This window comes from Schistocerca americana, chromosome 10 (assembly GCF_021461395.2).
Source record: "Schistocerca americana isolate TAMUIC-IGC-003095 chromosome 10, iqSchAmer2.1, whole genome shotgun sequence".
Classification (NCBI taxonomy): Eukaryota; Metazoa; Arthropoda; class Insecta; order Orthoptera; family Acrididae; genus Schistocerca; species Schistocerca americana.
In genome coordinates, this window is record NC_060128.1 from 104,167,712 (window position 1) to 104,311,890 (window position 144,179).

The 144,179-nt window shown below is 41.2% G+C and overlaps 2 protein-coding genes and 1 non-coding gene across 3 annotated transcripts in view; all 3 read right to left on the reverse strand.

The window, feature by feature from the left end:
* Window positions 1-334: 334 nt before the first annotated feature.
* Window positions 335-72,067, reverse strand: LOC124552276 (RE1-silencing transcription factor-like). Its single transcript, XM_047126555.1, has 12 exons — window positions 71,908-72,067; window positions 63,153-63,236; window positions 57,148-57,318; window positions 51,971-52,138; window positions 44,737-44,928; window positions 42,461-42,628; window positions 26,825-27,064; window positions 20,804-21,171; window positions 18,126-18,334; window positions 10,014-10,445; window positions 4,163-4,283; window positions 335-781 (listed from the first exon to the last, which is right to left on the reverse strand). Exons 1-12 carry the CDS (start codon window positions 72,065-72,067, stop codon window positions 335-337), a joined length of 2,760 nt encoding a protein of 919 aa, XP_046982511.1.
* Window positions 65,305-65,379, reverse strand: Trnat-ugu. Its single transcript has one exon. It is a non-coding gene; the product is annotated as a tRNA-Thr (tRNA).
* Window positions 72,068-142,231: 70,164 nt separating the features above from the next.
* The window catches only part of LOC124552565 (39S ribosomal protein L32, mitochondrial), a 16,538-nt gene continuing 14,590 nt past the window's right edge, over window positions 142,232-144,179 (reverse strand). The window contains exon 4 of the mRNA XM_047126887.1: window positions 142,232-142,703. Coding sequence (XP_046982843.1) covers window positions 142,581-142,703 — 123 coding nt within the window. The 3' untranslated portion in view covers window positions 142,232-142,580. The remainder of the gene's footprint in view (window positions 142,704-144,179) is intronic.

Below are 144,179 nucleotides of genomic sequence, written 5' to 3' on the forward strand. Positions count from 1 at the left end.
ACTGTCATCCTCCCGAATGTGAATGAGTACCTACACCACCCTAATGGCAGGAAGTACTCGGATGTGCTAAGAGCCCAATCTGATGCTGCCTGGCCAGCACCTGTCGTGCTGTATACAAACATCAAAGTGGCAACACTTCTCGATGCAGCTCCAGCCCTGCACAGGGCCCTATTGTACACATACCACACGGCTGTTGAGCAAAGTAACAGGTATAACTCCTTCTGGTAGTCTCTTTTTTTTTAGAGTCCTGTTCCCAAATTTTTGCAGATATCAGATCTTGCTGCAAACACTGAACACAAATAGGTACAGTTTAATGGAGACAGCACAGAACATTCTAACTGTACGGTGCATCGGAAAGCTTTCCAGTGCCGACGATCACGTGCGGTTGGTGTGCGCCCGACGGTGTGGCAGCATCATGGTGCTGTGACAAATTGCGGACCCCACCGGTAACTTCCGTTCCCATGCTCCTATACGGAACGGCGACGTCCGCAGTGTAGTTCCTGAGTTCCGCGATGACGTCGAACATGTCCACAGTCTTGTCGCCGTGTGAACCATGGTGGGACGCGCGGTAGCTGTCGCGCGGGTACGAGCCGTCCGCGTCCGGAATCCTCTTGCCGCCAGAGCTGCAGCCGTACAGCGTGTAGTTAAGTGCTTCGTCATCGTCCTCTTCGTTATCGTCCGACAGCCTGTCGGAAATAGCACTCATCCGCTTCCCCGGCCGGCGCACCTCCGCATACACGGAGTGCCGCTGCTCCTCTTCGATAAATGTGCTCTTGCCAGACTGAAATTAATGTCGGGAAGAAAATGATGTACTACGTAACAGCACTTTAGCACTAAAAACTGTTACAATTGAGCAAATGGCGAAACACATTAAGAAAGAAAAGTGTGTAATTAATTATGATCTCTCGGGTTTTCTACGTGTGACTGATTAAAGGGGTGCTTCTGGGTACTCAGTTGAATTGCGGTTTCCATTTTACACACAGTGTTTTGACGAACAACTCGGTCATCTTCCTGAGGTGCTGTGAGTTTTGCTATTGTACGTGCTTGCTGGAGTCCAGCCATATGAAGAAGACAACTGGGTTGGTCATCAAATATTGTTCATAAAGTAGAAATAACTCAACTGACTATTCGAAAGCACACCTTTAGTTGGACAGTTAGTACCAGGTTTGAACATCAAAATTGTGACTCCTTGCTACAATGTAGAACAAGTCAGTTCTACACTAATAGTACACTTTATAAGTGAGAAATATGATAGCAGACCCATACTTGACAACTTGCATTTTTGTTGCTTTTTTGGGTTCTGTTACTTCAATCAGTAAAAACAGAACCCTTATAGGATCGCTTTGTTGTTCGTCCGTCATCTGTCTGTTTGTCTGACCATTAAAGAACCTGTTTTCTTGGGAACTTGAGGTCATATCAACTTAAATTTACATCACATACTAAGGTCCCTTGGAGGTGTAAAAAAATTTAAACTTCTAAGTCAGTGTAATCAAAAGATATGGCCATTTATGTCACACATTTTGATACTTGCAAATTCAACTCATAAATGTCTATAGTATACTTCCCATTGACCTGGAATCATGAAATTTGACAAAAAGCTATGTTTCACAGTACAAGTAAAGAGAAAAATCTTAAAACTGTAATTTTGTATTCATATCACACAAAAAATATTTTTTGTCAATTTTTTGTCTGTCCATCTGTCTGCTAAACGCCTTTTTCTCAGGAACGGGTAGGTGTATCAAGTTCAAATTAATGTCACGTACTACAGTCAACAGTTCCTTGGTGGTGTAAAAAGTTTAAATTTCCAAGTCAATGCAATCAAAAGGTAAGGTTGTTTATGTCATGTATTTTGATACTTACAAACTCACTTATGAAAAACTGTAGTGTGCTTTGGCAAGAAGCTAGGTTTCACGGTACAAATAAAGGAACAAAATTCCAAAAATGGTTCATTTGTAATTATATCACAGAAAATTCTTTTTTGTCTATTTGTCTGTCTATGTGTTGTTATCTATCTTTTCTCTAAGGGATGGGTTGACATATCGAGTTGAAATTTCTGACACATACTGTCGTATCGGCCGCCGCACAGCAGCCGTCAACTCAGCGCGGCGTGCTACAACATGCGCGGCACACAGCGAGTACCGCTGGCGCCGCACACGATGTCAACAACTGGCACAAAAGAAAGCGTCGTCGCGGAGTTAGCGGCAGCGTACACACCACTATCGATACGGATTACCCTGGCGGCACCGTCCTTGCCACCAGAGTGAGCAACCGTATAAGGGCGCCATCTACAGACACTCTGATTGGCCGGACCTGCGGATTTAAGTGAGCTCCCTGAGCTCATTTAACCAGTTCAATCTTCGCCGATGACTGTGTTACTACCCGGCTGCTGGATTCACGACGACCGAACCGTACTGTGGCCTCCCTGGCTGGAAACTTGCGAGGCGTCGGTATCGGCTGGTTGGGAGTGATTTGGACTTGTATTCTCTACTAGTGACTCTGATTTCTCCTTGGCGCTACAGCCAGCGAAGTGTTGTGTAGTCGAACATAAGTTTTGTTTTGAGTGACAGAAGGTCAAATAAATTTGGTTATCGTGGAATATTTGTTGTGTTATAGTGCGGACATAGTCCCATGGCGGTATAAAAAATTTAAGATTCTGTGTCAATGAAATTAATGGCAATTTATGTAACACATTTTGTACTGATATCGAAAACCGGCAAAAATTATTGAAATTTGGATGAGTTATTATCCCAGTTTTTTTCATACATGCAATGATTTATTTTATGTTTTATTCTTTCCCTAACCCCCCCCCCCCCCCCCCCGCCCTCCCACTCCCTCTCTCCCCCCAACCAATCATACACACACAAATACTACCGTGGATTCAGAAATTATTCTATGGAGTAATTTATCTGCAACACTATAAACTTTCTCGCAGAAGGTATCCAAAAGTCTTTGAAAAATTGTAATTAAAATTATTGTGTTTTACCTAGGTCTTACTTAGGACTATCATCTGCAATGTAGTCCCTTTGGGTGTGAAACTGTCAATCGCAACATTTCTGTCGCTTCTGAAATGCATCCTATAAGCCTTTTTTGTTAGATTATTTAGTACCCTGAGCGATTCTGCTGGCATCTCGACCACTGTACCAAACTTTTGCTCCTTTAATTTGATTTTCATCATGGGGGTAAGTCTGGTGAGGGTGGTCAGTAGCGAATAACTGTCATTTTGTTTTTAGTCAAAAATGTCTGAATAATGTAGGGTGCATGTGATGTCGATTGTCCTTCATATGCTACTTCTTATAGCTTTCTCTTGTCCTCCTTCAAAGTCTAAGAACATTGTGATAGGAGTCTGTATTGAGTATCTACCCCAGGCAGGCAGATTCTTTATGAACAAACCTGCCAATTAAAAAGATAAAAGAAATTGGCCAACATGAAGGACTGTGACAACTACTGTTTATGGCGGATTTAAACAGTGTGCTGGATCGAGACTTGAGAAAGGGACCTCTGCCTTTCACTGACAAGTGTTCTTCAACTGAGCTAACTGGGCATGACTCACGACCTGTCCTCACAGGTTTACTTCTACCAGGTATTAGATGAGGTACTGGTGGAAGCAAAGCTGTGAAGCCAAGTTGTGAGTTGTGCTCGAATAGCTCAGTTGACAGAACACTTGCCTTTGAAAGACAAAGGTCCCAAGTTCGAGTCTCGGTCCAGCACATGGTTTTAATCTGCTGGGAAGTTTCATATTGGTTCACACACTGCTACAGAGTGAAAATTTCACTCTGAAGTTGCTGTTTAGTTTCAAGGTAGAAGCCGTAAACCAAACTCTCATCACCAATGAATGCTTTTGAAAGAAAGTTTGGATTGTCTTGAAACAGTTGTTCAAGTTTACTACAGACTCCCACACTACGTTCCTTTTGATCATGCTGATACAGTCGTGTGTAAAACTTTGCCACAATCCTCCTCATGTTCAGTTCTTCTGACAGAATATTTTTACATTTACTGTAACTTATTCCAGGAACAGAATAATGGTGTTTTATTTTTTGAAATTACTCTTCTGTACAATTTATTCCTACCCAGTACCACCCCTTCTCCACAGTGATATTAATATATTATAGCAACATATCCACAATTAAGGAGCTACTGATGTAGGATGTAATTTGAACAATACCTTCTTTCCACAGAAGACTGTCTGTTTCTTTGCATGCATTTTTATGTATGAGCAGTAAGTGTCAAAGTAAGTGGTGTTTGGTTCTGGGGGCTGCTTGCCATCCAGTGTGCTCTTCTGCTTCCTGCAAACAAAAGAGAATTATCTGCATTGTAATAAAAAGTTGCCACTATTACAGCAGTTGCAATGGAAAATAAGAAAAGCAAGTTACAAGAATGGTGACAATGGGGTAGCAGGTACACATGTCATAGGCCAGTTGCAGCTCTGTGTCATCATGTGTACCAAAGTCATTATGTTCTTGAGAATCCAGTGATGTCTTTCGAGAAAGTAGACCCAGAAAAAGTTTTCTTAAATTCAAAATCTCCAGATGAAACTGAAATTCAGAAGTAATTAAGGAATTCAAAAATTACAAGGCTTCTGGAGAGGGAAACTTGGGGAAAAAAAATTCCTGAGAATTCCATGTGTGAGGAGGAAGATTGTGTCAAGAAGCTCCTGATAAATTAATTATGAGTGTGGGATAGTGTGGAGAGGGGTGATGGAGCATAATGACGTTTTTTGAGTGTTGGGAAGGTGTGGAGGGGGGTGCGGGAGGGGAGAAGGGAGAGCAAATGACCTTTTTTCCCTCTCAGCTCTTAACTAAATACCAGCCATGAATAGTAGTTTAACCACGCTTTTTAAATATTGATAATTTATTTGGAATAATATTCATATAATGAACACACTTTGAAATATGAAGTATTTTAAAACTTGTAATCTTTAAAACTCAATAAAATTCAGTTTCAATGCTAGGTTAAAAATGTGGAATTCTCTGAGATTTTATGATCCATGTTTGAAACTTCAGAAAGTTTTGGAAGAAATTTTGGAAACAAAGAAAATTCCAGAAGAGCTGAAATACTATCACATTCATTACACAACAGAGGAAATAAGACTGATGTTAACAACTATAGAGGAAGCTCTCTAGTGGCTGTTATGTATAAAATCTTATCCAGAGCCCTTTAAAATGGTTTGGAAGAGCAATTAGGCCCTATGCTTTATAAATACGGAGGGAAGTTTAGAAAGGTTCAGCCCTGTGAACAGCAGATTATGAATTTCAAATGCGTTGTAAGGAACTATTGTTTAAGAAGTAAAAATCTTGTCATAACCTTTGTAGAACCCAAAAAAGATGACGACTCTGTAGACAGATAATAGTTCCTCAATACATTAGAAGAATTCAGCTCAGATTAAAATAAAAAAATAAAAAATAAAAAAAAACAATTCTTTGGCAATAATTACAGAAACACTGATGGAAACAAAGTCCAGGAGAAATTCTGGAAGCTTTTGAAATCAAAACTGGTGTAAGGTAATGTGATAGCTTCTTCCCAATGCTCTTCAAATGCAATGTCTTGGGTGCATCATTTCAAGTGATAACAAGATAATAACCAAACTCAAAAATCAGCTCAGTTCTGCCATCAAGTTCGGAATCTGCACTGAAACAAATAAGTTCCCTCAAGATCAAAACAGACTCTCCTTCAGTGATATTTTATACTCTTAAAAGCATATGCCCAGAAACCTCCACAACAACCAAAGAGGCTGACAATAAACTGTAAGTTGCAGAAGTGAAGTTCTTACAAACTATTGTCCAGAAAACTAGCAAGTATAGTGTAAGAAATGAAAAAAATTAGAGAAAAGGTTGACAACAAACTGTCAGCTGAAGAAGTGAAGATCTTACAAGCCATTGTTTAGGAAATATAGGGTATGAGACGAAAAAAATAAGGAAAGAAGCTGGAGTGCACACATCCTTGGGGGATGGGGGTGGGGAGGACCACTATCCGATCCCGGTAGCGAAGTGGTCAGCGTGACAGAATGTCAATCCTAGGGGCCCGGGTTCGATTCCCGTCTGGGTCCGAGATTTTCTTCGCTCAAGGACTGGGTGTTGTGTTGTCCTACTCATCATCATTTCATCCCCACCGACGTGCAAGTTGCCGAAGTGGCGTCAAATTGAAAGACTTGCACCCGGTGAACAGTTTCCCTGACAGGAGGTCCTAGTCACATGACATTTATTTACCTTCTACACTTCCCTCCAATACTAAATCGATGATACCCTGGTGTCTCAGAATGAGTCCTATTAACTGATCCCTTCTTATTGTCAGGTCACGCCAGAATTTTTTTTTCCTCAATTCTATTCAGTACCTCTTCATTTGTTATTCAGTTTAACCATCCAATCTTCAGCATTCTTTTATAGCACCACATTTACAAAACTCGTATCTTCTGCTCGTCTGAAATGCCTGTCATCTATGTTTCACTTCTGTACATCTTACACTCCAGACAAATACATTTAGAAAAGACTTTATAACACTGTTGACCATCATCAGTTATTTTCAGAATGAGATTTTCACTCTGCAGCAGAGTGTGCGCTGATATGAAACTTCCTGGCAGATTAAAACTGTGTGCCCGACCGAGACTCGAACTTGGGACCTAAGCCTTTCGCGGGCAAGTGCTCTACCAACTGAGCTACCGAAGCACGAGTTCGAGTTCGAGTCTCGGTCGGGCACACAGTTTTAATCTGCCAGGAAGTTTCATATCACTTAGTTTGCTGCCCAAACAGCAAAAGTCTGCACTAGTTTTATTGCCTCATTTTGTAACCTAATTCCCTCGATATCACCCAATTTACTTTGACTAGAGTACGTTACCCTTGTTTTACTTTTGTGGATGTTCATTTTATAATCTCTTTTTGAGACATTATCTGCCCAGTTCAACTGCTCTTCTGAGTCTTTTGCCATCTCTGACAGAATTACAAAGTCACAGGCAAAGCACAAAGTTTTCATTTCTTCTCCCTGTACTTTTAATTCCCTTCTCCAAATTTCTCCTGAGTTTCCTTCGCAACCTGCTCAATGTACAGACTGAATAACATAATTGAGGGTATAGGCGACAACCCTTTTCAACCACTGCCCTTTAACGATACTCGATCGTTATAACTGCAGTCTGATTTTGTACAAGTTGTAAATACCCATTTGCTCACTTTATCCCTTGCTACCTTCCAAATTTCCAAAAGTGTAACACTATCAAAAGCTTTCTACAAATTCTATAAAAGTAGGCTCGCCTTTCCTCAACCCACCATCGGAGAGAAGCCATAGTCAGTAGCGCCTCATCTTTTCCCACATTTCTCCAGAACTTAGCTCATCTTCTCCAAGGTTGGCGAATGGCTTAAGTATCGATAAAGGAAAATTGCCTTTAGGAATTGTAAAATGACAACAATACAGAATGGCTGATGATGCAAACACTGCAAATGAAAACTGCAGGAGGCAAAATTCCAGATAGACACAAATAAAAGTAGAAAATTAGTTTTCAGATCTATTAGTTCTTTCCTCGGGGAAGAAAGGAGGAGATATTCGCCAAGGCCTGAAAGGAGGACAGGTTATTAAGAGTGTTTGTGTGTGTGAGGGTGTGCGCGCACATGCGAGTGTAGGCATGTGCGATTGTAAAATAGCTGCGGCCCCGGAACTGATCCATTTTTAAAATCCTTGTAATATGCTAGTTAACCATATCTTATCCTTTCTGGATGCCAAACATTGCGACTGCATTTAAAATTGTGGACGATTTGTATGGAAACCGACAAGATACTTTATAGGGCATTTAAAAAACAATAACTAGTTCCTCAGCCAGCTTCCAAACCGTTGTAGGTGCGCCATCAGATTGTAGCTACTTACAGGTATTGTATATTTTGTACTTACTGCATCTCAGGTCATGTCACATTCACAACTTCTGGGATTTCAAAGGCTTGCCACGATCCCAGTTGCACCTGGTACAAAGTATAAAGTGCCTATAAATAGCCAAACCAGGTGATGAAACTGCATTAGTGCAAAACCTAGCTAATAGAAGAATAAAAGCTTTAAAAAAGCATGCTCAAGCTACTGGTTGAAGCTTTCATGCAAACTGTCGACTGCTCAGTGTTGTCTACTGTAGGGCTTCTGGCTGTGGTGGACTTTGTGTGAGGCCACCCACGAAGTGCTAAGGTTTTAAAAGGTAGCCACAGACACTGTATACATTACTAGACAGCTGAGATACTCACCAGTTCCAGCTGTAGGCTGGCTATCTAATGGCCTGCAGGGGGAACAACAATTTTATTTTCAGTATTTCATATAATTAATTGTTGAATTGGGAAATTCAAAGTATTTACTCATTGAAAGGTACAATATTACATTAAAGGTTTAAAACAATCTGGAATATGCCTTTGATAAAGTTAACAGAGAAAAACTATGGAGCATAATGAAGTAAAGAAGGTACCCATTCCATTTAATAAACACTTTAAGAATTCCATATGAAACCACAATAATAACCTTAGATGCAAATGGAGTCCTGACAGCATGTTTCAGCATTAACAGGACAATCATACAGAAAAGGCTGTAGCATTACACCCACACTTGAAATACATATGTATAAAGAGAATTTACTATGTGAATCGAACACTGAGTTTCCTGCAGGTATTAGAACAGAGGGAGAGACTACTCAGAATTGTGTTTTATATAGGGTGTTCGGAAATTCCCATTAAAAATGTCTAGGACATGTAGATGGAATGAGTATGTAATGTTTTGAGTAGGAACCAAGTCCAGGAACGTAACTTTTCTGTTCTACGATGGTTTCAATTCACGTGTTTAACTTGTCCACATCTGCATGAGGAGCTGAATTAGGCATGACATAGTACAATTATTTGGTAATAGTTTGAAAGCAAACATAACAAAACATCAATTTATCACTTAAGTACATTTGATTGTATTAACACTTAAACATTACACATTTTCATTATTCAAAAACAGAAAAGAACCCAGCACACTGTATGTACAGAATAGTACTGGTGCACTATGACAGCAGCTCAATGCGGTAACTGTCGATGTTGTTACAGACGTTGTATCTGCGGATTGTGTTCTGGTACACATTCTCCATCCCACCTGGACTACCCTCTTGCATACCAGGACAAGCAATTCTGGGACTTTTCTCTTTCCCTCAGCTGATGTGGGTGCTTTACACATCCAAATTGAAACTGTCATTGAAAAGAAACAATATATTTCTGAACATGAGTTCCTATTCAAAATATTATGTACTCACTCCCATCCACAGGTCCTTGAATTTTGTAGGGGAATTTCCAAACATCCTGTACACAGACAACGTAACCATTTTAACAGTTAAAGGGAATGATACACGAAAAATAATTCATCTTTTGAATAGAATATGACTATATCCATAAAGAAAACTAAAACAATGGTTTTGTTAGGACAGAACCCTGCTACAAACAAAAAAAGTGTTGAACAATACAGCAGTAGAACAGGTCGGCCATTCTGTAGTGTGATATAACACAAGAGTATGATGAAAGTACAGCCAAGAGAGTAGTAAAATTTGGAAAATACATGGAACAATAAACAGGTACTTTACAAACATTATAAATAAATAACACGAGCACATTTTTATAAAAATAACAGCCATCTGCACACTACTCTACAGAATGAATTGTGCATCTTTTACAGTGCCAAGAAGTAAGATGTGGGCAGCAGAATTTCTTAGGGTCATGAAGGGTCATAACAGAGACAGATTTTAAAAAAGCAACATTAGGAAGGAACTAAAGACATTTAATGTAAGAAATAAAATTACCGACGACAGAAGAAAATGGAGTTAATATTCCAACAGAATAAACAGTGAGCACTACCTAACAAAATCAGAAATTATTATGCAGCAGGCTGAAGAAGTCTGGGATACCAGAGGGAACAAACAGACACCTTAACAGGCAGAGGCCTAATATTTGACAAGCAGAAAAAGTAATCTCAGACACTTCCATGCAGTTTTTACTTACACAGTTTTTACTTACATCATTTAGTTGACTTACCCTTTCCCTGTTGACACAGGTGTGACGGGAAACGGCTCTAGCGGGAGGGTTGCCACCTGCTCCCGTGCTAGAGATATCGACTCCCGCACGGAGGACAGCTGTCGCAGTTTCTCCACCGAGGCGGCTGCGCCCACAGTGGGGAGTGGCCGTTCCGGCACCCGCCGTCCGCTGGTCAGCTGGCCGAGGTTACCTTTGAGGATGCACTCGTAAACGTCACACAGTCCGAGAGCGTCTGTAGAATGGGGCGCCGCAGCCGGAGGTGCGGGCGGCGTCTCGGCCCGTACCGGCCCGGGAAGTGGCTCCGGCATGTCGGAGCACGGCGTGTCGTGCAGCAGCAGGCGAAGCATCGGCTGGTTCGGCCGCGGTGAGCAGGCGGGCAGTGGTGGCAGCGGGGGTGCCGTATGGACAGGTTTTGGTGTCGGCTCACGATTTCTGCAAAAGACAAATGGCCTCACCTGATGACTAAAATAATTGCTCTTTATGCGTCATACAGTGTTATTTGTGTCATGTTTCCTTCCGAAGTATAATACATTGGTGTACAGAATTAAAGCAACAAGTTTGCATAGTTGCCTTTATTTTTCCACAATACAGTGTAAGCAGGTGATAGTAAAGTAGAAACAATGTGAAGAATACAAAAAGTAAACAACTGCAACATGCATAATGGTAGACAAAAATGTTCTTCATTTTTTCCAATTTGACGGATCTGCACTCCGATAGCTGGTTAACGTGCTCAGAATGTGGTGTGACCAGCTCTTGCAGCAATACGGGCCTGACAACAATGAGGCTTGGTGTGAATGATGTCATAAATACCACGTTTAGGCAATAACGCCAATTCCTCCTGCAGAGTTGCTCGCAGTCTCGAAGAGGGTTCGTGGATGCTGACGTGATGCAACCCATCTCCCAAGAGCAGCCATGGGATTCAAATCGGGAGAGTGACTTCGCCATGCCATATATGCAGTATTTTCTGTTTCCAAGGAAACATCAACTACCCGTGCTCTACAAGTTCGAGCATTATCGTCCATCAATACGAGGTCTGTGCCCACAGCACCTTTCGACAACTGCACGTGAGGTCCCAAGATCTCCTCACGACACCTGACAGCAATTAAACCTTCCTGATTCACCCGTACAATTTCATGAAGAGGTGTTCGAGTGGCCTGCCCATGCCATTAGGGATCCTTCTCGGTAACAGGCTCTTTTGACAACATTTGGGTCCAAAAATCGTGTTCCACATTCCTTCCAGATACGAATTCATTGAGAATCACTCTCCAGACCAAATTGGGACTCATCTGTGAAAGGAGCATTGGCTCACTGTTCAACTGTCCAGGTGGCATGTTGGTCACTCCACTGCAGACGATCCCTTCTGTGAAGATGCATCAGAAGTACACATACAACATGTCTCTGACAATAAACGCTACTCTGTCAAAGGCTACTGTACATTGTTTGCTCGATACAGCACATCCAGTGGATGCTGCGAGGTCAGATGCCAGTTGCTGTGCAGCAGTAAAGCCATATCGTTATGCGCTTACAACCAAATAATGGTCCTCTCTTTCTGATGTTAGACGTGGTTGGCTGTGCCCTGATCTTTGGGATACAGTTTTGATCTCCATAAACTGTTGTCACCAACGAAAAACAACAGAATGATTCACACTAAACCATCAGCCCACATCAGTTTGCAATTGTCCTGCTTCTATTCTTCCTATAGTCCTCCACCATAGAGAGTCTGGCAGGTGTCTTTTCCTTGCCATATCACACCATCTCTGACTGTGTACATAGTGACCGGACTACCCGGCAAACACTATTCCGTTCGACAAGTGCCCTGACGTCGTCGTTGGTATGGTTGTCCACTGACCAGAATGCCATCTTCCATACAAAACACAATGGTAGGGACATCCGTTGACAGTTTGTATCATTGTATCCTCAATCAGGGAAATAATGGTTTGTTGCTAATTTCGGGCAGCGGTGTATTAGTGATGATAATAGTGTTAAAGTTCTGTCATCTTCCAGTAGCTCACACAAATTTCACCTGGAATTCTTCTCAATAACAGTCGTCTTATGACAATTTCTCAATGTTGTGGACTTGTGAATCAAATCTATTGGTTACTGCACACAGTTCTTCTCTGACGAAATCGGTGTGAAGAATGTGATTGAGTTCTAATATATTTGGCAGCTGCAAAATTATATCTCAACATTCCCTGATGACACTGTCATATTTTAAATTGTCTCAGATATTCTTACAATATACTGTAGCTCCTAATCATTACGTCGATACACATCTAAATATATCTGTCACATCTAGTGACCGAAATTCAACTTAGTAATGAAATGAAAGAATCATTTTTCAGTCCTGTTTTGTTTTTACAGTTGTTGACGGTTATTCTTCTTTGAGATGTCCAAAGCACTTCCAAGTAGTGACTGCACACCACAATTAAAACAACTGCACCACAGATAGGTCCGCTCGGTGCTGTCTTGCCTCACAGACATTCTGTATGCGCCCCGTTTCGTGGATTTTAATTACAAATTATAACAACCTCGAACAGTGGGATTGTCCCACCTATTACTACACTACTTACACTTTTTTCTAAAATCGAGGTACAGGTGGAACATATATATCTGGACGAGATACAGGTTACACCTCACATTCCGCTACCCCTCCAATTGGTTTGCAGATTTTTGTCATCGGCACAGATTTTTGTCATCTTCATCAGTCATGAATTTTGTGAAGGCTGATCAAATTGGTTGTTGTGCGATTCATGTGTTGTGGTCAATGAAGAATACTTTGAAGATGATCAAAATTTGGTGTAAAAATAAGAAATAAAGATGTTATGATGAATTTCCCATTTTTTTGGGGTCCTCCCTCACACACGGGCTACATACTGTGTATAATAAACAATATTTTGAAAAACTATTTGCAGTTTCTGTTCCATTCTCCAAGCATAGCAGCTGTCATGAAAATGGGTACCTCAAGGTTCTCCACCGCCCCTACAGCATTGCAAGTGAGTGATAATTTCAAATGATGTTTTTAGTGTACAATATGGTGGAGTGCTTTCGAAAGAAAATTCTTGCCAGCTAAAAACAATAACAACAACAACAACAACAACACACACACTAACATTACAAGAAAATTTGAAGATTTTTTTTTTTTAATTTCAACTTCTGGATTTAAGAGGACCAGTGACATGTTTGGACTGAAAATAATGTATGAACATTCTCAAAGTTTATAGCTAGCCATTCTCAATGCTAAAAATAGAAGAAGTACGTAGTCAGATGCATTAATAAAAAGTTACAACTAATGGCATAACTTATATGGTTTGTGTGTATTACATACTGCTATTTTTTATTCCCTATTGTTCGGGCGTCAGTCACAGTTCTTTGAGTACTACTATATACAGAGGGCAGGCTGTGTGGTGAACATATCACTTGGTTGTATGGCGCCCTCTGTATGAACTGCATATATAATATTTAAGGGACTCCAGAAACTATCCTTAGAAAGTACAATGTGACAATGGTACCAAAAATAACTTAGGATGTATTTTGCAACACTCTGTAGATGCAAAAAACATATTTCATGCTTCTGGAGTTTATAAAATTGATTGCCCAGACTGTAGGGCCTGTTATGTTGGCCAAACAGGAAGGAGGCTGGAAATTAGGTTTGGAGAACACATCGTGTTGGGAAGAAAAGATACCATGGAGAAATCGAGTATGGCTGCCCATTTACTTACAACGAAACATAAGATGCCGACTTTGACATCTAATGTGAGGTTAATGCATAAATGTGAGAAAGGCAGGTTCCTCGACCTCCTTGAAGAGCTGGAGATCTTCTGCCATTACAAGAATGCTGACAGCAACCTGATTGATGACCAGGTTGTTGTGAAAAATGGATGGTTCTGGGAATTATTTGAAAACTTGTTGCTAGGAAGCAATGTAAGGTTTGACCCAGGGGAACAAAATAGCTCCTGCCGTCTTGTCAATATGTCGCAGCCATTACCATAATATTGTATGAGTATGATAGTTATAATTTTGAACCTACAGTACTTTCTCCGTGGTATGTTAGCTGAGATGCATGTACATTGTTATTAACAGCAATTCAGTGTATTAGTTTTATTGTATTTATAAGAAAAATCAGTTTGAAGTGACAAAGAGGTTAGTACCCTCTACATCAGTAACGGAATAGCCCAGTTACACCAACCATCCATCTGGCTGACATTTGGCGCCATCTATGAACTATTTAATAAATATACCTGTTATGATATTTTAATAAAAACAGAAAAATAATACAAATATAGAAACATTTAAATCAGATCAAATCTAATAGTTGTACATAGCATGTGCCTCCTTGTGCCTTATAAATAATTTTTTTTAAAAAAGGTTTTACCCATCTGAAGTTACTTAGATGTTTAAAGAATAAAACAACTGACTCACAAGGAGTGAACCTGGAAATTTTCTTATATATATTTTCTATATTTACTGGCAAATATGAAATAAGTCGGACAGCAATGTAAAGAATTTTACTTATGTTTTATTTTATGAAATTCCCACGTAAATTTGAAGTGTTTTACTTTCCTTAAATATTGTATATGAAGTTCATATAGAGGGTGCCATACAACCAGCCGATATGTTCTCCACACAGCCTACCTTCTGTATACAGTAGTACTCAAAGAACTGTGACTGATGCCCAAAAACAGGGACTTACATTCATTGAGAATAAAAAACAGCGGTATGTAATATACAAAGCATATAAGTTATGCCATTAGTTGTAACTTTTTATTAGTGCATCTGACTATGACTATGTACTTCTATTTTTAGCATTGAGAATGGCTAGCTACTAGCCAAAATCTGGATTTGCACAATAAAATTTAAAAAGGACGACTGATTGCTGCACTCTATAATTTATAAAACTTCGTTTCTGCTGCCGCGATGTCTCTGCATCAAAAACCAGGTGAGCAGAGAAGACAAGAATGAAGGTCTCTCAGCCAGAGTAATTAATTTTTCCATGCAGATTTCCCTGTGTTTTTCTACCCACTGGATACTCTACTTTGTTGTCATTAGTTCTATGCTCTAGCTTTCTGTCAAATTCTATAATTTCTGTGTTCATTTATATTCCTTTCTTGGAGGATCAAAACATGAATTCTCATTTAGAAATTCTGCTGATATTACTGCACTTTTAATATGGAATACAATCGACTTGAAAATACTACAACATTTTGTCATCATTTTATGAACGGGCATAAAATTTATATTATTTTCGGGTTCTCCACTGCTGGCCAGACCAGTAAAAAATATTCAGAACGTTCAGTATAACAATTTTAAATTGTTTTCCAATGGTACTTCGACCTCTGGGCATACCAATCGGAGTAATAGTACACTTAGGCTCTAGTTTCTGCATTTTGCTCAATACAAACACACGTCGATGCACCATTCCAGAGAAGACAGACACATCACGCAGAAACACTGAGCTACTGCATTGTTAACAGTGTACAATCGGTAACAGAACTATGAGGTGGGTGAATTGCAGTGCTTAGTGGCAATGGTTTTCAGGAGGCAGGTGCAACGTTGAGGTGTCTAATGTCGTGTAGGATACTTCAGTATAGAGCACAAGTGGCTCATAATCAAAGGCTCTGAGGCGGAACCACCCCACACTATATATCAAAATAAATTTCTCAATAATGTATAGCAGAATTTAAATGATCAGAAGGCATTTCACACATTTCCCACACAGATTTAAATAATGCCGGTCAACGTTTTTGGAACTGTTGATATTTGATATCATGCAACGTTTTTCAAACAGGTAGCCTTATGTCTTAAGGCTGCACCTAGAAATGCAGCTTAGCTCTTTGTAGCAGAGATTTGCGGGTGTGGCTTCCTCAGACTACAGCTCTTATGGGCATCCCAAAGGCTCTGGCGTTTGAGCCAAACTGCACACAATTTTCACGTTCCACTGCTTACAGCAAAAGGGAATGAACAGCGCCGTTGAAGCTATGCTATCAAATTCCTGTCTCTGTTTATCTTTATTACACTATGATGTGTCATTAACTGACATTTAATATTATTGTTTGGTAGTGTTTTACACAGTTTTTTTTCTGCCACTAGCTATTCTATCCACTAGAATAAGTTGGCAAATGTCTCACCAGAATCCACTAGAGTGTACTGTAACATAAGTATTACCACCTAGTAATAGTTTTGCAAATGATTGGAGGAAAAAGTGCACAAGATATACCCCCGCATGCAATTAGGATGAAAGGGAAGGAACTTGGTGCACCCAGACCCGATATAAACATCAAGAACAAAAACAGTAAAAATCCAAGCAAGGGTGAACACACAATTTTACACTACAATGTACAATGTAGCCGGGTGGTTGGGACCACTTTATCACTTAGAATGCATATTTTTGTAATACACAAGTATAAATACTACAAATACAGTGTGTAAATTACCAGGGCAGTTGCCAGTGTGTAAATTACCAGAGTGGTTGCTTGGGTTAGTCATGTCAGCCCATCACAGCACAAAATCCATTACGTCATGAAAACGTCACTGATTCGTTACGCAAACTCATAAACACCATGGTCTGAGAGCACAAAACATTAAAGTCTGACATTTAGAAATGAAAAAACTAGAAACATGAAGCATGCAACATAGCTAACATACACCCCATAAACGATCTTTCCAAAATGTGTTTTTTAGTTTGATTTTTTATGGTAAACTGTAGCGAAACGCAACACTGAGGGATAAACAGGTTACCTATAAATGTTATCTTGAAGCTAGCTTTTGATGCTATTTAGTAGTTGATTGTGAAATGGAAAGAAGATACAGGATGTAAACATTTGGAGCTAAGAGAGTGATATTGCCCCCCCCCCCCCCCCCCCACTCTCACTCTCTCTCTCTCTCTCTCTCTCTCTCTCTCTCTCTCTCACACACACACACACACACACACACACACACACACACACTCCTGAAATCTTAGTTGTGGTGAGAAACTGATATGTTATTTATTTCAAGTTTCTGCTATCAGTCGCTTTTAATTTTATGCTTAATCTAACATAATGCAACGTGTTTCGAACATGTTTTGTTCATTTTCAAGCGTTTGTACATGCATACATACATACATTGAGAAATGTTACTTAAAAATAAACAGTTTTAAACTACAGATACAGACTCACTTGCTATAGTCCGCCATCTCGTGTTGTGTGTATAACATTGAAGCAATTTGTGCAGTGGCATTCAGTGACAAAATATAATGTGCAATAGTGTAATGTCAACCAACAGCTCCGCCATTACACCAGTGATACAAGTAAAGCAGCAAGAGGACGCAACTGTAAGTGATAAACTATGACATAAAAGCCTCTCACACTATTTTCGTAACACATAACTGATGCAAATCTATCTGCATCCGATACAGGCTGTGATATACATAGTCAACAACAAAGAAAAAATCCAGCAGAAGACATCACTGACTTCGATTTATAGATATACACTGCCCCCCTCCTTCACCCCCAAATGCCACACCAGCAGCTACAGTAAAAAACAAAGTGTTCTAGATTAATTTAGTTTAAAATTGTTTATTTTTAAGTAACATTTCTCAATGTATGTATGTATGTGCAAATGCTTGAAAATGAACAAAAAATGTTCGAAATGCGTTCCATTATGTTAGATTAAGCATAAAATAAAAAGTAACTGGTAGTAGAAACTTTAAATAAATAATTTTCCCACACAGTCACGGTTTACAAACATAGCCATCATGAAACTTCCTGGCAGATTAAAACTGTGTGCCCGACCGAGACTCGAGCTCGGGACCTTTGCCTTTCGCGGGCAAGTGCTCTACCAACTGAGCTACCGAAGCACGACTCACGCCCGGTACTCACAGCTTTACTTCTGCCAGTACCTCGTCTCCTACCTTCCAAACTTTACAGAAGCTCTCCTGGGAACCTTGCAGAACTAGCACTCCTGAAAGAAAGCCATCATGGCTGAAAATAATTAAAACTGATATGTACCATAGCCCAAGGTCTAGATTAGTTCCAGTCAATAAAGATCACTGCCTTCCCCAGTACGGAAACCACGAGCCTCGCCTGGTATAGATATAAACACTGCATACTTTTTTAAATGAATGGCTGCCCCCACCTGGGACTCACGATGGTGGACACTGCCCGCTGTGGCGTCTCGGTGATGGTGCGCACGCAGTTGCTGGGCTGTGATCTCTTGATGACTGGCACCGCTCCGCACGTCTCGGCTGCCTTCGGGCTGCCATTTGCGCCAGACAGGGTGGCCTCTCTGGCGTGGACTGGCACTGGCTGAGGAGCTGGCGGTGCTTTTGGGGGATACTGTGGAATCTGTAAAGAGAAAAAAATTAAGCTGCAATTCATTATTTAGACAATTTTCCAGTACTATCCAGTTCCTTTTAGTTATTCGATATAAGGCTGCCACATCCCAAGTACGGGTTTCACAAGAGATCGAATGACTGCAACTCATACTAAAGAGAGTTCAGCCAGTTGAGAAAAGGGAGAGAGAGAAAGACTTGCTTGTCTAGATTAAATTTCCTGAGGGGAATATAGGGGACCAGAAGATGACGATGATAATAATTAACTCAAAAGATACAATTAACTTCTGAGTTTTATTCAGATTATTAAGTACAGAAATGACTTCCTTAGCACAAGTGTTCCCATACTAATAGCTAAGTCCTGCCATAGAGACTTTGACTGTCGCTGTTCTGTCTGCTTACTGGAATCCTCGTACAACTAAAATCCTCGTACAAAATCTAACACCTTCAGAGTCCTGCAGCTAAGTAATCCACTGCCCCCCCCCCCCCCCCCCCCATTGACAGCACTTTCCCTGAGGACCACAGTTCGCAATTCTGGAGGCAAACTGAGGAGAGTTCCATTCTTCCAATGTTCTGGAGGGGTACAGTGATGTTACATCCGGTGTTGCAATGTGGGGAGGCATCAGATACGACTTTGGGTCACGGCCGGTAGTGACTGAAAGAACTCTGATAGCACAACGGTATGTCACGGACTTCCTGGATCCTCACGTGTTACCTCTCAGCGACAGTATCGTAGTGTCGTGTTTCATCTGTGTGAACTGTCTGTGTGATGGGATACTTCTCTGACCCACAAGTTCCCCCAGTCTGTCTGAGGCAGAACACACGTGGACCACTTTGGACGTGGACTTTGTCCAGTCTCCAGGATATCGAGGGCTAATAACAACTGTTGTGGGCCGGCTTGCCTCAGGAGCGGGTATAATGGCTTTATGACACCCTTCCTGACACATTCAAGTCAGAGGGGGTGGGGGTGGGGGGTGCAATGTCGTCCTCTGAAGAGTGGACTCGTACTGGAATTTCTTTGTAAATTTGATTCGATTTTCTAATCTCTGAAATTACACCACAACCCCTCTCGAGCTCCGTTTCGTCAGGCAGTGTCTGCAGGTGCCAGTGAAATGCAGTGTCGCATCCGGGAATTGTAGATTCAGAATAAAAGATGTGCAGAATTTATTTGAGTAAACCATCAATGATGTTACTGTGCAAGTCTGAAAATTTGCAAGAGAACTACTTCCTGAAGAAAAGTAACTGAGAAAATTTGGTTGAAAACACTGTCATTGCTTCAAAAGACTACCCAGACACTGTGTTTTCAGATACACACAGTACTTCAGAATATGACACCTAAACAACAATAAATTGTCATGTTTCTTGTTCCTTCCCTTTCCTGAAGTTGTAAACCCTGTTTTCTCTCTCTGCCCCCTTTCCAGCCATTTTTGCCTTCCCTCTCTCCACTCAAAAATTTATGAACACAAGGCAGAACAGCCACTGCTTGTACCATATTTATGCTTAAAGAAGGAGACCAGTTGTGGAGAGACATGCTGCAATGGAGATTCTCGATTCGGAACCTGACCTGGCAAGCTGGAAACTGGTAACCGAGCAGAAAAAGGAAGTTTATTCTGAGGAAAATAAATGTGAAAGCAAAGAAATTTAGGTGCAACATAATTTGCTAACTTCTTGCAAACATCTGTACTGGGGAGTACAGTGTCACTGCCAGTGAAAATTGAATGACAGCAGTGAAAATCTTCCTTATACTATTACAAAATTAGCTGCAAATAGTTTCTTTCTTCTTGTTTTTATGTAGGTATGCAAGAAGCTTGTTTTGGCATTTGTGCTACTTGCAAGTGTTCCTGTTGACATTACATTGTAAAGCATTTTATTTTACGTCTATGTAACAGTACTATGGCAAAGATGCTGAGTCGCAGATAGGTGCAACAAAAAGACTCGCACAATTAAAGCTTTCAGCCATAGGCCTTTGTCAAAACACACACACACACACACACACAAACGGAACTCAGACACATGACTGCAGTCTCAGGCAACTGCAACCACACTGCCATTCTTACATTTCATCCAGGATTTTCCATTGTTTGATTAACAGTACTATGGGATTAAAGAAATAAAAAAGTTATGTTCCAAGATGTTTTATGGAGGTCACTCCATTTAGATGCAAGTATAACATAAGATAAAAATTTGATAATACTGCTACATAGACATAAAACAACATTCTTTATAAATGCAATGTCAACAGGAACACTTGAAAATGGCACAAATGCCAAATAAAGCTTGTCGGGTACTTATGTAAAAATGAGACGAAATAAACTATTAGCAGCTAATTTCATAAAAGTATAAAGAAGATGTCACATCGTAATCTAATGGAAGCTGTGGGTCCACAGAATGAAAGCGCAGTTAAGTTCCAGAAAGATAGAATGTAATGTGTGCTCCGCGGAAATGAAAAATATGCCAGTGGAAATGAAAAGGATGCCAGTACCTGAATGAAACCGACTTTCTCAATGTCGGTGGTGTCAGCTTCCACCTCTCTCTTCGGCCGTTTGCGACCATTCCCTCTGGCGCGGAGCAGTTTCTTCTCTCCAGTCGTCTCGAGGAAGTCCACCGGCACAGGAGGCCGTAACACCACGTGCCGCTCGCGCGGAGCGGGAAGGCAGTGGCGGGGCACCCGCGGCGGGTCCGGCAGGGCTCCCGGCGGAGGTGTCACGTTACGGCGAAATACGGGTAACGAGGAGCACGCGGCCGGGTCTGGCGGGACGCGCACCCGCCTCTTGCGCAGAGGCCTACTGGAGTTGGCATCAGAGGAGCCGCCGCATGCAGTGGGCATGTCTGCTGGCTGTTTGGTTTCATCTGTGATAAGAAAAAAAACATATAATTGGACTTCTGCTAACAGAAGAGGAAAGTAATACACTGAGAAGACAAAATTGTGGGGTTGCAATATGCATATAGAAGGTCTACAACTTTGCTTCCGCCATTTTGCAATAGACGGCAGTAGCGGCAAGTGGGGTACGGGTGGTTGCTCGTATGTGTAATACAATAAGCTTAGGCATCTGTAAACATAATGCCATAAAAATATTAGTTGATTTGTGATTGCATCATAAGGTTATTCTCAATGAAGTACATCAACTTACGTACCCATTTCTCGCCATTTGTGGTAAGTTCTCATTTTCTGCTTTAACGTGAAGAAATCTGTGGCTGTGGTTCTTAAAATGTTGGGTAAGACCAATGGTGAGAGAACTATTAGTGGAAGAACGTGCAGAGAATGTTTTCAACACCTTAAGAATGGTGATTTTGATGGCAAAGACCGTAATGGCGGTGGAAGACAGAACGTTTTTGTAGCTACTGAAACAGATGAAGACAGTCACAGGACATCATTATCGAAAGCAATTGATGTGTTGAAGCCCAGCACTGTAACACAAACGGCCACAATACAGCAATAGACACGTAGAGGTAATTTTGCAGTAGGCCAGTGCTCGACCCATGTCGCAAAACCTGTCAAAATATACATGGAAACGCTGAAATGCGAAGTCCTATCCCTCCCGCCGTATTCTCCATACGTTGCTCTCTCTACCACCTTCTTCGATCAATGGCATACAGTCTGGCTGAGCAACACTTCCGATCATATGAACAAGTGCAAAATTGAATCGATTCATGGATCCCCACAACAGACGCCCAGTTCATCCACCACGGGATTTGTATGTTATCCGAAAGATGGGAGAATGTAGTGGCCAGCAATGGGCAATACTACAAATCATAATTTTTTTGTACGTTTTTCACAATAAAGCCCCGAACCTCAAGAAAAAACGGCGGAAGCAAAGTTGTAGACCTAGTATATATGCGGTGTGATTGGAAAGTTTTAAAAAATGGGCTTGTAATTGCACAATGGTGGTACTTACATGCTACTGTGATGCATCTCCTTCAAAATAGTCCGCTTCTGACTGAACACACCAACTCCACTATTGGAAGCATTCATGGAAATTTTTTTTCTGAAATGTATGAAGGACGCTCTCCATATTTGCATGGATGTCTTCAATTGAGTCAAATTGTTTCCCTTTCAGTGAAAATTTCAGTTTAGGAAACAGGAAGAAGACTGTCGGGGCCAAACCAGGGGAATATGGCGGTCGTGAAAGCACAAGAATTTTGAATTTGGTCAAAAATTCCACGATGGAGAAGCCACGATGAGCCGGAATATTGTCATGGTGTAGCACCCAACTCCTGCCTTTCCACAATGCAGGCCTTCTCTTCTGCACCTGTTAGCACAAACGCTCAAGGACGCATTTGTTGTATTCCTGGTTAATTGTCCGTCCTCCAGGGGTAAATTCATGACGCACAATACCAGTAGAATTGAAAAAAAATCACGAACATTGTCTTCACCTTTGACCAACTTTGCTGTGCTTTTTTCAGTCGTGGTGAACCTGGAGTCTTCCACTGTGAAGACTGCACTTTGGTTTAAGGATCATATCCATATACCCACGATTCGTCACCTGTAATTACCCTATTTAACAAATCTGGGTCACTTTTAGTCCGATTAATCAGTTCTTGGCACACTTCAAGTCGGTATTGTCTCTGGTCACTTGACAACATTTTTGGAATGAATTTTGCGGACACTCGACGTGTGTTCAGATCTTCAGTTAAATTGACTGAACAGCATAGAAACTTAAATTAAGTTCATCAGCAATCTCCCAAATTGTAAGTCTACAATCTGAGCTCACTAAGTCATGAACTTTCACAACATTTTCATTCGTTTTTGAGGTGGAAGGACAGCCAGACCTTGGTTCATCTTCAAATTATTCGCACCCAGACAAAAATATTTGACTGGCTCATACAATTATCTCCAAAAGCTGTTTTTAATAGTTTATAAGCTTCAGAAGCTGATTTCCCAGTTTTAAAAGAAAATTTCACACAAACTCATTCTTCCATTTTTATGTCCATTTTCACGCAGACAGAATCCAGCAACAAGCCCTAACAGACCTGCACTCAACCAACTGCCACAACAAACTGAATAAAGGCAACACAGTCTCCTATCAGAGGGCATTCAAGAACAAGGCAATGACTCACTCCCCACCGTCCGTGTACCTGCCCGCCAAACCAGTAAGCTGTAGCAGATCCATTCTTAAAACTTTCCAATAACACCTTGTAGATGGTAGTCATATCATGTACACAAAGTGTAAAAGGGCAGTGCATTGGGGGAGCTGTCACTTGTAATCAGGTGATTCACATGAAAACGTATCCGATACGGGTACAGCTGCACGGTCGGAATTAACAGACTTTGAACACGAACTTGTGGTTAGTGATAGATGCACGAGATATTCCATTTCAGAAAACATTAAGGAATTCAATATTATGAAATCAACAGTGTGAAGAGCGTGGTGCAAATACCGAATTTCAGGCATTACCTCTCAACATGGACAACACAGTAGTCAACGCCTTCACTTAGCGACCGAGAGGAGCAGCATTTGCATAGAGTTGTCAGTGCTAACAGACAAGCAACACTGCATGAAATAACTGCATAAATACATGAGGGATATATGACAAATCTAGAATGAAATTTTCACTCTACAGCGGAGTGCGCGCTGGCATGAAACTTCCTGGCAGATTAAAACTGTGTGCCGGACCGAGACTCGTACTCGGTACCTTTGCCTTTCGCGGGCAAGTGCTCTACCAACTGAGCTACCCAAGCACGACTCACGCCCCGTCCTCACAGCTTTACTTCTGCCAGTACCTCGTCTCCTACCTTCCAAACTTAACAGAAGCTCTCCTACGACCCTTGCAGAACTAGCACTCCTGAAAGAAAGGATATTGTGGAGACATGGCTTAGCCACAGCCTAGGGGATGTTTCTAGAATGAAATTTTCACTCTACAGCGGAGTGTGCTCTGACATGAAACTTCCTGGCAGATTAAAACTGTGTGCCGGACCGAGACTCAAACTTGGGACCTTTGCCTTTCGCGGGCAAGTGCTCTACCATCTGAGCTACCCGAGCACGACTCACACCCCGTCCTCACAGCTTTACTTCTGCCAGTACCTCGTCTCCTACCTTTCCAAACTTTACAGAAGCTCTCCTGCGAACCTTGCAGAACTAGCACTCCTGAAAGAAAGGATATTGCGGAGACATGGCTTAGCCACAGCCTGGGGGATGTTTCTAGAATGAAATTTTCACTCTACAGCGGAGTGTGCACTGACATGAAACTTCCTGGCAGATTAAAACTGTGTGCTGGACCGAGACTCGAACTCGGAGTGCAAGGTTCGCAGGAGAGCTTCTGTAAAGTTTGGAAAGGTAGGAGACGAGGTACTGGCAGAAGTAAAGCTGTGAGGACGGGGCGTGAGTCGTGCTTGGGTAGCTCAGTTGGTAGAGCACTTGCCCGCGAAAGGCAAAGGTCCTGAGTTCGAGTCTCGGTCCGGCACACAGTTTTAATCTGCCAGGAAGTTTCATATATGACAAATGTCCACAGCTCGTGATTTTACGGTAGCGTTGTCACTTCCTGCGCATGGGGTCCCAGGCTCGATTCCCGGCGGGGTCGGGGATCTTCCCTGCCTCGAGATGACTGAGTGTTGTTGTGTCGTCTTCATCATCCATCATTCATTCCCATTACGGTCGGAGGAAGGCAATGGAGAACCACCTCTGCTAGGACCTTGCCTAGTCGGCAATGCGGGTCTTCCGCATCATCCCCTACACTCCTCAGAGTACGGGACCTCATCATCATCATATGACAAAAGTATCCCTCAGGATAGTGCAGCAAAATTTGGCATTAATGGGCTACAGCAGCAGACAAGTAATGCGAGTGCCTTTACCAACAGCATGACATTGCCTGCAGTATCTCTCCTGGGTTTGTGACCATGTCAGTTGGACCCTAAAACAATTGGAAAACCATGGCATTGTCAGACAGGACCCAATTTCGGCTTGTAAGAGTTGATGGTAGGGCTCGAGTGTGGCACAGATCCCATGAAGCCGTGGACCCATTTTGTCAGAAAAGCACTGTGCAAGCTGGTGATGGCTCCATAACGGTGTGGGCTGTGTTTACGTGGAATGGAGTGGTTCCTCTGGCCCAACTGAACCAATTGCTGACTGGAAATGATTATTTTTGGCTGCTTGAAGGCCATTTGTAACCATTGTGGGCTTCATGTTCCCAAACGATGATGCATTTTTACGAATGACAATGCACCACGTCACCGAGCCACAATTGTGTGCGTTTGGTTTGAAGAACATTCTGGACAGTTCCAGTTAATGATTTGGCCACCCAAATCGCCCGACACGAATCCAATCGAACATTTATGGGACATAATTGAGAGGTCAGTTTGTGCACAAAATCTTTTACTGGCAACACCTTTGCAATCTGGACAGCTGTAGAGGCAGCATGGGTACACACTTCTGCAGTAGACTTCATATGACTTATTGAGCCCGTGCCATGTCAAGTTGCTACACTATGTCATGCAAAAGTAAGTCTGACATGATATTAGGAGGTATCCCATTAATTTTCTCACTTCAGTGTATACATTTCTTTCTTTAATATCTTCAAATGTTCTAAAATATTCTCAAATGTTCTGGGACACAGTTAGTAAATGGCACATACTCGTATCACACTGACCCGCATTCTGGCAAAATTGTCTTAAAAGAAGAATTGTGCAAAGTAGTAAAACAGAGGAAAAATTATGTTCTCTTGTAGAGAGAAATTATGTAAACAAAGGCAGCTTTTATGTAGTCTCGTTGTTTACTATGGTTCCTGTAAATGAAGCTATAGCATTCTTTATTCTTTGAGTTGTCAAGGTTGAACACCTGGTTGGTTAGGAAGGAATTGAAGTTTGTGGTATGTAACTCGTATGACCCAATCTCATTTTCTGTAATGTTGAGACATGTTGAATGCGCTGTTCTCTTACGTTTTGTACTTTTTTATAACAGAGGTATGAAGATGGGTGTAATCCCGAAACACGTAACATGTTCTAATAAAAGAGTCAATTGAACATCTCATGACTTTATTGCAATTGTACAGCATTCGTTGCCAATTATTAACATAAAATGATTGCAGGCCTCAGATGGGATTTTATGTCCTGTATATCACACAATTCCTTATTGGTGTAGGAATGTTTTTCCCATCAGTGTATTATCTCTGGCTGTAGACTCAACCCCAGTCTGCCATCAGCAATGGAGCATAAATCTCTGACAATGCCAGCCACTCGTGGTGTTGAAATGACAGAAAAAATCCCTAAACAAACATCAGCCAAAGAGCTTGAGATGAAAGGCAACGTGCAATATCTCAACAAATGGATGTGAAAGCCTCGACAGTTTTGCAGACTGTTATGAATTCTGCCAAGAAATGTGCAAATCTACAAAACATGTTTGATGGACAGCCATCTCATAAATGGAAGTGTATAGCAGCATGTGGCCTTGTTTATACATTCCTCTCCCCTCCCTCCCCCTCCCCCACCACCCTAAAGTACCTTTGATGTTATCTACCACTGTCAGATGACGAATATACCATACAGTCAACACTGTAGTAGACAAATTACCTGTACACATGGGTGTTGCCTGTGAATACTCAGTTCCTCCGTCATTTCCATGCGTTGCAGTGACAGTACTGATGCACATCGAGTTATTTGCCATTGCTGCTCTATTCACAGGACTGGGAACGATACTGGAATCTGTGAGGACAGTCTCAGCTGCAGTACTGCTTTCAGGTCCAGCACATTTGGTAGGTTCCTCTCTTGCTTTTTCTGCAGTTTTCTCCTCTCCTGGTTCCACTGTGCTTGCTGTGGAAGAGGGAAAAAGTAATTACAAATATGACCATTTCATTAATATCCACTTTGCATAAAGTTAGCTCCATATTTGCCATATGTGGCTAACAGTCTGCAAAGATCGAACAATGGAAAATACAGGATGGAATGTAACAATATTTGAAAACGAAAGCTGCTACTCACTATATAGTGGAGATGCTGAGTCACAGATAGGTACAATACAATAAAAAAAGACTGTCACAAATATAACTTTTGCGCAGTAAAGCCTTCATCAAAATTAGACGACAATCACACACATATGTACTCATGCAAACGCAACTCACACACACGACTGCAGTCTCAGCCCTGAGACTCAGCATCTCCGCTCTGTTGTGAGTAGCAACTATCCTTTTCACAATATCGTAACAGTCTGCAAAGGGTTTGTAGAGGAGAAAAATTTATGAAGAAAGCAACTTATTGGAAGCACTTACCAATAATGTATTGAATAGCATTGGGGAGAAGAGGAATTTGTGGCACAACTTGACAAAAAGAAGGGACCGGTTGGTAGGACATGTTTTGAGGCATCAAGAGATCACAAATTTAGCATTGGAGGGCAGCGTGGATGGTAAAAATCGTAGAGGGAGACCAAGAGATGAATACAATAACCAGATTCAGAAGGATGTAGGTTGCAGTAAGTACTGGGAGATGAAGAAGCTTGCACAGGATAGAGTAGCATGGAGAGCCGCATCAAACCAGTCTCAGGACTGAAGACAACAACAACAACAACAACAACAACAACAACAACAACCAATAATGTTCTAAAAATGTCAGTAAAATTTCTGAATTAGTTTCTACAAAAGATATACAGTGCTTTTTAGCTAAAGAATAATGTCACAGTATATAAATAAAGGAAAAGATTTTATGTACCTATATTGGACAGGAATCACTTGACACCAAGTTTGTGGAACCTCCTTTTAGCTAGTTAGAACAGGAAATAATACATTTATCAACTCTTTTCAGTATCCCCAATTGTATACTGAGGTGACAAAAGGCATGGGATAGCAACATGCACATATACAGATGGCGGTAGTATCACATGCACATGGGATAAAAGGGCAGTTCAGTGGTGGAGGTTTAATTTGTAGTCAAGTGATTCATGTGAAAAAGCTTCCAATGTGATTATGGCCGCTTGGTGGGGGTTAACATACTCTGAACACGCAATGGTAGCTTGAGCGAGATGCACGAGACATTCCGTTTTCGAAATTCATTACTTTGGGATTCACAGCACCCAGAATGTGCTGAGAATACCAAATTTCAGGTGTTACCCCTCACCACAGATTACACAGTGGCCGATGGCCTTCGCTTAATGACCAATGAGCGCAATGGCATTTGCATAGAGTTGTCGATGCTAAGAGATAAGTAACACTGCATGAAATAACAACATAACTCAATGTGGGACAAACAACAAATGTATCCATTAGGAAAGTGTGGTGAAATTTGGCATTAACGGGCTACTGCAGCAGACAACCGACATGAATACCTTTGCTAACAACACGACATTGCCTGCAGCACTTCTCTGGGCTCGTAACCAAATCGAATGGATCCTGGATGACTGGAAAACTGTGGTCTGGTCACACGAGCCCTGATTTCAGCTGATGGTAAGTTATGAGTACGATGCAGACCCCACAGAGCCATGGATGCAAGTTGTCAACAAGGCACGTGCAATCTGATGATGGTTCCATAATGGTGTGGGCTCTGTTTACATGGAATGTGTGGTGTCACCACCAGACACCACACTTGCTAGGTGGTAGCCTTTAAATCGGCCTCGGTCCGCTAGTATATGTCGGACCCGCGTGTTGCCACTATCAGTGATTGCAGACCGAGCGCCGCCACACGGCAGGTCTAGAGAGACTTCCTAGCACTCGGCCCAGTTGTACAGACGACTTTGCTAGCGATGTTTCACTGACAAATTACGCTCTCATTTGCCGAGACGATAGTTAGCATAGCCTTCAGCTACGTCATTTGTTACGACCTAGCAAGGCGCCATTATCATTTGCTACTTATCTTGTGATGCTTGTACCGTCAGACAGATGTTCACCAATTATGGATTAAAGTTAAGTATTCCAAAAGCTACGTACTATTTTTGCTACTATAAAGACCTTGTCATTTTCCAGACCTCACGCCAGCCTGCGTGAGCTTTAACACGTGACTTTCGGCTTCACCTCATAGTGGCTTGGCTGTCTTGCCAAGTCACAACAGAATGTACTGGGTCTTGGTTATGTTCCGCTGCTTGGTGACCATCTGGAGCCATTCGTGCACTTGTTCCCAAACAGCAATGGAATTTTTAGAAACGACAACGTGCTGTCTGTCACCTGACCACAATTGGTTTGAAGGACATTCTGGACAGTTTGAGGAAATGATTTGGCCACCAAGATCACCCATCATGAATTCCATCTAACATTTATGGAATATAATCGAGAGGTCAGTTCATGGACAAAATCCCGAACTGGCAATACCTTCGGAATTACGGAGAGCTATGGAGGCAGCATGGCTCGATATTTCTGCAGGGGCTTCCAAATACTTGTTGAGTGTATGACGTGTCAAGTTGCTGCACTATTTGAGGAAGGTGGTGGTCTGACACAGTATCCCATGATTTTTGTCACCTCACTGTGCTTGTCTGTTAGGCTTCACAGGAATAATCTTCAATCTGAAATCTAAAGATCTGAACTTTCCATATTTGTGCTCTCTCCCTTCTTGCAAAACACAATGCACTTCTTAAAGAATGTTTTCTCTTTCTCTTCAAACAATTATTTTCAGTATAAGTAGCTGGTAAGTGTGATAGCATTTCCGGGTGATGTTCGTCTTCTAATTTCATTTCCAGTTTCTAACCTGTGAGTGATTTCTTACATAAGCCCGTAAAGGTAATGCTTTTTCCCTAAGTATGCAATAATAATCGTGCAATAAGTACTCAATTGCTATCATGTGGATTAAAAATTTTTAGGTGGTGAAACTATTGAAAGTTGCATGTAAATTTGAGTAAGAACATCAGTGATTTCTGTTTTACGTTGAATATTGACGAGTTTTAAGTGAAGCTCCTGCAGGCGACATCTTTGTCTGTCAAGGAACTCAAAATTTATTATTGCTACACAGAACACACTTATGGGATTTGGGTTTAATAATTGTGATTCAGAATGAACTACAGTTTTAATTATACTGGAACATAATTTGCATTTGTACTGTCCAAAGTGGACAGCATTTGCCTAAACCAGCTTCGAAAACTGCCTAAAAACCGCACCTAGGATGGTCACTGTATATGCCCTTGGTCATTAATCCAGCACATAGGCCAGCCGACCTTCCTGTCTCGCAGACTAGTGTGCTGTGCATAAGCAAGTCTAATGCTGGGAAATCTCCTTTGTGCAGAGAAACTGCAACAGAAGGTAACTGATAGACTATAAACATTTTAGTAATGCCCGATATTATTGGGAATGGAGAACACAATCTCTACGTAATTTTTTTAAAATTTAAAAGATTGTTCTACAAAAATTTTTTAACGCCTAGATCATATTTATGTAAGACAATTAAAATACGATGACTAGCTGGTTTTGATTGTAAGTAACAACATATTCGGCACTGTAAACAAGCAAAACACAGAAATGACCTAAGCTCTTTACAACATAATATTTGAGATAAAATTGTTTGAAGAAAACACAAAATACGTAGGTGGAATCACTTGCTTTAGCATAAATTGGTTTTGCATTAATACATTACTGTATCCACCAAGTTTTGTGGCCATACAGTAATTACAGTTCACACTGGACATCCATGACTAGCTGGACTTTAATTATAGCCCTCCAATATGTTTTTATGACATTCAATTAACACTTGAGTCTTGTATGTTCAATTTCAAATTACAGTCATATATGAAATTTATACTGCATGTGTTTACATTTTTAGTAAGAATGATAGAGTTTTTATTCTTCTAATGAATCCTCCTTCAGTCACTAAAAAATTACTAAGATGCGCCTATTTGTGCGTTTATGCATATTCCTATATGTGTAGAATCCTGGCTCAGTTTTGTTGTAGCTGTTAGCACCAAATTTCTTAGTTGTATTGCTTTCTACGCAGATGCACGTAATTGCATGATGATTATTACTGTTACAGCCAGTTCATGTTTAACCTGCATTTAATACATGCACGGTAGTTTATACTAAAAGCATTAAAATTTTTTTTGTCAGTGTGACACTGTAAAGTCAACAGTGATGCATGTTCACTTTCTATGAGGGCTATACCAAAAGTAAGGTTCCCATATTTTTTACAAAAAGAAAACGTGGTTTAATGTCATTAATTTACACGTCGTTGAAAAGCTTACACTTTTTTCTATTTTTCAACAGCCTCCATTTTTTTCAACACGCTTTTGAAGGCAGTGCTCCAGTTTTTGTATTCCTAAGTCAAAGAAGTCTCTTGCCAACCCGTTGAGGAAGTGTGTGACTTCTGCTCGCGGACCCAGCAAACACATACCTTGCGATAGTCCAACTTTTCTGTTAAAGTTCTTCCAACTGTGCCATGGGAAGCTTCAGGAATGCGTTCAACAAGTTCACGGACAGTGATCGTCCTGTCTTTGAGCATCTCACTGTTGATCTAATGGACAGTCGCATCTGAAACCAGTGGTCTTCCACCCCATTCTTCATTGTCAACTTCTGTGCAACCCTCAGCAAAAGCCCTACACCACTTGCGCACGTGCTGAAAGCATATGCACTCTTCACCATAAACCTCAGTCAGTTGCCAATGAATCTCCACAGGCGGTAACTTCCTTGTGTGGAGAAACCAGAGTACTGCTCGAACCTCGTACTTGGTGGGAGCGGCGATCAACCCTTGCATCTCTGACGCCTGCCAAGCCACTGAGTGACGTAGCGAATCGTAGACGGGCGAGCTCGAGAGTGTATGAACCACTGCGCACAGAACTGTTGTCAGATTTAGCCTAGCACCTTCCCCCGAGGCTGTAGCTCATTGGGAACCTTACTTTTGGTACAACCCTCGTATATATGATGTTACAATATGATGTTATATACTGCCATTTTCTACCATAGTTGTTAGTTGCATCTGTACTTTGTGCTTTCTTCAAATGATTTTACCTTTCTTATTAGGTTGTAAAATGGTTTTTCTAAGGTAATTTTCTGTATATTGCTTGTTTACAGATCTGACAATAGTTATTACTTACAGCTGAAAATAGTTAGTCATCATATTTTAATTGTGTTATATAAATGCAATCTAGGCATTAAAAAATTATTTTTTTAAAAATAGAAAGAAAATTAAATTTTAACACACGACCTTTCTGGCTGTCATGTTCCACGTTCTACATCTACATCTACACTATACTCTGCAAGCCACTTAATGGTGTGTGGTGGAGGGTACTTTTGGTACCACTAACTATTCCATCCTTCCCTGTTCCACTCACAGATGGCATGGGAAGAACGATTGTTGGTAAGCATCTGTATTAGCTCTAATTTCTCAAATTTTCTTGTTACCATCATTACATAAGACATATGTGGGAGGAAGCAATATGTTGTTGGACTCTTCCCGGAGAGTGCTCTCTAGAAATTTCAATAGTAATCCATTCCTTGATGCTCAATGCCTTTCCTGTAAAGTCTGCCACTAGAATTTGTTGAGCATCTCTCTAAATGATCACGCAATGGAAAGTGCCGCTCTTCATTGAATCTTCTCTCTCTCTCTCTCTCTCTCTCTCTCTCTCTCTCTCCTATCAGGCCTACCAGGTAAGGGTCCTATGTTGACGAACAATGCTCAAGAACCAGTTGAACAAGTGCCTTATATGCCACTTCCTTAATGGATGAGTTACATTTCTTTATGATTGAGTCACATTTCCTTAAAATTCTTCCTACAAAGCTCAGTCTAGCATCTGCATTTCCTTCTACACTACTGGCCATTAAAATCACTACACCATGAAGAAATGCAGATGATAAATGGGTATTCATTGGACAAATATATTATATCAGAACTGACATGTGATTACATTTTCACGCAATTTGGGTGCATAGATCCTGGGAAATAAGTACCCAGAACAACCACCTCTGGCCGTAATAATGGCCTTGATACACCTGGGTATTGAGTCAAACAGGGCTTGGGTGGCGTGTACAGGTACAGCTGCCCATGCAGCTTCAACACGATACCACGGTTCATCAAGAGTAGTGACTGGCGTATTGTGACGAGCCAGTTGCTCGGCCACCATTGACCAGACGTTTTCAATTGGTGAGAGATCTGGAGAATGTGCTGGCCAGGACAGCAGTCGAACATTTTCTGTATCCAGAAAGGCCCGTACAGGACCTGCAACATGCGGTCGTGCAATATCCTGCTGAAATGTAGGGTTTCGCAGGGATCGAATGCAGGGTAGAGCCATGGGTCGTAACACATCTGAAATGTAACATCCACTGTTCAAAGTGCCATCAGTGCGAACAAGAGGTGACCGAGACGTGTAACCAATGGCACCCCATACCATCACGCCAGGTGATACGCCAGTATGGCGATGACGAATACATGCTCCCAATGTGTGTTTACCGCGATGTCGCCAAACACGGATGCGACCATCATGATGCTGTAAACAGAATCTGGATTCATCCGAAAAAATGACGTTTTGCCATTTGTGCACCCAGATTCGTCGTTGAGTACACCATCGCAGGCGCTCCTGTCTGTGATGCAGCGTCAAGGGTAACCATAGCCACGGTCTCCGAGCTGATAGTCCATGCTGCTGCAAATCTCGTCAAACTGTTTGTGCAGATGGTTGTTGTCTTGCAAACGTCCTCATCTGTTGACTCAGGGATCGAGACGTGGCTGCACGATCCATTACAGCCATGCGGATAAGATGCCTGTCATCTTGACTGCCAGTGATACAAGGCCGTTGGGATCCAGCACGGCGTTCCGTATTACCCTCCTGAACCCACCGATTCCATATTCTGCTAACAGTCATTGGATCTCGACCAACGCGAACAGCAGTGTTGCAATATGATAAACCGCAATCGCGATAGGCTACAATCCAACCTTTATCAAAGTCGGAAACGTGATGGTACACATTTCTCCTCCTTACATGAGGCATCACAACAACGTTTCACCAGTCAACATTGGTCAACTGCTGTTTGTGTATGACAAATCGGTTGGAAACTTTCCTCATGTCAGCATGTTGTAGGTGTCGCCACCGGCGCCAACCTTGTGTGAATGCTCTGAAAAGGTAATCATTTGCATATCACAGCATCTTCTTCCTGTTGGTTAAATTTTGCGTCTGTAGCATGTCATCTTCGTGGTGTAGCAATTTTAATGGCCAGTTGTGTATTTGTTTTAAGTGGTCATTTCACTTAAGTTACTATGGATAGGTATAGCTAGAAAATTTACAGTAGCTACTTCTGGCATATTGAAGTAGGAATAAAACTTAACGGAATGAAAATAGATATGTTGCGATATGCAGATGATATCGCCATAATTACAGAAAGGAAAGAAGATTTAGAAGCCGCACTCAATGAAATGGAAAACACCTTAAAAGAACAGTATGGAATGAAAATAAATAAGAAAAAGACTAAAGTGATGGTGAGTGGCGCCCTGAACTACAATGAACCCATACGAATAACAATAAAGGGAGAGAAACTAGGGCAGGTTACAGAATTTAACTACTTAGGTAGCAAAATAACAGCAGATGGAAGGAGCAAAAGTGACATTAAAAACAGAATACAACTTGCCAAAATAGCATTCAATGGAAAAAGAAACTTACTGACGAGTAGAAATGTTAGTTTAGACGTAAGAAAGAGAGTCATGAAAACCTATGTGTGGAGTACAGCCCTTTACGGATGTGAAACTTGGACTAGTGGAAAAGAAGAAAAGAGAAGATTAGAGGCATTCGAAATGTGGTGCTACCGGAGAATGGAAAAAATCAGCTGGCGAGACAAGGCTACAAACGAAGATGTCCTCAGAAGAGTGAAAGAAAACAGATCTCTTTGGCGAAATATACAGAAAAGAAGAATAACCTTCATAGGTCACATTTTACGGCATAACAATTTCATTAAGAGAATATTAGAAGGAATCATTGAAGGAAGAACTCGCCGAGGACGACCTAGATTAAGCTACATTCAACAAGTAATAAATGACATCGGGTGCCAGACCTATGCAGATATGAAGAAGAAAGTTGACAAAAGAACGGAATGGCGTGCTGCTGCCAACCAACCTGTGGGTTGATAACCGAAGAAGAAGACTTCTGGCAGTTTCTCATCAATACCATAGTTTTACTGTAGTGGCTTTCTTGTCATGTGCATGCACAACATGTTACATTTATTTACACTCAGATTCAACTGCCAGAGCCTGCACCATCAATCAATGCTCTACAGGTCATTCTGCAAATTGATATCTGTCTTCTGGCGTAGCTACTTTCGTACAGACAAACAAACCATTTGCAAACAGTCTAGAAAAGCATCCAACACTTTCTACTAAATCATTTACATACATTGTAAACAATAACAGTTCTATTGCACTTCCTTGGGTTACTGTGGAAATTACCTTTCCACCTGTCGACTTTTTCCATTAAGAGCGATTAAGATTGAGTTCTACCTGCAAGGGAGTCTTCAATCCAGTCATAAATCTGGTCCATTATTTGATAAGCTCATATTTTTTTCACTAAACAGCTGCCCAGGACAGTGTTAAAACCTTCCTGTAGTCAAGGGACACAGGTCAGCACTGTATTCCACAGTGTTTTGGATCTCATGGAGGAACACAGCAACCTGAGTTTCACAAGATTTCTCTTTGTGGAATCCATGTTAATCTTAATAAAGAAGATTTTTGTTCTTCAATAGACGATGTAATTCTTGAGCATAAAACATGTTCCATAATTCTAAAAACAGTGTGATATCAACAATATAGGTCTATAATTGTGCGCTTCTGTCCCACAGCCTTCCTTATATACAGGAATGACCTGCACCTTCTACCAGTCAGTAGGTACCCTTCATTGTTCCAGCAAACTAAGATAAACTGCTGTTACAAGGGAAGCAAGTTCTTTTGCATATTCTTTGTAGAATCTTGTAGTTATCTCATCTGGTCCTGATGCCTTTTGACTACTAAGCAACTGTAGTTGCTTTTCTCTTCTGCAATCAGTTATCTCAATGTCTGCCATTTTGACATTCGTATGATGATTGAAATGCTTACTGATTTTACAAAAGACAAAATGTCTTAAGGTTTTTACTCAGATTGGTTGAGAGAATTTTTACTTTCAAAGTCACTGAACGCATCTCTCTTTACTCTCCTTATGCTCATTTTTGCTTCATTCATCATACCTTTGTCAGTTAGGTTTTGATTTCTCTTGAATCTGATATGAAGTTCTCTTTGTTAACTGAACAGTTTTGTGACACAAGTATTAAAACATGATGGTTCTTTCCCATCCCTTCAGACCTTGCTCAGAACATACTACTCTAAGGCATATTCAATGATGGTTTTGATTTTTTTTCCATTTGTGCTCTACATCTTTGTCCTCGTCACTGAATATTTGACATTGAGCTTGCCTTCTATATAAATGCTTAAGGACTTGGAGCTCTCCTGTGTAGAACAGTTCCAATCCAAATTGCAAAAACCATTCACTCCAAGTATTTCAGAAATTCCTCAGCTCCAGCATCATCTCTGAATTCTATCTGAAAAATATCACTGAAACTTCAAACCTTACTCGAGTCGAGTCCTGAACTCTCCATGACCTGGAGGTAGACAACTATATTATCATCCTCAGTACTGGCAAAGGCTCCACTAATGTGGTATTTGATCTTAAGGAGAATGTGGCAAAGCAGCTCAACAGCTGTGTCCAACCTTGACATACAAAACTATTTCTTTTGACCCATTCCTTCCACCCACTGTGAGCCACAGAAAATCCTAATATTTCTGTGCTTCCCATATTGATTCACAGCACTTCCATAGAACTTCATACTACTCCTAACTGACACATCCCTGCTTTTTACCTTCTTCCTGAAATATACTAAAACAATCATCCCAACTGTCCCAGCACACCTCAAAGCCCTTACCAAACACACTGGTATACAAGCACCGCAATCCTATAGTGTAGAGCCTCCAGTTGTCCATAAGAGGCACCATCCACTATCAAGAACATCTTTAATCCATTCTGACTCTTTCCCATGTGGAACCTTCTTAGTCACTACCGACACAATCTCACTCTAAAAGGATATATCATGCACACATGATCTCTAAGCAATAGAATCCTTCCAATGCTGAATTGGTCTCCATAAAACCTCATTTATCCTCAACCTTGCCAACTTCATCCTCGCCCACAAAACTACTTTTATTTTGAGGGCAAAACCTGCAAACAAACTGGGGGCCTGTTATGGCAACCACGTGATTAGTGGTGCGAATTACAGTAAATATTTAGCATGTTGTCAGCAGAACATAGTCTATCATGTTCAGTTATGAATAGCATGCCTGACAGCACTGCAGTTTCGAGAGTGGGGTAGTCTCACACACTGAAATGTTATTCCTCAGTTATGTAGTGTGGAAAGTTGTGTGAAATTTCGTTCGGACTTCGGATTGCTTCTACTTGGGGATAGCAAGAATTGTAGAATGTCATGGTCTCAGCTCCATGAATCTTCACAAGAAAGATGCATGCGCTGATTTTCCTTTGCAATTGTACTGCACCCATTGTCACAGGAGATCATCTATCAGAAACAACACACGGTTTGACAGTTTCACGTTATCCATCGAGAAGAGCATCATTTTACTATCTTGTAGAATAAGAGACTATACGCTACAAGCAACAGCTTCTGAAAAAAAATTGTGTGCAACTACTGCAATTTCTGGCGAGAAGTTTGTTAAGTCACAATCATGAACGAGGTTGTCAAAATAGATGAACTGCATATACTTACTAGGAAATACCAGAGAGGACAACTATCGTAAAACATAGTTGAAAATATTTGTGCATTTGGCATCATTGAAAGAGAAACGGAAACTATATCTATCTGAAAAGGCTCTTTATATAGCCAGGCACAAAAGTGATAACAGACAGTTATAAATTGTACAACATCTTAAAGAAATAAGGATTTGTGAATCACTATGTTGAATTTGTATCATCGGACAATCCATCTGTCCACAAAGAACGTCAAACAGTTGTGGAAATCTGTGAAACCACTGATAAAAAGAGAGAGGTCTATAAGAATTAAAGATGAGCTCTACCGCTTTTAATACCTATAAGTCCACATCTTGAAGTTGCATCGAAAAATTGTCCCACCTGATGGTCTCCCGATATTTCTGACTGACGCAGCAAGAGTGTATCTGGGTTATGGGTAAAAAGAATTGCTATTGGCAGCTTATACAACACCAGGAATAGTGCATGACGAAGACACGGCTGATGAGTAAAGTAACTACTTTTATTTGCAATTAATTGTGACTTAATAAACTTCCCACCTTTTGCCATCGCTCTAATGAACGCTGTAAACAGTATCTGTATCTTGCGTCACCGGAGTCGTTCAGTCGACAAAGTCGCACATTCGATATCTATCATTACAGGACCACGTGTTTGACAGGCATTTCTCAACATCCAGAATCCAGGGCTCCCAGGCACAGTATAGATTTTTCCAGTGCTGTTTTTCTGGGGGAACGCTGGGGGATGAGTACCCCTAAACTTTTTCATCGACAAAGTAGTTCTTTTACGATGTTGAAAATTTGGAAGAGTGCCAATGATTTATTTCAGGAACGTAAATTTTTTACTTCATTTTTAGCGTTGGTAATTGCAATACGAATGATACCAGTGCAGTTTTTGGTGGGAAAAACGATGTCATTGACTGTTTCAAGCATTTCTAAGCCGCAGCAACCGTTCTTGACAACTGAATTGCTGGCAGCCAGTTTGGCAAGCACGTAGTGCCCTCGCCCGCTAGTAGTGGGCGATGGTAGTGCTGAACGGATATGCGTACGCTCAAACGCTGAGCTACCAATAGATGTCTCTATGGTCCCGCTACCATGATCCTTCACGATTCATTACCATCTTTGTTTTCTTGTTCTTTATTCGTTCGCGTTTGCTTTTCTGTTCTTGTTGGTTGTGCGAAGTTTTACAGTGTGTCCTGTCTTTCATTGCAACTTGTAAGTTAAGTTGGAGGTGAGAGATTGTTAGTTTTCTGCTAAACTATTTTACTTGTTCTCCTGCATCTAAAAAACCAAAAACTGTCAATAGTTCACGTGCGAGTGAAAAGCCAGGAAGTGCAACATCAGTGGATGACGAAAGTGGAACTGTAAACCTGAGCACTGAACTTACGTGTGAAAATGCAGTGAACGAACGTGTGCATGATCGAAAATTAAATGATCGTACAGAATGTTGGACTTTGGAACAAGAAATTGCATTTTGTGAGAAAAATGACTGGTTGATCATTTCAAATAAAAAACTTGGCTGCAGAATTTGCAAAGAAGTAGAACGTTTAGACATAGAAAGAAATAAACAAGGCGTGAACATCGCAGAGCCTTGGGCTAAAATATCTGTGTCATCTTCAGGTGGTTCCAGAAAAGAAGAACTGGTTTCTTTCTGTCAAGTCAACTGAAGAGTCCGATACCATTTTTTTTTGTAGTTCGATATGTTGATGACTTCATGGCTAAAAGCAGACAGGTGGTACCCCATGCTTCCTTTATAAGTAATTTTCGCTGCATTATATCCTATGTCGGAGTACCCTCAAACCTTTTTTTAGAAAAACAGCACTGGATTTATCAGTGACATCTTTAAGAGCTGGCATCAGCATCAGGAAGAACTGCTTCACATCGTGGCAACACCTTAACTTCTGTGAACTATGGTTTCCCCGGTTCTCTGCCAAAATCAAAGCTACTTTACTTGACGCTGATCTCCACGTCATTAAGGCTCACGAACTGAGATTTCGTATAAAAATTGACCAATAAGCAACAATAACTCTGCAGAGCTACATAACGTTTCCTGGCATATTAACTGATAATATCCTTGTCGGGTCTGCATCTGGATTGTACAGGTAGCTTAACAGGGTATGTCAATGGTCCATCTAGACCCCATCTTCGGATCCAAATGCCATTTGCTAAATCTCACCAGAACCGGTTCCTACCATGAACAGTGACCTCTTATACAAAATGGAGAGAAATAATCATTGCTCCTAATAACGTAAAGTGAAAGCTGCCAGAAACGGTGCATACGTGGCTGGGCTGGCCAAGTCAATGAACTTTCTTGTTTTTTTGTTTTTAATATCATATAAAAAAGGAGTCCACATTTTACTTGTCTCTAGTCCCTGGGTATGGATTTATTCCAATATTCTATTAGTTCATCTGCTCCTTTCCCCTATCTCTGCCCATCTCATCCTTTATCCTCTCTCTGTCCATCTCCTCCTCTATCCACTGTCTGTCCATTTCCCCTTTGCCTCTACTTGTCCACCTCTTCTTTCGCCTATCTGTGCCCCCTCCTCCTTATGCCTTGCCGTCTGTTTTCTTCCTCATCCTTCTCCTCCCCCCCCCCCCCCTCCCTTACCCCCTTCTCTCTCTCTCCACATATTTATGCTCATTCGATTACAATGCTGTTGGGTCTTACCCTCACAGGATTTCTTTCCAGATTGTAACTAATATGTGTACCAAATTTGCTTGAAATCAACGGAGGGGTTTAGAATGAGCTTTGTGCCCATTGCTTTGCCATGTGTGCACATGTTAAATATATTTGACACATATTTAGCATACACCGAGATGAATGAAGCCACAGGATACATTGTGTCTGACATTATTTTGCCACTATAATTATGAAAGTGTTGCCAGTAGAGGATTTTATGCATGAACTCACCACTCAACTATGTCCCATAAATTTTCTATGGGGTTCGTGTCAGGCAATCTGGATGGCCACATCATTCTTCAAATCAATTGTGAACAATTGTGATCCAGTGATGTGGTACACTGTCATCCACAAAAATTCCATTGTTGCTTGTGCACACGAACTGCATGAATGGCTGCAAATGGTCTTCAAGTAGCCAAACATAACCATTTCCAGTCATTATGGAGCCACCACCAGCTTGCACAACGCATTATTGACAATCTGCGTCCATGGCTTTGTGGCGTCTGCACCATACTCAAACCTTACCGTCAGTTCTCACCAACTGAAATTGAGACTCATGTGACCAGACCACAGTTTTCCAGCCGACTAGAGTCAGTCGATATGGTCACGAGCCCAGCAGAGGCACTCCAAGAGATGTCGTGCTGTTAGCAAACGCACTCGCGTCAGTTGTCTGTTGCCATAGCCCATTAACACCAGATTTTACTGCGCTGTCCTAATGCATACATTTGTCGTACTTCCCACGTTGATTCTGAGGTTATTTCACACAGTATTGATTGTCTGTTAGCACTGACAACTCTATGCAAATGCTGCTGCTCTTGTTCATTAACTGAAGGCTGTTGGGCACTGCCTTACCCATGTTAGAGGAATGCCTGAAATCTGGTATTCTCAGCACACCCTTGAAATTTGGAATTTTGAATTCCATAACGATTTTGGAAATGGGATGTCCCGTGTATCTAGCTCCAATTACCATCTCATGTTCAAAATACATTAATTCCCACTGTGTGGCCGTAATACACATCAGAAACCTTTTCACAAGAATCATGTGAGTACAAATGACAGTTCTGCCTATGCACTGCCCTTTCACACCTTGTGTACATGATACTACCAACATCTGTGTATATGCATATCACTATCCCATGAGTTTTGTAACCTCAGTGTATTTAACATGTATTTGTACACGATATGTAAGGAAGAAGAAAATATATAAAACCACTGACACAATGAAGAACGAAGATGAAAGTGTAAACTTTCCAACAAAGTTTTTAAACTTTTCAATGTCCCCAGTATGCCCTCAGAAAAAAGCTTATTAACATCATTAATTTAGAAATATTAAGCAGAAAAGGAAAAGCCGAGTCAGTATTCATTCCACGAATACCGCTCACTTCAGCTAACTTACCACTGAGCTTTAAAACGATGCAATTTCTGGTATGATTAGCATACTGTAAGAATACTAATAATATTGTGGAGTTAATCTAAAAGAACTGTTTCTCTCACACAGACAACCAACTATATGTAGCATGTTGGACAACTACTCTTTGTACCCAAATGCAAAATACTAAATACAGTTTGTAAGAGTATACTTTGAGTAAGTTAGATGCCACACAATTGAGATGTTTTATAACACATTTTCTTCATATTCAGAAGAAGGAAAAAATGAGAAAATAAATTGTGAAGTGGTTCTTTCTCATCTAGTTAATATGTACTCATAATGTTTCCTTATTTAAACTACTGGCAAGTAAAATATGGCAATTTCCCAGGAAGCAACTGAGGTAACATTACACTAGTGAACTTATAATGGAATAACAAGTTATGCTGCAAACCTCATAATTGGTTGTAAGGCTTTAAATACTCACAATCGTGTACTGGCATATGCTTCGTCATGTCCTCCTTGTACGAAAAAGTCAAACTGCAGACTGGGCATTCATAGGGGTGGCTTCCGTTGTGTAGCTGCAGGTGGACTTTCAGGTTTTCTGAGCTGTCGAAGCACTTGCCGCACATTTTGCATGCATATGGATGCTCATCTGTGTAAAAAGAGAATATACCAGGAGCATTTATACTAGTGATATTTTTCAAATTAGATTCTGTTAACAATCAGCACCAAATTCCAAACTGAATATCTGAAGTAAGAAAATAAGAGAAGAAATATAAGGACATGTCTTTAACAGCAAAGAAGGATTCAAAGTCTGAATGGGCCGTGAAAGTAAATAATAGATATTCAAGCAGAGTATAAAACTTTATATAATAGGTGAGAACTACCCCAATACATTAAAATTCGTGAAACACCCACAGGAATACATATAACATTCTCCTCAGATAGTGTCATGTTGTTGTTGTTGTTGTTGTGGTCTTCAGTCCTGAGACTGGTTTGATGCAGCTCTCCATGCTACTCTATCCTGTGCAAGCTTCTTTATCTCCCAGTACCTACTGCAACATACATCCTTCTGAAACTGCTTAGTGTATTCATCTCTTGGTCTCCTCCTACGATTTTTACCCTCCACGCTGCCCTCCAATACTAAATTGGTGATCCCTTGATGCCTCAGAACAGTCCTACCAACCGATCCCTTCTTCTAGTCAAGTTTTGCCACAAATTCTCTTCTCCCCAATCCTACTCAACACCTCCTCATTAGTTATGTGATCTACCCATCTAATCTTCAGCATCCTTCTGTAGCACCACATTTCGAAAGCTTCTATTCTCTTCTTGTCCAAACTATTTATCGCCCATGTTTCACTTCCATACATGGCTACACTCCATACGAATACTTTCAGAAACGACTTCCTGACACTTAAATCCATACTTGATGTTAACAAATTTCTCTTCTTCAGAAACGCTTTCCTTCCCATTGCCAGTCTAGATTTTATATCCTCTCTATTTCGACCATCATCAGTTATTTTGCTCCCCAAATAGCAAAACTCCTTTACTACTTTAAGTGTCTTATTTCCTAATCTAATTCCCTCAGCATCACCCGACTTAATTCGACTACATTCCATTATGATAATTTCAAAGGAAGCAACTACTGTGTCATATTAAACTAAATAAAGACACATCTTCTCAAAAGGCAGAAAGAAAAAAAAGAGAAAATATATATATATATTATAAAATAAAATAAAAGATATTTGTGGAAAATTAACGTTAAAGTTCAATTAGTGATAGTGAGGTGTAACATTATTGATCGAATGAGACGTTCTACCTCCTCGATATCTGTCAGCTGACAAAAGACATTCGTGGCTTAAGGTAGTTAGTACGTAGGAAGCACCCCACTTTCACGAGGTTTCTTGATAGTTTGAGCAGATCGGAATTGTAGCGATCCTGTGCTATTGGTGATGCGAGTGACGGACTGACGCTTCTATCTGCTGGGTGGAGTCATTTGGCCTGTGGAGCTGTGACAGAAGGAGTGCACGTGACCTCCTTCACGCCAAAGGAATCGGCACTGCATTGGTGTTATGTTTTTATCGTACTACTGTTCTGAGTCTCGTGTGAGATGGACGCATGGCAACATCTGGGTGGACTGTAATGCACGTGTAGTTGATTCATTAACAGCAGTCAGAGTTTACATTATAGGAAATACATTGACTTGAACTTCTCTGAGTGTGTCATACCACTGGAGCAAGAAAAGTCTCTTTCAGCATCTTCGACACAGCAGATCGAAGTCCACAGGGAAGGAGTTGTGTCACAGTTTGAGGGTGCTGAATAACAGGTTCCTCGCAGCATTGGTACTGTACAGTCACCACAAGAAAAAAGTAAGAGAAAGATGAAACCTAGATGTGGAAATTACAGATTGACTACTGGACTATTTCGATGGCCTGTTCCCCTCACCCCGAATAGGGAAATAAAGACTGAGGAAACATTCCAATAGAGTGCTGTAAATATTCTCAATCATTAACGAATTTAGTCAGTCTTTCCGAGATGTACAGAGAACGATTGTACTTCAATTAATTTCTGAACTTGTGACAGTGCACGTGCTCTGATTAAAATAACTTTGCAATTGAAGTTGCAAGTAAAGTGGAAGAAGCAGCCACCGCCAACTTGTAGGTACACATACAGCCTTGCCTAGTGTGGCTGCTCACAGCAGTTTGTCAGCTACAAAGTTTTTTTTATCCGAGCTATAACTGACATTATCCTCCAGATTACCTTCATTGTGTGCGGGAGCAGGGTTTTCTCGAGGCGGGACTTTCTCTGTCTCCACACTCCTCTCCCCTGCCACAGTCTGTGACTCCTCGTCCTTCTCGGTCTCGCTGTGGGACAACTTGATGTGCCGCAGCAAGTTGTCCTTCCGCTTGAACGTCTGGGAGCACTTGTCACACTCGAATGGACGCACTGAAGCTGCAAAGATTTTAATCACATTTCAACATTTTTGGCCACACCGACAATAAATTTATTCAGTTTGGATGTAGTTCTTAACTGTATTCACTGCGATATCTGTAACCCAGATTCACAAAGTAATAAACCCAAAAGATTATACCGAACTGACAGTAAAAACACCAACATGGGTATCCAGTAACAGTAGCCACTCGATTAATCTAAGGAGAAAGGAAAGAGTATTAGGGTTTAGTATCTCAACAAAGAGTGAGATTGTTAGAAGCTGAGAAATGGAAGTAAGTTTGGAGTTTAATGCCACATCAATATAAAGCCATCAATTGTGGAGCATGAGCTTATCCATGGAGCCTTTAAGAAAAGAAACAAGATGATAATTACAAAAAGAATGAAGCAGCCATGTGTGAAAAACAAAGGGCTTTGAGCATTTTATCTCAATCTTCAGAAATATTATTGAGAGTTATATGCAGACACCTTAAGAACTAAACAGAACCCAATTTAGCTGAATACCAAATTGGCTTCTGAGAAGGCAGACACACAAGAGAAGCTATTCTATACTTTTGCAATATAAATTCAGACACACTTAGGGTCAACAGAAAAATTTACATAGTTTTCATATGCATCAGAAAAGTATTTGACATTTCCAATTGTAACACACTTACAGATGCTCTAAAACTGGTGAAATCTGACTATAGAGAAAGGAGAGTAATTACAGAAATATACAAAGGACAAACACCACTAGTAAAGATAAGAAACATGTAAAAAGATGCTAGAAATCTTTTAGGCTGTTAGAGAAGGATGCAATCCATCTACATCCCTATTCAAAAACTACAGGAACATACAATAAATGAGTGCAAAGAGTATCATATAATTAACAGAATAAATGGAGAAAGAATGCAGATAATTAGGTTTGCAGATGACATAGCTGTGATAGCTCAGAAGAATCTGTTATGGGTATAGTACTACAGGATAGGACACAATGGAAGAAAAACAGTGAAAATATTTGTGTACTCCAAGAAGAAATAACATTAGAAGAAAGAAAATAAACTAGATGATGCAAACATTTAGGAAGTACGATTGCTAAAGACAAATAAGCATAGAAGAGATAAAACAAAGTGTAGAGAATCAAAAGCAACATAAATACTGAAGTGAGGAGAAAGATGGTTATGAGCTGCATTTGGAGCATAGCACTTTATGGTTGGGAAATGTGGATAATGAGCAAAAATGAAATGACATCTCCTGAAGGACTTGAGGTAAGATGCTGGAGACGCGTGCTGAAGTGGAGAGACAAAACAGCCGACAAGGAAGTCCTGCGAAGAATTGGCAAAGAAAAGTCATGTGAGGACAATAAAGGAGAGAAGAAGACAAGTGGATTAGGAAAATAATATGACACAACCAGTTCCTTGTAAATGTCCCAGAAGTAATGTCACAAGGGAAGAAAGTCCAAGAAAAACATGACAGTCATTTTTAAAAGAAACTATACACAGTTTTAATTATGCAGAAATGGAAAAGTTAGCTTGTTATACATTCAGACAGAAAACTGCAAACAAATGGAAAGATTGATGCTGGCAAAGTAGTTTGGATCAGACAAGTATAGGGAAGAGAAACCTTTTCAAAGTGACCGTCGAGACATTTGTATGAACCGATGGATGTCGGGAAAAGGAATCACACTCTTTCCTACTGAAAGCTACTCTAGTCCCACCTCACCCAAGAAAAGAAAAAATCTTAAGCTCCAATTGGATGAGGAGGAGGAAAGAAACTGGCTGTATCCTACTCAAACCATAATCTTGTATCAGTTTCAAGAGAAATTGGAGAATCTGAATAAGGTATGCTACACAGAGATTTGGCTGCTACTCTTCCTGAAAGCACGTCCAGTGTCTCAACCAATGTGTCAGCTCATTTTTATTCATTTAAATGAGTCAAACTGTGATGAGCTCATGTAATGTGTGTGAAATACAAAGGATTTTAAATGGCACCAAAAAATTTATTGTGGTAAAAGAAAGAAGATAAGAAAATTTCACATTTATTGTCTATTGTTTGAAGCAATCCATTCAAAGACAACATATTTAATATTAAAAATATCTGTTTTTCAAAATATAACTGGATAGATAAAATAAATCTATTCTTCAAGTAACAGAAGAAGAATCCACATATAAAAGTTAAGGAAATGTGGAAGACTTCGGAGCCAGTGGCTCCTTCTTGTGGCAAAAAGGTTGAAGGGGAAGAAAGAGGGATGAAGGAAAAGAACTAACAAGGTTTAGGAAATGGGGAGATGCGCCAAAAAGTCTCATTGAAGCCAGAGTCAGGGAAGACTTAACCATATGGGATGAGAAGGAAGGGCTGATTGTTGGAGACTGTGTTTTCTTCTCAACCCATTTGGTAAGACTCCCCTGACCCGGAGTTTTGCATGAATTTTCTGAACTCTTCCCATTTCCACCTAAACCTCGCCAGTCACTTTCCTTCGTCCCACTTCTTTCCCCTTCAACCCTTTTGCCACAAGAAGCGGCCACTGACTCAAAAAGCTTCCACATTTACTTAACTTTTGTATGTGCTTTATTCTGACACTACTCAATGAGTGTAGTTTTTTTATCTATCCAGTTATATATTTTATATTTTGGATCTTAGACAAGTCATTGGAAGATTGTGCATAAATTTGGATTTAAATGACAATAAGACAACTGCTTCATTCCATTAGCAAACCTGCATAAAGAATAAAGCATAGTCGATATTTTTGAGTGGTCAACAGGCATATAAACTAGCTTTTAGACTTTTAAAGTTGGAGTAAGATACTGATGAACGATGAGAGAAAAAAGAAAATGGATGTATAACATGATACAGCAACAAAGGATGGATGAGCTCATTCCAGTAGATGTCAAATATAAATTATTTTCGACAGCACCCAAAAATATATTATGGTAAAAAAAAATTACATAAGAAGATTTCAAACACATTCTTTACTGCCCGAAACAATCTGCAAAAAATAGTTCTTTTGTTTTTTATTCATATCAAACTAGTAGGAAGATTATGTATAAATTGAGTCTTAAAAGGACAATCAGCTGATTACTTCACTCCAATAGCACAGCCACAAAACAAAGTGAAATACTGAGAAGAAAAATTCCACACATAGATAGCACCGACAGAGGGATGGATTTCCTTATTGGTGAATTAATAACAATGATAATATTTTTTTAACACAGAATAACAAAAAGAATCCCTAGAATAATACACTTTCTGCACATTGTACAGATTGTTGTTCTGAATGTGCCGGGTAAGAACGTTGATGTTTACAACTTATAAACTAAAATGTTTAGTTTAATGACAAGTTTCACATATCAATACATTATATGTTTGTTAACATGTAAGAAACAGTATTATAATTTTTTGTTATCCTTATATTCCTTGTGAATCACCTAACACACTGTTTCACAACCTGTGGTTTCAAGGAGTTTGGCAAAATTCTTTTCCATAATGGCAGGTTCCGAGCTTGGGCTCATTACTGTTTTCTTAACTTCTGCAGCATTGTCATAATAATGACCACAATAAAACAATGGAAAATCCAGGATGGAATTTAATCATATGAAAAGGATAGTTGCTACTCACCATATAGCAGAGATGCTGAGACACAAATAGGCACAACAAAAAGGCTGTCAGAAAGTGAGGTTTCACCCAACTACGCCTTTGTCGGAAATAGATAAAACACACACACACACACACACACACACACACACACACACACACATTACCACAATCTCTGACTGCTATGGCCAGACTCACAATGTTAGGAATACATATAACTTCACTACAATGGAAATTCAGTCTGCCAACTTCTTTGTGTTCTAACAAGATTAACAGCAGTACCACAACCCGACTAAGGTATCGTTACATGGCTGTCGGGTGTTTGATTTTCAACAATAGCCTCAGCAGCCAGAGACTGTGGTCATAAGAGAGAGAGAGAGGGAGAGAGAGAGAGTGTGTGTGTGTGTGTGTGTGTGTGTGTGTGTGTGTGTGTGTGTGTGTGCGCGCTTCGAACTGAATTTTATGCACGTGTTCTGTACGTATATTTAAAAGTGGGTGGTTCACCCAACTGAGATCATTGTGGAAGGGGTCTGTGAATCGAAGAAGTTTGGGAACTGCTGACCTAACATTACGAACCAAAGGAAGATATTTCCTTCCATTTTTCATGAAGACATAACTCATCTAGAGAATAATATAGATTTTCTGCTAAAATTGTTTTATTTGGTCATTTAATTTGGTAGTAGGAAAAGCTATCAGATTTTAGGAAAGGCATTGGCTAGTTTCAGCCTCGCATGAAGTACATTTTTTTCATACAATGCTATTCTCTTGCTACTGACTTGGTATTCTGATTTTTGTCTAGTACTACACTAGTGCAGGTCACAGTTCAATTTTTTTCAATTTGTTTCAAGCAACCCAAATTGTTTTCTGCTGCTCACATAAAACAATATCAACTCAAAGCCAGTTCGTTTAGTACACAGTTTCCACAGCTTGTCAAGTAGCAATGTGATGCTTTTTCAAGATTGACAAACACTTCACTAACGTATTCCTTGTTCTCTATGGTAGTTATTATTTCACCTTTATCTGTGCCAGGGCTACTGAAGTTGACTTGTTTTCACAAAGCCCTTCTGAGTCTCACATGTTAGTTCAGGATTGCCACTAGTCTAGTTTAATAACTTTCTCAAGTACCTCAGAAAATGCATGTAGGATTGAGATGGATCAATAGCTTTCAGTTTTAAACTCATCATCTTTCTTGTAATTTATAGTTACTTGTGTTACTATTAGATTGTCTGGGAAACTACCTTCCAAACAGATCATTTATTACTGCAGGTGCAGCATCAGACATGTTTCTAAGCACTTTCTTTAGTGTATCTTTAGGCACAAACTCATAATAGTTGCCACCATTTAAAGCAAATTATTAAGTTCTATGTCTCTTTTGTCTGTTTACAGACAAATAAATGTATAATCCACTTCCACATGCAAGATAAGAGCATCATGCTAGTAATCAAACTAAGGCACAGACAAAGCCTCCAAAATGTACAAGTTCTTCCAGAGCACACTAGCTTTCACAACAAAGTGTAGAAGTTCATACATGACATCAAATAATCGCACCCCTTTGCACGTCTACATAAATATTGAGGACTGGTCCATAAAGAAAATACAGGGAAATGAAAAGAGGATTGTAGCATGCACTGGTTCTAAAAAACTACAGCTCTTTTTAGTTTGCGATTTGCAGCAGATGACAAATCTACTTCGGTTTAGTGTTTAACACATGTGATCTCTCTCCACATCTCCCTCCATGTGCACAGAGACGCTGTCATTTTAATACTGGTTTGCTGGCCAAGCTTTTTTAGATGCACTCGGTAACTGTGTTTCAGCAAAATCATTCCACAGCTAGAATATAACTAAAGCTGTCCTCAACCAAAAGATGAGTTTATAGCACCACTGTGCTCTGTTAGGCACCGTCCAGTTCCCACAGATACGGAAAACAACAGTTTTTTAGCTTCTGACATATAGTAGGTTGGCCTGCACAATAGGTGTGTTGTGTGAAGCAGTAGCGGCCTGCTTTATCGACCTGAATTGCACGTGCTGATGGGCACGGCTGTAGAAAGTTGAGATTGATGGGGAGAGAGAGAGAGGGGGGGGGGGGGGGCAGGATGGGATGGATAGAGAGGGGGGGGAGGGGGGAGAGAAAATGAACAAGAGAGAGGGAGAGAAGGAGATGAGAGACAGGGGGAGGAGGACATGGACAGAGAGAGGAGAAGGAGATGGACAGAGAGGGGGAGATCTGGTGAGGTGTGGGAAGGGCAAGAGACAGGGCGGAAGGAGGAGGAGGGGATGGACCAAGAGGGTGGAAAGGGGAAGGAGATGGAGGGACAGGGGGGAAGAGGAAATTGGACAGATGAGTGGGAGGAGCAGATGGAGAATGGGAGTGAGAGAGAGAGAGAGAGAGAGAGAGAGAGAGAGAGAGAGAGAGAGAGGGGGGGGGGGGAGGGAAGAGGAGAGAGAGGGGAAAGAGGAGAGAGAAGGGGTGGGGAGGGGGGAGAGGGGTGGGAGGAGGAGGAGGACGTAGAAAGCAGGACAAAATTGTCTTAACTGAAGAATTGTGCAATGTACTAAAGAGAGAGGAACAACTCATCAAAAAAGTGTATCCACTTATAGAGAAAAACTATGTAAACTAAGAATGGTTTTATAGCAATTTTAGCAACAAAAATGGTGTTTATCAATAAATAAATCAGCAAACATGTAATATGGAACTAAAGGAAGAAAAATATGTATAAAACAACTGACAAAATGAGGAACCACGAAGAATGTGTAAAATTCGCAACAGAATTCATCACTTCATTCAATGTTTTGTAAATTATAGAGTGCAGCAATCAGTCGTACTTTTTTTGTAGAACCTGTAGATTTATAAATCGCATAACAGTCGTTGAGTGCACCTACTTTCCTAATGGAACGTAACCTGTTATTCATTCAATGTTCCCAGTATGCCCTCAGGAAAAAAATTATTAACATCATTAAATTGACCATATTAATCACAAAAGGAAAATGAAAGTCAGTATTACCATTCATTTCAACTAACTTACCATTCGCCTTCAAAAGGCTCCAATTTCCAGTGATACTAGCATATTGTATGACCATCAATAATTCACAAGCATCCCAGTACTATGGAACAAATCCAAAAGAATTGTCTTTCTCACACAGATAACTAACTGTAATGTGCTGGACAGCCACCAAAGATTTCTCTTAGTAATCAAATGCTAAACACCTTGAATAAATTACATGTTGAACAACTGAGATGTATTGGAGCACTTTTTTTCCATACTAAGAAAATGAACGAAATAAAATAAACTGTGAAGGAGGATTTTCTTACATAGTCAGTACAAACTGTTAATGTTCCCTTATTTAAACTACTGGCAAGTAAAATGTGACAATTTCTCAGACATCAACTGAGATAGCATTAAATTAATGAATCTATAATGGAATAACAGGTTATGCTGCAAATCTTACGATGGGTTGTAAGGCTTTAAATACTCACGATCATGTATAGGCATATGCCTTGTCATGTCCTTCTTGTATGAAAACGTCAGACTGCAGACCGGGCATTCGTACGGGCGGATTCCCTTGTGTCGCCGCAGGTGGACTTTCAGGTTTTCTGACCGGGCAAAGCACTTGCCACACATTTCACATGCGTATGGACGCTCATCTGTGTAAAAGGAAAATATGACAGGAATGACCAGTGATATTTTTAAAATTAGCTTATGTTAACAATCAACAACAAATTCTAAACTACATATTTGAAGTATAAGAAGGAAATAAGAGAAGGCATTTAAGGACATGTCTGTAACCTCAATGAATGAGTTGAAGTTACGAATGGACTCTTACTGCAAATGGCAGGTAAGCAAGCTGGGTGCAAAAATTACATAGTTGCTGAGAGGTATCACTGATTCATGAAAACTGAGATACCCACATGAATACATGTAATGAACTCTATATCGCAAGTTGCAATGGTTATTGCTGAACTAAAGTCTACAATTTATTTTCACGGAAACTACAACAGATATGTGAAACACATTTTTTTAAATATATATAGTGTCTGTATATGTGCAGATGGATATGTGTGTGTGTGTGTGTGTGTGTGTGTGCGTGTGTGTGTGTGTGTGTGTGTGCACGCGCGCGAGTATATACCTGTCCTTTTTTCCCCCTAAAGTAAGTCTTTCCGCTCCCGGCATTGGAATGACTCCTTACCCTCTCCCTTAAAAGCCACATCCTTTCATCTTTCCCTCTCCTTCCCTCTTTCCTGATGAAGCAACTGTTGGTTGCGAAAGCTTGAATTTTGTGTGTGTATTTGTGTTTGTTTGTGTGTCTATCAAATGCCAACGCTTTCGATTGGTAAGTTACATCATCTTTGTTTTTAGATATATTTTTCCCACGTGGAATGTTTCCCTCTATTTTTTATATATACAGCTAAAAATAAAGATGATGTAACTTATCAAACGAAAGTGTTGGTATGTTGATAGAGACACTAACAAACACATATGTGTGCTTGTGTCTGTATATGTGCGGATGGATATGTGTATGTGTGTGTGTCTGTGTGTGTGTGTGTGTGTGTGTGTGTGTGTGTGGGCGCGTGCGCGAGTGTATACCTCTCCCTTTTTCCCCCTAAGGTAAGTCTTTCTGCTCCTGGGATTGGAATGACTCCTTATCCTCTCCTTTAAAAGCCACATCCTTTCGTCTTTCCCTCTCCTTCCCTCTTTGCTGATGAAGCAAACGTGGGTTGCGAAAGTTTGAATTTTGTGTGTGTGTTTGTGTTTGTTAGTGTCTCTATCAACATACCAATGCTTTAATTTGGTAAGTTACATCATCTTTGTTTTTAGCTATATTTTTCCCACCTGGAATGTTTCCCTCTATTTTTTTCTTTATATCACCGTCAGAGCCCACCATGGGCTCCAGTCTATTTTAAGGCTAAACAAGCTATGCCTGGCCTGTTCTTTATGTGTATTGCTACAACTCTTCTGAATGTTACTTACATATGTGTTCAAATTGTTAATGTTTCAGTGGAATAAAGTTGTGTTCAGTCTACTGGTCATGTTGTACTTATACCTAATTACAACACATTAACACAGTTAAATGCAATAAAATTTCAACTACATGCCACCATTTTTCCACATATTCACACCCTTTAACTATGCATTTTCTGCAATGACAAACCGGAGCCTGTGCTCTGCATTAAAAAACACTGACTCACCTGAGACTAACAAGTTATACAGATTTGAAAGTGGCTTCAAACGATTGTGGAAAATTGCTCAAGGAGCTGGAAATCTGAAGGTGCTAAAGTGGATGTCATACGTGATGTCAGACAAATTTGGCAACAAGTTCACCAGTTACAAAACTGTTGTGGGGCCTGCTGGAAGTACAAGTTTTTCTTCTACTCACACCAGGCTCCGGAAATATAGGCTTTAAGCCTTGTCAGTGTCATCTCACAGCATTCCGAATTAGCAATTTCTCGAGTCTCCGTGAGATACTATGAAGTGCACCCCAGCTGTCTCACAAGACTGTAGTCGTCAGTTTGCTCTCTTACGAACTGCCGCTCTGTGCACTGTCAATCAGATTCTGCCTCGTCATGGTAACACCAAATCACATTCACAGTGATAATGATGTTAGTAAAATTGTCACCTTCATCCTCGTATCAGTCCAGCATGTACCAACAATTTTGCACTACGGCAGGATTTTTGCGTCCTGTAAAAATCTGCAGGACCCATCACACACGACCTTTGTGGTAATGATGTAGTGCAATGCTACAATGCCGCAGTCAGGAACGCAATCCTTCCTCAGTCGTAACCTGCCAGTTGTAACTGAAGAGTCGATCAGAACACTGTCCGTTACGAGAGATTCCAGTGTTGAGCAGGGTATTGCCTTCTGTGCACTCTCTTTCCAGCCCTGCTGAAACGCAACTGCTCACAGCCTAACATTACTCACAACTACTGTACCGTCTCTGTACACTTTAGTAAGTGTAACAGGTTTCAATTAGCACAATTTGTTCAGCAGTTAGGATTTCAATTACACATCTCCGTTTTACTGGCATGTAGGTGTTGGGCGCTACCGTGGAACGCTCCCCTGCTGCCGCTAAGTGCTGCGGGCTACAAAACCGCCAAAACATTAGTTGGAAGATTCAAAATCAACACTAAACCCACATAATTGTGTTTTAATACTCAAAGTCAACATAAGAAACAGGTGGCACTGGTTTTGGAATGACCCTCACAGCCCATAGGCGATTAGGATCATGTCATTCTAATCAACTTAGACTTTAGTAGTTCAGAATGGTGTGAAGCTCTACAATTGGCAAATGATACGTCTACATCTATACTCTGCAAGCTGCCTTACAGTGTGTGGCTGAGGGTACTTGTGTACCAGTGTCACATTTCCTGTTCCAGTCACGAATTGTCTACAGGAAAAATGATCATTTGTACGACTCGGTGTAAATTCAAATCTTTCCAATTTTATCTCTGCAGTCTTTTTGTGAGGTCTACATAGCAGGAATTAATATATTGGTTGACTGTTCTATGAACGTATGAACTTTAAAAGCAAACCACATAGTGATGCACAAAGCCTCTCTCATACTGTCTGCCAATGGAGACAGCCGAGTACCACCATGAAGCATTCACATTTAGTGAAAGAGCCTGTGACGAAACACTGCTCTTCTCTGGATCTTCTCTGACTCAAATCACTCATTCCTACCTGATGCATATCCCAGACTGAAAACCAATGTTTAAATATTGGTCAAAAGGAAGCTTCTCAGTCCACCTCATTTGTCAGTATACTGCACTTCCTAAGAATTCCTGTAATGGATGAAGTCCAACACCTACCTTATCCCCAATTACTTTCACGTGACCGTTCCATATGCATACGCCCAGATTTTTGATGGATGTCGCTCCTTCCAGTGATTGTTCCGCATTCCTGTAATTGCATAGTAATTGAGCTTTTTGATAATTTATGTGAACCTGATCCCTCAAACCTCTCTAGTTTCCAAATCTGTCCCAGCACTTCCCAACTCACACCTGTAATACAGAGTCTTAAATTTCCTTTCCAAACCCACTGGCAGTTTAGTTTTGAAAACCCCATTTAATTCACTGAAAACCTTCCAAGTCATTTTGACTCATATGTCTATATGTTTCCAATCATTGTCTTTTCAGTACAGCGGTTATACACTATTTTCCTTTATTATAATTTATTTTCAGGTCTATTTTCAAACTTGCTCTTTTAAGTTCTTCCATCTGTCACTATCAGCACTAGAGGCAGACAGTACAATGGCACACATGGTGTCAGCTTTCAGTGTGATAATGTTCTTTACGTTTGTGAGAGCATTGTTGTCTCAAACTTCTTCTCCAAATTTGTCGTAATTCCCTTAAAATCCAAAGCTGCTATAGCAAATTTCAACAAATAACTCACTATTCTACCTTCAACTTAACAAATGGTATATTATTTGCATTGTCACACATGTGTTTTGTGTTCGTGACAACTTTAGGTGTTCCCTATACTGAATAATAGTAAATTTTCAAAGTTCATCTTCTGTCTCAGACAACACAGGTTCACTGTTAATATAACAGCTGTCATGCAATATCAAGATTTCTGGGGCAATCTGGTGTGACGGTAGCCCAATACCGGCCTGCCCGTAATGTGGCAGTAGGCATACTCATCGTCAAGGTTCCGGTGAGCCACACGCGACCGGCACAAGGAAGGATCACCGTGCCGTGCACCAGACATATCGTAATCGCTTCACTAGAACAGTAATCTTGCTATTTATGTTAAATCAAAAACATTGAGCAATGGAATGAAGTAAACTTAACCGATCTTTGCAATATAATACATTAGGGTACTATATGTTAATATATGTTAACAATGTTAACTGATATTTTCCAACATCTGTAACACACTGCGTACCATCAGATCAGATGGAATAAATAAATAAATAAATAAATGCATATCCTCCAACATTCTGGGCCATCCTGCCTAAGCGATCAGAAACTAGAACCAGTCAGTCATTGGACTGCAATGGCGTTCCACACATAGCTAAACCATATCTGCAATCCGTTTACATTCCAAAATGGTTATTAGTAGCCTGAAAACAGTAGTCTGCAGCTGTGGTCTAATGCATGTGTGACTAGTGACGGTTTAACGAACATGTGCACTTACAGATTATGTTGTTTTACGATGTTTGAATATGTGTGCTCGCACTCTGTAACAACGTCACGAGTGTATTTAACAGTATTGACAACAACATACAAATGTGTCCGCTTACATTACGTCGACATGGCTTCAAGCCATGATATGTAAGTAACATGGCTACGTAGTTAAAATGTCTTGTATAATCGGCAAAATGACGAGATACATAATGAAACTGTAAAATAATTTTTTTAAACATTCTGTACTTTTTCAGCAGCACTTGATAATGACCTGAGGCCGAAATTGCAATAGGGTAGTAAAAAATTATAACAGTCACTGGGGTGAAGATGATGTCCTTCAAAAAATTTTTTATGACTGTAAATCCCTGCTACAACAAGATATCACAGTACCTCAGTAACTTTCATTTGGGCTCAGTCTGTAGGATACAATACATGTACAGCAGCCAAAATTACTATAAAAAGAAGTGCATTTGTAGTATCTGACTAGAACATTTGACTGTGCTCACTGCGGCAGGCAGACTTTGGTACATACTTGTATGAATGCTGCGGACATGCTTGTTGTAGTTGGCTCTCTCGTTGAAGCTCCGTCCGCACTGGTCACACTTGTACGGCCTCTCACCCGTGTGCAATCTCGAGTGAACCTTCAGGTTCGAAGCTTCGGCAAAATGTTTCCCGCACGTAGAGCACTTGAACTTACGATCGTCTGTCAACAGAAACAGTGCCAAAGATATTACACTCACTGGAAATGGAACATAATCTTACACAAACAGTGTACCAGTTTGAAGTATTATCCCGGGAGGAAGATCATCCCATCGACAGCTCAGTTATTAGAGATGGATTGCGAGCTCACATTACGAAAGGATGGGAAAGGAAATTGTCTGTGCCTTTTTCAAAAGGACACAGCAGTTTAAGGAAATTTGGGAAAACTATTCAGGATGGTGGGACATTATTCGAAATGTTGTCCTCTCAAATGTGTGTCCAATGTGCTGACCAATCCACTGCCTCACTCAGTCAATGTATTATGCTGCGAGAAGCTACAAAAGTCATTAGATACATATACAATGTTTTTCTTAACTTTTTGTCAGTTTCGACTGGGCTACAGAGCTTAAGCCTCTGAATTGATCAAGAATAAAAAAAACAGGAAGTGAAAAGTTATTTAGAACTTGAACAGAAACCAGACTACAAATTGTAATATAACAGACTGGCTTGCAACACAATTCATGTGACTAGTGCAGTACTCAATGGAAAGTCACGACTACTGCAAAGTCTCTTCATATTTTGCCAGGCATCATTTACATGTACAAACTTACAAATGTTGTTGAACTTAACAGTTTATCGTTTCCATGTGATTGTTTTATGTAGACTTACGACAAAATAGCTTTAGATCAGTTTAAGTAATGTAATGTAATGTAATGAAAAAGCTAAGTGAACTAAAATACTGAACTTCTGAAGAGGCCATGTAAAAATAATAGCAGTGTAACTATGAAGTAATTTATCGTTATCTACAGCTATAGGGTTATTAGATTAAATGGTGTAAAATTTTGCACAGAAAAGAAATCATTTTATGGAAAACATCTTCCTGTTTATTGTACACTTGAAGCCTTTTTTTACATGTTTCTGAACTTGCAATTTTCCACTACAAGTTTATTAAGGTACATGGTTAAATAACGGAAGGGAAAAATGGCATTGTTACAATTTTACGTATAGAGGAGCAGCTGCACCTGCCAATTAGCTATTGTTTAGTTCCAATTCTGTTGCCGAAAGTTCAAAATCATATTAATACTTGTCAGTAGATGGCACTTAAGATGATGTTTGGATTGTGGGGCACTCAACTGTGCGGTTATCAGTGCCCATACAAATTCCCAACCTTTGCTCAGTCCAATCTCACCACTTTCATGAATGATGATGAAATGATGAGGACAACACAAAACACCCAGTCATCTCGAGGCAGGTGGTACATGGCAATTATTTGTAACTAATATGTGTTGTCTTAGATGTGAGAGTGAAATGCAGTTCTGAGTGTAGCTGTTAACAGGTACTACCTGAAGTATTGAAAAGATCAAAGTCAAAAAGTTGTCACGTTATTTACATGTATGATCCCAGGACATAATAATTCTACATCCAATGAGAAGTACATTAAAAATCAGTTATTTTCTTTGTATTATCCAATGAAGTTCCACGTCCTGGAGACATCTGCTGGTTTGCTGTTCCAATTAAATCCCTTGCATATCTCAACCTTAATTTTTGATAATGTCAACCGATGATTTTTATCACATAAGACATGATTGTAGCCTATCCCCCCACATTATTCAAAATGTAAACTGAGCAAGCAGTCCAGGAAAAAATAATTTGGAGAAGAAATTCAAGTTCAGGGATAAGAAATCAAAATGTCAAGGTTTGATGATGAGACTGTAAGACACCAACCACTTCCTGCACTATTTCTCCACCATACCCACCCCTCTACCTCTTGGATCCCTACTCCTGGATCCCACCTCCCTATACACCAACACCCCTCATGCCCTTGCCTTACCAGTGTTGAACACCACCTTTCCCAACATCCTTCAGACTCCAAAGCCACTACCTCATTCCTCATATACCTTACTAACTTTATGCTAATCCATAACTACTTCTCATTTGAAGGGAAATTATATAAACAAACCCGCAGCACAGCCATGGTCACCTGCATGGCATCCTGCTACACCAACTTTTTATGAGCCATCGAGAGGAGACCTTCCTAGCCTCCCAAAACACCAAACCCCTAGTCTGGTTCAGGTTCATTGATATCTTCATGATCTGGACCCAGGGCCAAGACACCCTATCTTTGTTCCTTAACCTCAACACCTTCTCCCCCTTCCCCTTTACATTGTCCTCTTCAACCCAGCATACCACCTTCCTAGATGTTGACCACCTCCTCTCTGATAGCTCCATCCACACCTCTGTCCACATTAAACTCACCAACCACCAACAGTACCTGCATTTTGACAGCTTTCATCCCTTTCACACCAAAAAACCCCTCCCATATAGCCTGGCTACCTGGGAATGGCATATCTGCAGTGAAAGAAACACTGCTGCTCAGCATTGCTAAGTCTCTCACCAAAGCCTTCACAGACAGGCACTATCCCCCAGACCTAGTCCGTAAACAGATCTTCCTTGCCATTTCCCCTCACAACCCCAATCCTCCCACCACCCCCCAAAAACCAGCCACAAAGGAGTGTCTCCTTTGTCACCCAGTACTACCCCAGACTGGAACACTGAACTGCATCCTTCACCAGGGCTTTGATTATCTATCGTCGTGCCCTGAAATGAGGGACATCCTACCTGAGATATTTCCCACCCCTCCTAAAGTGGTGTTCCATTGCCCGCCCAACTTCCACCACATCCTACCCATCCCTATGCCACTCCCAATTCCAACCGCTTGCCACAAGGATCAGACCCCTGTGGAAGACCCAGGTACAAAACCTGACCAATCCACCCACACAGCTCTTCCTATTCCAATCCTGTCACAGGTTTATCCAACCCCACCAGGGGCGGACCACATGTGAAAGCAACCATGTCATTTACCAGCTCTGTTGCAATCATTGCACAGCTTTTTATATTGGTATGACTACCAACCAGCTGTCCACCAGGATGAAAGGCCACCAGCAAACTGTGGCCGAGAGCAAAGTAGACCACCTTGTGTAACAACATGCAGCCGAACATAACACACTTGCTTCACTACCCGAGCTGTCTGGATTCTTCCCTCCACCACCAGATTTTCTGAACTTCGCAGATGGGAGTTACCCTTACAACACGTCCTCCACTCCCACAATTACCCTGGCCTCAACCTACAATAACATACAGCCCCCACACCCTCCACCCAACGGTTTTCACCCCCTATGTCCTACCATCTCCTCCCTGTCCTCATCTCCCATCCTGTTTATTTGCTGCCCTCCGCCAAAACATCGACCCATCTTTCCCTGATCCTCTCCTTTTTTTCTGCCACCTCCCTGCCCCACAACCTCCTGATGCTGCACCGGTTGGAGTCCAGTTGCTGCACACTCCACCAGACAGCGTTTGTCTCTCTCCCCACCCATAAACTACTATCCCCTTCCCTTCTCCTCCCCTCTGCTTGTGTCCCACATGATGATGTATTCCAACCTGAGATGCTGGGGTTGGTGGTAGTGTGTGATGAGGTGTGCTTTTGTGTGTGCATGAGGCATGAGGTGTGCTTCTGTTTGTGTGTTTGTGTGCGTGTTTTTTTAACTTACGGAGCTATGTGTGAGAGTCTTTTAATCATGCCTGTCTGCAACTTTACAGTAAGTAGCAATCTATCTTTTCCTACATTGTAATTCTGTCAGAGACAGAGACAAAGGAATTGGAAGAGCAGTTGAATGGAATAGACAGCATCTTCAAAGAAAGATATAAGATGAACATCAACAAAATTGAAGCAAGAGTAAAAGAAAGTAGTCTGATTAAATCCAGCAATTGCTATCAGAGAAGCAAAATAACTGACAATGTTCAGTGTAGAGAGTATGCAAAATGCAGGCTGGCTACAACAAGAAAGCATGAGAGTTAAACCGTCGAAATGCGCTACGAATACTGAAGATTAGACGAGTAGATCATATAACTAATAAGAAAGTACTGAACTGAATTGGAGAAAAAGGAAAATTATGGTGCAACTTGGCTAAAAGATGGGATTGGTTCATACGACATGTCCTGAAGGAATGGCCAGTTTGGTGATGGAGGGACATTAACAGCAGCTATCTTTTCTACAACAGCATACTTTCATTACTGCTGGCTATGAGCCTCGTCTTTTTCACACCATATCTTCCAGTCCTGCATGTTCCACATCCACATCTCAAAATAGTTAGTTAAGTTATAATTACTTATTGAATAAAATATGAAAACTAATCTGTTTTTAATTAGGCTAACTTTATTAAACAGTAGAGTTATACATATTAATTTTATACCACATCCTTACATAATTACGTAGTAACGTAATTTCATGCATTAATCTGTCTTATGAAGGCTATGTCCTGCAGCAGCTTGACAATAGCATACCACCTCACACTTCATTAAAACGCGAGCATGAGTTGCATGGTGCGCAGTGCCTGAGGCGTGACCAAGAGTGGTGACACGAATGGGCAGTTGTGTGAGGGTAAGCATCATTGAGGGTTGTGTCTACATTGCAAATTTTTTGGAGCAGGTATGTACCTACACTGCCTAGGTAGCTTAATTTTATTTAAATTTCATACTTTTTTCATTTTCACGTATTTTTATTTTATTTACTTAGCAGTCACCTGATGCGACAATGCTTAATAAATAAAGGGGCAATAAATATTTTTTTTCCTTTTTAGCAGTTTTTTTGTATCTTTTTTATTTTTAATTTAAGTTTTATTTAATGCATTTTAAACTTAATATTTTACTAGTAGACATGATACAATCAACATTTATTTTACTTGTAGACACAATATGATCGATATACTACCCCCACTTTCAGACAAATGCTATTACTAATAAAGTGCATTTAACACTATAATTCTATTTTACCATTGTTTTGTTTTTGTTGTAGTCTGTACTGTAGAACACCATCCATACCATACCGTATCACAATCCATACCATACTGTATTCATTATTTAAAAATATTTTTACATTTAGAATATTTTGCACGTATCACTTGTAGCTACTACTAGTAATTAAAATGTATTAAACACTATCCTTGTATTTCACCATGTTTTTCATTAGCGCATATACTCAGTAACCAATGTGTAGTATTACTGAGCTACCGTAAGTAACATAAGCAATAAGCAGTGACAATCGTTCTAATTCTAAATCAGGTCTGAAGAAAGTGGACTGCCATTGTGCTCTCTTGCAATAGACTGCCTAAGCTATTAAGGTAAAATTATTTGATTTAGTGCTGAATTGTAGACCTCAAAAACAACTACAAAAAAGTGTGCAAGAACAAACTTCTATTCAGATCTTTTTGAGTTCAACAATTTGGTATTATGTAACTTGGTATAGCTCTTATGTATTATGTAGTGTATATCAAGAAAGCATGCCGGTGGAAAACATTTCAATTTTGTAGAACATAGCTAAGAACAATCCTGATTAAACCTGCTTTCAAATAAAAAATACCATATTAAAATCAGACCTTCAATTTGGGAACAACGATGCCTCAGACAGATTCAAAAGTTAAACTTATAAGACCACCTTTTTGCATCAGGGATTAAAAAAAGAAATTATTTTTGGCACAACCTAGTTAGAAGAAAGGTCTGGTTAATAGGACACGTCCTGAAGCATGAAGAAATCGTCAGTTAAGTATTGGAGGGAAATGTGTGAAGTGAAAATTGTCAAGAGAGACCAAGTGAGGACACTGAAGTGGATGTAGGTTTCAGATATGAAAAACCTGGCACAGGACACAGTAGTATGAAGAGGTGTGTCAAACAACAACAACAAGAACAACAACAACAACAACAACAACATGCACTGTATGCAGAAGATCAGACTCAGCAGCAGCCAGCTGTGACAGGGAGCGTACGTTACCGAACTTCCCTTACCTGTGTGTACGATTGTATGCCGTGTAAGCTTTGTCTTCTGCTTGAATCCTTTCCCGCAGACGTCACACTTGAACGGCAAGTCTCCTGCAAGAAAATGATGCTGGGCGTCACTGAACTGTGACAAAAAAAACAACACTTGAAGGATAATGTAAAGAATGAAACACACTAATGATAAAACAAGAATATAAAGGACGTACTTCACAAAAGCACAAACAGCAACTTCCTTTAGCATATCACAATGGGAAGCTGATAAACAGAAGCATACAAAGAGTATTTTTCCTTTTTCTACATTCTACTTGTGAATCTCATTAAGGAGTTTTATTGAGCATTATCCTCTAATTTTTTGCTCATTGTTCTACCTTTCAGGCTGTACTTTCATCTGTATTTCCACTCATAAAAACAAGTTTTTGAGCATCACTGAGCGGTATGTTATCTCTCGCCACTTTCTGTGGCCCCAACTGCAAATTTTGTTGACAGATGTTACGACTGATAACTACTGCATGTTACAAGTCAACCAAGACTCACTATGAGGTCCTCTTTGCTTCTGTTCGTCACCGTGTCGTGAGCATTCACATTTTGCAATTTGCCGGAATGATCGAAGTGTCTTTTACATTTCAGGTAGAACATTGTATTTTGGTTGGAAATACAGGTTTAATTGGAATAAAGTTTGTTTCTCAGGAAGTGCCAACTTGTATGTTCCTTCTACGGAGGGATTTCTGACACCTGTCACACACAAAGTTCTCCGAGTCCTCGCTGGAAGTTGCACCTTAAGGAAACAGCATAAACAGGACCGGGAAATGACTGACGGAAATGCCTGCATTCTGTCTCTCATTCTTACTGGCTGAAGTGCCCAAATGTTAAATAATTTTTTGGAGCAGTACAGAGCCTATGAAATCAAGAGTCAGTTGACAGCCATTGCAGGTAGGTGCTGGTTTTCTGAAATTGGAAGTTAGTGACGCAGGGTGGCCAACCAAGTTTTTCCGTGCACTGTGGAAAGCTAAGAAAATCCAAAATGGTGTTCCTGTGCACAGGTGTCAAGCCAGTCCTGTTTTATTAGGCAAGTTTTGCTGCCGAGTGAGTGTTCGGACACTCGATAGATGGTGACCTAATATTTGTCTGTGGAGCCAGTAGCTAGCCAGACAATTGTGCTTTCTCTTGCACTCCTTTTAAAGGTACACTATCATTTTGATCCTGCAACAACTACGAATTAAGATACAAAGGAATTAATGGTATTAGCTGCCAGTGGCTCAGTGGTCAAACCATCTGCCTAGTAAGCAGATCTGGGTTCGAATAATGCTCCAGCACAAATTTTTGACTATCCCCATTGATTTAATCAATGCCCACTGGCAGCTAAATTTGTGTCTTTTCTAACTATTTATGGAAAACAGAAGGAATACCAGGTGTTTATGCCCCATCAACAGTGAGGTCACTAGAGAGAGAGCACAAGCTCGGAGAGGGAAGGTTGCTGGTCGTGCACTTTCGAGGGAACTGTCCTGACACTCGCCTTATGAGACTTAGGGAAATCATGGAAAACCTAAATCTGGATGGCCGGATGGAGATTGGAAACCCCATTCTCCTGAATACATGTTCAGGATCTTACCTCTGTGCCACCTCACTCAGTATATTTACTTGTGTATTTTTGCCATTTTTTATTGCAAATAACATCACATGCATAATATGGCAACTGAGTTTAATGTATTACGTGTTGCAGTGCAGAAAACATGGCGGTGAAGTAGGATTCTATCTTGACTTTGTATGGGAAAACCAAGGTTCCATAACCTACTAATTGTGTAACAACTGTCTTCTTATCTCCATATATAATTGAAGCATCTAAAAAGCACGAACTGTCACCATTAGCATCACATTGACTTACAGACAAATAATTAAGCCATTTATAAAAAGTATCCTAGCTTTCAGAACTATTAGTTTCTTTGAGGAAGAAAGAGGAACAGTTTGGGAAAGGTTAGAGAGAAAAAGGACATATCACTCAGACTCCAGGATGAGGCACACTGCCTGTCATAAGGACGAGGAGAGACAGAGAGAAGAGGAGGTCAAAGATAGTACATCACTAATCACTATAATTACAATGAAATGAACATCCTTAGCTGCTTACAGGCGTTGACATATGTCAACGGGGACAGATGAAAATGTGTGCCCCGACCGGGACTCGAACCCGGGATCTCCTGCTTACATGGCAGACGCTCTATCCATCTGAGCCACCGAGGGCACAGAGGATAGCGCGACTGCAGGGATTTATCTCTGGCATGCCTCCCGCGAAACCCACATTCTCAACGTATTGTCCCGCACTACATTCGTAGTGCCTCTGCCCATTATACTCATTACTTGTGGCGTGTTGCCGATTCCCGTAAGAGTTCGGGCACTGTTTGTGCATTCGCACAGAAGAAGAAGATGGTCAAGTGGCCGGTGAGCCTTAACCATATATATACTAAGATGGTATCTGTTCTTTCAGACATATCCAAAAGAACAGATACCATCTTAGTATATACATAACTAATCACTGTGCCAGCTGCAGTCTTGAGTCAATTTCAACAGGCTAAGATTAGATTAGATTAGATTAGATTAATACTAGTTCCATGGATCATGAATACGATATTTCGTAATGATGTGGAACGAGTCGAATTTTCCAATACATGACATAATTAGGTTAATTTAACAACATACTTAAGTTAATATAACAACTTTATTTTTTTGTGTTTTTTTGTTTTTCTTTATTTATTTATTTATTTATTTTTTCTTCTTAATTTATATCTAAAAATTCCTCTATGGAGTAGAAGGAGTTGTCATTCAGAAATTCTTTTAATTTCTTCTTAAATACTTGTTGGTTATCTGTCAGACTTTTGATACTATTTGGTAAGTGACCAAAGACTTTAGTGCCAGTATAATTCACCCCTTTCTGTGCCAAAGTTAGATTTAATCTTGAATAGTGAAGATCGTCCTTTCTCCTAGTATTGTAGTTATGCACACTGCTATTACTTTTGAATTGGGTTTGGTTGTTAATAACAAATTTCATAAGAGAGTATATATACTGAGAAGCTACTGTGAATATCCCTAGATCCTTAAATAAATGTCTGCAGGATGATCTTGGGTGGACTCCAGCTATTATTCTGATTACACGCTTTTGTGCAATAAATACTTTATTCCTCAGTGATGAATTACCCCAAAATATGATGCCATATGAAAGCAATGAGTGAAAATAGGCGTAGTAAGCTAATTTACTAAGATGTTTATCACCAAAATTTGCAATGACCCTTTTTGCATAAGTAGCTGAACTCAAACGTTTCAGCAGATCATCAATGTGTTTCTTCCAATTTAATCTCTCATCAATGGACATACCTAAAAATTTGGAATATTCTACCTTAGCTATATGCTTCTGATTAAGGTCTATATTTATTAATGGCGTCATACCATTCACCGTACGGAACTGTATGTACTGTGTCTTATCAAAATTCAGTGAGAGTCCGTTTACAAGGAACCACTTAGTAATTTTCTGAAAGACAGTATTGACAATTTCATCAGTTAATTCTTGTTTCTCAGGTGTGATTACTATACTTGTATCATCAGCAAAGAGAACTAACTTTGCCTCTTCATGAATATAGAATGGCAAGTCATTAATATATAATAAGAACAACAAAGGACCCAAGACTGACCCTTGTGGAACCCCATTCTTGATAGTTCCCCAGTTTGAGGAATGTGCTGATCTTTGTAAGTAAAGATAGGTTAAGAGAAGAGTTCAGAGTATGGATTCAGAGTAAAATGAAGAAGGATGAAAGTAATGAGTTGCAGCACACACGAGAATAGCGGTAAACTCAAAATCAGAATTTTGAGTCACGAGGTTGGCGAAGTGAAGGAATTCTGCTACCTCAGAGGAAAAATAATGTACCATCAACAAAGTGAGGAGTGCATAAAAAGCAGACTAGGACAGCTAAAATGCTACCACTGGCTGGTTAGGCATGGTGTGGCTCTTTGCATTAATTGAAGATGACTACAGCAGAATGAAATGCTGAACAATAGATTGTATGAGAAAAAGAGAAGTTTGTGAACAACCTGCATAAGCAGAAACATTTCACGAACAATAAGAGTTGTAGCTGAGAGCTAGGAGGGAAAAAAGAGAGAGAGAAAACGATAAAGCAACAGGGCGATGGATAGTAGAAATTACGAAAAAGATAGAATTTTTATTACATTTTTATTTTTAAATACATTCCTCGTTGATTTTTGGTTTTTCTTTGTTAACTCCCCTCCCCCCCTCCCTTTTTTATTTTTCTTCCAATTGCTTTTTCTTCTACTTCTTGACTGCACTATTCATTTCAGTTCTCTATCTTTTAATGCGCATTTAGTTCTTGCTCAGAATAGGGCCAACCTGTGTACTCTCTACAACCACCTACTCATTCTGATAGCCGCTCCCCCCCCCCCCCCCCCCAATCTTCATGTCCGTCCCATCCACACTCAATAACAGGTGGGTCCTTCTCATCCTGGTGTTCGAATGACCTGCTCTTTCTTTTCAATCTTGTCCAACATCTCTCTCTTTCCTCATCAGGGATGGTACTAACAATTCTAAAGGCTATTATACTTTATAATACTGTCCCCAACCACACATACGGCTAGTCCTGTCCACTATTGTGCTCATGAGGACCAGTTCCCAGTTGCAGCGGCACGATTTTTTGTTCAGCCTGGAAATGAAGAGCCGATCTTTCCCCAATCCCTCTTAAATGGGTGGTGGTTGGAGTCGACTAGGTCAATTTCGATGGTGAGTAGTTTTCCTACAATGGAAGGCATTTTATGATGACCATTGCAGAGAAACAGAGTCCTGACAACATTAGTGGGAAAGAGCCAATGGAAATCCCTGAATTCCTTTGGTAAGGAGAGGACTTGAGTAGGTGGTAATGGGAGGATGTATAGGGCAGATCTTGCATCTAGGTGTATTAAAGGGATATGAGCTGTGAGGCAAGGGGTTGGGAGCAGGGTTGTCCAGGAATGTACGAGGATATTGTATAGGTTCGGTGGGCAGCAGAATACCCCTGTATGAGCTGTGAGGCAAGGAGCTGAGAGCAGGAGTGTGCAAGGATGGACAAGGATATTGTGTATGTGTCATGGGTGGCAGAAAACCACTGTGGGAGGGGTAGGAAGGATAGTGGGTAGGACATTTCTCATTTAAAGGTACAACGAGCTGTAGTTGGAACCATGATAGAGAATGTTATTCAGTCACTCCAATCCTGTGTGGTACTGAAAAGCGAGGGGAAGACTCCACTGCAGCCAGACGGTGGTACTTTGGGAGGTGGTGGATGACTGGAAAGATAAGGCACAGGAGATCTGTTTTTTTACAGTCTATGAAGATCTCAGTGAGACCCTCCGTGTATTCTGAGAGAGACTGCTCGCACTACAGATGTGATGGTCATGTGTGGCTAGACTATACGGATGGGACTTCTTGGTGTGGAATGGGGTGCAGCAGTCAAAGTGTAGGTATTGCTGGTGGTTAGTATGTTCAATATGGACAGAGGTACTGATGCAGTCATCTTTGAGGTGGAGGACAACATTGAGGAAGGTGGGTTGCCTGGTTGAGTAGCACCAAGCGCAGAGAATGGATGAGAAGGTGTTGAGGTTTTGGAGGAATGTGGATAGGGTCTCCTACCCTCGATTCAGATCACTAAGATGTCATCAATGAATCTGAACTGTGAGTTTAGGAAGAATTTGTATAGACGGCCCACGAATACGTTAGCATAGGACGGTGCCATGCTAGTGCCTATAGCTGTACCCCAGATTTCTTTGTATGTAATGCCTTCAAAGGAGAAACAATATGGGTAAGGATATAGTTGGTCATGGTGATTAGGAAGGATGTGGTTGAGAAAGGTAGTGTTCAGATTCGTGATCTGGATCGTGGATGAGGACACCCTATCCACATTCCTCCCGAAACACCTTCTCCCCCATTTGTTTCACCTGGTCCTAATCAACCCTACAAGCTGCCTTCCTTGACGTTGACCTCCACCTCACAGGTACCTCTTTCCATATCAAACCTATCAACCACCAGCAACACCTACACTTCGACAGCTGCCATCGATTCCATACAAAGAAGTCCCTTCCGTACAGCCCAGCCACCCATGACTGTCACACCTGTAGTTGCAAGCAGTCCCTCTCCTAATATACTGAGGGTCTCACTGAGGCCTTCACAGACCGCAATTACCCAACCTCGTACAAAAACAGGTCTCCCGTGCCTTATCTTTCCAGTCACCCAACATCTCCCTAAGTCTCACTGTCTGGCCACAGAGAAGCATTCCCCTCATGACTCAGTACCACCCAGGATTGGAGCAACTGAATAACATTCTCCACCAGGGTTCTCCGTCAGAGTTTAGACTACCTCTCATTGTGCCCTGAAATGAGAATTGCCCAACCCACTGTCCTTCCCACCCCTTCCACAGTGGTCTTCCACCGCCCACCAAACCTACACAATATCCCCATTCATTCTTACAAAACCCCTGCTCCCAATCCCTTACCTCTTGGCTCATACCCCTGCAATAGACCTAGTTGCAAGATCTGTCCCGTACATCCTCCCATCACCACCTACTCCAGTCCGGTCACAAATATCACCTACCCCATCAATTGCAGGGCAACCCGTGAAATCAGTTATGTGGTCCACAAGCTAAGCTGCAACCACTGTGCTGCATTCTATGTGGGAATGACAACCAACAAGCTGTCGGTCCGTACGAATGGCCACCGACAAACTGTGGCCGAGAAACAAGTGGACCACCCTGTTGCTGAGCACGCTGCCAAACATGGCATCGTTCATCTCAATGACTGCTTCACAGCCTGTGCCATATGGATCCATCCCATCAACACCAGCTTTTCTGAATTGCACAGATGTGAACTTTTCTTACAATATATCCAATGTTCCTGTAACCCTCCTGCCCTCAGACCTTCGTTAGTCATTGTCCTCTCCCATCCAGCCCCTTCTCTGTTCCCATTCCAGCACTACACAGCCCTCATTCCACCATCACGCCCGCTCTTTTCACTTCTCTCCTTTCCCGCTACCCCACCTCTTCCCTGTCCTCCTTTTGATCCCCCGACTGCACCTAACTGCCCTACCCTCTCTCCACCTCGTCCCTGCATCCTGCATGACCCCTGCCTCCCCCCCCCCCCCAGCAGCACTTCAATGTAGGCCACCCCTAACCTACTATACCTGCACGTCTCCACTCCCTCCTCCTACTTACCCCCACCAGCTAGTTGTCTCTCCCATCATGCACTGCTGTATGCACCCTCACTTCAGCTACCAGAGATTGTGATTATGTGCATGTCAGTGGCATTTGCATTTGGATGTGTGTATTTGCGTATGTGTGTGTGTGTGTGTGTGTGTGTGTGTGTGTGTGTGTTGATCAGCTCACTTTCCCCAGAAGCTCACTTTCCGATAGTCTTTCTGTTGTGCCTATCTGTGACTCAACACCTCCGGTATATGGTGAATAGCAAATATTCTTTTTATAATATTTTTATTTTTACAAAAATATATAGCCTATATCTGTCGTAACATTTGTTAGAGTATCATATACAAATTTGTAGTAAATCGGCAAAGAACTTCTTGAGATTTCCAGTTACAACATTTCCCATTTATATATTACTTACGTATTGATATATGGTAGCTATGTATACAAATGGCAGACTAAATATTTGTTATGAAAACATGTAACAGCAGAACTGTCAACTGAACACAATTTTTTTAATTTTCTTTTTCGTAACAAAAATGCCATTACCAACCACCATTAAGAACACAACACAAAAATATCAACCAAATCAGTCACGTCATTCTCAAGTGATGATCTACCAGAATTGATTTTAATTTTTGACTTCTCTGATGGAATTTCCAAGACTTTTTATTCACATAAACCTTGTCCAGACAATTACTAACACAAAAATGACAAAAATCTACCATATCTGTCAAAGCATTCTTAACTGATGATATTTCATACATGTGGCAATTTTTAATTTTCAACCTTTTGGTTGGATTTTCCAAAACTTTTCTTTTATAGAAACCTTGTAATTACAAGAATAACTAACATGCACACTAACACACACACACACACACAAAAAAGAAGGTTAGGCTGTTCTCAGGTGATGATCTATCATACATGCTGGAACTGATTTTTATTTGTATAGATAAGACAAACAGTTCACAGGAGATATGATGTCATAGATATTTAAATACGTGAGAACCTTGCATCTGGTTAAAATGGTGTGCAGTAGCACTTGACCAATAAGCTTTACACTGTAATTTGTTACTTCTTTACAACTAACTATATTCGCAACACACTTTGCAGACACTATCTGCAGATACCGCTGAATGTATCTGTACAATTATATCACTGTACAACACACGGTTCAGGACATATGGCATCATAAACAGTCAAGTGCATGAAAAACTTCTTTTTGTTTAAAATGTAGAACAAATTACCCAGACTATATTCATCCAGTGGCTGATAATGAGAGCACTTAGTAACTTCCAACAAACTTCAACCCCTCCTCACAGAAGATTTTAAGACCATGAATGTACTTCTGTTTCAGTATTGGGAAGAATGAAGCACTGCAAAAAATTCTAACAGTCTGCCATGACCCATACAGCAACAGCAGTCATAAGAAATCCCGTTAATGGCATCTGTCACAAAAAACAACTAAAATCCAGCCGAGGCCATTCAGCAGTAAATGCGGTTAAGGTGTCGGTTCCCGTTACCGTCGCAGTTGCTCGCTCCCACCTCACCTGTGTGGTCCCTCATGTGGTACTCGTAGTGGGACTTGCTGACGAAGCCCTTCTTGCACAGCTCGCAGGTCAGCGGCTTGTTCTCGGCCCCACAGTAGTAGTGGTACCTGACGGTCGACCGCGATTTGAATTTGTGGCCACAGATCGTGCAGCAGTACATCACCGATGGGCCTTGGAGAAATGAGAGAAACAGGAGATGTGAGCGGACAGTACAGCTCAGCAATGACACCAGTGCATATTCTACAGTTACAAATGCACCACCAAATAGTCAGGCACCTAAACTAACTCCTTCCCTTTAAACAACAAATTACTTGTGCCTTCCACAGTTGCAAACTTGTGCACGTACATTTACTTATTTACATTTTCTTTGCACGGAGCCGTCAAAATGATGGCTTTTGGAAGTCCTAGAATTAACAGTATGATAATAAATAAGTCTTACAAAATACATAACATACTACACTACTGGCCATTAAAATTGCTACACCAAGAAGAAATGCAGATCATAAACGGGTATTCATTGGACAAATATACTATACTAGAACTGACATGTGATTACATTTTCACGCAATTTGGGTGCATACATCCCGAGAAATCACTACTCAGAACAACCACCTCTGGCCGTAATAACGGCCTTGATACGCCTGGGCATTGAGTCAAACAGAGCTTGGATGGCGTGTACAGGTACAGCTGCCCATGAAGCTTCAACACGATACCACAGTTCATCAAGAGTAGTGACTGGCGTATTGTGACGAGCCAGTTACTCAGCCACCACTGACCAGACATTTTCAATTGGTGAGAGATCTGCAGAAAGTGCTGGCCAGGGCAGCAGTCGAACATTTTCTGTATCCAGAAAGTCCCTTACAGAACCTGCAACTTGCAGTCTTGCACTATCCTGCTGAAATGTACGGTTTCACAGGGATCAAATGAAGGGTACAGCCACGGGCCGTAACGCATCTGAAATGTAACGTTCACTGTTCAAAGTGCCGTCATTGCAAACAAGAGATGACCGAGACGTGTAACCAATGGCACCCCACACCATCATGCTGGGTGATACGCCAGTATGGTGATGACGAATACACGCTTCTAATATGCGTTCACCGCGAAGCCGCCAAACACGGATGTGACCATCATTATACTGTAAACAGAACCTGGATTCATCCAAAAAAATGACGTTGTGCCACTCGCGCACCCAGGTTCGTCATTGAGTACACCATCACAGGCACTCCTGTCTGTGATGCATCGTCAAGGGTAACCACAGCCATGATCTCCGAGCTGATAGTCCATGCTGCTGCAAATGTCGTCGAACTGTTCCTGCAGAAGGTTGTTGTCTTGCAAACATCCCCATCTGTTGATTCAGGGATCGAGACGTGGCTGCACGATCTGTTACAGCCATGTGGATAAGATGCCTAGCATCTCGACTGCTAGTGATACAAGGCCGTTGGGATCCAGTACGGCATTCCGTATTACCCTCCTGAACCCACCGATTCCATATTCTGGTAACAATCATTGGATCTCGACCAACACGAGAAGCAATGTCGCGATATGATAAACCGCAAATGCGATAGGCTACAATTCGACCTTTATCAAAGTCGCAAACGTGATAGTACGCATTTCTCCTCCTTACACGAGGCATCACAACAATGTTTCACCAGGTAACGCCGATCAACTGCTGTTTGTGTATGAGAAATCGGTTGGAAACTTTCCTCATGTCAGGACGTTGTAGGTGTCGCCACCGGGGACAACTTTGTGTGAATGCTCTGAAAAGCTAATCATTTGCATATCACAGCGTCTTCTTCCTGTTGGTTAAATTTCGCATCTGTAGCACGTCATCTTTGTGGTGTAGCAATTTTAATGGCCAGTAGGGTACAATTTTTGCATCTTATATCTATTTTGTACAATTATTACTTTACAGCTAATACGCTGCTTGTTTACAACACAAGTAGTGCCTCAAAATTCATTTAGTGGATGTAAACATTTTTGTATCAGAAAAGATTTTAATTTTGTGTTAAAATCATTCTCATTACACGCTCTTACAGAGTTTGGTAGTTTGTTAAACCAAATCAAACCATCAATGTTTTGATTTCAGTCGATAATTTTTAATTTTTTTCTTTGTTCATTTGCTCCAGTGTTGTGATCCTGCGTGAGGTGCTACACTAAATATCCAAGAATATCCTGGTACTGATGAAACCAGTAGCAGTACGACATTCTGCCGCAACATCTAGATCTACATCGATATTCCGCAAATCACATTTAAGTGCCTGGCAGAGGGTTCATCGAACCCCCTTTACAATTCTCTATTATTCCAATCTTGTATAGCGCGTGTAAAGAACAAACACCTATATCTTTCCATAAAGTTGGCGATTGGAATTTCGTGAGAAGATTCCATCGCAACGAAAAACCCCTTTCTTTTAATGATGTCTAGCCCAAATCCTGTACCATATCAGTGACACTGTCTCTCAGATTTCGTGATAATACAAAACATGTTGCCCTTCTTTGACCTTTTTTGATGTACTTCGTCAGTCCTATCTGGTAAGGATCCCACAACGCGCAGCAGTATTCTAAAAGAGGATGGACAAGCGTAGTGTAGGCAGTCTCCTTAGCAGATCTGTTACATTTTCTAAGTGTCCTGCCAATAAAACACACTCTTTGGTTAGCCTTCTCCACAACATTTTCTGTGTTGCTTCCAATTTAATACCTAAGTATTTAGTTGAATTTACAGCTTTTAAATTATACTGATTTATCATGTAACCGAAGTTTAACAAATTCCTTTTAGTACTCATGTGGATGAGCTCACACTTTTCATTATTTAGGGTCAACTGCCAATTTTCACACCATTCCGATATCTTTTCTAAATCATTTTGCAATTTGTTTTGATCTTCTGATGACTTTATTAGTCAATAAATGACTGTGTCATCTGCAAACAACCTAAGACGGCTGCTCAGATTGTCTCCCAAATTGTTTATATAGATAAGGAACAGCAAAGGGCCTATAACGCTACCTTGGGGAATGCCAGAAATTATTTCTGTTTTACTCGATGACTTTCCATCAATAACTACGAACTGTGACCTCTCTGACAGGAAATCACAAATCCAGTCACATATTACGCAATTTCACTGCAAGCGCTTGTGCGGTACAGTGTCAAAAGCATTCCAGAAATATGGAATCGATCTGAAATCCCTTGTCAATAGCACTCAACACTTCATGTAAATAAAGAGCTAGTTGTGTTTCACAGGAATGATGTTTTCTAAACCCATGTTGACTGTGTGTCAATAGACTGTTTTCTTTGAGGTAATTCATAATGTTTGAACACAATATATGTTCCAAAATCCTGCTGCGTATCAACGTTAATGATATGGGCCTGTAATTTAGTGGATTACTCCTACTACATTTCTTGAGGAGCTGATGCATCAGCATACTCCAAAAGGAACCTAACTGGTATACAGTCTGGACCAGAAGACTTGCTTTTATTAAGTTATTTAAGTTGCTTCACTACTACGAGGATATTTACTTCTACGCTACTCATGTTGGTAGCTGTTCTCAATTCGAATTCTGGAATATTTACTTCGTCTTCTTTTGTCTCGAGGTACACGTCTCAGCAGCTGCGGCAGAAAGTTGCGTCATCTTTGGTACATGCAGATGTCAGCTGTAGTGGTGCATGTCAGGATGTGTTTCAGTGTTTCTGCAAATTGTAAAATGGATATTGTGAAGGAGCAATGGATTTGCATCAACTTCTGTTTCAAGTTGAATAAAACTGTAGCTAAAGCACATCATGCTGACAGATGCATTTGGTGACAGTGCACTGAGCAAGCAAGAACATTTGAGTGGCTCAAGCACTTCAAGGGAGGACAAAATCTGTGGAAGACGACAAACAGGCTGATTGACCGTCAACATGCACAACACCAGAAATGATTGTGAAAGTGTGTGATGTGATTGACGAAGACCAAAGGTGGACAGTTCACAATGTTTGTAACAGACTTGGGCTGTCGTACAGTACATATCGACAAATTCTAGCTGACAAACTGAACACGAGACAAATTATAGTGAAGAGTTATAACAGGTGATGAATCTTGGGTCTATACTTATTATCCTGAAATGAAGCAGGCATCATCACAGGGAAAAACACCGTCTTCTCGGAGGCCGAAAAAAGCTCGACAAGCTGACAGCAACGTGAAGTCGATGTCAATCTTTTTTTCAATATTCGAGGAATAGCGCACAAGGAGTTTGTTCCACCTGGTCAGACCGCCAGTGGGCAGTTTTACTGGGAGGTTTCGATGCGACAGACGGGAAAACCTATGGCGCAAATGGCCAGAGTTGTGGAAAAAGAAAGACTGGTCGATCCACCACGACAATGCACCTGTGCATACCTCTCGTTGTGAAGAAATTCCTGGCCAAAAACAACACGGAATCAGTCTCCTACCCCCCCCTCCCCCCCTGCCCCTGCTCACCAGAACTAGCCCCATGCAACTTCTGGCTGTACCCAAAGATGAAAATAGTGTTGAAAGGGTGACGTTTTGACTCAATTGAAGACATCAAATCAGAATTGCAACAGGTCCTGAACACCCTTCACCCTACAAAAAATGTTGCAATTGACAGCGCGACTGCTACGGTCACAGATTTGAATCCTGCCTCGGGCATGGATGTGTGTGATGCCCTTAGGTTAGGTTAGGTTTAAGTACTTCTAAGTTCTAGGGGACTGATGACCTCAGATGTTAAGTCCCACAGAGCTTAGAGCCATTTTTTGAATGCTGCAGTTGTGCATACATGTACAAGGTGACTACTTGGAAGGTCACAGGGGATATTAGAATGTAACTACAGTTTTCTAATTTTTATGTCGAAATTCTTGGATACTTTGGATAGCACCTTGTACATTGCTGCCCTTGATAACTTAAGTTGGCTGACGCTTATAAAAGTAATTTCAGTACGTATAAAAATACAGGGTGAAGCAATTATGCTGCATAAATACATAACAATATGATTCTCTATGACATATGTTGTTATTTCTTGTAACAGTAAAATTCTTTTCAAATATCAGGAAAATTCTTGCAGAATGTTAGATCAGTCACTGAAAAGCAGAAGTGCTGAGTTGTTGATCGGCAGACACAAAGAAAGATAATGTGCTAGCTCTTGAAGTAACCCCTTTTCGAGCTAGAGTCTTGAGTTAAAAAAAAAAAAAAAAACAACACACACACACACACACACACACACACACACACACACACACACAAACACATACATTTGTGTCAGATGGGGTGGGTAGAGAGGAGGAGAGGGATTAAGGGTGGATGGGTAGCAGCAGCTGGTTTCCCAGATAGGAATGGAGGGAAGGGTGGCAGGTACAGAGCTACCCACTGTCCCTACATGTCCACCTGACAGTTTCCAGTTCCTCTGTCCTGTCAGCCCCCACTGACTCCCATTACCTTCTGCTCCTCACCAGTTCTGACAACCGTGTCTCATGTGCCTAGCCTGGCTGGCAAAATGGCTGCCATCCTCTGAGCCACTAGCCACCCACTAGCCACCATGTGCAGATGGATGAACAGTGTCTATGGTGCATTTCGGCACGTGGACTTGGTCGAGGTGGGGGTTGCATCTGGTGGGGTGGGTAAAGAGAGGGAGAGGTTGGAGGCAGGGAGAAGGATTGGGTGTGGGTGGCTAGTGGCTCAGAGGAAGGCAGCTGTTTTACCAGCCAGGCTTAGGCAAGCGACACACGGTTGTCAGAGCTGTTGAGGAGCAGAAGGTAATGGGAGTCAGGAGGGGCTGACAGGACAGAGGAACTGGAAACTGTCAGGTGGACATGTAGGGACAGTGGGTAGCTCTGTACCTGCCACCCTTCCCTCCATTCCTATCTGGGAATCCAGCTGCTGCTACCCATCCACCCTTAATCCCTCTCCTCCTCTCTACCCACCACAGCTGACACAACCCCCACCACAACCCAGACCATATGCTGAATTACACTGGCACAGTTCGTCCATCTGCCCCATGTACAGGATATAGGTGTGTGTGTGTGTGTGTGTGTGTGTGTGTGTGTGTGTGTGTGTGTGGGTGGACATGTAGGGACCAGTGGGTAGCTCTGTACCTGCCACCCTTCCCTCCATTCCTATCTGGGAAACCAGCTGTGTGCGTGCGTGAGTGTGTATTTTACTCAAGACTCTAGCTCGAAAAGGGGTTACTTCAAGAAATAGCACATCATCTTTCAATGTGTACAGGGAGACCAAGAGATGAATACACTAAGCAGATTCAGAAGGATGTAGGTTGCAGTAAGTACCGAGAGATGAAGAAGCTTGCACAGGATAGAGTAGCATGGAGAGCTGCATCAAACCAGTCTCAGGACTGAGGACAACAACAACAACAACAACAACAACAACAATAGGTGTGACAAACTATTACATGTGGTTTGTATATTCGTGGGCTGTCTTTTGTATTTTGACAGTCTTTACTAATGTTTTCTCCTGCTCATTCCTATATACTGCACCCTGTTATGTAGCTGTGGCTTGGACACATGTTTCAATGCAGTGAAACATGTGTTCAAACCTGGCAGAGGTCCAGTGTGTCTAGCACACATGCAGGTCGAGTGCAGGCCCTCATCTGGCCTCCTGCTAACCTACACATGGCCATCACTGGTACTGAGGCAGAACCAGCTTTCATCAGAAAACACAACAGACCTCCACCCTACCGTCCAATGGGCTCTCGCTTGGCACCACCAAAGTCGCAAATGGCAGTGGTTTGGCTCTAGTGAAATGCATGCTACAGGGCGTCTGGCTCAGAGCCGTCCTCGGAGTAACCAATTTGTAACAGTTGTTTGTGTCACAGTGGTGCCAGCTGCTGCTCAGGTTGCTGCTGCAGATGCAGTATGATGCGCCAGAGCCGTACGGTGAACACGACCGTCCTCCCACTCGATAGTGCCACATTGCTGTCCGGAGCCCGGTCTTCTTGCAGCCGTACATTCTTGTAACCACTGCTGCCAGCAATCATGTACAATGGCTGCATTCTTGCCAAGTCTTTCTGCAGTATCGCAGAAGGAACATCCAGCTTCTTTGGCTCTATTGTACATGACATCATTCAAACTCAGTGAAGTGTTAATAATGGCATCTTTGTCGTCTTACAGGTGTTCTTGACTAACATCAACTCACAATGTGCATTCGCAGAGGTAACTAATGCTCACGGCTGTTACAATGTGCATTTAAAGCAAACCTGATTTGCATCCTCATATTTGCGATACTAGCACCACTCTTATGCAACTGGTGTGAAACTTGAATAGGCATCATCTTTCAATTGTAGAAACATGCCTACCATCTTTCAGTTATGCTGTAAAACTCTTCCCGGTATTGCAGTTACTTTTCCATCAGTGAATTCCTGGACTGAAGGAGACCTCTGACTGAGTAACAGAAGTTGCTGCCCTCCAATGCTAGATTTGTGATCCCTTGACGCCTCAGAACATGTCCTACCAACCGGTCCCTTCCTCTTGTCAAATTGTGCCACAAACTCCTCTTCTCCCCAATTCTATTCAATACCTCCTCATTAGTTATGTGATCTACCCATCTAATCTTCAGCATTCTTCTGTAGCACCACATTTCGAAAGCTTCTATTCTCTTCTTACCCAAACTATTTATTGTCCATGTTTCACTTCCATACATGGCTACACTCCGTACAAATACTATCAGAAACGACTTCCTGACACTTAAATCTATATTCGATGTTAACAAATTTCTCTTCTTCAGAAATGCTTTCCTTGCCATTGCCAGTCTACATTTTATATCCTCTCTACTTCTATCATCATCAGTTATTTTGCCCCCCAAATAGCAAAACTCCTTTACTACTTTGAGTGTCTCATTTCCTAATCTAATTCCTTCAGCATCACCCGACTTAATTCGACTACATTCCATTATCCTCGTTTTGCTTTTGTTGATATTCATCCTTTATCCTCCTTTCAAGACACTGTCCATTCCGTTCAACTGCTCTTCCAAGTCCATTGCTGTCTCTGACAGAATTACAATGTCATCGGCAAACCTCAACGTGTTTATTTCTTCTCCATGGATTTTAATTCCTACTCCAAATTTTTCTTTTGTTTCCTTTACTACTTGCTCAATATACAGATTTAATAACATCGGGGACAGGCTACAACCCTTTCTCACTCCCTTCCCAACCGCTGCTTTCCTTTCATGTCCCTCGACTCATATAACTGCCATCTGGTTTCTGTACAAATTGTAAATAGCCTTTCGCTCCCTGTATTTTACCCCTGCCACCTTTAGAATTTGAAAGAGAGTATTCCAGTCAACATTGTCAAAAGCTTTCTAGTCTACAAATGCTAGAAATGTAGGTTTGCCTTTCCTTAATCTATTTTCTAAGATAAGTCATAGCGTCAGTATTGCCTCACGTGTTTCAACATTTCAGCGGAATCCAAACTGATCTTCACCAAGGTTGGCTTCTACCAGTTTTTCCATTCGTCTGTAAAGAATTTGCGTTAGTATTTTGCAGCTGTGACATTAAACTGATAGTTCGGTAATTTTCACATCTGTCAACACCTGCTTTCTTTGAGATTGGAATTATTATATTCTTCTTGAAGTCTGAGGGTATTTCGTCTGTCTCATACATCTTTCTCACCAGATGGTAGAGTTTTGTCAGGACTGGCTCTCCCAAGGCCGTCAGTAGTTCCAATGGAATGTTGTCTACTCCCGGGGCCTTGTTTCAACTCAGGTCTTTCAGTGCTCTGTCAAACTCTTCACGCAGTATCGTATCTACCATTTCATCTTCATCTACATCCTCTTCCATTTCCATAATATTGTCCTCATGTACATCACCCTAGTATAGACCCTCTATATACTCCTTCCACCTTTCTGCTTTCCCTTCTTTGCTTAGAACTGGGTTTCCATCTGAGCTCTTGATATTCATACAAGTGGCTCTCTTTCCTCCAAAGGTCTCTTTAATTTTCCTGTAGGCAGTATCTATCTTACCCCTAGTGATATGCATCTCTACATCCTTACATTTGACCTCTAGCCATCCCTGCTTAGCCATTTTGCACTTCCTGTCGATCTCATTTTTGAGACGTTTGTATTCCCTTTTGCCTGCTTCATTTACTGCGTTTTTATATTTTCTCCTTTCATCAATTAAATTCAATATTTCTTCTGTTACCAAAGGATTTCTACTAGCCCTCGTCATGTTTCCTACTTGATCCTGTGTTGCCTTTATTACTTCATTCCTCAGAGCTACCCATTCTTCTTCTACTGTATTTCTTTCCCCCATTCCTGTCAATTGTTCCCTTATGCTCTCCCTGAAACTTTGTACAACGTCTGGTTCTTTCGGTTTATCCAGTTCCCACTCCTTAAATTCCCACCATTTTGCAGTTTCTTCAGTTTTAATCTACAGTTCATAACCAATAGATTGTGGTCAGAGTCCACATCTGCCCCTGGAAATGTCCTACAATTTAAAACCTGGTTCCTAAATATCTGTCTTACCATTATGTAATCTATCTGATACCTTCTAGTATCTCCAGGATTCTTCCATGTATACAACCTTCTTTTATGATTCTTGAACCAAGTGTTAGTTACGGTTAACTTATGCTGTGTGCAAAATTCTACCAGACGGCTTCCTTTTTCATTTCTCTCCCCCAATCCATATTCACCCACTATGTTTCCTTCTCTCCCTTTTCCTACTCTCGAATTCCAGTCACCCATGACTATTGAATTTTTGTCTCCCTTCACTAACTGAATAATTTCTTTTACCTCATCATACATTTCATCAATTTCTTCTTCATCTGCAGAGCTAGTTGGCATATAAACTTGTACTACTGTAGTAGGCATGGGCTTCGTGTCTATCTTGGCCACAATAATGCGTTCACTATGCTGTTTGTAGTAGCTTACCCGCACTCCTATTTTTTTGTTCATTATTAAACCTACTCCTGCATTACCCCTATTTGATTTTGTATTTATAACCCTGTATTCACCTGACCAGAAGTCTTGTTCCTCCTGCCACCAAACTTCACTAATTCGCACTATATCTAACTTTAACCTATCCATTTCCCTTTTCAAATTTTCTAACCTACCTGCCCGATTAAGGGATCTGACATTCCACGCTCCGATCCGTAGAACGCCAGTTTTCTTTCTCCTGATAACGACGTCCTCTTGTGTAGTCCCCACCCAGAGATCCGAATGGGGGACTATTTTACCTCTGGAATATTTTACCCAAGATGACGCCATCATCATATAACCATACAGTAAAGCTGCATGCCCTCGGGAAAAATTACAGCTGTAGTTTCCCCTTGCTTTCAGCCGTTCGCAGTACCAGCACAGCAAGGCCGTTTTGGTTAGTGTTGCAAGGCCAGATCAGTCAATCATCCAGACTGTTGCCCCTGCAACACCTAAGCTTCACAAAACTTTTATCGATGTCCACAGACCCAGCTCAACTAGACAAAAATTCATTTGATACATAACATGAACTTGTCGCAGCTAAGGTCTAGGAAAATACTGCAGTGGTAATGACGAAAACGAGTATATGACATGAATTTTACCAGGATATACATTTCAAGGATTGGATAACAAAGAAAAAGAAATTTAGTGCAAACAATATTCTAACATACTTCATGTTTGCAGATGTGTGGGTCGTAATTTGGACCTGTGGCTGATTTTAATTGGCAGTCACAGGACACACACGATGTAAAATAAAAGATAAAAGTGCACATACAATTTGAAGGACAACAAAATCTGATGTATCATATTCCTTCACCTAAAAATAACCTGTATATATGTATTTCAAGAAAATGATAAAAAAGAGGACAAGGACTACAGAGGGTGCTACAGTAATTTGCATACTTGCAAAAAGGTAGACTCATCATTAATTCATTATCATTTTTCTGCAAGCATGGGAACTAAGCTCAAAATTCCAACTCCTACAGGAAAGTACTGGCAGCCTGTTGTGTCCTTGCAATTTCAGTTTTAATGAATTTTCTTTTGGATTAAAAAATAAAATAAATAAAAATTATAGTAGTTCAATCTTAGTAAGACACAAGGACTCAGTTCCGCAGTATGCACAGCATGGTGCCATACCTTAATTTTATTAAAAATTTTCTTGCCCAACTCATTATCTCATTTTCAGTCCTGTTACTGTCTCCTGTTGGTATACCAGACTTATCTGAAGGCAATGTGAGCATCATGGAACAACCAAATAAGTGATGTCTCTCTGTGCAACTGACCAGGCAACTTAATAACACTGTGTGTCGGTGGTGGCGGCCTCTTCGCAGCTGGTCTGCCGCCCTCCGGCAGTGGATTGGGGTCATCTACGGCCTCGGCGTCAGCATCATCTTCCCACGTGAGCTCTCGCACATTATTAGCATTTGTTACGTTCAGTTCATCCAGTACCTTCTTCTCTGAGTTTTGTTGAGGCAAGTCTTTCTTTTTATTGTTGCTAGCAGTCACACTGCTAGGCGAGGTTTTCACTGTGCTGTCCCCTGGCTGTGAAAATAAAGAAAAAGTACTAAAATTATTATTCTTTATTAGTTTCCTCATTTCCATATTGTTAGGAACACAACAATGTTATTTTTGAAGGACAAAATTGTTTCTTAACTGGCCAAAAATGTAATGTCTCTTTCTTACTCATTAGTTCACTATTTTAGTGTAGACCATAGATAGATACAGGCCACACACCCCCTGTCTCTGCCACGTTAAAGTTTAAAGCCAGCAACATCCAAGTCATATATATGATATGTATTGCAATGCCTCTGTTATTCTGATGATTAAAATGCATGCTTGTCCAAAGGAAAAACCACTGCAGGGACTACAGCTGTTGAGAAATGCATTATATGAATTCACAGTTGTGAATAAGGACAACCATGAGCTGTAGAATGGAATGATGATGATGAAAATTTGTGCCGGACCAGGACTCGAACCCGGATTTCCAGTTCTCGTTTCTTCTAAGACAGATGGAACTGAGAAGAAAAAATTGCTCATGATAGTTAAATCAAAAAATGCTAGGTGTTTTAAGCACTTAAAAAATCTGCCAGTGCACTATGATGCTAATAAAAAATCCTGGATGCCCTCCAAACACTTTGATGTTGAAATAACGTGTTGGAATTAGGAGCTTAGAAGTCAGAAAAGGAAGATACTGGTTTTTGTTGACAACTGTCCAGATCTTGGAGAACATTAAGATTGTTTTACTTCCTGCAGATACAACAAGCTTATTGCAACCCATGGACCAAGGAGTAATTAGATGCCTGAAATGCCATTACTGTAAGCTCATTTTACTGAAACAGTGCATTGAGAAAAAACAGGACTATTCTATTACACTGATGGATGCAATCAGATGCATTACCAAAGCTTGGAGCTGGGTCACGGCCTAAAACATCAAGAACTATTTCCGCCATGTGGGAATCACAAAAAAAAAAATGTTCAAATGTGATGCTGGTGATTAGCCACTACCTGCATCATCTATTCTCGATCAGTCCGATTCTGAAATGTATGCAACAATAGATGATGACCTTGTTACAACCAAAGTGCACACTGAAGACCAAATTGTAAACGAAGTCAAGAATCAGCGTCACAGTGACCATGAAGTGAGCAAGGGAGATGAAGAAGAAGAAAGAAAAAAGTGCCTATTCCTACTGAGAGTGACTCTTTAGAAGCCACTAGAATTGTGAACATGTTCTATGAAGCTAGGGGAGGCAGCAGTGAAACTGCAAATTAAATACTGAAAATAGAATTCATTTAGAAAGTGTGTATTGGGCATATAGACAGCAGAGTAAAATGACTGACTACTTCACTCCTAAGTAAAATAGTTTTGGGAGTACTTAGCACAGTACTGCATATACACTACTGGCCATTAAAATTGCTACACCAAGAAGAAATGCAGATGATAAAAGGGTATTCATTGGACAAATATATTATACTAAAAATGACATGTGATTACATTTCATGCAATTTGGGTGCATAGATCCTGAGAAATCACTACCCAGAACAACCACCTCTGGCCATAATAACGACCTTGATAAGCCTGGGCATTGAGTCAAACAGAGCTCGGATGGCGTGTACAGGTACAGCTGCCCATGCAGCTTCAACACGATACCACAGTTCATCAAGAGTAGTGACTGGCGTATTGTGACGAGCCAGTTGCTCGGCCACCACTGACCAGACGTTTTCAATTGGTGAGAGATCTGGAGAATGTATCCAGAAAGGCCTGTTCAGGACCTGCAACATGCGGTCGTGCATTATCCTGCTTAAATGTAGGGTTTTGCATGGATCGAATGAATGGTAGAGCTACGGGTCGTAACACATCTGAAATTTAATGTCTACTGTTGAAAGTGCCATCAATGCGAACAAGATGTGACCGAGACATGTAACCAGTGGCACCCCTTACCATCACGCTGGGTGATACGCCAGTATGGCAATGATGAATACACGCTTCCAATGTGCGTTCACCACGCTGTCGCCAAACATGGATGCAACCATCATGATGCTGTAAACAGAACCTGGATTCATCCAAAAAAATGACGTTGTGCCATTCGTGCAGCCAGGTTCGTCGTTGAGTACACCAACACAGGCACTCTTGTCTGTGATGCAGCGTCAAGGGTAACCACAGCCACGGTCTCCAAGCTGATAGTCCCTGGTGCTGCAAACGTCATCGAACTGTTCGTGCAGATGGTGGTTGTCTTGCAAACGTCCCCATCTGTTGACTCAGGGATCGAGACGTGGCTGAACAATCCGTTACAGCCATGCGGGTAAAATGCCTGTCATCTCGACTGCTAGTGATACGAGGCCATTGGGATAGAGAACAGCGTTCCGTTTTACCCTCCTGAACCCACCAATTCCATATTCTGCTAACAGTCATTGGATCTCGACCAACGCAAGCAGCAATGTTGGGATACGATAAACCGCAATCACGATAGGCTACAATCCAACCTTTATCAAAGTTGGAAACATGATGGTAAGCATTTCTCCTCCTTACACGAGGCATCACAACAACGTTTCACCAGGCAAAGCTGGTCAACTGTTGTTTGTGTATGAGAAATCGGTGGGAAACTTTCCTCACGTCAGCATGTTGTAGGTGTCGCCACCGGCGCCAACCTTGTGTGAATGCTCTGAAAAGCTAATCATTTGCATTTCACAGCATCTTCTTCCAGTCAGTTAAATTTCACGTCTGAAGCAAGTCATCTTTGTGGTGTAGCAATTTTAATGGCCAGTACTGTACTATATTCATGTAAGTTTAAGAGTGAATACTGTACGTGAAATAAATTAATTTCCAACACAACAGACTGAAAATACAAATCTCGGTTACAACGGCAATCATTTACAAAATATCCTTTGAATGTTTTTATAGCCAGGTTCTGCTGTATTACTTCTTTTCAGATATTATTCCACGCAACCTAACACTACAGAAGATTCCATCACTGTAATAAGAACCTGTTCTGAAAATATTACAAGATGAACTCAACATCAATCCACAAGTCATCTGCAAATGGACACCACCACACTGACAGAGATGTCAGTTTTAATATAATGACATCACACGCGATCTACGGGACTTATGGTTTAATTGTTTTACCTGAGAACTGCAGATCAGAAAGTAGCTGTAACAGCTCCATTGAAAACTCGCCTCCACAATGTAGCACACTGTTAGTTCTATAGACTTTTTATTTACTCAGTTTTGTGTATTTGACAAGCCAATGTCGTACCGTTGTTTTATAAGTAGAAAGTGCTCCTGTTACGTTTCACGCATAGCAATATCATTTGCAGAAGATCGGAAGACAGCAGCTAGACTCTGTCGAAACAAGTCACTGGGGAAATAAAATAAAAGTGTTACAAGACATGATCTTGGCTGAAAAATTAACTTGTTTACCAAGTATCAGTTCACTCTCAGCAAAATGTGTGGCTTATATACAACTGAGGACTTGTGACATTGCCACTATATACACAAGTGTTGGGCATGACGATTATTATTTACCAATACACTGGCCAGTCACTTAGCAGAGAATATTGATCTGTGTGTGTGTGTGTGTGTGTGTGTGTGCGCGCGCGCGCGAGCGCGCGCATTTCTGTACATACATATATATTTATGTACACTACTGGCCATTAAAATTGCTACACCAGGAAGAAATACAGATGACAAACGGGTATTCATTGGACAAATATATTATACTAGAAGTGACATGTGATTACATTTTCACGCAATTTAGGTGCATAGATCCTGAGAAATCAGTACCCAGAACAACCACCTCTGGCCATAATAACGGCCTTGATAAGCCTGGGCATTGAGTCAAACAGAGCTCGGATGGCATGTACAGGTACAGCTGTCCATGCAGCTTCAACACGATACCACAGTTCATCAAGAGTAGTGACTGGCGTATTGTGACGAGCCAGTTGCTCAGCCACCATTGAACAGATGTTTTCAATTGGTGAGAGATCTGGAGAATGTGCTGGCCAGGGCAGCAGTCTAACATTTTCTGTATCCACAAGGAACAGGATCTGCAACATGCGGTTGTGCATTATCCTGCTGAAATGTAGGGTTTCGCAGGGATCAAATGAATGGTAGAGCCATGGGTCGTAACACATCTGAAATTTAACGTCCACTGTTGAAAGTGCCGTCAATGCGAACAACAGGTGACCGAGACGTGTAACCAGTGGCACCCCTTACCATCACGCTGGGTGATACGCCAGTATGGCGATAATGAATACACGCTTCCAATGTGTGTTCACCATGATGTCGCCAACCACGGATGCGACCATCATGATGCAGTAAACAGAACCTGGATCCATCCGAAAAAATGATGTTTTGCCATTCGTGCACCCAGGTTCGTCACTGAGTACACCATCGCAGGCGCTCCTGTCTGCGATGCAGCGTCATGAGTAACCGCAGCCGTGGTCTCCAAGCTGATAGTGCATGCTGCTGCAAACATTGTCAAACTGTTCGTGCAGATGGTTGTTGTCTTGCGAACATCCCCATCTGTTGACTCAGGGATTGAGACGTGGCTGCATGATCCGTTACAGCCATGCGGATAAGATGCCTGTCATCTCGACTGCTAGTGATACGAAGCTGTTGGGATCTGGCACGGCATTCTGTATTACCCTCCTGAACCCATCGATTCCATATTCTGCTAACAGTCATTGGATCTCGACCAACGCGAGCATCAATGTCGCGATATGATAAACCGCAATCGCGATAGGCTTCAATCCGAAGTTCTAAACGTGATGGTACCCATTTCTCCTCCTTAGACGAGGCATTACAACAACATTTGACCAGGCAACGCCGGTCAACTGCTGTTTGTGTATGAGAAATTGGTTGGAATCTTTCCTCATGTCAGCACGTTGTAGGTGTTGTCACCGGCACCAACCTTGTGGGAATGCTCTGAAAAGCTAGTCATTTGCCTATAACAGCATCTTCTTCCTGTCAGTTAAATTTCGCGTCTGTAGCATGTCATCTTCAGAGTGTAGCAATTTACATAAGTATACACATAAGTACATATATGTATGCACATATGTATGAATATGTAAGAGGGATGTTCTGAAAGTAAATTTTGCCATTGTTTTCCACGTGGAAACTTCATTGCCAAAACCAAATATGCCATGGCACCATGAACTACACACTTTCACTATTTTTTGACACATTTGCCACTGACAGTGACACATTTGGCATAGCGTGCAATCAGTTAAACGTGATGGTACCCATTTCTCCTCCTTAGACGAGGCATTACAACAACATTTGACCAGGCAACGCCGGTCAACTGCTGTTTGTGTATGAGAAATTGGTTGGAATCTTTCCTCATGTCAGCACGTTGTAGGTGTTGTCACCGGCACCAACCTTGTGGGAATGCTCTGAAAAGCTAGTCATTTGTCTATAACAGCATCTTCTTCCTGTCAGTTAAATTTCGCGTCTGTAGCATGTCATCTTCAGAGTGTAGCAATTTACATAAGTATACACATAAGTACATATATGTATGCACATATGTATGAATATGTAAGAGGGATGTTCTGAAAGTAAATTTTGCCATTGTTTTCCACGTGGAAACTTCATTGCCAAAACCAAATATGCCATGGCACCATGAACTACACACTTTCACTATTTTTTGACACATTTGCCACTGACAGTGACACATTTGGCATAGCGTGCAATCAGTTTGTATAAACCACTACTCTGGTAAAACTCGGTGCCCTGCAATGCGGGGAACTGTTGCAAAGCCTGCTCCGCATCAGCAGTAGTTTGTGTGTGATGTCCCAAGTGTGCCCAGGTGGAAGCCCAATGGGGCAAGATAAGGCCCGTGTGACGGGTGACCCAATTTCTCCCATCTGAAGCACGGCATCAAATGATCAAGGCTGGTTCCCATTCTTGCTCTCTTTTGATCTGCAGTCAGATTTCTCAGTATCCACCTTGCACACACTTTTTGATAATCCAACATATCATGGGGCAAGTCTTAGGCCTGAGCACGATACGCAGTATGAATGCAATGTCTGACACTGTCATGCGTGTATCCACTAATACCCTGTCCTACACTCTAGCAATGTATTTTTCATTTGTGGATGTGTAGGAACACCCACTTCCATCTCTATCTTCCAACCTACACCTTCCTTCACTGAACATGCAACACCAGTGACTAACCATCTGACGAGACACGATCTCTTTAGCATACACGGTCAGCAGACATTCATGGATGATGGACACACTAGCGCCACGTGCCCATTCTAACAGGATAACAGCACACACTACTTCTGGCGACCACGTTTTCAGTACACATCTGTCTGCCATGATGATGTGTACTTGAGTAACCTCGGGTATCCCCATATACCCAAATCTCTCTTCTTCAGTGCTCTGCACACGCATCATTGCTCCTTCACTGATGTCCCTTCCATTGCTGAACCAGCAAAGGGTGCGGATTCATATCACATTTGTTTGTTTCACATTGTGTACCAATTTATCTTTCAAAAACCATGACATAACTCACTTTCAGAACATCCCTCGTGTACGTGTACATGTGTGGTGTGTGTGTGTGTGTGTGTGTGTGTGTGTGTGTGTGTGTGTGAATATATCTGATTCAGGAGGAATGTCACAATTTGTGAGGTGATTCTGCATGTGAAAATAAACTAAAAAAATCCTTTGAACATGTGCCCAGTTTTTAACCATTATGGAACTGGAGTGGGTTGAAGACTAGGATGGGATAATGGTGGGACAGATGACTGATCCACCCTATAAGAGATGTTAAAAAAGTCCCCTGCCCATCATAGAGTGCTAGTCAATGCATTGGAGAATGTATTGTGTTGCACATTGAACACCATATTGATGGGTTTTATGGCAGGCAACAGCAGTAGTGATGTGAGTGACAACTTCTTCATGTGTATCCACTTTCACAGTGTACAAATCCCCCTTTAACCAGTCCTGTAAACAGAAGTCCAATGGGGTTAGGTCGGGTCATCTGGCAGGGCAGTTAATGGGTCCATCATGGCCAACCCACTGTTGAGGATCTGCATTATCCAGATACTGGGATACTTGCTGCTACAGTGAATAGGTGATCCATTAGGTTGCAAATACATTTTCCACTGTTGCTCTACTACTGTTATTTCTTCCAAAAGTTCAGGTAGGTCTTCAATAAGGAAATGTCGATTGCTGCACCTGTCACACGATCTGGCAACAACACAGTCCCTACCACCAGGTCATCAGTCACATCACAGCAGACTTTCACTGAGAATTAAACTTTGATTCTTGTTTTCCTAGTGTCATATCGGTTCTCCATCACCCATGAATGAGAACTGTGGGTTTTCATGGTACCATTGCGTGTAAATGAAGCCTTATTGGTAAATAAAGTGTATTGCATGACATCCGTGTGTACAGCCAACCAATCACAAAATTTTCGTCGGTTTACTGAGTGACCTGGATAAAGACGTTCCACAGGCTGCAAACTGCTTTGGTACAAACCCTCAGAATGTAATATACACTACATTCGCATTTGTGGGCTATCGAACTATTGGCTAATGTGTCATGTTCTGGTGGTGGGACTCTGTTGTGCCATTTCAGTCTCCCCTTTCCTCAACTGACTGGACAGCCTCATGTTCTGATGTTACTTGCACACTGGGGAGTGTTCCAGGTTTATGTAACATTTGAAAAACCCTAGGAAATACCCTGGCACAGGTAGTTTGTCAATCAGGGAAATGTCTCCAGTATTCTGTCCCAGCCAAATAGGCACGGCCATTACGGTACCCAAATACAGACAACATGTGTGCGTATTCAGCACAGGTGAACATATGCAGCATGTTGGTATTCGTGGGCACAATGAACTTGCCCAATTAAACAAGATTCAAGCACGATAGGCACACTGCCTCATGTGCTGACTGATCTGAGCCACGACTGCACACTGCGTATTCTTGGCAGGGGTTCCCTTGGTTTGACATCACAGAGCTGCCATCTGTTGGAGAACCCCCACAACATCCTGTACGATGAATCAGTCATCTGTAACACCGTTATTCTGTCCACCACAGCACCTACGTGGCATTTCAGTTAGTAATATTAACATCTGTCTTCATAAATCATTTATGGATGTGTGTACTCTTCAACCCCCTCCAGTTCCGTAATGATTGAAAATCAGAAACATCTTCATAGGACTTCTTTGGTTTTTCTTTTTTACATGTAGAATCACCTCACACCTGTGTGTGTGTGTGTGTGTGTGTGTGTGTGTGTGTGTGTGTGTGTGTGTGTGTGAAGGAAGGGGCCCATTACAGTACTGATTAGCAGTGGCACCTTGATTTCTAATGTATGAAACCCTCAATGTTGGACTCATACTCACTCCGTCTGCGACCTCTATGACACACCTCGCTCATGTCCAACAGTGGAGTTCTTGCAGTCACTTCACTGCAGTATTGTAGGATCTCAAAGTTTGGTGAGCAGAGACAGAAGCAAATGTTCCATTCGACCAACAGTTTTGGATTTCGGCTGACTTCTGCTGACTAAAGAATGGAATGTGGCTCTTCCGAGTTTACCTTCATACAACGCGCTGTGTAAATAAAAAATATTCAAGAATAAGCCTTCTGTGACATTGTTAGTTGCTCTGCCTACAGACACATAATCTCGGTTCATCTAAGTCGAAAGAAGTGAAACCAGGCTGCGAAATTTATCTATCCTGGCAACAAAATACAAGACAGAAACTAAACTTGATTTGAATGACGCAATCAGCACTATGCTTTACACAGTGCAATAAAAATTATAATAAAAGCTCAATTCCTGCAAGTGGATATTTTCTTAACTCTTAATTGTGACTCAGTTTCTCTTATTTCTAATTAATAATTTCTGTACTACTAATATTTTATAAGGAGTGAATAAGATTTGTTCTTCATTGCACACCACACTACAACCAATGTACCACAGATGTCATCAACAATATTACATAGATTTTATTTTATTTTTAATTTTTTAGGAAAGTTTATATAATTTGTAATTTATTATAACAATGATACACTTAACTTGTTGTAGTGTGGTATTTTTCGTCATTAGAGTTCATTTAAGTAATATTTTACAGTAATACTTCATTTTTACTAAACTTTTTTTACAAGATTGTAGAAGTTGCTACACCTATGAAGAAAAAATTGCAGAAACATAGTTTTACATTAAAGAGGGCGGGAGGGGACAGGTTTGGTAAAACTGCCAGTGATGCAGGATCACCTCATTATGGCTCTGGTTACCTTAAACAAGAAACAGTAGACTTAAGTACATTAAGTTTAATGTTACCAATGTTAGGCCTAGATATACAATATTGTCAGTTTTAAGAACTACAAACTGTTACCTATTAGTTAACAAAAACTGATTAATTCTTAGGCAATATCACTAATAACAAAATTCCATAACTTAGTTTACAATCTAGAATTGTCAGGGAATCTAGAGTTGCAAGATGGTTAATACGGCTTTATTGCTGGTACTATGATTAAGAACTAAATCTAATATCAGTGGAGTATGGGTTGAAGATGATGACTCTCTCATGTTTCACTGCAGCAACAGACCAAACTGGAAGTACAAGGTGCATTCAAGTTCTAAGGCCTCCGATTTTTTTTCTCCGGACTGGAAAGAGATAGAAACATGCGCATTGTTTTAAAATGAGGCAGCGTTCATTGTCAATACGTCCCAGAGATGGCAGCACTGTACAGCAGATGGAATTTTACTGCCAGCAGCGAGAATGAGAACTGTTTTAAATACTTAAAATGGCGACATTTTCCTTACTTGAACAGTGTGCAATCATTCGTTTTCTGAATTTGCGTGGTGTGAAAACAATTGAAATTCATCGACAGTTGAAGGAGACATGTGGTGATGGAGTTATGGATGTGTCGAAAGTGCGTTCGTGGGTGCGACAGTTTAATGAAGGCAGAACATTGCGTGACAACAAACCGAAACACCCTCGGGCTCGCACAAGCCGGTCTGACGACACGATCGAGAAAGTGGAGAGAATTGTTTTGGGGGATCGCCGAATGACTATTGAACAGATCGCCTCCAGAGTTGGCATTTCTGTGGGTTCTGTGCACACAATCCTGCATGACGACCTGAAAATGCGAAAAGTGTCATCCAGGTGGGTGCCACGAATGCTGACGGACGACCACATGGCTGCCCGTGTGGCATGTTGCCAAGCAATGTTGACGCGCAACGACAGCACGAATGGGACTTTCTTTTCCTCGGTTGTGACAATGGATGAGATGTGGATGCCATTTTTCAATCCAGAAACTAATCACCAGTCAGCTCAATGGAAGCACACAGATTCACCGCCACCAGAAAAATTTCGGGTAACTGCCAGTGCTGAAAAAATGATGGTGTCCACGTTCTGGGACAGCGAGGGTGTAATCCTTACCCATTGTGTTCCAAAGGGCTCTACGGTAACAGGTGCATCCTACGAAAATGTTCTGAAGAACAAATTCCTTCCTGCACTGCAACAAAAATGTCCGGGAATGGCTGCGCGTGTGCTGTTTCACCAAGACAACGCACCCGCACATCGAGCTAACGTTACGCAACAGTTTCTTCGTGATAACAACTTTGAAGTGATTCCTCATGCTCCCTACTCACCTGACCTGGCTCCTAGTGACTTTTGGCTTTTTCCAACAATGAAAGACACTCTCTGTGGCCGCACATTCAACAGCCGTGCTGCTATTGCCTCAGCGATTTCCCAGTGGTCAAAACAGACACCTAAAGAAGCCTTCGCCGCTGACATGGAATCATGGCGTCAGCGTTGTGAAAAATGTGTACGTCCGCAGGGCGATTACGTCGAGAAGTAACGCCAGTTTCATCGATTTCGGGTGAGTAGTTAATTAGAAAAAAAAAAACGGAGGCCTTAGAACTTGAATGCACCTCGTAATTAAACGTGTTCCACCCACCCTTTGCAACATTTCAAGTCCACTGGCTGCACAGTCACAAATAAAAAGCAGCAGCACTTGACAAGCCTTTACCTGTGTGCTGCTAGCCGGTGTCTCGGGTACAGGGGACTGCCCAGAGGTTGCTCTGGTGGTATTGGCCTCACTGTTGCATGTCGCTAAAGCCGCAGGCCCACCTGTACAGAAAACTTGTTTTAGTATAATCTCCACTATGGTGAAACAGGACCAGCACACATAACAACAACTAACCAAACTGTGGATTAGAAAACTGGTGAAACAAACTGTATACAGAGCAGTAGTATAAAGTGAATAATGTAAACTGAGAGCCAATATCATTTCTACATCTACATCCGTACTCTGCAAACCACCGTGAAGTGCTTCGCAGAGGTTACGTCCTATTGTACCAGTTATGGGGTTTCTTACTGTTCCATTCACATACAGAATATGGGAAGAATGATTGTCTGGCAGTCAGTCTACCAATTCCTGTAAGAGTTCGGGCAATCTGAGTGCATCCGCACTGAAGAAGATCGTTGGCCAGTAAGCCTTATCTGTACAGATACCATTGGTGATCTGGAAGCTCTCAAAGAATGAAATTACAATGAATTCATACAGATAAGCCTTACCAGCCAATGATCTTCTTCAGTGCAGATGCACTCACATTGCTCAAACTCTTATGGGAATAGGTAGATTGACTGCTGCGAGTAATGAGTATAGTGAGCAGGGCACTACAAATGTAGTGTGTGGACAGAAAGTTGGAAAGTGTGGGTCTCATGGGGAGTATGCCAGAGATAAGTCCCTGTAGTCGCACTATTCTCTGTGTCCTCGGTGGCTCAGTTGGATAAAGCATCTCCCATGCAAGCAGGAGGTCCCTGGTTCGAGTCCTGGTCGGGGCACACATTTTTCAACTGTCCCTCTAGATATTTATCAATGCCTGCAAGCAGCTAAAGATCTGATTTCATTGTAATTTCAGTCTTTGAGAGCTGAAAGGTCACCAATGGTATCTGTACAGATACCACCTTCATATCAATGTTATCAGGTGGTGTGGTCGTCTTTCCCCTGCCTCCTGGCTTCTTCTTCAATGGAGAACCTGTCTCACAAAAGTTCTTAACCTATAGCAAAATGGTATCGTGGATCAGAATTGCACCATTATGTGGAACATCGAATTGGAGGCAGAAATTCCTGAGTGGTGGTCACAGATTTTGCATTTCTAAAGAATGTCTCTACGAGAAATGTACGATGTTGTACAATCCATCTCTCTGTTTTAACTAAACTGCTGCTGTAAGGAAAACAATGAGCCCAATCATGTCCCGCCACTTTGCTGATTCACTCACAACTACTCAAGTCAAAAATGTCAGTTAAGTCTGACTCACGCTGTGCTATGGCACCTTCCGTGATATGACTGCAAAAGTATTTCGAAAGATCTATGTGAAAGTACGTTTTTGCACAGTGGAAACATTGGTTTCATATCTCCATAAAAGTCTGACAAGAAAGACTTCCTTAGAAACTGTTTACACATTCATATATTTCATTTTGTGCTTGGCATAGAGAGTTGAAATGTGGTCTTCCCAAGACTATTATATTGGGCAGATAGGGCACAATTTCTGTGTGTGTTTCAGGGGGCACACTTACATTACTATTTTGAATGTTTCAGGATGTCATCTTACAGGTAATAACAACGTATTAATCTATTGACGAAAGAATGAAATATTACATTCATCACCGAAGGGCATCACACAAATGCCCTAGAAGAAATTGAATATTTTTTACACCACAAAACAGACGAAACTCTAGGTAGACAAGAGAAAAAGTGGCTTCAGCAGAAATTTTTTCTTTCCCCATTTGATGTTCATTTGCTCTCTCTCTGGTCCATTGCATGTTAATTAAATAGCACCTTATCATATTATTCTTTTTTGTAAAAAACTTATCAATGACAGATTTTACTTATCCTTTCCAAGTTACAAGCAATACTTGTATTTGAAACATTCTATTTCATTTTACAGATTCAGATTTTGATTCCTTGTCTGTCTCATTTCAAATTGTAAGCATATTTGTTATTTCCTTAGAAACCGTTTACACGTTCATATATTTCATTTTGTGCTTGGCATAGTGATCTGCAACTGTGGTGTCATAAGTGTGGCTCCAGTTTTTGTTTTGTTTTGTTTTGTTTGGGGCGAGGTACAGCACTTCTTTGGTGTCATTAAAAAAACTGCAATAGCTGAATGATGTTTTTTAGTGTAGTGAAATGCAGGCACAGCTTGTGCGAGGATCATTCAATAAGTAATGGCCTACATTTGTTTTCCTCAGCACATATTTATTGTTAAGAGTCAGAGTTTGATGACAACATACATCAACATGTGTTGTCCATGTCCTATTTTTCTATGTAATCTACATCACATTCTATGGCTGTACGTCAATGTTATGGAAGACCATGTATTCCCTGTTGGTAAAAGCTCTTGTCCTGTAGACACAGCCATGTTTTCACTGCACGACCGATACTCTCATCATCTTCAAAGTGTGTTCCCCATAGAGAATCTATAAGTTCCAACCATTCAGATGAAATGGCTTTTCTCTTAATCTTTTGGCCCACTGTGAGCATTTGTGGAACCCATCATGAACACCTCTTTGAATATCCGGGAGTCTCGGTCACTGAGGACACACTTCCAATGCTGACAGACAACCGTAGAGCCAATTGTCAAGCTGTGATACACCGTTCGGCACGAATAGTGGCATCCGCACGATTCAGCATGTTTGGAGCAGTGGCTTTGACAGGACGTCCCGAGTGTGACTGATCGTGGAGCTCTGTTTCTGCATTTCCTGAGGCTGTAACTTTCTTTACCCATCACCCAACTGTACTCCTATCAACTGCAGCATCGTCGTACACTGCACACAAATGTTTATGATTGTTCACCACGGTTTCTTTTTCTGCACACAAGCATTCGATAAAAGCACACTGTTTGTAATGTGAGTCATATGTAGATGCCATTTTGACACTGTACTATGGCCCTGTCACCTGCCAGAACGGTTCGAAACATCATCAGCACACAGAACAAAATTCAAATGTGAAGAACCAACAAGGGCATTTGTCTATGTATATTAATGGCTTTTTAAAAAAAAAAAGTTGGGCATTACTTATTGAACGGCCCTCATAACTACAGGCCCTGAGGCACAGCAGCCCCAAATTATATATTACAATAAATTTATCAATAATTGATTTCAGAATTTAAATTATCAGGATGCAATTCAAGTAATTATCACATGAATTTACATATTGAGAGTTAATTTTTTTGGGACTGCTTATACTGACTGATGCTTTTCCAACAGGTAGTAGTTAAGGCTGTGCCTTGAAATTCTGGTTAAGCTCTACATGCCAGAGATCTGGGGGTGTGACTGCTCCAAAATACAGATCTTATGGGCCTCCCAAAGGTTCAGCCATTTCGGCCTATCTGTCCTATGTCACAACTACATGGCATATACACCATGAGCAGAACTTGGAAGTTGCCATATTACATTTTATTTAAGCCCTTATTTGGTGAGTTTTGTAAACAGTTATGTACTATAACTTACATACTATGAATAAATGCCATTTCAAATCACAAGCTCATTGAGCATCTCTTGGAAACACATTGTGTTTTGCACAATTTGTTGTAAAAAATTGACAAAAAATGTCGTATTGGTATTTAAAGGATTTTTGTTGTTTTGACATTGTAACTTACATGTCATCATTCCATTCTACAGCTGATGGTTCTCATTATGCACAATTGTGAATACATTTAATGTTTTTCATAATGGCCATAGTCACCGAAGTGTGTGTTTCTTTGGATAAACATGCACGTCCAAAGGAACTTTGCATTGTAATCAGAATAACACAGGCACCGCAAACTGTATATATTCACTACATCTACAGTTCTTAACTTTATAACAGCTCTCAGAGCCAGAGCGTACATGATGTATATGCCTCAGGTTATATCCAGGAAAAAGCCCAATATTTTTTCATGCAAGGAAAACATGGAAATTTTTTAGAATTCTGCAGATTTTTCATTGTTTAAGTTTCCGTTAAATTTTTGTAATTTTGACTGGTAAGAACTGATTCTTCAACAAAGAATTTTACTTTAGCCCACTACTGTGGAATAATACTGCAACAATAAAACAAAAACAAGATAATAACACTAAAATGGAACTTCAGTTTCAGAGAAAATGTGCCATCTGCAACATCAAAAAACAGTGCATACACAAGCATCTACCAACAGCAAAATCTTTCAAAGGCTTTAGGATGAAGACTATGCAATACTCTGAAATAACAAATTGCTTTCCACAAGCATTATGTCACAATTGTTTACATATCTACAGGGTTGAATGAAAATATTGTGAATGATTGTTTGAGAAGTATTGCTTTCAAAGCAAACTCTCTTTTACACAGGATGAATCATTCACACGTGAGAACGTGCATTGAATTTCTTAAATCACGGAGTGTTTGACTGACATTTATAACGTAACACTCAGAAATTGCCACTTAGAAAAATATTTTTCCATTATTTAAAATTTTACTGGCACATTTGTGTTTTATATACCCCACAGAGTATCATACGTTAAAAAAGAGCTAGCTTCGAGGTTAATTCTTCATATTTATTTTAGTTCTTTTATAGATTACAAATTATGCAATAACAATGGCAAAAAGTATAATTAAGCTTCAAAAAAAGTGTGAAATGAGCGCTAGAGCAATTTCACACATAACTGGCTTTTCTATGGAAAAGTCAAAGTGCTCAACAGAACACGAATTCAGCGAGGTAACACACAAAATGTTCAGTGGTGCAGCAGTGAAATCAATCATCGTGCCTGTCATAAATATTCAGCTGTTACAGTTTAAGATTTGTTCTTAGGATCTCACCACACACTTGGAGAAAAGCAGCAAAAAATGTTTGATGACCAATATTAAATGTGAAAGCTTAGGTTTTCTTGTAGCTATACTGAATGTATATTAATTTAAACCATTAACTTTCCCGATTTCTGTTCATGCTACTTAACAGTGATACTGCTATCGGCTGGCAAGATCATATGACATGAGCTGCAATTGGCTGACAAAAGCGCATTGCAATCTCGATTCCAGTACTTTAGAAGCTGCCGTGTTCTACTTGGTGGAATTCTCACTTATACTTTTTTAATACAAAAATATGCAGCGTACATGTTGACACACATCAATGATCTTTCCAAAATAAGCTGTTTTTTGCTGGGTTTTGTTTCCTTAAGTGCTGGGAAGTTCTACACTGGTGTATAAAACCCATACCACTGAAAGGACTGATAAGTTTTACAGCTGTTTTGGAAAGTCTCTTTTGTTGCAGCACTTAAATCTATACCTGATGTTAAAAATTTCTCTTCTTTAGATACGGTTTCCTTACGATAGCCAGCCTACATTTTATATCCTCTCTACTACGACCATCATCAGTTATTTTGCTCCCAAAATAGCAAAACTCATCTACTATTTTAAGTGTCTCATTTCCTAATCAAATTCCATCAGGACACCTGATTTGATTTGACTACAATCCATTATCCTCGTTTGCTTTCGTTGACGTTCATCTTATATCCTCTTTTCAACACACTCTCCATTCTGTTCGACTGTTTTTCCAGGTCGTTTTCTGTCTCTTGACAGAATTACAATGTCATTGGCAAAACCAAGGTTTTTATTTCTTCTCCCTAAACTTTAATTCCTACTCCAGATTTTTCTTTTGTTTCCTTTAATGCTTGCTCAATATACACAGTGAACAACATCCGGAATAGGCTACAATCCTGTCTCACTACCTTCTCAACCATTGCTTCCGTTTCGTGCCCCTTCACTCTTCTTACTGCCATCTGGTTTCTGCACAAATTTTAAATAGCCTTTCACTCCATGTATTTGACTCCTGCCATCTTCATGATTTTAAAGAGAGTATTCCAGTCAACAATATCAAAAGCTTTCTCTAACTCCACAAATGCTAGAAATGTAGGTTTGCCATTCCTTAATCTATCTTCTGAGATAAGTCATAGGGTCAATAATGCCTCATGTGTTCCAACATTTCTACAGAATCCAAACTGATCTTCCGAGAATCATACAATGTAGGTTTTCACAGCCGGTGTTGTCTTCAGTTGAAACTTCCGGGCTGAGAGGCCGTGGTCTATATATAAAATTTCCACCTAACGTTTCGTCTCCATCTGCGGGAGACATTTTCTGAAGTCATTCGGCTACTGCCACTGAGGCTAATGGGATGTTCGTGCCAGAATGGTTGTCAAGCACAAACTTGCTTGTTCTAGCATGAACATCCCATTATCATGCGCGCATGTATAGAGAAGCAATAGAGATTCACAAACACCATAACAATTTTAATAGAAAAAAGGAAGTTTTAAAGTTAGACAAAATACGGATGTCGACGTTGCGCCAGCAGAATGACAATCGATTACTCTTAATCGAGAATGATGACGCCTTCCAAAGATAGGCATACTGTCAGCATCACGTGACGAATGATGGTGCGCTCTATAAATGCAAGAGTACCTGGAGCCTCAGTGGCAGTAGCCGGATGACCTCAGATGTCTCCCGCAGATGGAGACGAAATGTTAGGTGGAAATTTTATATATTGACCACGGCCTCTCCGCCCAGAAGTTTCAACTGATCTTCCCAGAGATCAGGTTCTACCAGTTTTTCCATTCGTCTGTAAACACGAAAAACTTTTAATTCTTCACCTCGAGTATAGGGTATTTTCACCCCGGAAAAACTGTATTTTTAAGTGGGTAAAAACAGGGAATTTTGTTTCCTTGCCCTCGTACACACCCTGGTGTAGGTGATTAGCTTCTATAACTTTACACAATGTGATATCTTGCCGCTACATGCTAGTGGAAGGAGAGACAGAGACCAAAGAGTACCCTCACCTGTTGTTTCCTTTGCAGATGTCGCTGGGCTCGGCTCGGCTGGGGGCGAGCCGCCCGCGCTGCCGCCAGCTTCGGCCCGCAGGTTGCAGGTGCCACACTCGTTGCCCTCGACGATGACGCAACAGCGGCACTTGCGGTGGCCGCAGGAGTCGCGGACGAACAGGGAGCCCACCCTCCAGAAGTCGCCGCACTGCGGGCACGCCACGGGCTGCGCCCGTCCGGACGGGGGTGCCGACGGGCCCGGCGCAGCCACCGCCGCTGCCGCCATCTGCGGAGGAGACTGACCATTATCAGCTTACTCGGCAATTGGGAATCGTGTACGGGTGATCGCTCTTGGTACAACAACCGAGTTAGAAAACTGCTGCGGAAGCAAAGGGAACTTCACAGCAAACATAAACATAGCCAACGCCTTGCAGACAAACAAAAACTACGCGAAGCGGAATGTAATGTGACGAGGGCCATGCGAGAGGCATTCAATGAATTCGAAAGTAAAGTTCTATGTACTGACTTGGCAGAAAATCCTAAGAAATTTTGGTCTTATGTCAAAGCGGTAGGTGGATCAAAACAAAATGTCCAGACACTCTGTGACCAAAATGGTACTGAAACAGAGGATAACAGACTAAAGGCCGAAATACTAAATGTCTTTTTCCAAAGCTGTTTCACAGAGGAAGACTGCACTGTAGTTCCTTCTCTAGATTGGCGCACAGATGACAAAATGGTAGATATCGAAATAGATGACAGAGGGATAGAGAAACAATTAAAATTGCTCAAAAGAGGAAAGGCCGCTGGACCTGATGGGATACCAGTTCGATTTTACACAGAGTACGCGAAGGAACTTGCCCCCCTTCTTGCAGCGGTGTACCGTATGTCTCTAGAAGAGCGTAGCGCTCCATAGGGTTGGAAAAGGGCACAGGTCATCCCTGTTTTCAAGAAGGGACGTTGAACAGATGTGCAGAACTATAGACCTATATCTCTAACGTCGATCAGTTGTAGAATTTTGGAACACGTATTATGTTTGAGTATAATGACTTTTCCGGAAACTAGGAATCTACTCTGTAGGAATCGGCATGGGTTTTGAAAAAGACGATCGTGTGAAACCCAGCTCATGCTATTCGTCCACGAGACTCAGGGGGCCATAGACACAGGTTCCCAGGTAGATGCCATGTTTCTTGACTTTCGCAAGGCGTTCAATACAGTTCCCCACAGTCGTTTAATGAACAAAGTAAGAGCATATGGACTATCAGACCAACTGTGTGATTGGATTGAAGAGTTCCTAGATAACAGAACGCAGCATGTCATTCTCAATGGAGAGAAGTCTTCCGAAGTAAGAGCGATTTCAGGTGTGCCACAGGGGAGTGTCGTAGGACCGTTGCTATTCACAATATACATAAATGACCTTGTGGATGACATCGGAAGTTCACTGAGGCTTTTTGTGGATGATGCTGTGGTATATTGAGAGGTTGTAACAATGGAAAATTGTACTGAAATGCAGGAGGATCTTCAGTGGATTGACGCATGGTGCAGGGAATGGCAATTGAATCTCAATGTAGACAAGTGTAATGTGCTGCGAATACATAGAAAGAAAGATCCTTTATCATTTAGCTACAATATAGCAGATCAGCAACTGGAAGCAGTTAATTCCATAAATTACCTGGGAGTACGCATTAGGAGTGATTTAAAATTGAATGGCCGGCCGCGGTGGTCTCGCGGTTCTAGGCGCTCAGTCCGGAACTGCGCGACTGCTACGGTCACAGGTTCGAATCCTGCCTCGGGCATGGATGTGTGTGATGTCCTTAGGTTAGTTAGGTTTAATTAGTTCTAAGTTCTAGGGGACTGATGACCTAAGATGTTAAGTCCCATAGTGCTCAGAACCATTTAAACCATTTTTTTAAAAATTGAATGATCATATAAAGTTGATCATCGGTAAAGGAAGTGCAGTCCGAAAACAAAGGAAGTAGGTTACAGTACACTTGTTCGCCCACTGCTTGAATACTGCTCAGCAGTGTGGGATCCGTACCAGATAGGGTTGATAGAACAGATAGAGAAGATCCAACGGAGAGCAGTGCGCTTCGTTACAGGATCATTTAGTAATCGCGAAAGCGTTACAGAGATGATAGATAAACTCCAGTGGGAGACTATGCAGGAGAGACACTCCGTAGCTCAGTACGGGGTTTTGTTGAAGTTTCGAGAACATACCTTCACCGAGGAGTCAAGCAGTGTATTGCTCCCTCCTATGTATATCTCGTGAAAAGACCATGAGGATAAAATCAGAGAGATTAGAACCCACACAGAGGCATACCATCAATCCTTCTTTCCAAGAACAATACGGGACTGGAATAGAAGGGAGAACCGATAGAGATACTCAAGGTACTCTCCGCCACACACCGTCAGGTGGCTTGCGGAGTATGGATGTAGATGTAGATAAATCTGTACCTGAAGGCTGGAAAGTTGCACAAGTCACACCGATATGTGAGAAAGGAAATAGGAGTAATCCACTGACCTACAGACTCATGTCGCTAATGTCGATTTGCAGTAGGATTTTGGAATGTATACCATTTTCGAACATTACCAGCTATCTAAAAGAAATCAGTTTATTGACAAAAAGCCGAAATGCAACTAGCTCTTTATTCGCACTAAGTAATGAGTACTGCCAGTAGCAATCTCAAACTGATTCCATATTTCTATATTTCCAGAAGGTTGTCACACTGTTCCTCTTGAGAAACTTCTAATCAGATTGTGTGCCTACAGAATATCGCCTTACTTGTGGCTCCGGATTCATGATTTCCTGTTATAAAGGTTAAAGTATGTAGTAATCGATATAAAGTCATCGAGTAAAACAGAAGTGACATCTGGAGTTTCAAAAGGAAGTGTTATAGACCCTCTGTGGTTCCTCATCCACGAGGATGGTTTGAAAACTTCTCGGAATGGAATAGAAAGAAAGTACCTACATCACTAAAACTTTTTTTTATTTTTCAATGTAGTCTCCTTGTAGATTAATGCACTTGGTCCAACAATGTTCCGGTGCCTTCATCCCATCTTGAAAATGAGTTTCCTCCAGGCCTGCAAAATAGTTGTCAACTCTGGCTATCAGTTCTTCATTTGAAGTGAATCTTCAACCACCAAGAAAAATTTTCAGATGGAAGTCTGACAGAGCCATATCAGGTGAATAAGGCAGGTGTGGCAACAATTCATGCCTTAGTTTGTGTAATTTTTCCATGGCGATGGCACATGTGGGCGGGCACGCATTGTCTTGTCGTAGCTCCCATCTTGCAGATAATTTTTTCATTTCTAATTCTTCAAGTGATTACTCTACGAATATACTACAACCTTTTATGTATTGCTCACATAGGGATTGTGAGGATAAGATTAGATTAATTACAGCATGTGCAGAAACACTTAAACAATGATCCTTTCTGATCTCGATATGTGAATGGAATGGGGAAAAAATGGTAATAGCTGGTACGGTGGGACATACCCTCTTCCATGCACTTAAGAATGGTTTGCAGAGTATCGATACAGATGTCAATAATTCACAATTGACACACAAATTAGCTGTTTGTTGTACCAATATGATCATTGAAGTAATAATATCGTATTTAACTCATTAGCAAGTTAAATGGCAGTGTGATTAGTCATCAATGAAAATAACCAATTTTTGAAAATATATTGTAATAGGGTAGATAAAAAAATCTTCTCATCAAGTGGCAGCAGGAGAAAAAAAATATAAAGGTTAAGGAAATGTGCAAGCTTTTGAAGCCAGTGGCTGCTACTTCTAGCAAAAGGGGGAAGGGGAAGGAAGAGGGGTGAAGGGAAAGGACTGGCAAGGTTTAGGAAATGAGGAAAGTTCAGAAACGTCGTCCAGAACATTGGGTCAGGGGAGACTTACTGGATGGGATGAGAAGGAAAGATTGTTGGAGACTGCACCAGACAAGATTTGAAAACCTGAGAGCTTAAAGGTGAAAGGTAGGTAATAAGCAAAACAAGAGATTACTGACAAATATCATACAGGCCTTAACAAGAGCAAAGTGCATTGTATGTGGCGGTGGTGGTAGTGGTAGTGGAGGGGAGAGGGGAATGGAGGAGGGAGGAATAGACAAGTCAGAAAACAGAATACATACAGTACTAAATGGGAGTGTGGAAGTGAAAAAATGGAACAGCTGCTGAGAAGAAATGCTGAGACAGAAGAAATTAAAAAACATTAACACTATTCAAAAACAAATTTCCCGTTCCTTAACTCTCCAGTCTCCGCCACCTCACAAAGTTCCACCGTCCAGCCACAGAGGAGCATTCCTCTCGTATCTCAGTACCATCGAGTACTGGAGCAACTGAATTACATTCTCCACCAGGATTTCGACTACTTCTTGTCGTGCCTGAAGTGAGAAATGTCCTGCCCACTATCCTTCCCACCCCTCCGACAGTAGTATTCTGCCGTCCATCAAAGCTACACAATATACTCATCCATCCGCAAACAACCCCTGCTCCCAACCCCTTACCTCATGGCTCACACTCCTGCAATAGACCTAGATGCAGGACTTGTCCCATACATCCTCCCACAATCACCTACTCCAGTTCGGCCACAAAGACACCTATTCCATCAAAGGCAGGGCTACCTGTGAAACCTGAGGTCTACAAGCTAAGCTGCAACCACTGTGGGCATGACAATCAACAAGCAGTCTGTCCACATTAATGGCCACCTACAAACTGTGGCCAAGAAACAAGTGGACAACCTTGTTGCTGAGCACGCTGCCAAACATGATTTCCTTCATTTCAATGACTGCTTCACAACCTGTGCCATATGGATCCTTCCCACCAACACCAACTTTTCTGAAATGCTCAGGTGGGAACTTTCCCAACAATATATCCTACGTTCCCGTGACCACCCTGGCCCCAACCTTTGATAGTCACAGTCCTCTCCCATCCAGCCCCTTCTCTGTTCCCATTCCAGCACTACACAGCCCTCATTCCTCCATCGCACACAGTCTTTTTACTTCTCTCCTTTCCTGCTTCCCTCCATCTCTCCACTGCCCTCAGTCTAACATCAAGATTGCACATAGCTGCCCTACCCTCTTTCCACCTCATCCCTGTGTGCTCCCCAACAGCACATCACTGTCCGCCACCCCAATCCTACTATCCCTCCCCCTCCTCACCACAGCCTCCTCCTTACCCCCACCAAGGCGCCCCTCCCATCATGCACTGGCGGTGCTGCTCGCAGTGTGGCCTCAGCTGCCTGAAACTGCAGTCATGTGTGTGTGAGTTGAGTTTGCGTGAGTGGGTATGTGTGTGTTTGTCATCTAATTTTGACGAAGGCCTTAGTGGCCAAAAGCTTTATTTGTGACAGTCTTTTTGTTGTGCCTGTCTGTGGCTCACCATCTCCGCTATATGGTGACTGGTAACTTTGCTTTCCACAAAATTATTAATTAACATAAATTAGGGCCAGGTGGGTGGTGAGAACTAAGGACATGTGATGCCAGTTCCCAGCAGTTGAGATTTGAGAAACTGCTGTCTCAGGGAAGAATCCAAATGGTACAGATAGTTGAACATGCACCAAGGTCACAACAGTCATGTATTAGAGCATGCTGTGCAACAGGACATTTTGTGTTACCGGCATACACCCACTGTCTATGCCCACTCATCCTAACTGATAACTTGGTGGTAGCCACACCAGTGTAAAAGATCAAACAGTATTTACATAACAGGCAGTACATGATGCGTCAATTCACAGGTGGTCCTCCCTTTGATAGTGTATGTTTTGACAGCTACAAGGCTGGTATGGGTGGTGGTAGGAGCATGCATAGGGCAAGCCTTGCAGTGGGGACAGTCACAGGGGTAGGAGCCATAGGATAGGGAGATGGGTGCAGAAGGAGCATAGGGTCTGACAAGTATATTGCAGAAACTGAGAGGGCAACAAACAGCTGTTCTAGGTGTGGTGGGCAAAATCTCAGACAGGATGGCTCTCATTTCACAGCACAGTTTTAAGAAGACACATCTTTGTTGAAGTAGCTGGTTAATATTTTCCGAGAGCACGATAACGCTGAGTGAGGATAGGTGTGCACCTATGTTGTCTTTTGGAGGGGTCAGCAGTACCAGGATTGGATGTGATGGTCTGGGAACTCTGCTTTTGAATTAGGCTGGTTGTGTAATTACATCCAGTGAAGGCGGCATGAGAATGTTTGTGAGCTGCTGTATCTTTTATTTTCTGACCTGTCTATCCACCCCACCACCACCACCACCACCACCACCTCTACCACACACAACACACTTAGCTCTCTGCTGTTGACAACTCCTGAATGCTATCAGTAACTGCTTGTCCTACTTATTACCCTATCTTCCACCTTTAAACTCTCAGGTTTTCAAATCTTGTCTGGTGCTGTCCCCACCAATCATTCTTCCCTTCTCGTCCTATCGAGTAAGTCTACCCTGATCCAGGTTCTGGGCGACTTTTCCAACCGCCCCCCCCCCCTTTCCTAAATCTTGCCAGTCCTTTCCCTTTACCCCTCTTCCTTCCCCTTCAACCCATCTGCCAGAAGAAGGGATCACTGGCTCTGAAAGTTTGCACATTTCCTTACCTTCGTATACGATTTCTCCTGTCGCCACTTGGTGAGTAGACTCTTTTTATCTATCCTATTACATTATGCGATCAATTAGAAATATTGTGTAAAAATACCCATAGCTAGCACATATCAATAACAATTAGTTCACGGTGAAATGGCTAAGTTGTTACTTATAGTTACATTTCTCATGAATTTTGTTCTTTTGAAAATGTTAAGAATGACAAAAAAACTGTTGACTAAAGCAAAAGAACAGTTAAATATAATTATGTCAGAAATTAGCCTCATGGTGGAATGATACATGTTAATGTTCAATGTTTAACATTCTGAATGTTCTGTAAGTATTTGAAGCAGCACTGTAATATTTCCGCTTAAAGTTATTTTAATACAGCATTTTACACTGAACAGATTGACATTCATTTTATATATTGTGCATGGGCTTCCCTTAACAAAATAACAGCTAATTAGGGAGAAAATTTGGAGTTAAGATTGGTGTCACTGATTAGTGTGTTGTTGAAGCTTGGAACTCTCTCTGTAAGCTCACTAATATACAGCATGAACAGCAAAATAATGGATCAACAGCCCACACACCAGACTTGTAATCCTGCAGTTCAGCCATACTGTGTGCAACATTCCAGTTTTGTGATTGCCTATTATTAGTCAAATAGCTACCTCATTTTTGCAGCAAGAAACTGCTCTCAAGAATGAGTTTATGAAAATAGCAGTTAATCCCTATCTTCTTGTACATGAGGACATTCCTGCATTTGATGAAAGCAGATGGGTTGACAGAAGTGTCCGATCTCACGCGTCGGCTTTGACCCATGACGTAAGGGTGTTGTCATGTGTGACGTCATGTCGGCGCGGAGTTTGCTTTGTGAGTGTGGCGTGTTTGTAGATGTCATCATGTTGTGGTTTGTTGTGCTCTCTGGTGGTATGGTCAGGGTTTTCGTTTGTGTGGTTTAATGGGCTCAGTTTCCTTTTGCTCATTACCCATAATTGTTCGAGTGTCGGCTGTGTTTGTAGTGGAATTCGTTTCATTGAGTTAACAATTTTGTGTGAAGGTTAATTTAGTGTTGTTCGCTGTACGTCGTGTGGTAAATTTAGTAAAATTAATCAGATGTTCTTTTTGTTCAGGAATGGATATGACGGATAAAATTAACAGTGTGCAGGTCAAGGGAACTGTTCGATCCCAATGTGTGGCTGTGTATGTTGATATTGGTATCGGGAGATGTTTTTGAGCTATATAGGCCAAGAAAAGTGTTTGATCCTAATTTATGGGATCGGGAGCTGCTGTTGAGCTATATAGGTCAAGGGAAGTGTCTGATTCCAGATGATATTGTGTTTAGTGGTATTTGGGGAGTTTTGTGATGTCGGTTCTTTTCGTCGGTTTGTATGGGGTTGAGTGTCTAAATTTGTTCATATTTAGTTTACCCCCACCCAAAAACACCCTATTTCCCGCACTCGTCCCGTTAGTGTCATTAGTCTTTTTGTGGGAAGTGTGTATGTTTGTTTTTCGATGTATTTTCATCCTCATAATGTGTACGTAACGACTTTATATGCGCCATATTGGAATCGTGGTTTATGGTCGTTTCCGCCATTTTTGTGACGTCATGGGTCAAAGCAGACGGGCGGGATCGGATGCTTCTGCATTTCCAAGCAGATTTCACTCCTGTTATCTGCTTCTACAAGACACAACATTTTTGATGGATGACAGTAGCAATAACAGACTTATGGGCTGAAATATGGAAGAACAGCACTATCTGAGAACAGCTCGAGATGCACTGCATCTCATCCTGGCCATCATGTTTTGGAGAGCACTGCAAGACCTGGTCTGTGCAAAACAGAATTAGGACAAACAGTGGAAGATGTACTGACAAAATGTATGATTGTGGTGCAGAATGACAAACTCTTCAGCATATCAATATGTGTACCCAAAATGATCACACCCTGGCAAACCAGATGAGTTACCGATGGCATCAAACACATAAATTATATACACTCAACAACTGGAGATATGTCTGTGGTCTTCTTCACTTTGTAAATACTGCAGATTTAATTAATTTGTAATTAGGACATTTTCTGTGTAGTAAATGTGTATATACAGGATGTCCCACGAGGAATGGTGGGCTCTAAAATGCACACCTTTAGAGCTATGAGCACTACTGCATCTTCGATAAGGCAAAACAAATCTCTTCTACTGCCAGCTCTTTGCTTTCCATATTTTGGGAGAAGGTAGTATGGACAAAAACAAGGAAAGATTGTCTATAAACATCGGCTCTAAAATGCGTACCTTACGAGCTTTGAGCACTCCTTTAATAGAAGAGAGATTCATGGAGGTATGTTCCCTCTTTGCAACTAAATGAAAGGCAGTTTGTTTTATGCCACATGTATATTGCTTCTTTTATTTATGAAGCATCTTCAGTGGCCTGCAATAAAAACGCATTATGTAATAGTTACAAGTATGTTACTATCTTAATTTTTCTAATGTAATTATCCTCTTAGTCAGGTTAGGAATACAAGAGAACAACATGAGAAAATGTAACATAGTAACATACGTGAAACTACTCATCCTCCTCCCCCTCCCCCTCCTCATCATCATCATGAACAATTTCCAACCCCAGGCTGGACCTGTTTGGAACATAAGCCACACCATTTAGTCCTCTTTTCCCACCATTTTCTGTGTTCACTCTATCCAATCATCACTTCATTTTTCAACACACTCCTCCACACTTTTCAGCCATCAATCCCTCAGTGTTCCTCTTGGTCATTTCCTTTGTTCCCCCCCGGTAGCTAAATGGTCAGCGTGACGGATTGTCAATCCTCTGGGCCCGGGTTCGATTCCCGACTGGGTCGGGGAATATTCTCCGCCCAGGGACTGGGCACAAACGAAAAAATGGCTGACATCGAAATAAGTGTCCAAGGAATAGAAAAGCAACTGGAATCAAACAGAGGAAAGTCCACTGGACCTGACGGGATACCAATTCGATTCTACACAGAGCACGTGAAAGAACTTGCCCCCCTTCTAACAGCCATGTACTGCAAGTCTCTAGAGGAACGGAAGGTTCCAAATGACTGGAAAAGAGCACAGGTATTCCCAGTCTTCAAGAAGGGTCGTCGAGCAGATGCACAAAACTATAGACCCATATCTCTGACGTCGATCTGTTGTAAAATTTTAGAACATGTTTTTTGCTCACGCATCATGCCGTTTCTGGAAACCCAGAATCTATTCTGTAGGAACCAACATGGTTTCCGGAAACAGCGATCGTGTGAGACCCAACTTGCTTTATTTGTTCATAAGAACCAGAAAATATTAGATACAGGCTCCCAGGTAGATGCTATTTTCCTCAACTTCCGGAAGGCGTTTGATACAGTTCCGCACTGTCGCCTGATAAACAAAGTAAGAGCCTACGGAATATCAGACCAGCTGTGTGGCTGGATTGAAGAGTTTTTAGCAAACAGAACACAGCATGTTGTTCTCAATGGAGAGACGTCTACAGACGTTAAAGTAATCTCTGGCGTGCCACAGGGGAGTGTTATGGGACCATTGCTTTTCACAATATACATAAATAACCTAGTAGATAGTATTGGAAGTTCCATGCAGCTTTTCGCGGATGATGCTGTAGTATACAGAGAAGTTGCAGCATTAGAAAATTGTAGTGAAATGCAGGAAGATCTGAAGTGGGTAGGCACTTGGTGCAGGGAGTGGCAACTGACCCTTAACATAGACAAATGTAATGTACTGCGAATACATAGAAATAAGGATCCTTTAATGTATGATTATACAATAGCAGAACAAACACTGGTAGCAGTTACTTCTGTAAAATATATGAGAGTATGCATGCGGAACGATCTGAAATGGAATCATCATATAAAATTAATTGCTGGTAAGGAGGGTACCAGGTTGAGATTCATTGGGAGAATCCTTAGAAAATGTAGTCCATCAACAAAGGAGGTGGGTTACAAAACACTTGTTCGACCTATACTTGAGTATTGCTCATCAGTGTGGGATCCGTAGCAGATAGGGCTGACGGAGAAGATAGAGAGGATCCAAAGAACAGTGGCACGTTTCGTCACAGGGTTATTTGGTAAGCGTGATAGTGTTACGGATATGTTTAGCAAACTCACGTGTCAGACTCTGCAAGAGAGGCGCTCTGATTCGCGGTGTAGCTTGCTGTCAAAGTTTAGAGAGGGTGTGTTTCTGGATGAGGTATCGAATATATTGCTTCCCCCCACTTATACCCCCCCGAGGAGATCACAAATGTAAAATTAGAGAGATTCGAGTGCACACGGAGGCTTTCCAGCAGTCGTTCTTCCTGTGAACCATACGCGACTGGAACAGAAAAGGGAGGTAATGACACTGGCACGTAAAGTGCCCTCCGCCACACACCGTTGGGTGGCTTGCGGAGTATAAATGTAGATGTAGAGGTCATCATCCTCATCGACTGCAGGTTGCCGAAGTGGGGTCAAATTGAAAGACCAGCATCCGGTGACCAGTCAGCCTGATGTGGGAGGGGACGTAGCCATATGATTAAATACATAAATTTCCTTTGTATCTTCTGGGAATCCTCTCTTTTTACATTCTCTTCAAATGCCCATACCACTTAGCCTTGATGTTTCTATCCTGCTCTACAACAGTTTCTCTTTCAATATTTCCCTCATCCTTTTGTTCGTCATCCTCTCTCCCCTTTTTAGTCCTGTCCTACTTCTGAGAAATTTGATTTCACATACCTATAACGAGCTTACATCTGTTTTCTTAATTACCCACGTCTCAGACGCGTAAGTCAGTATTGGGATGTAGTAACATCTATGTACCACTTCTCTGCTTTTTTGTGAGATGTCTTTGTTCCAAGGCAGGCTCATAACACTACTCATTTCTTTCACTTCCCTCTAATACACTTCCCAAGTTCTTGACACTTTATACCTTCTTCAATTGTTCACCTCCATTCGGCAACCACCAGTTTTTGAATCTGTGAGCCATATGCCACAGAAACAAATAACTAATGTATTAACAGCAAATTGAATAGAAATTGGTACAAATTAATCATGCACACACAGATCCAATCAACAAGTTTTTGTGTTTAGGGCAGTTGGAAACTAGAGATGGATGGACAGAGAGGAGCAGAAATGAAAAGAAAAATTGTTGTGAGTGCTTTGTTAAACGAAAACCAAGCATCCAATGTATCTGCAAAGAAAAGCTTACAATCAGTGTGTATTAGCAGCTTTGTAAAATGCAAATGATACATCGAATTTTAATTCAAATACTGGCAGTTGCTCAGTGAACAATGGAGATGAACATTCCCAGCCCCACAGAACAGATTGGAATGGAAGATATAATTATGACTGCAATGAAAATGAAATGGAGGCAGGAGGAACATGCCATGTGGAAGGCTGCTAGGTGATGGACCATGGTTGTTCTTTGTTGGATACCAAGAGATGCAAAAACACTACAATGACAGCCTACTTGAAGGTGAGTAGGTGATATTAAAAGACATGCAGGAGCAATATAAAGATGGAAGAGACTCTGCTGAGAGAGAGTGTGTGTGTGTGTGTGTGTGTGTGTGTGTGTGAGAGAGAGAGAGAGAGAGAGATATCTGTGTGTTTGTGTATGTTTACTGATTTTTTTTAGCTTCCAATGTAACTGGTTTTTAATCTGAATCTGAAAATACTACTACTGCCCATCAGACTTTTTAATCTCAAGGATAAACTAAATATTTTAGCAGCTGTCTCGGTTATTGCTATCTATCTATCTATCGTTGCATCATCTAGAAAGGTTTACAAATTATTGTCCCCTTAAGAACTGCATTTCATCAGTAAATAAAATTAATGCGATGTTGTCGTTTATATTCCCAAACATTTCAATGTATGCCAAGACAGAAGGCTTGGCTGAACCCTATAATGACAAATCGCATTCAGGCTGTTTATACATCGACACCACTGCAGGCCTGCACTCCTCCATCATTCGCAGGTTTTAGAAGTAGCTTGGTTCTATATTGAAAGACTCTCCGTCATAACACTGTGACAGGCAGACGCAACTTGAAGTAGTGAATCATCATGAGACATTAGGGTGTTTCGACTAAATGAAGCAGTATGCCCCACAGTATCTTCCAGTAAGTGTTAAGGAGGTTTCTGCGGAAAATGTCGTAGTTCAAGATTTGAGTTATTTGTATCTTTGAGGGCCACGAATCAGAAAGAACATTTGAAACACATTTTTGATTCTGCGCTACGTTCGTGGCGCAGTTATCTGGTAGTATCAATAACGACGCCGCAAAGGCAATGATGTATGCGGGGCGGGCTGCTTCAATGCATGAAGAAAAACTTCAAGATAAACTTTCACCTGCCAAAACCTGAAACCATCACAACCATACGGTACAAAATCGTGTAAGTAAAAAATGCCCTGTGACAAGATATAAATGAGTTCAGGTTTACCTCGAAAATGTTATGACAAGACTGTCACCTTCGTACTACGTAAATATCTACATTTTAACTTCTAGGACAGCGTCACTCGGACAATAACAAACGAACTTGCAGAGCACTATCGATACGAAAAGAGAAAAATCGATTTTTGCCGTTCACAAAAATTATTCGATGGGTAAGAGTCGATAGTTGCACTAATTGTCAAATGCAGACTTCGATGAATCAAAACATTGTACGGGAGAAAAATTGCCCTACTCTACAGGTCCCGGTAGTCCGCATGTCAATGTATGGTGCGATTATTGTTCTGTAACATTTGTGTATGGAGCTACGGAAAAATAACTGTCCATATGCCCTCGTGCACGGATTAACTTCTTTATACATCCCCGAACATCTGGTTCGAATGGCTCTGAGCTCTATAGGACTTAGCATCTGAGATCATCAGTCCCCTAGAACTTAGGACAACTTAAACCTAAGGACATCATACACATCCATGCCCGAGGCAGGATTCGAACCTGCGACCTTATCGGTTGCGCGGTTCCAGACTGAAGCGCCTAGAACCTCTCGGCCACAACGGCCGGCCCCGAACGTCTATTTTACGCTTTCGCAAATAAAATAAAACATTAGTAAGGTGAAATGGAATACTAACAAATGTGTTAAAAGTAATCTCCAAAATAACTGCGCAGGCACCATACACAATAGTCACTTACTTGAGGAAGGTATTATGTCCAGATATTCTGGAGTACACAGTAGTTAAACCACCATTCAAAAAAAAAGAGACAAAATAACATGGAAAATTACGGCTACGTTCTGTTCGTCCATCACTTTCCAAAGTATTTGAAAATGTTGTCACGACACAATTCAAATTTCCGTACAAAAATTAAATGCAATTTAACAAACACAGTTACTGTTTCCAAAGGCAAAAACACGGCATCTGCTATCAACAAATTTGTAGACAAAATTAGCTCCTCCATAAGCAACTACTCCGAGCGCAGGAATTTTTTTGTGACCTTTCAAAGATCTTTCATAGTGTGACCCTCTAGTTGTTAGTCTCTAAACTGCAAAATATGGACGTACGAGCATTTTCTTATGATAGTGTTGGGCCTACCTAACCACTTGAAGACTAAAGAGTGTCACGTTTTATTTTTGTATATAAGGTTCATTAATACAATTTCCATAAATGTGCAACTCCAATGTCGCATGTGGCTAGTTTGGTTTGGAGCAGAGTGGATAGTCTAAACCAGAGGCTTAGAAGATTCTGCAACAACAATGGATGCAAATTTCCTGAGTCCTGACCTTAACTATAGTGTGGGGAGTTGTCGGACCCCCCTCCCCTCCCCCTCTTAAAAGTTCAGGCATGATATCAGGAACTGGCTGCTAGGGTAGGGCAGTATGTGTGGCATGCACATGAGGCCTTTTTAGATTTCAGGAATGCCCCCTTGGAAACAGTGATGAATTTCCTGCTCAAATCATAGATGGCACAGCCATTTTACTCTCAGAAAATGTCTGTCCTCACAGATCAGAACTAGGGAAGGTTAATACACTCCTGGAAATGGAAAAAAGAACGCATTGACACCAGTGTGTCAGACCCACCATACTTGCTCCGGACACTGCGAGAGGGCTGTACAAGCAATGATCACACGCACGGCACAGCGGACACACCAGGAACCGCGGTGTTGGTCGTCGAATGGCGCTAGCTGCGCAGCATTTGTGCACCGCCGCCGTCAGTGTCAGCCAGTTTGCCATGGCATACGGAGCTCCATCGCAGTCTTTAACACTGGTAGCATGCCGCGACAGCGTGGACGTGAACCGTATGTGCAGTTGATGGACTTTGAGCGAGGGCGCATAGTGGGCATGCGGGAGGCCGGGTGGACGTACCGCCGAATTGCTCAACACGTGGGGCATGAGGTCTCCACAGTACATCGATGTTGTCGCCAGTGGTCGGCGGAAGGTGCACGTGCCCGTCGACCTGGGACCGGACCGCAGCGACGCACGAATGCACGCCAAGACCGTAGGATCCTACGCAGTGCCGTAGGGGACCGCACCGCCACTTCCCAGCAAATTAGGGACACTGTTGCTCCTGGGGTATTGGCGAGGACCATTCGCAACCGTCTCCATGAAGCTGGGCTACGGTCCCACACACCGTTAGGCCGTCTTCCGCTCACGCCCCAACATCGTGCAGCCCGCCTCCAGTGGTGTCGCGACAGGCGTGAATGGAGGGACGAATGGAGACGTGTCGTCTTCAGCGATGAGAGTCGCTTCTGCCTTGGTGCCAATGATGGTCGTATGCGTGTTTGGCGCTGTGCAGGTGAGCGCCACAATCAGGACTGCATACGACCGAGGCACGCAGGGCCAACACCCGGCATCATGGTGTGGGGAGCGATCTCCTACACTGGCTGTACACCACTGGTGATCGTCGAGGGGACACTGAATAGCGCACGGTACATCCAAACCGTCATCGAACCCATCGTTCTACCATTCCTAGACCGGCAAGGGAACTTGCTGTTCCAACAGGACAATGCACGTCCGCATGTATCCCGTGCCACCCAACGTGCTCTAGAAGGTATCAGTCAACTTCCCTGGCCAGCAAGATCTCCGGATCTGTCCCCCATTGAGCATGTTTGGGACTGGATGAAGCGTCGTCTCACGCGGTCTGCACGTCCGGCACGAACGCTGGTCCAACTGAGGCGCCAGGTGGAAATGGCATGGCAAGCCGTTCCACAGGACTACATCCAGCATCTCTACGATCGTCTCCATGGGAGAATAGCAGCCTGCATTGCTGCGAAAGGTGGATATACACTGTACTAGTGCCGACATTGTGCATGCTCTGTTGCCTGTGTCTATGTGCCTGTGGTTCTGTCAGTGTGATCATGTGATGTATCTGACCCCAGGAATGTGTCAATAAAGTTTCCCCTTCCTGGGACAATGAATTCACGGTGTTCTTATTTCAATTTCCAGGAGTGTATGATATTAATAAACTGCAGAAACGCCCCTGATGAGAACCCAGAATTAGTGTTGCTTATTAAAGGTAATGATACACAGAAAGTATTATGAAAAGAAAGTTGGTTGAAACTGGAAGTGAACAGTGATCAAATCCTAAATTCAGATTGGACCATTTATCATAAGCATAGGTCAGATGTCAACGGTAGTGGTATGTTCTTTGTGGTAATGAATTTTATTATATCTAGAGAGGATCCACAGACTCTGAATGTGAAACAATCTGGGTAGATCCATCATGCCAATTGGATGCTTTTATAGATTGTCTGCATCAGTAGCTGTAGTGGCAAATTGTTTCAGAGAGAAATTGCAGTATTTCAGGAGTAAGTCTCATGATCACACTGTTGTAATAAGGGGAGACTTCAGTTTGCCAGCTATAGAATGGAGAGTCACCCAATCAAAACTAGTACCAGCGAGAAGGATACATCTGACTTCATTCTGAATATCGTGTCTGAAATACATTGAGCAGATAGTTACAAAACTGACTAATGAGGGTAACAACTTAGACATCTCAACAATAAAAAGAACTGAACTTTTGAAATGAGTTAATGAAGAGGTGGGTATCAGCGTTCATAAACCTGCGAAGGCGACTATGACTGTGGGTATTACAAGGAATGTTAAGAAAGGTAGGAAAATATTTTGCTTCGCAAGAGTGACAGGATACAAACTGCAGAATGTCTGAGTAGTCAGCATCAAATATTCAGTGCTGAGGACGAAGATGTGTAGCACAAATGGAAAAAAAATTCGAAAGCATCATTCAATATGCCTTAGTCAAGTATGTTGCAAGCAAGGTCTTAACAAATCGGAAAGACCACAGTGTTTTAATAGCCATGTTAGAAAGCTGTTCTTTAGACAAAGAGAGCTTCATCTCAGATTCAAGAGAAGGCAAACCCTAGCTGACAAACAAAGCTGAGTTAAATGGAAATGAGCAAAAGAAGAGCAATGAGAGAAGTGTTCGATGACTTTGGAAGAAAAATTTTGTGAACTTATCCAACAAGTCCTAGAAAGTTTTGGTCTTGTGTAAAATCAGTAGGTGGATCATAATGATGTCCTCAGTCACTGGCACAGAAATAGGAGATGACTAAATGAAGGCTGAAATACTGAATTGGGTCTCCAAGAAGTGCTTCATACAGAAGATCACAACACAGTCACTCCTTTCAATCATTATATGAACACCAAAATGCCAGAAATTAAGATAAGTAATCATGGAACAGAAAAGCAACTACAATTGCATAGTTGTTGAAAGGCATAACAATGAGATATCTGTAAGATTCTACAGAGATTATGTGAGAGATTTTGTTCCCCTTCTAACAGCTGTTTATGATAGCTCACTGGAACAGTGAAGGATACCTAGTGCCTGAAAAAAGTGCAGGTCACCACAGTTTTTGAGAATGGTTGTAGGACAGTTTTACATTATTACCAGACTAAATATCTGATGTAAGTCTGTTGTAGAACTGAGGAACAAGTTTTATGCTTACATATTATCACACTTTTGGAGAATGATAATGTCCTCTAAAAAAAATCAACACAGATTCCACAAAACAGAGATCTTGAGAAACTCAGCTCACTCTGTTCCTCTGTGAGCTCCAAGGCATTTCAAACATAGGTGCTCAGACTGGTGCCGTGTTCCTTTACATCAGTGAGGCATTTAACACAGTTAACTGCTGTTTAGTGGGGGGAAAAAAAAATTGTGCACACTGAGTATTGGACCAGAGTGTAACTGGACTCAAGACTTCCTTGCATACGGAACTCAACAAGTTTCTCTTAACATAAAGAAATTGACAGATGTAAAGGTAATTTCACATGTACCACACAAAGCATGACAGGACTGTTCTGTTTACAGTATATATAGATCGTCTAGTACAAAATGTCAGAGGCTCCATATGGCTGAAACTTCTCTCCATAAGGTTGTTTGCAGATGATGATGATATCTAAAGCAGTGCTAGAAGACTATAGTCACTTGAAAGAAGACATGAGAGGATCAATAGTGCAGGGACTGGCTGTTAATCTTGAATGTAACTACACTCAAGCACCAAAGAAACTAGTATAGGCATCCAAATTTTAAATACAGAGGTATGTAAACAGGCAGAATACAGTGCTGTGGTCGGCAAGGCCTATATAAGACAACTAGTGTCTGGTACAGCTGTTAAATCAGTTACTGCTGCTACAATGGCAGGTTATCAAGATTTAAGTGAGTTTGAACGTGATCTTATAGTCGACACATGAGCGATGGGACACAGCATCTCCAAGGTAGCGATGAATGGGGATTTTTCCATGCAACCATTTCACAAGTGTACCATGAATATCAGGAATACAGTAAAACATCAACTCTCCAACATCACTGCAGCTGGAAAAAGATCCTGCTAGAATGGGACCAGCGATGACTGAAGGGAATCGTTGAACGTGACAGAAGTGCAACCCTTCTGAAAATTGGTGCAGATTTCAATGCTGGGCCATCAACAAGTGTCAGTGTGTGAACCATTCAATGAAACATCATGGGCTTTTGGAGCCGAAGGCCCACTCGTTTACCATTGTTGACTGCACAACACAAAGCTTTACGCCTTGTCTGGGCCCATCAACACCGGCATTGGACTGTTGATGACTGGAAACTTATTGCCTAGTCAGATGAATCTCGTTTCAAATTGTATCTAGCAGATGGATGTGTATGGGTATGGAGACAACCTCATTAATCCATGGACCCTGCATGTCAGCAGGGGACTGTTCAAGCTGGTGGAGACACTCTAATGGTGTGAGGTATGTGCAGTTGGAGAGATATGGGATCCCCAATACATCTAAATATGACTCTGATAAGTGACACGTATGTAAGCATTGTGTCTGATCACCTGCATCCATTCATGTCCATTGTGCATTCCAGCGGACTTGGGCAATTGCAAGAGGACAATGCAACACCCCACATGTACAGAATTGCTACAGACTGGCTCCAGGAACACTCTTCTGAGTTTAAACACTTCCACTGGTCACCAAACCGCCCAGACATGAACATTATTGAGCATATCTGGGATGCCTCACAACATGCTGTTCAGAAGAGATCTCCACCTCCTCGTATTCTTATGGATTTATGGACAGCCCTGCAGGATTCATGGTGTCAATGCCCTCCAGCACTACTTCAGATTTTAGTTGAGTCCGTGCCACATTGTGTTGCGGTGTGTGTGTTCTCCCCATAAACAGGGAGCAACTTCCTGTGAATTGATGTGGCAGAGTCATCACTGGTCTTGAAGAAGAACTCCATTGCCCACCATTGTCACAACCTGTCATCTACTTCACGGTCAATTATGGCTCACCTATAAATAAAAGAAAATACCTTTATATACCAGCTTACAACTAAATGTTCCAAGTATGTTCACAAAAAAATTCATTCTCCTCCTGCAAAAAATAAAACAATTAGAGACAACTGTGCAAAACCTTTTGAATGCCTTTTGTACAAGATACTTACTGATTATAAGAAATAGGAAAAAATTCAGAAAAACATTGACTCTTGGAAAAAGCTATTTACTCTTTGACTTTTGATCTTAAATCATACTTGTGAAAATGCTTTTACTGCTTGAAAAAGGCTGTGTGATACCATTGAAAGCAAAGAATACAATGCTTATACAATCTTCACTGTGTTTAACCCATACTTCCACATTATCTGTTGCATAATGTAGGCATTGTATAACGTACAGCTGTGCCAATGCGCCATGCATTGGGAAAGCTTGGCAGGGGGAAAGGGTGGAGCACACACCATGAGCTGTGCTAACCCAAACAGGCAGACACGTGAGTGCAGCTGATGTTATTGCACATGCAGTAGCTTACTTAATCACCAAAACAGAGCTACTGGGCGGTTTCATCTCAAATCGTATGGATCAAGAGTGAATGTGCCACATCACTATTTCAAAGTTTACTGAAAAAAAGTATGTTGAAGTACCTCTCCAAAATTACAATATTATGATTTTCTTATGATTTGTTAAAATGCTGCAGTCCTCTCTAAATGAGAGTATTTGTGAAATGTCATAACAAAAGGGAAAAATGAAAAATTGTAATAAAGAAACCAAAAGTAATAGAAATCTGAATTTATTTTCAATAAATACTTTGTTAGCATGATTAACATACACACACTTCTGAGTTCTCTTTTTCTTGTTTTTAATACACTATGAAAATTTGTAACTTTTTGCAAATTTCAAAATTATGTTTTGAAAATATGAATAGTCACAGGATTTTAACTGTCTTGAGGAATGATAAAGTGGAAAGGCTGCTAGGTGTCAGCTATGACATTAATACAAGAAATTCTTAAACTGTCGAAATATTTGTACATGAAGATGAAAGGGTCTGAATTTCTTGGTTATTTAGAAATTATTTTCTCCAAAACCATCATCCTAACTGTTCTAAAAATGTCATGGTATGTTAATTGGTCATTATACTTAGGGAATGTACAATCAGAAATTTTTTAGGTAGACATAGCTCACTGGTATTTCTGATCAAAATAATTACTTTACAATTCATAACTTCATTCGAAAGCATTTTATAACAGAAATGAGTTATAGAATTTTTATACCCATTTTGTTGTTGTCTGTCATGATTTTACATTTTCATGACTTTCCATGAATTAAAATTGCCTGCAACGTAACAATTAACAATGACCTGTTGAAAAAGAGTTCTTTTTTTTATGTGCTTGTCACATTTGTTTTTTCATGTGCTTCTCATTGTTTCCACTCTTCAGTGAAGGTCTTCATGAGACCCTTGCACACATTCTTCCTCATTGTTTTCATTTCTCTTGTCAATAATCTAGGCACCCAACATGCACAGATTTTTCTGTACCCTAGTGACTGTACCAATGATACCACACTCACTGACAAGGATGATCCAACAAAAGCAATACTTGAGAAATGGGAACTGCACACTGATCTTTAGATGAGAGCCATTTGAACGTATTAGCAGGGCCCTGAGGAGTCATACTATCTGTACCACCCATCACTGATTGTCATACAGACAAGAAATGAGGTGGCTCACTAAAAAGTCTTCTAACGTATACCATGGCCTCAATGGTCATCACTTCAGCATCAGGACACATTGCATACTACTGCAACCAACATATATCTTGAGGCTCTTGACATATACACAAAAACATCAGGTCGATCTTTGTGTGTTTCTTTCCTATGATACTGCTTATAACAAAACAAACAAGTTTCAAATTAATGCAGTAAATACGTGTGCATACTTCCTTCACTGGCTGGCATTTTACCAATTTGGTCATAAGGAGTAGACCAATTTTTAAAGTCTGGTTCCCCTTTTTCATTGGAGATATGCTTCTCTAATTGATCTTGTCCTATATCATTATACTTTTTTAGCTTTTTCACCATTTTCATTAACAGAGATAACATCAGCCTGGTTAGGACGTTGTGGGTCAGTGGAAGTGTCTGATTCCACTTGTCTGCTTTGACCCATTATGTAATGGTGTTGTGGCGTGTGACATCATTAAGCGTGGAGTTTTTGAGTTGGTTGTGTTTGTAGCTGTCATGGTGTTATATTCGATGGTACCCTCTGGTGGTGGAAGTGGACATGCTGAGTTTAATATGTGGTACTGGGTTCGTCTGAGTTTTGGTTGCCATCGTGCACACATTGTTTTGAGTCGAGAGAGTTGCTACAGTAATGTGGGTTGTGGAAGTGTCTTCAGTGAGTGATTAAGTTGGTTTTTTTGTGTTTGGCGTTTAGGTTATGTCTGATTAGTTTGGTGTTTGTTGTGTGGAAAGAAGTTTATTTTTTTTAATTGCTTTTTCTTTAAGTGTGGATTTGACAGCAAAGTTCACAAGCATAACATTTATGTTCTGAGATGGATGATGATATGATGTCTGTCATACAGTTTCTGCAGATGTTCTGTCTTATTGCTGAATATGTTAGGTGTCACATCTGTGACAACATGAGGTTGTATTCTAGTAATTGTGTAGTAGAGATTTATGGCAGGTCAGTTGTGTTATAATTGGTGTTGTGAAGATGGGGTATTTGGGTTTTTGAGTTGTTGGGGCTTTGGTTCCACTTTTCGAAGTTGCAGGTGCGTTTTTTTTCCCGATAGCTGCAGTTGAGCTGTATAGGTCAAGGGATATGTCTGATTCCACTTTTTGGCATTGTAGAAGTTAGTTTTTCAGTGTCAATAGCTGCAGTTGAGCTCTATAGGTCAAGGAAAATGTTCAATTCCTGTGGTTTTGTTGGTGTAGCAGAATGCTGTAATTTAAATTTTTTTTCGATATTATTTGTTTGGAGATGGTGCGGTATTTTTTTATTGTTGTACATTTAGTTTTTCCCTGCTCTAAACCACCAATTTTCCGCAGTTGTCCCGCTAGTTTCATTTTATTTTTGGAGTGTCATTTTTTTGTGTGCATTTGTTGGTGTGTGTATGAAGTGACGTCATTGTCATCATTTTGTATACACTGGAAGTATCCATTTCCGCCATGTTGAGGTAGTCAAGGGTCAAGGCAGTCAGATGGAACTGGACACTTCTCTAATGCCTACTTTGCCTGCTGTAAATCATCACTTGGGTAATATTCCAGAGCAACAGTAAGCGCGTCACCTTGCAACAGATGCCCACACTGAGAACCTGAGGATGTCCAAATACCTTTCTCATTCTTCATTTTACGAGGTTTTGAAATCAAATACTGTAGGAAGTGGGTATGTACTTCTGTATTTGCTCCTTAAAGTAGCCAGCTAGTTCCAGTGTCAGTCACTGTACCTTCGCAGTACAGGTGGCTGCGGAGATAGCAGCATTAAGGTTTCGAAATCACACATTGCATTTTGTGAACATGTCACTATCTTCAGGTTCTGCACCAAGTGCGTCTATATTACACAGGACTATTACAAATGATTGAAGCGATTTCATAAATTCACTGTAGCTCCATTCATTGACATATGGTCACGACACACTACAGATACGTAGAAAAACTCATAAAGTTTTGTTCGGCTGAAGCCGCACTTCAGCTTCTGCCGCCAGAGCGCTCGAGAGCGCAGTGAGACAAAATGGCGACAGGAGCCGAGAAAGCGTATGTCGTGCTTGAAATGCACTCACATCAGTCAGTCATAACAGTGCAACGACACTTCAGGACGAAGTTCAACAAAGATCCACCAACTGCTAACTCCATTCGGCGATGGTATGCACAGTTTAAAGCTTCTGGATGCCTCTGTAAGGGGAAATCGGCCTGCAGTGAGCGAAAAAACGGTTGAACGCGTGCGGGCAACTTTCACGCGTGGCCCGCGGAAGTCAACGAATAAAGCGAGCAGGGAGCTAAACGTACCACAGCCGACAGTTTAGAAAATCTTATGGAAAAGGCTAAAGCAGAAGTCTTACCGTTTACAATTGCTACAAGCCCTGACACCCGATGACAAAGTCAAACGCTTTGAATTTTCGGCGCGGTTGCAACAGCTCGTGGAAGAGGATGCGTTCAGTGCGAAACTTGTTTTCAGTGATGAAGCAACATTTTTTCTTAATGGTGAAGTGAACAGACACAATGTGCGAATCTGGGTGGTAGAGAATCCTCACGCATTCGTGCAGCAAATTCGCAATTCACCAAAAGTTAACATGTTTTGTGCAATCTCACGGTTTAAAGTTTACGGCCCCTTTTTCTTCTGCGAAAAAAACGTTACAGGACACGTGTATCTGGACATGCTGTAAAATTGGCTCATGCCACAACTGGAGACCGACAGCGCCGACTTCATCTTTCAACAGGATGGTGCTCCACCGCACTTCCGTCATGATGTTCGGCATTTCTTAAACAGGAGATTGGAAAACCGATGGATCGGTCATGGTGGAGATCGTGATCAGCAATTCATGTCATGGCCTCCATGCTCTCCCGACTTAACCCCATGCGATTTCTTTCTGTGGGGTTATGTGAAAGATTCAGTGTTTAAACCTCCTCTACCAAGAAACATGCCAGAACTGCGAGTTCGCATCAACGATGCTTTCGAACTCATTGATGGGGACATGCTGCGCCGAGTGTGGGAGGAACTTTATTATCAGCTTGATGTCTGCCGAATCACTAAAGGGGCACATATCGAATATTTGTGAATGCCTAAAAAAACTTTTTGAGTTTTTGTATGGGTGTGCAAAGCATTGTGAAAATATCTCAAATAATGAAGTTATTGTAGAGCTGTGAAATCGCTTCAATCATTTGTAATAACCCTGTATGCTTCACAAAGTTTTGAAGATATTGCTTGTGTAAAATTTGTTTCAATTTCTTCCACTTTTCTTTTTACATACTGTTTTCCTCTTGTGCTTCTTACCTTTCCTAGATGTTTACTGAACGAGGTGGCGCAGTGTTTAGCACTCGGGATGACAATGGCTCAACCTCACATCTGACCATCATGATTTAGGTTTTCTGTGATTTCCCTAAATCGCTTCAGGCAAATGCTGGGATGGTTCCTTTAAAAGGGAGCAGCCGATTTTCTTCCCCATGCTTCCCTTACCCGTTGGGACCAATGACCTAGTTGTTTGCTCGCCTCCTCCCCAAAATCAACCAACATGGACGTTTAAAAGGGGATATAGTAGGGGTTACGGCAGAAATGCTAACATTCAATGCATCAATAACTGCACACCCAGGAATATAAACATCTGCACTGTCTCCTTCAGTTTCGCATTTGGGTGATGGTGATCATTCGGGTGGGCGGTCACTAAATTTCTACTTGTAGTGGATGTAGCAATGCCTGCACAATGGATGTGATGCTAATACTGTTACTTGAGGAGCAAGATATTTGTGCAATACCTCTGACAGATCAATAACAACTACAAAGTTTTTATCACTTTTCTTAAACACCACGTTCTCATGTCTTTTTTTCATAGTCCACACACCTCACCCTTTCACTACAGTACTTCCTCACTGACATTGTATCTAACAAAAAAATTCAGACCAAACACAAAACTTGATGCAGAATGGTTTATGTGAAAGTTCTCACTCATTTGTTATAAACAGAAGATTGCTGGAAACAGTGTTGCCAAAATGCATATTTTACAGTAGAAACTCAGTGCTGTGAAATATGCAGAATGTTGAAAATTTTTTAACACTTTACACAGAAAAATATTGCCCACTGTTTTTGCATTGACTACTAACATATTAAGCTAACGGCCTTGCCGCAGTGGTAACACTGGTTCCTGTCAGATCACTGAAGTTAAGCGCTGTCAGGTTGGTCTAGCACTTGAATGGGCGACCACCTGGTCGGCTGAGCGCTGTTGGCAGGCGGGGTGCACTCAGCCTTTGTGAGGCAAACTGAGGAGCTACTTGATAGAGAAGTAGTGGCTCTGATCTCGAAAACCGACATACGGCCGGGAGAGCGGTGTGCTGACCACATGCCCCTCCATATCTGCATCTGGTGACGCCTATGGGCTGAGGATGATACAGCGGTACCTTTGGGACTTCATGGCCTGTTCGGAAGTTTACTAACACAGTAACCAATTATTTTGTGCAATTCTCAAAAGTTTTCAGTTGGACATTTCTGAGTAAATAATTTGTAAAAACTCATAAAAAATGCATTTTCTTTATTTTTTAGTAATAAATATTTGCATAATACAGATAGTTGGAGCATAGAAGACACTTTTTATAGTTACAGTGGTGTCACCACCAGACACCACACTTGGTAGGTGGTAGGCTTTAAATCGGCCGCGATCCGTTAGTATACGTCGGACCCGCGTGTCGCCACTATCAGTGATTGCACACCGAGCGCCGCCACACGGCAGGTCTAGTCTAGAGAGACTCCCTAGCACTTGCCCCAGTTGTACAGCCGACTTTGCTAGCGATGGTTCACTGTCTACATACGCTCTCATTTGCAGAGATGACAGTTTAGCATAGCCTTCAGCTACGTCATTTGCTATGACCTAGCAACGCGCCATATTCAGTTACAAGAATGTATTCTGAACAGATAATATCGTGAATCATGTACCGTCCAGAGCGACGTTCATCATTAATGGATTAAAGTTAAATATCAAACTAATTATGTCCGCTTTCTGAATTCTAATTCCTTGTCATGTTCCAGACCTCACGTCAGTATAGTTCTTCCCTCCTCACGCCAGCCTGCGTGAGCTAAAACGCGTGCATTTCAGCCTCCACTAGTAACACGGTGTTGGCTCTTCTGCCAACACAACAGTTACATCAGTAGTATCTGGTAATATAACAAAAAAGAAAACGTTCTGTGACTTTCCAAATCAGAAAAGAAAAATTTTAAGTGGAAAAATTAAATTAAATTTCGTATTTTCATTTTAAATTTCTATGTTAAAGGAAGCTCACAAATGTGAGGGTGTCAACTAAATTTCAGCACACTAAGAGGGAGCTTTAACCCAAAATAACCACCAGGGACGTGGAGCTGTGCCAATTCCAGCGCCATGGACAGCTGCCCAAGTTTTTCACTTGTTGATCCATGGCACAAATAGCCCAACTGAAGTGGTCCCACAGATTTCTGATTTCATTTAAATCCAGTGGATCTGCTGGTTGGGGGAGTATGGTAAAGTCATCCTGCTCGTTAAACCTCACACATACAGTGTGAGCTGTATGATATGTTGGATTGTCCTGCTGGTAATGCTTTACTTGCAAGGAAAAACAAGCTGTATGTAGAGTGGGCATGGTTCCGAAGGATACATACGAGGGTGGTTTGAAAAGTTCTCACAACTGAAGAGAAAAAAGTACTGACATCCCTGAAACTTTTTTTTATTTTTCAATGCAATCTCCTTGTAGATTAATGCACTTCGTCCAACTATGTTCCAGTGCCATGATTCCACATCGAAAATGAGTTTCCTCCAGGCCTACAAAATACACTACTGGACATTAAAATTGCTACACCACGAAAATGACGTGCCACAGATGCAAAATTGAACCGACAGGAAGAAGATGCTGTGATATGCAAATGATTAGCTTTTCAGAGCATTCACACAAGGTTGGTGCCAGGGGCGACACCTACAATTTGGTGACATGAGGAAAGTTACCAACCGATTTCTCCATACACAAACAGCAGTTGGCCTGCGTTGCCTGGTGAAACATTGTTGTGATGCCTCGTGTAAGGAGGAGAAATGCGTACCATCATGTTTCTGACTTTGATAAAGGTAAGATTGTAGCCCATTGTGATTGCAGTTTATAGTATCGCAACATTGCTGCTCGCGTTAGTCGAGATCCAATGACTGTTAGCAGAATATGGAATTGGTGGGTTCAGGAGGGTAATATGGAACTCCGTGCTCGATCCCAACGACCTTGTATGACTAGCAGTTGAGATGACAGGCATCTTATCCACATGGCTGTAACGGATCGTGCAGCCACGTCTCGATCCATGAGTCAACAGATGGGGATGTTTGCAAGACAACAACCATCTGCATGAACAGTTCGACGATGTTTGCAGCAGCATGTACTATCATCTCGGAGATCATGGCTGCGGTTACACTTGACGCTGCATCACAGACAGGAGCTCCTGCGAAAGCGTACTCAATGACGAACCTGGGCGCACGAATGGCAAAACGTCATTTTTTCGGATGAATCCAGGTTCTGTTTACATCACAATGGTCGCATCCATGTTTGGTGACATCACAGTGAACGCACATTGGAAGTGTGTATTTGTCATCGCCGTACTGGCGTATCACCCTGCATGATGGTATGGGGTGCCATCGGTTACACGTCTCGGTCACCTCTTGTTCGGATTGACGGCACTTTGAACAGTGGACGTTACATTTCAGATATGTTATGACCTGTGGCTCTACCCTTCATTCGATCCCTGCAAAACCTTACATTTCAGCTGGATAATGCATGACCGCATGTTGCAAGTCCTCTTTGGGCCTTTTGGATACAGAAAATGTTCGACTGCTGCCCTGGCCGGCACATTCTCCAGATTTCTCACCAACTGAAAACATCTGGTCAATGGTGGCCGAGCAACTGGCCTGTCACAATATACGAGTCACTACTCTTGATGAACTATGGTATCGTGTTGAAGCTGCATGGGCAGCTGTACCTCTACACGCCATCCAAGGTCCGACTGACTCAATGCCCAGGCGTATCAAGGCTGTTATTACGGCCAGAGGTGGATGTTCTGGGTACTGATTTCTCAGGACCTATGCACCCAAATTGCGTGAAAATGTAATCACATGTCAGTTCTAGTATAATATATTTGTCCAATGAATACCCGTTTATCATCTGCATTTCTTCTTGGTGTAGCAATTTTAATGGCCAGTAGTGTAGCTGTCAACTCTGGCTATCAATACTTCGTTTGAAGTGAATCTTCATCCACTCAGAAAAAGTTTCAGTTTTAGGAAGAGATGGAAGTCTGACAGAGCTGTATCAGGTGAATAAGGCAGGTGCTACAACAATTCATACCTTAATTCATGTAATTTTGCCATGGTGATGGCACACATTTTTGATGGAGTGTCAAGAGTTGGGGCACCCATCTTGCAGGTAATTTTTTCATTGCTAACTCTTCAGTTACAATGTGATATACCCTTTCAGATGACATCTGGTAAGTGTGAGCAATTTCACGCACTTTCGATTCACAATCTCCCATGACCATTTTGTGCACTTTTGCAATGATTTCTGGAGTAGTCACACATCTTGGACGACCACTGCATGAATCGTCATCTGAGCTCTCCTGGCCAGATTTAAATTCATTTGTCCACTTGAAAGCAATTGAATACTAAGGAGCTGAGTTCCCCAGTGTATTCTGGAAATCGGCATGAATGTCCTTTGCTTTCATACCTTTCCTTACGAAGTACTTAATCGCTGCTCGAATCTCGATTTTTTTCCATCTTCGCAAATCACTATGCAGGAACAACAACAGAGCCGCATCACCGCTGCAGCTCTCTTCCCAGAGCACTGATGTGGTACGTGTTTACAGTCAACAGTCCAATGAATATCACGTGACCTCTCGTGGGGATTCCAAGAACTTTTCAAACCACTCTCGTACATACTTATGATGATCCACTGCGCCTTCTATAATCATGAAATCACCCATGGAATGCCAAGAAAATATTCTCCACACCATAATGCTCTCTCGATGGTTGCAGGATGTTTGCTTTCAGATGCTTCACACTGTATACGCCAATGGCCATTTGTGCAATGAGCATAAAACACAATTTGTCTGAAAAGACTACCTGTCGTCACAGGGACGATGTCCAGGTGTGCTATCGGGGTGCAAATTCCAGCCTCCACTGCCGATGAGCAGCAATCAGAATGGTTGCATAAACCAGGTGGCAGCTGTGGAAGCCCACATGCAGCAACGTTTGCTAAACAGTTGTTGAGGGCATGCTGTCGGTGGCCCCTCGGTTCATCTGGGCAGTCAGTTGTTCAACAGCAGCATGTCTATTCACCTGTAAACATCTCTGCAGCCATCAATCATGCCTATCGTCTGTCGTCATGGTGTACCCCACAGTTGAATCGGCACTGGTTCCACATAGTGCCCTTTTGCCATGCATGGTGTACTTTAGCCATGGTGACCTGTGAACAATTTGATAAATGTAATAATAGGGCAATGAACTGCCATATAGTTTCACATGAAACTTGGAAAAACTGCTACTGCAAACGATCTTTTACTTAAAGAAGTGTACGGAAAAACTGCTACTGCAAACAATCTTTTACTTAAAGAAGTGTACGGCAAAGACTTTTTATCATGTATATGGGTTTTTGAGTGTTTCAGTTGTTTCCTAGATGGCCAAGATGATGTTGAAGAGAACTCACACCTGGGATGCACTTCAACACTGAAAACACGAAAAGAAGTAAGTAATCTGATTCAATTTGACTGCCAGTTGAGCATTTGATTGACTGCTGAAACTGCAGGAATTGACGAAGAATGCTTAAGGCCAATTTTACATAAGCAGTTTAACATGAGAAAAATGTACGTCAAACTGGTGCCGAAAATTCTCACAACTGAACAAGATGAAACTCACGAAAATGTTTACATTGGCACTTTGAATACCATCGAAATTGATCTTAATTTCTTCGAAAGAGTGATAACGTGTGACAAATCTTGTTTTTTCGGTTATAATCCAGAAACTAAGCACCAGTCCATGCACTGGAAGGGCCCAACTTCAGCAAGAGCAAAACAAACCCAAATGAGTAAATTGAGATTCAAAGTAATGGTGATTTTTTTTTTTCAGTATACATGGAATTGTGTACCTTCACTGGGTTCCTGAAGGTCAACCTATTAATTAACATTACTACCTTGAGGTTCTCGCTCAACTCTGTGAGAAAAATAAGAAAAAAATGACTCAAATTGCGGAACAACAAGTCACAGGTTCTGTATTACGACAACGCTATGGCTCGTACCACATTGTCTGTTAAGAGGTTTCTAGCTAAGTACAGCATCACAGTGTTAGATCACCAACCTTATGCATCTGATCTAGCACTGTGGGACTGTTATCTGTTCCCTAAGGTCAAATCTACATTAAAAGGAACAAGATTTCAGTCCGCTGAAGCAGTGAAAGAAAAAGTGGCACCCGTCATTGAGGAGCTTGCAGAGACTTCCAGCACTGTTTTCACCAATGAAACATTCACGTGGAGCATTATAGAGATAGAGGAGGTGTCTGCAACCTCTGACAATAAAGTTCAGTGGATAGCCCTGTAACATTAACATAGATGAACCTTACTGTCCTTCGAAATAGTCACCTCCCATAACTATGCACCGCTGAACTCTGCAATACATGTCCTGGAAACTTTGCACAAAGGCTTTCTTTGGACAGTGTTCAAAAGCTGTGTCACGTTTTGTTGGATGTCAGGAATATTGTCAAATCTCTTTCCTTTCAAAGCGAGTTTGAGTCAAGGGAACAGGAAGAAGTCCGGAGGATTGAAATCCGGCGAGTATGGTGGATGTTCAAGTTGCACCACCCCCTTTTCTGCCAGGAAGTGTTTGACGATATTGTCTGTGTGTGGGCAAGCATTGTCGTGAACGAAAAACCAGGAACCTTGTTGTACGTCAAAATTTCAACATACCATGCAGCGTTCAACGTTGTAATCTCAGGCAGAAATTCCTTGATTATCAAAAAAGGTTTTTTGATGCATGATTTTTCAGCTCTGACTGTTTTCCAATGATGTCAGAGAACACCATTCCATGCTTAGTCATTTCGTTTCAGGGTCGTACCAGATATATGCCAGGTTTCATCCTCAGTGACAATACGGTTCAAGAAATTGGGTGTCATATCCACCATTTCAACAAAATCCTGTGAAGTTTCTAAACGTGCCCACTTCTGATCATCAGTCAAGTGGCGTGGCACAAGACAACACATTTTCCTCTTCCCTAACTCCCAGGTGAGGATTTGTCGCACAGATCCATGGTTCATCTGCCGTTCATCCGCTATTGTGCGCACAGTTATTTGACAGTCGTTCGTCATTAATGTCCTGCTTTCTCAATGTTTTTGACACTGACAGCGGTCGCCAGTGGTCTGCTACAGGCATTGTCAGAAACAATTTCCTGGCCTCCTCAAAAACAGGTGAACCACTCGTACATGCACTTCACGGACAGTGCTTGATTCCCATAAACATGTACCAGTATTGCATGTGTTTATTTTGGTGTCTTTCCATGCTTAAAACAGAACTCTAAATTGATCCTTTGCTCATTCATTGTCCTGTTCTCGGTTCAGAACCAACACACTGAACAAGCACATCGTCCAACAGGTATAACACAGAAAGCACACAATGCTCAACTGAATTACGGTGGGGACAGGTTGTCAACACCAGGTTTAGTGTTGTGAGTCACCAGTGTTGCCCAATCGACCATTCTGACTCCATTCACCAAACTTTATTGTCAGAGATTGTATATTGAGGGTGACAATAACTAAATATGTACTTTTTTGATACAAAATGTTTTACAACAATAGTCCTGTTATTTTACAGCCACACCTTGTACGAGGGTAAGTCAATTATTATCTGCAAAGTAGTTATAAAATTTTATTGTAATCAAATAGGAAGCTTAAAAGAACATCATTTATCAACATAGTCTCCTTGCATTTCAACACACTTGGTCCATCATTGTACAAGCTTTCTGATGCCCTAATAAAAGAAGGTTCTTGGTTGAGCTGCAAGCCAGGAATGCACCACTTCTTTCACTGCTTCATCCGAGGCAAACTGACGGCCCCTTAATGCCTGTTTGAGTGGACCAAACAAGTGGTAGTCAGAAGGGGCAAGATTGGGACTATATGGAGGATGATCCAGTACTTCAAGTTTGAGTTTCTGGAGCATTTCAGCTGTGTGGGCAGCAGTATGTGGACAGGCACTCTCGTGCAACAACACAACACCTTTTGACAGCAGTCCTGAATGTTTGCTTCGAATTGCAAGCTTTAGCCTAGCAGTAAACATCTCACTGTAATGTACACTGTTTATTGTTGTGCCTCTTTCCCCATAATGTTCCAGTACTGGACCTTGTCTATCCCAAAAAAACTGTAAGCATCAGTTTTCCTGTGGACAGTTGGGTCTTGAACTTTTTCTTGCACAGCAAATTTGAATGTTTCCATTCCGTACTCCGCCGTTTACTCTCTGACTCGTAATGATGGATCCACTTTTCATCACCAGTAACGATCCTGTCTAAGAACTTGTCCCCTTTGTTACCATAGCGATCCAAATGTTTTTTTACAGATGTCCAAGAACATTTGTTTATGCAACTGTGTGAGTTGTTTTGTGACCTGTCTTGCACAAACTTTATGGAACTCGAGTCTGTTGTGGATGATTTTGTAGGCAGAACTGTGATTAATTTGCAAACAATGTGCCACTTTATCAATAGCTAATCGTCTGCCTAAGAGAATAATTCCACGTGAACGCTCAATGGTATCTTCATTTGTGGTGGTAAACAGTCGTCCGGCTCCTTCATCGTGTGTAACACATGTGCAACCAATTCGGAATTTTTCAACCCATTGGTAGACACTTTGTTGTGGCAAAACACTGTTCCCATTCTGTACCATAAGTCTTTGATGCATTTCGGCCTGATACGCCTTCTGGCCACAAGAAACGGATCACTGAACGTTGCTCTTCTTTGGTGCAAATAGGTAGCAGACCAGCCATGATTAACAGTACAGCAGCGATAACGAAACTAATCTAGCAGCTTGAAAATTGCAAAGATATATCAACAAATAAACAAAGTACGTGTCATCAATGTACAATGGCAGTGCTACCAAAATAAACAAAAATATAACTAAATTGCAGATAATAACTGACTTACCCTCGTAAATTTACTGTTTACACTCACAACAAATGTCTTAAGCAAACTCCTGCAGAAGTCTTCCACTGGACCTCCCTCAGCAGCAGCTGAAATCAGTGTCCTTGTTCTGTGCTGTGGTGCTCACTATTATGCCTAGGGTGTGTGCTTACTTTTGATTGGTCAGATCAGATCCTGTGTCACACCTAACAAATTATTTGTTACCAGCATGCAATGCTCTTGGATACCATCCTCTACTCCCATGTTAGGCACACTTGCCAGAACCTATTTCCATAAAAGCATTTAGAAGTGAAGCTAAATTTTAACAATATGTATTCCGACTTGCCAAACTCCATAGTGTAGGGTCACAGAGTTGTACCGCCGATGTTCAGGACTGTGGCCTATTCACTATCACAGTCACCTACTGATCAACATCAGTTTGTTTATCACTTCTGCAGATAAAAGGAAAAGGCACAGAAGTGAACTGGGAAGGTCATTGTCTGGTGAGATGCATATTCTGTTGTCACGGGCTTCAGCCCAACACCTTTCACTCATAAATGCTTCAGAAAACATCAGTAATGTGAAACCCAACTTTCCCACTTCTCACATGACAACACCAAAGTCATGGGTGAAGATAGTCAGAGACATCATGCACACAACTTCCAAAAAGCATTTGATTCATTACTACACATACGTGTATTACCAAGAGTATGATCACATGGTTTATCAAATAAAATTTGTGACTGGATTAAGGGTTTCTTGCTAGGCATCTTATTTCAGACAGAAAGTCTTTGACAAGTGCAGAAGTAACTTCTGGTGCAGATGCACCCCACGGAAGTGTGTTGAGGGCCTTGATGTTCATGTTACATTCTTATGACCTAGCAGGCAATATCAATAGTAACCTCAGACTTTTGCAGACAATGCAGTTGTTGATAATGAAGTGCTGTGTAAATAAAGCTACAGAAAAATCCAGTCAGATCCCAATATGATTTCAAAGTGATGTAAAAATTAACAACTTACTTTAAATGTTCAGAAATATAAAATTTTGTTCTTCACAAAATAAAAGTAAATAAATAATCGTAGTCTCCTAGGACTACAATATCAATGAGTCATGGCTGGAATTGAGCAACTCATACAAATACCTAGGTGTAAAGACTTTGTAGGAATAAAAAATGGAATGATCATAAAGCCTCAGTAATCATTAAAGTGGGTAGTAGACTTCGGTTCATTGATAGAATACTGGGAAAATGCAATCAGTCTACAAAAGGACTGCTTACAACATATTAATGTGCCCCATCCTAGAATATTGCTCCAATACCAAATAGGATTAACAGGGGACATTGATACAGAGAAGGGCAGCACAAATGGATGTAAGTTTGTTTAACCCATGGGAGAGTGTCAAAGAGTGCTGATGAAACTGAACTGGCAAACACATGAAGACAGATGTAAACTATCCTGAGAAAGCCTACTTACAAAGTTTGAAGAATCATCTTTAAGTGAGGAATCTAGGAATATACTACAACTGCCTATGTATTGCTCCTGTAGGGCTCATGAGAAAAAGATTAGATTAATTAAAGCACACACAAAAGCATTTGCACAACCATTTGTCCCATGCTCCATATGTGAATGGAATGGGAAAAAAACCCAAATAGCTAGTAGAATGGGATGTACGCTCTCCCATGCACTTCATAGTGGTTTGCAGAGTATAGATATAGTTGTAGATGAAATGCTTCACCATCACCAATGGTTTCAACTCATAATTATGCTCAACATCCAACTGTGTCAGGGACTGTTGGCTGTTGTTGGTAAACGTGTCTTTCTTCTACAGCTTGTCATCAGCTATGATTGCTTAGTCAGTGTGATGAAAGTTCCATCCAATTGCTTCCTTTTTTTATCATTCTTCTACCTCTGAGTTACAGTAATCAATAATTTTTTGCGTGTGTACTCTGGTTTTTATTTCTATTCATGGTGGTTTTTCTGAAGCGATAAGCAAACTGAAAGGAATTAAAAAACTGGAAAATTTATTCTCATAAAAGAGGATAAATGTTCATTCACCTGATCCAGTCATTATTGCTATTAACAAAGAAGTTTAATGCAATAAATAAATATAATAACAGTATTGTTCCTACATATAAATAAAAATATAACACTATCACAAAAAATTAAAAAGTAACAAACCCCTTAGAAGTAGCCAACACATTTAACAACTTTTTCACAGGTGTTGCTGATAATATGTTACAATCAAACTTTAAGAGCACCCAGGCAAATGAATATAAAATAAGTGCATGTAGAGGATCAATGTACATCAGTTCTGTTTCACAAGATGAAGTAGCTAAAGCAATAAAAGGACTAAAAAATTGCAAATCAGCAGGTATTGATGGTATACCTGCAACAATGTTAAAGAAGAGCGCATCAAACCTAATTGAAGTACTCACGCACTTACGTGAATGCTCACTTCAGGCAGGCACTTTCCCCGATGTGTTGAAAACATCAAAAGTTATTCCTGTATATAAAAAAGGGGATAAAGACAATGTAAATAACTACAGATCCATCACAATTTCCTCCTGCATCTCTAAAGTATTGGAAAAAGTTATGTATGAGAAACTTATGAAATTTATAAATAAAAACAGCATCCTATGTAATGAACAACATGGATTCAGAAATAAGAGGTCAACAACAACTGCTGTCTATGAGTGCATCAATTCCATCCTAAACCTGATGGACAAAAAAGCAAGAAACAATAGGAGTATTTATTGACTTGTCAAAAGCTTTTGACACGGTGGACCATAAAATTCTGCTATCAAAGCTTGAAAGATATGGTATTCGAGGTCTGTCCAACAAGTGGATCAGTTCCTTCCTGACTAATCGTAAGCAGACAGTGTGCATCAAGCACACAAATATTGAACTAAAAACTGTATCTGATCACTCATCTGACTATAAACAAATTAAATGTGGTGTACCCCAAGGATCAGTAATGGGAGCCCTTCTGTTTCTTCTGTACATAAATGATCTAAGCTTAAATGTTGATGCACACAAAACAATCATATTTGCGGATGACACCACGATTCTACTAAAAGGAGATGACGATGAACAGTTACAGCAGACAGTAAACACGGCCACGAAACAACTTAGCAGCTGGGCACAGAGTAATCAGCTTGAATTAAACAGTAAGAAAACCACTGCTCTAAAATTCCACAATGTTTCTAACAAGGACATGTTTATCCCATCAGTCTCTATCAATGACGAACCAGTTGGTAACAACACTGAAACCAAATTCTTAGGACTTTGGCTACAGAGTAACATCTGATGGAATAAGCATATTGAATATCTCAATGCGGTACTGAGCAAGACATGTTACCTTCTTTGTTCATTAAAATCATGCTGTAGTGAGAAAACAGTATTGAATGCATATCATGCATACTTTCATTCTCATCTTAGATATGGGGTCACCTTCTGGGGAAACTCTAAAACAGCTAATACCACTTTTAAACTACAGAAAAGGGCCATTAGAATCTTGTTTGGGTGCAAGCCTAGAGACTCTTGTAAACCCCTGTTTAAGAAATCTGGTATTCCTCCATTACCATGTGTATACATTATGGAAACCCTTTTGTTCTTTAAATTAAATGTAATAGGCAAGGACTGGAGATCGCAAAAAAACTGTGATATACATGATCACTTTACCAGATAAAACAGAGACTTACATATGACTCAAATCAGCACAGCACTGTGCCAAAAAGGTACTTTTCACATGGGAGTTAAGCTTTATAACAAACTTCCTGAAAACGTAAAAGCTATCACTGAGGTCAATACATTTGGAAAATTTCTAAAGTCATATTTACAGCATCACTGGTTTTACTCCATTGAAGAATATTTAAATTTATGAAATGTGTTATATAAATACTTACGTGTAAAGTGTATTATTGTAACTTTAAATATGTATGCCTTGAAATGACTTTCAGCCTGTATATTTATAACTTGACTTGCCCAATGTCTTTTGCACAAGCTGCTATGTAGACAACAGGACCAATAAAAAATACAATACAATACAATCATATCTGTGTTGGTGGTGGTGGTGGTGGTGGTGGTGGTGGCAGTGGTGGTGTTGTTGTTGTTGTTTGGAGAAGGGTGTGATAGTGCACAAACTATTTTTATTGTATTTTGGTAGCAAATATATTATTTAAGTAAATAAACAACTCAAAGAGTACATTAATAATAAAAACATTAATAAACTTGAAAAATATATTTAGAAGAAAAGATATTTCAAAATACATTTAATGTCATCAACCAGAATGAAGGTTATCCTTTGTCCAAAGCATCTTGTATCCAGATGTGGTGCATTCATCCAAAATGTAACTTCCAACACTTATGAAGGCTCACACCTGAGATTGTAGTCGTGTGCAAGAGGTGAGTCTGCTTGAGTGGGTGTATGTATATTTTCCTTTCACTTCTGAAAAAGACTTTTGTTGAAAGATCAGTGCGTAACGGTCTTTTTGTGATGCCTGTCTGCAACTCAATGTGTCATCTTTAGAATGAGTAGCAATCTATCCTTTTCAGAATAGTAGATATTCCAACCAAGACTTTCCATTGTTTCAAAATGTATGAGCATGAGTCAAATGAAAATCTTAAATATTTTATTAAATATTATTTATTGTGCAGAAGTGGTCCAAACTGTATCACTTTTCAATATAATTTCCCCCACGCTCAATGCAAGTCCTCCGGCACTTACAGAGTGCATAAATTCCTTTAGAAAAAATTCTTTTGGTAGTCTGCGCAACCACTCATGCACCGCGTGGCGTACCTCTTCATCAGAATGGAACTTCTTTCCTCCCATTGCGTCTTTGAGTGGTCCAAGCATATGGAAATCACTCGGGGCAAGGTCTGGTGGATGACGAAGACACTCAAAATGCAGGTCTGTGATTGTTGCAACTGTTGTACGGGCAATGTGGGGCCTTGCATTGTCATGTTGCAAAAGGACACCTGCTGACAGCAATCCATGTCGCTCTGACTTGATTGCAGGCCGCAGATGATTTTTTATGGGATCTGTGTATGATGCACTGGTCACAGTGGTCCCTCTAGGCAAGTAATGCTCCAAAATGACGCCTTTTTCATCCCAAAAGAGAGTCAGCATAACCTTCCCTGCTGATGATTCTGTTCGAAACTTCTTTGGTTTTGGTGATGAGGAATGGCGCCATTCGTTGCTCTCTTCGTTTCCGGTTGGTGGAAGTGAACCCAGGTTTCGTCCCCAGTAACAATTCTTGCAAGGAAGCCATCACCTTCTCGTTCAAAGTGCAGAAGAAGTTCTTCACAAGCATCTACACGTCATTCTCTCATTTCAGGAGTCAGCTGCCGTGGCACCCACCTTGCAGACACTTTGTGAAACTGGAGCACATTACGCACAATGTGGTGTGCTGACCCATGACTAATTTGTAAACATGCTGCAATGTCATTCAGTGTCACTCGACGGTTTTCCTTCAGTACGGCTTCAACTGCTGCAATGTTCCGTGGAGCCACAACTCGTTGTACCTGACCTTGACGAGGAGCATCTTCCACTGAAGTCACACCATTTGCGAACTTTCTACTCCATTTGTAGACTTGCTGCTGTGACAGACATGCATCACCGTACTGAACCTTCATTTGTCAATGAATTTCAATAGGTTTCATACCTTCACTACGCAAAAGCCGAATAACAGAATGCTGTTCTTCCCTGGTGCAAGTCGCAAGTGGGGCGGCCATCTTTATACTGATACTGTGACTGTATGTGTACATCTGCACTATGCTGCCACGTACAGGCCATTCTGCACGCTGTTTGTAGCACGCCTACCAACTTACAGGATAACGGTGCGAAATTTCGATTTGTTATTACAACTTCAAGGTTTTCATTTAACTCACCCTCGTAGCTTTCTGTTGCTTGTACATTGAAAGCACTGAAACTGGGTTGTCTTCTTGTGCAATGGGGAAAAAACTTCAAGGGACCATGTCAGATTTGGATGCATATTGACAGGGACTCATTCCCATTCAGAGTCAGTACTGAGCAACATCTAAGTCAAGTTATCTGACCACAATTTGTTGTCTCCCACTTTCAACCACTCTTCCTCCCTGTGCCTCAACTGAAAGGTAACTGCACATAGGTATACTTTACATTGTGTAATGATTGCTATTACATATAGACGTATATTCAGTAGATAGCCCATCTGCATGACTTTTCAACAGAAATAAACACAAGTTCAGGAATATCTGGTTTTGAAAGCTGGTGTTTCTGCCAGCTTTTGTTTGTGGCTGTTATTACTACAACAGGCATTTCCAAGATACCCTATCCATATTCCTTCACAACCTCAACACCTTTACTCTCATCCACTTCACTGGTCCTCTTCTATCTAATGTGCCACTTTCCTGGACATTGATCTCCACAGGTCTTATGGCTCCATCCCCACCTCCGTTCAGCTATCATCAGACTGTAATAACTGTGACAAAAGTGAATGGACAAAAGAGAAATGTGTCTGTAGATTGTATGGGAGTGGGGAGGGAAATGAACTGATAAAATTCTTGTCAGATTTGCAGCCAGATCACACAATCACCTTTACGTAATATTTCAGCCACTGTAAGTCTTTCCTGGTGAAAACTGCAGCCCTTTAATAAGCAGCAGAAAACTGCCAGCACATTCTCCAAAAGCGTGCACTGACACCCACTAATGCAAAGCAAAGGTACAGTGTCACAGTAGCAGAAGCAATAAATCACTACTGAGTATTGTGGTCAATACATTTTGCCAACCGAATCAAAGACTGTTCTTTTTTAATATCATATAGAATAGGTATCCACATTTTACTTAAATCAGTGTCCCCCTGTTGTTGAATACACAATTCAAACTGTAACATTTCTTCTGTAACAGAAGCAGTGAAAATAACCATTCAGTATTTCACTTAACACAAGTTCTCCTACGAACGGGCACAGAATATCACTGCAGTATCATTGTGCGTTTAATGTTTCATCGAAAAACTCAGGCAGGCGAACAATCATACAGTATGTGCGGCTAACAATCATACGGCACTGCAGAGAGACTTTTTGAACATCCCGTATCTTTGTACCATTTGTTTTTGCCTTGATGACCTCTGATAATCGTACATTCTCTTTTCTGACTGGAATATATGCAGATGTAATTGATCTGTCACCTAGAATTGAGTATTATAGGCAAGATATCAAGTGGCTACATTGAATGACAGAAATCTCTTTCAGCAACTTTCAACACGGAGGGAGAACTAGTCCACTGAGAAGAGGTGAGCTATAGTTAAAGGGCAGTGATTAGCAGGACCCTTTCAGCACGCGAATTATGGTGACCTATAAATATATTGCAAGTACGAAACTTCCTGACAGATTAAAGCTGTGTGCCTGATCGAGACAAACTTGGGACCTTTGCCTTTCACGGGCAAGTGCTCTACCGACTGAGCTACCCAAGCACAACTCTTGGCCCATCCTCAGTTTTAATTCCGACAGTACCTTGTCTCTTGCCTTCCTAACTTCACAGAAGCTCTCCTATGAATCTTGCATAATTAGCGCTCCTGGAAGAAAGGATACTGCGGAGACATGACTTAGTCACAGCCTAGGGGATGTTTCCAGAAAGAAATTTTCACTCTGCAGCGGAGTGTGTGCTGATATGAAACTTTCTGACAGAGCCTCGGTCCAAAACACAGTTTTAATCTGTCAGAAAGTTTCATATCTGTGCACACTCTGCTGCAGAGTGAAAATTTCATTCTGGATATTGCAAGTACTTTCAAGAATTAATCTACAACAATTCTACTGATCAACTAATGAATACATTTAATCTACACCTATCCTCAAAATAGGAAAAGTAGAGTATCTTGTCCATGTGGCCACACTGTGAACATGTTATCAACGTAGCTCCAAAAACAGGTAGGTTTTAAAAAAGCTGTTCTCAGCATCTTGTCTTCAAAGCTTTCTGTAAATTAATTGGCAACAATGGTCAAAGTAGTATATGTGAACAATATGAAATTTAAATTCTACAAAAGTGCAGTTCAAATGGATTGGTGGGGATAAATTTAAACACTCTTTATTACGAACACTGTTTATGCTAGTACTGTATCAATCATATTTCTCACTTTACAAGTTATGTTATCCAAAGTTATTATGCAAATACTATGCTTCAGTACAAACTTCAAGCATTGATACAATTTTGGGTACAAGTGAGAAGACAGTTACAACAAACATTGCTCATCGTAAAACACAACAAACACCAATGCTATCTACACCCCGTGGTCAACAGTCTGGATTCAGTCCGTATGGGCAACCTCAAGCATTACCGTATGCTTATTTAGCTTGCTGTTTGCAACAATATCCACTGTCACCACCTGGTATAACAACAATGCACAAGTTGCCAGTGTGCTCATGCCAACTCTTTCGGCTTCATGTCTCCTGGAACAGATGTCGGTTCCTCAGTGGAACGCTGCAGAAGATTTTTGCTGAACCACGGTGGGCGTTCCCTCTTCATCTCTACTATTCGCTTCCCCTAAAAAGAGAGAAAAACATCTATTCATCACTTTTTGTTATCTACACTTTCAAAGGTGTGTAATTTGTAATTACTATGTTTATGCAATTTTGACTTGTTGAAATATGGCTAACTAATTTCTATGGTAGTAGAAAATACCTACCTTGCACAAAAGCCTTCTACACAAATTTCTCAACCAACCGTGTGTGTGAGAGAAAAATAATGAGACTGATAAATAGACTGACAACCCTGTGAGCGATCTGGCAATGTTGTTTTACTTGTGTAGACTGGTGAGTCCATCCCCAGTTCCCGCTGCATACAGCCATCACACAATTTTTGAGAGAACTATCAGTGAAGTTGTGTTTCTGTTGTGTGTACAAAAATGGAACAGCAGAATATAGAGCAATATTGTGCAATCAAGTTTTCTGTTAAACTTGGAGAATTCATGAGTGTGACCTCTGAAAAGTTGAAACAGGCCTATGGGAAACATTCCTTATTGAGAGTACAAGTTTTTCACTGGCACAAATCATATTTGGAAGGCCACCAGGAACACACTGAAGAAAAACCTCACTCATGGAGACCTTCAACTTCAAAAATCGATGAAAACATGAATGTGTTAGAGGAGATTTACCACATGGGATGAGAAGGAAAGATCAGTACTTCCTTCTCATCCCGTGCAGTAAGTCTCTCCTAATCCACGGTTCACGGTGACTTTCCCAAAATTTACCCCTTTTCCTAGCCCTCTCCAGTCCTTTTCCTTCACCCCGTTTCCTTTCCCTTCGACCCTACTACCTGAAAGAGCCACTGGCTCCGAATGCTTGTCTAGTTATAACCGTCTTTTATGTGTGTGTTCTGCTGCCATTTGGTGAGTAAGAAAGCTGCCTTAACATATGACCAGAATTTCTTTTCGGTCTTGGGAGAGGTCTTTTAAGTTTTTGCTATGGTGGTCACTCAGTGCCTTGACACATTGCCATTTATAGCCAACTGCACTTCCTTTAGGAGCTATCTCTCTAAAGCTGAATGCTTTGTTTTATACCTGTTATATAGAGCTTTTTTTCTTTTTCTTGGTGACTATATACCACAGAGGGTCCCTCCCATCACGAACTGTTCTTCTATGTAAATATCCCTATCATGTGTATGGACAACTATTCTACACCTGTGCCACAGTTTTTATACTTGCTTCTGCGCTGGGTTAAACTGCTTCAAATTCCTCATTGAGCTATAATGCTACTGACTACTTATTTTGTTTTCTGAATATGTATATCTTTCTACAGTCCCGCATTTTACAATCATTCTTGTCAGTCTCAACATAAGTTCTATTCTCTCAATACAATACTTTCCCATCATTAATGATTTCGTGTTACAACATTTCCTGCATTTTAAGTTTTCTTTGACAGTATCACAATCTTTAACATTGATTTTCATACAGATTTCTGTAAAAAGTGCATCGTATTTCTGCTCGATACCAGTCTTGGAACAAAGCAGAAAATGTACACT

Excerpts from the sequence above, each read along its gene's own strand:
- LOC124552276 (XM_047126555.1), bottom strand. The coding sequence starts at position 72,067 with ATGTACTGCTGCACGATCTGTGGCCACAAATTCAAATCGCGGTCGACC. Across the intron at positions 63,237-71,907 it reads CCACATGAGGGACCACACAG|GAGACTTGCCGTTCAAGTGT; the intron begins GTGAGGTGGGAG and ends ATTTTCTTGCAG. Across the intron at positions 27,065-42,460 it reads GCATATGCCAGTACACGATT|CAAGCACAGTGGAACCAGGA; the intron begins GTGAGTATTTAA and ends CCTCTTCCACAG.